Source organism: Dasypus novemcinctus, chromosome 6, assembly GCF_030445035.2.
Source record: "Dasypus novemcinctus isolate mDasNov1 chromosome 6, mDasNov1.1.hap2, whole genome shotgun sequence".
Taxonomy (NCBI): Eukaryota; Metazoa; Chordata; class Mammalia; order Cingulata; family Dasypodidae; genus Dasypus; species Dasypus novemcinctus.
This window is the reverse complement of record NC_080678.1, coordinates 27,355,232-27,498,805: the sequence shown is the minus strand read 5'-3', so window position 1 is coordinate 27,498,805 and position 143,574 is coordinate 27,355,232. Positions and strand designations below refer to the sequence as shown.

General features: G+C 46.1%; 1 protein-coding gene and 1 pseudogene across 1 annotated transcript; one reads left to right on the top strand and one right to left on the bottom strand.

The window, feature by feature from the left end:
* Nucleotides 1-39,481: 39,481 nt before the first annotated feature.
* Nucleotides 39,482-40,631, bottom strand: LOC105747588 (thiamine pyrophosphokinase 1-like; annotated as a pseudogene).
* A 35,481-nt stretch (nt 40,632-76,112) lies between these two features.
* RBM20 (RNA binding motif protein 20) lies at nt 76,113-142,306 on the top strand. Its single transcript, XM_012530902.3, has 14 exons — nt 76,113-76,344; nt 89,435-90,518; nt 91,944-92,005; nt 92,868-92,959; nt 93,726-93,823; nt 104,686-104,832; nt 110,690-110,821; nt 119,157-119,236; nt 120,888-121,545; nt 124,659-124,763; nt 125,845-126,505; nt 127,959-128,093; nt 135,543-135,664; nt 139,285-142,306. Exons 2-14 carry the CDS (start codon nt 89,628-89,630, stop codon nt 139,393-139,395), a joined length of 3,294 nt encoding a protein of 1,097 aa, XP_012386356.2. The 5' UTR covers nt 76,113-76,344; nt 89,435-89,627; the 3' UTR covers nt 139,396-142,306.
* The last annotated feature ends 1,268 nt before the right edge of the window (nt 142,307-143,574 follow it).

Here is a 143,574-nt window from a genome sequence, read left to right as displayed (position 1 = left end):
CCCTGCAGGATGAGCAGGGACTGCTGAGAGAGTACAGGGATGCTCAAAAGACTCCAGCAGATACACTGGCAGTGCTACAGCAGGTAGCAAAGCAGCTACATTTAAATAAGAAAAAGGGAGACTGCCAGATAGCAGTGGCTATAGCATGGCCCCTGTTAGGAGCTTTGCAGGTGGCTACTGAGGCAGAACAAGTGCCAAAGGCCTCTGTGTGCTGCTTTGCAGAGTTAAAGTTAGAAAAGAACATGTGCCTGACACAGGCAGAAATGAAAAATTCTTTAACCAGTCTCCTGTGCCAAGTTATGATCAGTTAAAAAACCTTGGCTTGTAGATATATTCAGGCTAGGGGCTGCAGGCTGCCTCAGGTCCAGGTCTGCAGGATGTTACCTATCCCTGGGTGGAACCCTAAGGCATGGGACCCTATGAACTCTTCCTCAAATAAGGAAAAAAGAGGAAGAATGGGAAACGAGCTAAATGTAACAAAATAGCAAAATGTAGGCTGGGGAATTAAAAATAGTTGTTCTGTATTTCCCCAATTTAAACCTTTTAACAGCCTTGAAATGAGGGTAATTAATTCAATTACCAAATTTCAGTAAGTAAAAAAAGTCCTTTAAAGTTATGGGAAGATCTTTTATAGTATATTACAGAACCTAGCAGTCAGTATGCTTTTAAGGTTATTCACAATTTTAAAATTTTGTTAAAGAAAAAGGAGGTTTTAGCCTTCTGTGAAGGGAAGAAAAAGGATATTTCTTGCATAAACTATAATTGTCCCCATTTTATTTGACTTAGGTATAATCTCCCTGGGATTATAAGATACTAATAAAGTAGCATTAAATGTATTAAATCTTTAAGATAATAAAACTGTAAGTTTGTGTTTAATGAAATATAGATGTCCAAAGTAAAATGACTAGGTTTAACAGAGCAAAATGAGGAATGTAAAACAAAACTTAAATGGATAAAAGTAAATTACATTGGTTGCTAATTGCAATTTACTAATAAGCTTATTTAAAAGTAAAAGTAACTTATGGTTATAGGAAGTTTGCAGAAGCATTTTATAAACTAAAATACTTAAATGGCTAATTCTAGGAAGCCATTATTAATTAGAAACCCGAATTGATATTGATAACAAAAGTAACTTCATGGAGCGCGTGGCCGGCCAGGCACACTGACGGTCAGCCGCGTCGGGGCGGCGCCTGGAGGGATGGCGCTGGCGCGGGCCTGGAAGCAGATGTCATGGTTCTACTACCAGTACCTGCTGGTCACGGCGCTCTACATGCTGGAGCCTTGGGAGCGGACTGTGTTCAATTCCATGCTGGTGTCCATTGTGGGGATGGCATTGTACACAGGATACATCTTCATGCCTCAGCATATCATGGCAATATTGCACTACTTTGAACTTGTTCAATGACCAAGACGTGACCAGGATCCAGAGGTTCCTAAGGAAGAAACTACCCTCCGAAGATGGAATGAGACTTCATCAGATGTCATAAGAAGCCCTAACATAGATGTCAACATAAACGACCTTGTGAATTTTGAATATAAAGACTAAAAATCATGAGTAGACCAGGAAAATAATCCTGACTCATGTGTGTGTACTTTATTTTTTGTTTTAAAAGAGGCTCTTGTATTTTGTCTATTTTAACATTGTAGTCATTTGTACTTTGATATCAGTATTTTCTTAACCTTTGTGACCGTTTCAATATTACCCCGTGAAAGCTTTCTTAATGTAACTTTGAGTACATTTTAATTGCCTTCTATTTTTAAAACCCAAAGTCATTAGTTGGGCTCTGCTGCTCTTGCTATTGTATGACATATACATCTGCCTGGATATATTTCTACTCTTGACCAAAGTTTTGTAAGAAACAATACAAGATTTGGAGCAGGGGAATGGGGAGGGAGGATATTTTATTGAGCTCTACTTGCAAAAGACTTATCTGTAAGTTTGATCTCAGGAGTACAGTTTTAGCTATCTAGGCTCTACTCTAACAGCTTTTGCTTAAAAAAAAAAGTGTTTCTTAACAATGAAAAAGAAAAGAACTTGTTAAAGATAAAATAAAGGAACAATTTCATCTTTTAAATATTTAATTCTTATATGGAATTATTTCCAGAACACTTTGGTGATGATTTTTGTAACAAAATGTTCTCATATGGTTAAGTAGCATTATTATGTAGTGCTTACATGCCATAGAGTTTTTAAGAGAAGATAAATCAGTTTCCTCTGAGAGCCACTGTTAACAGTGTACTTCCTTAAATTTAGTTTTATGATTGTAATGAGTGCTGTAAAGGCATTTTCACATTGGAATAAGATGGGGTGAGATGAATTGTAGTTAAAAACTATAGCAAAACGAAGTGTAAACTAGGTTAAAATCCTTTCACTCTTTGTATTTTTCTTTTTAAGATTTCTATTCTTTAAATGTAAAATGACTGCCTAATTTTTAAAATGTAAAATCATTAAATTCAAAGAGGAAAAAAAAAGTAACTTCATAACAGGAAAACCTGTCAGAAACCACCTCAATCTGTGTATTAAGGTGATAGTAAAAGGAAAGTAATCTTAATTCCACTGGGAATCATGGTTTTTCATAAAATACTAAAGAAAGTAGTTTTTCCTATACTGCTAAAGTAAAATATCTATTAATTAATGTAGTCATGATAAAAGTATAAAAGGCAGAGTACTAAAAATAGTTAAATTCATCTAAAATGTTATAAATTGCATTAGAAGTATTTAGAAATAGTGTAAAAATTAAAAGAGACAGACTTCAGGATTGTCAAACTCTCTTGTGCATTCAAACCAGGCCTCCAGTACCCTGCACAGTGCCTCTCCATTTGGGTTATTAGCTAGGTTGGTCACTACAACCCCTAAAACAATGTAAGTATCTACTACATCTCTGGACATGCTCCTGAAGTGGATGGAAAATATGTTGCTGTTTTGAACTCCTTAGGCAGACAGTGATAGCTTGATATGGCCAGATAAACAATGAACACTGCCTCCAGTTTCTTAGTGCCAAAGGGTGCTGTGCACCAGACTGATGAAACACTGGTGCCTCCCTAGGACCAATAGTGTAGTGCTGCAGCATGCTGGCTGCATACCAAGTGAAACAATAATTAAAAGGATAATGTGAGTAGAACTTAAACACAATGACCTGCTCCCATGGAAAGACGATATGTATAGTATTGCAAACCTGGAGCATAAATCTTTTAACTGTTGCTCAAAGAAGAACTTGTGCATTAATTAGTGCATTGGTTAGTATTAAGTGCTCTACCTATATACCTGATAAATATAATAATTTCTATTCTAGACCATATGCAGAAGAATACTGAACATGTTAAAAGTCTTGGTAAACTTAATTCATTTTTTAAGTTTATTCCTTCCAAAATCAATGCCTTCCAAAACAAGGTATTAGTCATACACGATTTCATCTAGTTCCAACCACGATGCCAGACCCACCTTCCCTCAACCTCAGTAGAATGGCTAGAAAGTTTCACACCCTGTCAGGCAGGGCCTGGACTACTGCCCTGGACCAGCAGGAAGCAGCTACAGAAAAATGACCATCACCCTTCAGCTCCCCCTTACGAATAAGCGTGTAAACTCTCTGAGGGGGAAGTTAAGGCAGGTTAGTATAGGAAGCAGGGAAGGTAGCTGTTAAGAATAAAGTCCACAAAAGACCCTACTCGCAAGTTCCAGTTTAAAAGTCCAGGGCTCAAAAGAAGTCCTGAATAACTCCAAACAGAAAGGCCTCCCCTTTGGTTCCCTAAAAGCTGACAGGTAAAGGTAAAAAAGCAACCAATCAGGACAGCACAGAGCTAGGACTCTGTATGTCTATGTGGACTCTCCTTATGTATTAACTAATTTCTTATGTCACCATAGAAAACTCAGAGAATTTAAAAGGGGAAAATATATAGTATTAAAAGCTTCCTCAAAGGACTACCCTACCTAGTACTTTGTGATCTACTAATGAAAATGTTACTTGTATACTGTCAAACCAACAGCATGGGACACCTTGCTGGCATGGCAAGATACAACCCATCAAACAAAACTTTCTATATATTCCTAATCACTCTCATAATGTCTCACAAGTTTTAAATTATATCCAAGAGCACATAAGAACTCCCTCTCTTGGCCCTGGTGACATGTCTTCGTAAGTCTACTAGCTTTAGTGGAGGACACTTACGTTTTATTGTGTACTGTGCTGTTGTAAAATGTCGATGCAGTGTGTGTCCTATGGTCAATGCAAGCTGTTGCATAAGGGTGGATTGTGGGGGTCCAGTGGGTCCTGGGGCCTGGTTCTCCCTCCTTAAGGGAAACTCTGCCCACAGTGCACAGCTGCCTGCATGCCCCAGGACACAAGTTCAAATGAACAGACCTCCTCACAGGGAATGTGCAGATGTAACTTTCTCCAGGCTGTACAACTCCTTCCTACAATAACATCACCATCACCATTTATGTGCTTAGCAGAAACTCTGTCATGAAATGTCTTTGTTCTGAGACCCTATACATTTTCTTTTACCCTCTTTCTCCTGCCTCTTCATGAGCACTATCTTCATTCTCTGGACTGCCACGCCAGAGAAAATCTCTCTTGTCCGTTAGTCCCAATAAATGAAGTTTATGCCTGACACTTATGCTAAGTGCATCCTTTGGTCTCACAGCTGCCCTGACCCGTGCTCTCAAGAGCTGGGTTGTAACACCCCTTCAAGGTGGAAAGGTAGATATACGATTATCAGGCTACATAAAAATGATTGCGGTATGCCAATGCCTTATAGCTTAGGTAGCAGGGCCTCAGTGGAGTTTTGATAAAATAACATTATTGACTGAAAATTAACCTCACACTTGGTAAACAACCTCTTTTTTTATGTGGCCGTCAGCCCATTTAATTGGTACAACAGAATGAACCAGTGATATATTTGGCTCAAGTTTAAATTTCTCAAGTTTCTTCTCAGCAACTGGGTCAGACAGCATCTGTGTGGTGCAAGAGCTTTGCGACCTTCCCATGTGCTTCCACCTGGCCCTCAGGGTATTTTCTGATAGTCACTCATTCAACAAATGTTTTTTTAGTGCCTGCCATGTGCTGTGCCCAGTTCTGGCCAGAGAGGTACCCATGACCCCAGACACCAAAGCACACAAAGCAGGTAAAACCAAAAGATGCAAAGCAAACCAAAGGGAGCCTTGGTCCTCAAAAAAAGAGGATTCTGTCATCCACATTGCAAAGCTTAGAACCTTTTTCCTCTGTGTCCGTTCCCAGGCACTGTCATCTTGGCTGGGTCTGGGCTGGCCTTGGTATCAGGGGCTTGAGTAGTCACCTTTAGGGGGAAAGGTACTGTGAGGAAGTACCAGGTAAACCTTTGCAGGGCACTGGAAGCTTTTCACAATTATTTGTGAAAACAGGTATTATCTCCTCAGAAAAAAACTGGTTAAATGGGAACTTAACCATTTCGTTGTGCAGGAGATCAGACTCAAGCTAGTAGTGTAGAGAAAGACATGTGGAAAAGAATGTGCTTTGAAATCCCAAGCAGTTGCTTGGCTGGAAGCCAAGCACTGGGGATAGTTTGGGTTAAAGTGGTAATTCCCAAACCCCAGGCTAGTTGACAAAAGCAACCTGGAACTTACTCTAAGAAGCGTACTAGCTCTGTTAGATCGTACCTTGGTGTTTTATTTTAATCAGGCATCACAAGAAGCTGGCTGACGTTTAATACGAGAGTTCTCACAATTTGGAAATACGCTCTGCTTAAGTGTAGAAAGGGATTGGAGGAAGTTGATTCCCCTGTAGTGAGTCAGCTGTGTGTCAGGAAAGAGGTGCCAGTCCCTGCTTCGAAGGTTGTGTGCCTTTACCTCTTGAGTTACATTTTCAGTGAATGGCAGAACTGGGTTCTTCAGGTGTCATTGCTTCAAAGAGTTCATGAAACTTTCCACACATGATTGGATTTCTTCAGGACATCCTTAAAGAGTGAGATGGCCTCCCGGGGGAGCTGAAGTCATTACATTTTCCCACCCCACTGAGTGGTGACGCAGAGTCTCCTGCAGTTTAACTGAGGTGCTCTATTCCTCTGCAGACTGGAAGCCCAGGATTGGAAATTTAACACGAAATAAATAATTAAATCTCAGCTTCCACAGGTGCAGGGGCATAAATAATCCACTGCAGGCTGCCCCGGGCATTCCATGTTGTAGGTTTAGATTTAATGCCCAGGCACTCACTTGTAACTGAATATGTTAGAAGACGTCTCCTGCATGGGACAGGGAGAGGGTGCTATTTCAGAGCAGTGTGTTTGCCTGTCTGCTGGAAAGCTGCCTCCACCCTCTGACTCCCCTGGCAACCCTTTGCTGGTTGGGGTCCCGGGAAATTCATCTGCCCCCTGCCCCAGCCCTGAGTACAAAAGCCTGTTGCCAACTCCTCTTCTGATTAAATGAAGGTGATGTCGTATGGAAGAGAGATCAGGCAGCCATCCCACCTAATAAGGAGAACAGATGCGGCTGCTGATGGACATGGTCGTCGAAAACTTTATTCTCAAAGTCACGAGATTGAACCTGAGACCATTGGAACCCAGGGGAGTGCCTGAAAGTTGGTGTCCTTTTCTGCTTCAACAGCAGATTTCATAGAAGGGCAGTGAGTGGTGGCAGTCCATCTTCTGGTGACCAAAGGTGAGGACAAAGTGACTGCTTCTAATTATGTCTGCGACATTTTTATAATAAAATTTTTAAAATAAAAGTTTGTTGAATGAGCAAATGAAAGAACACACCTGTGCGTTGTAGTGTTTCCTGCTCCCTGATGGTGCCTCGTCAGGCCCAGGCCACCCACAGCGTGGTCCCTGGACCAGCAGTGTCAGCATTACCTGGGAATGGGGTAGAAATGCAAATTCTCAGACCCTATTCCAGCCTGATTGAATCTGAGTCTCTGGGGTGGGCCCCGAGTCTGTGTTTTTAACAAACCCTCTGGGTGATTCTGATGCTGCTAACATTTGAGAAACACTGGCTTAGAGTTTCTTCAGCCAGGGAGGGGAATTTTCTTTTAGTAGTAGGAAGTCACCAGAACTGGTTGCAAGGGAATCTCATTTTAAATTTCCAAATGCATCTATTTCTTCACTCTCCCCTCCGCAGCTTCCCGCCCCGGCTCAGCCGGTCCCTGGGCTTTATACTTCAGATCTCATTTCCAGAGTCTACGCTCATTCTCTTCTAGGAAAACAGAGATGGGGATGTCGGTGTGGGGGCGGACGGGGGCGTCCTTTTGCTTACTGATTGCCGGGAGGAGGATGAGATATTGGGTCAGACATTAACTGAATGCCCAGCCCCTGCCCCAGGACCTCAGGAGCTGAGGGGGAGGCTGGCAAGCGGGGGTGACTGCCCAGAGCCAAGGTGGCACTTGCTGGGCTGTATCTGGGGCACACACACGAGCTAGCTCAGACCTGGGCTAGGATGGGGCAGGGGAGGCTTCCTGGAGGAGGCGGTGCCTAGGCCACATCTTAGAGTCTAAGTAGAAGGAAATTTTAGGTAGAAGGAGCAGCACTCCCTAAAGCATACATTAAAGAGCCTTTAGTTCAGTTTTTGGAGATTCCATTTACGTATCATTTTTGCTTTTGAAATCAAGGTGTAAATAATCTGTGTATATAGTACAGTGTACAACTCTTAAGTGTACAGCTCCATTAATTTTTAAACATGCCCACACCCTGTAACCACTACCCAGGTCAAAACATGGAACATTTCCAGCCCCTGGAAGCCTCCCTTATACCCCTTCAGACCTTAATCCCCCAGCCCAAAAGCAACCACCGTTATTACCTCCATCATCATAGGTCAGTTTTGTTGGGAACTTTTTTAGACTGAAAACTTCTTGAAGTTTTATCCTGTATAGCTAGCAATTGCTAAGCTGAATTTGGCTCCAGAATGTGGTTTTTAGAACTGCATAGTTTTTTTTTTTTAATTTATGCTATCATTTATAAATAGGGGGCTTCCACATAAAACCCAAAAGCTGTGACCACCCTGGGCTCAGGCTCAGGCAGTTGCTGGGGATGGGCATCCACCTCCCATGGTGCCCAGGGCTCCCTGTGCTCATGTCCAGGCAGCTACACCTCTCTACCCATCTGGCCTTGCGGGCATTTGAGTTTGCAGTCCCTGCTTTTACATACTGTTTTGCCTTCTTGGCTTGGGACCTCCAGCATGGCTGTGGGTGCTGAAGAATTTTTCCTTGTTCAGTCATCTGCATGTGCTGAGCACTGACCATGAGCCAGGCATAATGCCAGGTGTTGGGAATAGAGTGTTCACAGGAAGAAGAATGGTGCGTTGACGTTGGCTTGTCTTGCAGGAAATGGCCAGTGAGGCATCTCACCACTCCCTTGGATGCAACCCCAGCTGGCTGTTTCTGGGCCCCAGAGCCCACCTTGTCTCTTATAGCTGTCACACTGCACCTTTCACCCCTGCCCCTCTCTCTCTTTCCTGTCTGACCCTCACTCCTCCCTTAGCTTTTGCTAGAGTCCACCTCGTCCAAGAAGCCTTAACTCACCACCCCTCTCTCTTGAGATACCTCGCTTCTCTGAACTCCTGTTTCCCACACCTCCACTCTCAATTCTGAGTCATAGATTCCCTCACATCACATTAAAAAACAAAACAAAAACCTGTTTCTTGAACTAGATATCGCATGTGCTACGGGCAGAGACTTTGTCTTATATTTCATGACATCACCCCATGGTGCCCTGCAGGTTTTGAGCATACAGCAGGCTTCCAGTAAATACAGGAGATAGAGGCAAAATCGAACCCCGGATGAAGAGGCTGCAGGTGGCAGCTCCTAGGAAGTCAGAGAGGAAAGCACTTGGGCGAGGCATCAGCCTTCTCCCCAGGACTTGTCTTGCTGGCAGTTGCTCGCCAGGAACCCTGCCTGTCCTTGAGGACCCATCACTCTTATGAAAAGGTTGACACCCGGCAAGGGGGTCAGACGCTCCACCCGCCAGGCTGCAGGCATTCCAGTCAGTGTCATGTGAATTTGTGCTTGAGGTTCTCTCCTTACAGCCTGACAAAGCATCCTTTGCGGTGGCAGGAAAAGGTTCAGTGAAGACGGCTTGCAGCTGGCCTGGCAAGGTGTCATTTTGGTGGCCACTTCCCTAGCCTTCTCCCATGCTCCATTGAGAACCTGGGGTGTCCTGCTCTGTCCCATTTTTAGTTTCCTACTCAATGATACAGGTTGCTAAAGGCAACTCAGTTGAAAGTAGCCTCATACCTTGTAACATTACCTCCCTGAAAACTGCCTTAGGATTTGACAAAGGAAGGGGACCTTACTTTAGTGGACATCTGTCTCCATCCCAGCCGGCTAGACCACTGCAGTGGAGGTGGGGATGGTGAGAAGAGCCTTTAATTTAAAGATACTTGGCACAAGACTATCTCATTTGCTAAGGTTCTGTCATATGTCATTTGGTGAGCTGGGTTCCAGGAACTACTTGGCCTCTTGACAGGGAACATGATAGAATGTCAGGACCTAAGCTAATGCAAAATATGTTTTGCCCAGCCAAGTCATGCACCAGCAATGCAAGAAACTCATCGGTCATTCACACGTCTGCGCCATGTGGCCCTGGGCTCTGCTGATGGGATTTAGCCTTTCCAGAGCTATGTGATGATGGAGATCAGGCACAAGGTGGCTTCTTACTCAGAGTATGCTGAGGGCATCCCTTAAAACACACATTCTTAAAGGGCACTTGCTTCTTCTCTTTTTTCTCTTATGCTTTCCCCTTTCTGAATCCCCCCATCAAAGTACACCGCCCCCCCCACGCCCAGCTGGTGTGCCTTTAACATAAACGTGTGTCAGTGTTGGTTGGGTTTGTAAGGTGCTAAACTTTCTTACTTGGGGAATTCAGATGTAGACACCAGTATAAAGACACCTACAAGTTTCACTGAGTCTCAGCCGTGGGCCAATTATGGAGTTTGGCAATGGCAACTCTAATGTGGTTGTTGAGAAAAAATCATTATGGGGAGCTGACAGATTTGGCTGCCAACAAAAAACCTGACAGAGAGGCTTAAACCAAGAAGACTGTTAACATCTACTTAACAAGAAGAGGGTGGCCCAGGGTTGGTTTGGAGGCTCAGCAGAGTCTCTAGGGACCCAGGCTCTTTCTGTCTGTCCATCCCACTTCTCCAGGAATGCTTTGCGCTCATGGCTCCTCTTCACAAGATGGCGGGCACAGGTTGGGGCATCATGTATTCATCTTCCAGCAACCAAAGCAAGAAGTGGAGGTGGGCAGTGGGCAACCCAGTCTCTGTATGCCTCTCTCTTATCTGGGAGGGGAAGTTTATGGATCCTTGTTGCAAAGCACAGTTCAAATGTGCATGGACTAACTTACTTGGTACATCTGTGATACTGAGTGAGCTGAGACTCCATTTTCCTGGTTACCTGTCCACCTCCATTCCAGGGACTTTTTCTCAAATTATCAGTCATTAAGAACTGTCGTTTCCTAGATTCTTCTAGTCCAGAGTTGCTGGTGGGCTTAATTCTCATCAACTGATGAGTTGAGGCTAAACTGAGCATATCTGAGTTCCTCTTAAGAAACCGATGAAGCCCCTACTTACTCCTGAATGGCACATCATGTTAGTCTGGACCATGGTGTGTGAGCTTGTGTCCTTCTGTTTGAGAGGTGTCTTTTGAAAAGCTGGGTCTGGCCCTCCTTTTGCTCTTTGTAGTCTTGAATCTTGGGAAATGATTTCTCTGCTAAAATGATTTCACTTGGAACACAAGCATAACCACGCACGTGTATAAACACAAACTCCAGCTCCAGGCTGCTCTCCTGGGAAAGACACAGCAATTTCATGGGAGTTGTCTTTTTGATGAATGCCTGTATCCACTCACAGGAGCCGTGACATTCCTGCCATCCCCACTTGATCATCTGAAAGTCTTCTGAGCCAGATTGCCTTGCTATAGGCCTGCAACCCTGGAATGCCACGTAGCTTGAGTTTCAGGGCCTGTGCTGCCTACCATTTGTAAGAGCCCGTGGGCTTGAAACTGATAAGTCAGAAATCCGTGAAAGGCTGTTCCAAGTGTGCCGGAAAAGGTACAGCCCTCCCGTGGCAGGGCGGCAGGGCCTGAGAGCCGGCGCGGTGCTGTGAGAAGCAAGACGAGCGCTTATGAGGTCTCCTAGCTTCAGCTTTCCCCTCTCACCCACTCCCAGATGCATTTTGCTTTTTATGGTGCCTCACGGTTTCCCTCTGAAATATATTCCCAAATGCGCCCAATTCTTCTCTGTTTCTCAACCTTTGCTAGCAAAAGTGACCAAACGAAGAGTGAATTTTATACCGTGGCAAGCTGCCTTTACGTGTTAATTTTAACATTGATTGTCCCACTCAGTGGAAGACTTTACAAGTAGAATCTGATAATTCCTTTTAATTCCTTTCAAAGTGAGGCCATCTGAAGTTTATGGATTGACTTTATAATTGGAGGACCAGTCCTCCTTTCATCTTGGATTTGGGGAAGCTTCTGGAAGAGCGGCTGTCAGGATGGGAGGGCTGCTCAACCTTTTGACCCCTTTCCTTCCAGGGTGAAATGCAGAGATGTCTGTGGGGAGAGTTCTGTATCCCAACTGGCTGCCTTGGGGCCAGGTGCCACCACTTTACTTGCCTGCCCTTGGGACAAGTTATTTAACGTCTCTGCACCTCAGCTTCTTCACCTGTAAGATGAAAAACTAATACTATGTAATGCATATGGTTGTTAGGAGGGACCAGCAAGTTAAAATCTAAGTGCTTGAAATGGTACCTGGCGATTAGTCAGCACCTTATAAATATCTGCTAAATAAATAGATCCTTACTAGTTTGGGATTTTTTTGTTGTCTCTTTATTTCAACTTAAAAAAATAAAATAACAGATAAAAGGAAGCTTAACAAATAATGGAATCATTACTTTAAAAAGTCCTGTCCAGGGGAAGCGGCTGTGGCTCAATCAGTTGGGCTCCGTCTACCATACGGGAGGCCCTGGGTTTGCATCCTGGGGCCTCCTTGTGAAGGCAGGCTCCCCTGCACGCCGTGGAGAGGCGCTGGCCCGTAAGAGCCGCAGAGAGCTGACTCAGCAAGGTGACACAACAAAAAAAAGAAAAGGGAGACAAGTAAAAACATAGAAGACCGCACAGCGAATGGACACAGAGAGCAAATCAACAAGCAAGCTGCAAGGAAGGGTGGGAATAAATAAAAATAAATACAGACACACAGAAGAATGCACAGTGAATGGACACAGAAAGCAGACAGCAAAGCAAGCCGTAAGGGGGAGTGGATTTAAAAAAAAAAAGTCGTGTCCTGGCATATTTACTTTATTTAATCCTAAAAACAAACTCATTTGTTTCTCCAGTGTTCAAAAACATGAATAAATGAGCACCAATTGATTAAATGACATGACCAAGTCTCCTTGTTAACGAGAAAAAAAAGTTTGATCATATTCACGTATCATAAAACTAAATCTCATATTCTTTTTTTGTCCTTCAGCATTGATATAGTACCTTCTTTGCCTTTGCTACAAAATATTACAAAATTACTGTTAACTGTAGACTATAAGCTACATTAGTTATATTTTCCCCATATATCACTATATTCTTAACACTTTGTAATAGAGGAACATTCTTGTATTTGTGTTATTAACCACAATTCCCGTCTACCACCAAATTCACTATATTATATAGTCCCTAGATTATCCTTTAGCTGCCTTTCAATGAAGAAATAACTTCCTTAGACTACCCCTTTCAGCCACAATCACATTCATAAATCAGCAGTGTTATTTATACTCATTACAATGTGTTACCATCAGCTCTATCCATTTCCACAATGTGTAACCAACCTTATTAAACATTCTACATACATTCAGCATCAGCTCCTCCTTCTCAACCCACATTCACAATTGTGTATGTATGTTTTTAGTTGTATATAGTTTTACCACATGTATAGGACATGTTTCCACCACTGTAATCAAGAGGCCAAATAGGTCCATCATCGCAAGAATTCCTCGTGCTGCCCTTTTATAAACATGCCTCCCTCTGTATCACTACCAACCCCGGGCAATAACTAATACGTTCTCCATTTCGTAAATTTTGTCATTTCAGAAGTGCTATACAAATTGAATCATATAGTATATGACTTTTTGGCATTGGCTTTTAAAAAATTTTACTTTTTAAAAAATTATTTGAGAAGTGTTAGGTTTACAGAAAAATTATGCCAAAAGTAGGGTTCCATATACCCCCACTCACTCACAGTTTTCCCTAATATTAACACTTTACATTAGTGTATTAATTTTGTTACAATTGATGAAGCATTGTTATCATAATTTTACTACTAACTGTAGTCCACAGTTTACATTAGAGTTCACTGTGTTTTAACAGTCTGATTTAAAAAAATGTTTATTCCTGTAACACATACACAAAATAAAATTTTCCATTTTCACCACTTTCAAATATACAATTCATTGGTCTTAATTACATTCACAATGTTGTGCTGCCATCACTACCATCCATTGCCAAAACCTTTCCCTTACCCCAAACAGAAATTCTGTACCAATTAAGCATTAACTCCCATTCTCTAGCCCCATCTAGCCTCTGGTAGCCTATATTCTACAAATTTGCATATTCTAGTTATTTCATATAAGTGAGATCATAGAATAGTTCTTCTTTTGTTTCTGGCTTTTTTCACTTAGCATAACTTCCTGGAGATTCACCCAAGTTGTTGAGTGTATCAATAGTTTGTTCCTTTTCCTTGCTGTGTAGCATTCCATGGTATCTACGTATGACAGTTTAACTGTTCGTGTGTTGAAGGATGGCATTGGGCTATGAACCTTTGCATACAGGGTTTTGTATGAATATACGTTTTCAGTTTTGTGGGTGATAAATGCCCAAGTGTCCAGTTGCTGAGTCATATGGTAATTGCATATTTAGGTTTATTACTTAAATAAGTATAAAGAAATACTTTGCTATTCAGATTTGCACTTCCCAACAATAAATTTGTTCTACTCTTTGAATAGAAGTATGCACTGTATAAGCATTTGTTAAATACATTAAAATAGACTACTGACTTTTATCACATGTTCAGAACTGTGGAAGAGATAGGGGAAAGAAGGCGATTCCTGTGGTATGTGATGGTTCTTGTCTTTAAGAATTGTCTAATCTTGGGAAGTGAGTAGTTGAAAATAATCGCCAATGGATTGGGTATAGCCAGATTATAGAAGACTTGAAGAAGCCAGTGGGTGGCTGGGTGAGAGGTGGGGTTGGAGGGAGAGTGCAGGTTTGACACTGTTGGTGCCTCCAGTAAAGATAAGGGTCATTTAACCAGAAATGCCTTAGAAGGCCATTCTTACAAGAAGAGAGCAGGAGCATGGCATTGCTGGAAAACAGGCTGCTGTCCCCGTTTCCCCGTTGGCCAGGTCACATGCCGGCTTTTCCAGGCTCTGCAAGGCTGCCGCTCCTCCCTCTGGGCAGGCCAGGCTGATGTACTCTCTCTTAGCACGTTTCACACTGGGAGCATGGATTTTTTTCACATCCATATCCTCTGAATGACAAAATTATTTTTCAGTAAAAATCATGTAATCAGCAATCATTACTTCATTGAACAACTGGTCCTCAAGTGGAGCTTGAACCGACACCTGGGCTGTGAGATGTGTTTAGAAATGTGGGCTTGGGTGGGGGAGCTATTCTGGTTTTCCTAGGCTAAAAGGGTGGGGAATTTTCGGAGCTATCTCAAGGGGTTCTCTACTGGAGAGAAGATTCTGCAGCTGTTTCTCCTGATGGCAGAAACTGATGGCTGAGGCAGTTGAGGCCCTCTCAAAATCACTTTCCTCCTTTTTGTCCATCTTGAGCTGCCTCCTCCTCTCAATGAAAATTGCCAAGGAACGTGATCCAGGCCTTTTGTTGGCTTTCGGGAGCCTTTTATAGCCCTTACGAAGGAATTCCTGGTATTCTTGTCACGTACAAAAGTGCAAGCTATTCTTACACAAATACCACAAATATGTTTAAATGGCCCAGGAGGAGTCTAGGATGACTACTTTATTGCAATTTTATGTTGTAAAATGAACCTGTGACACTTTAAAGGGTCTAGAGAGAATTATTAATTTTATATAATTTCATCTGCCAAGTGATAAGGTTTTCTTTTCCTTTACTTTTAAAGGAAGCCTATTTAGTGATGGCTCATTGGGAGTACTGGGAAGGAAGCAGATATCTTGTTATTAAGAAATGAAAAGTGTAGATTACAAAATATATCCCAGAAAAGTCTCTAATTTTGTAAATAATCTCAGATGTAGATTTTTGGATGTAAAATGGAGCTTAAGATTTTACTTTTGCTAACTGGATATTTTAGAATGTTTTTTATTTCTATAATATTAGCTGCATAGCCAATTCATTTCAACTGGAAAATATGTCTGAAAACACATAGCTTAATCAAGGTCAAGCTAAACTATGTATATATACATTTTCCCTGGTCCTATTCCCATCCTGCCATTTTATTCCATAGAGAAATTTAAACTTTCTAAGAAAGCAGAATGCCTGCTGTTAAAGGCAAACATGATAGATCTGAAACACAACGTGCATGGGCAGAGCCAGCTTCGCAGGTGCGAGACTGTGGCTGCACAGGGATGCAGTCTTGGCAGGGCTGTGTGCTGGGGCTAACGCTCTGTTGTCACTGCTTTGAAATTCTTACTATTTGAACTGAGGGGCCCCTATTTTCATTTTGTACTGGGTCTTGCAAATTATGTAGTCGGGCCTGTGCATGGTCTACTTGAAAATTCAGCTCAGATTAGTTTGGGGCTTTTGTATTTCCAGTTTAATCTCAATTAATTAAGCTTTTTTCTTCTGTATACATAAATTTGTGAGGACCAACCTTAAATGAACTTCTATTTGGATACATTTTTTCCAGCTATTTTTCAGGTTCTAAGTATTGGAACATTTTAATTTTGTTGCAGATAATATAAAAAACTAAAATCCCATTTCTTTACTAGTATCTATTAAAAAGATGCAGTTCCATCTATTTTTGCCAGATAAAAATAAGTGAAACAAGAGAAACTCTTTTTTCTCAAATTCTTAATAGTGGCTATCGCATGGGGCTGGGATTTCAGAGGATTTTCACATTTTACATTTCGTAGTCCTGAATTCAAGTTTTACAACAAGCAGGAATCATTTTTATAATCCTGCTGGACACTCGCCTCCCTGGGGCAAATCTGAGGCGTGGCTACAAGCCCCATCTGCCAGCCTTGTCCTGGCCCCTCGGGTGGAGGGAATTTCTGCCCTGATGCCTGAGGGGCATCTCTTATTTTTCTCTCTGTTCTCCCTTGGCATAAATGTCTTAGCCAAAGATCCTGGAAAATCTCAAATATGATTTTAAAGATAAATTTTAAAAAATTATAAGACTCGAAGTAGAACAAAATCAAAGTCAAAAATTCATTTGAATTGAAGAGAATGTAGTATAGATCCATTCGGCCAGTGTTTTGCTTTAACCTCTGCCCTGGGAGCGCGAGGCATGCTGCGAGGGGACAGAGGCGGGGGGGGGGGGGGGGGGGGGGGGGGGGGGGGCGGAGTCGGGGGGGGGGGGTTGGTGACCGCGGCTCCTTTCCCACATCAGCTTTGTGTCTTAGGCATCCCCCTGGCGTTTCCTATGAAGTACAAGCTCTTTGCTAACAAATAATTAGTGTTAAAACCACAGAGTCAGACCAGTCTCTTGTCACACTCTTTGTCCCTTAGCACCTGAGACCTCTTTAGCTCTAACTAAATGTGCCGATGAGTGAAAACAGATACCGGTAGCTGAATTATGACCGAACTCACCATTTCACTGCGTATTTGAGGCGGGTTCTTAGCCCAGCAGGGTGGCGATCATGCTGAGCAGGATATTTCTCAATGTTCTGGAAATGTAGTCAAGGCTTCAGATGATGATGATGACAATAAAACACACGCTTCTGTAGCGTGCACTGCATTCTCAGCCCTGCTCGAAGCACATGTCCTAATTCACTTAATCTCCGCGACAGCTCCAGGAGGTGTAGGTACGATTATCAATCCCCTTTTATGGGGCACTTGATTCTAAGTTTAGAGAACACAAGGCCTCCTGAGAGAGCCACATTTCTCCCTTCAATTTTCTGCCTTGGGGCCATCCTCCCAGCCTCCACATGAGCTGTCTCTCCCAACAGGAAGAGAAGTGGAGGGAGAGAGAAGCTCCTCTTTGGGGAAGTTTTCTCCTTTGGTGGATAAAGGGTGGGGCTTTCTTTTCCCAGAGCCTTAGTGAGGATGGGGAACCCGCCAAATGGGAGCCTGGCATCTCGCATTCCATGTGGACATCGGCTTCATGCCTGGCACAGAAGGAAAAGGGGGAGAGATGGCTCAATGGGGGCAGGAACTCCCTCCGGTCAGGTCCCTGGCTCTGCTGAGACTGCTGATGCTTGGGCAACAAGGAGGCTCTTCCTTGAAGATTGTTCCAGTTCACCTCCTGGAGGGAGCTAGAGGAGTGGCTGGAGAGAGGCTCCTGTCAGGCACTGGGCCCCAAGACGGTGCACGAGGGGGGCAGGCATGGGCAGCGGGGCAGGCATGGGCAGCGGGGCAGGCATGGGCAGCCGGGCAGGCATGGGCAGCCGGGCAGGCATGGGCAGCGGGGCAGGCATGGTCAGCCGGGCAGGCATGGGCAGCCGGGCAGGCATGGGCAGCGGGGCAGGCATGGTCAGCCGGGCAGGCATGGGCAGCGGGGCAGGCATGGTCAGCGGGGCAGGCATGGGCAGCGGGGCAGGCATGGGCAGCGGGGCAGGCATGGGCAGCCGGGCAGGCATGGGCAGCGGGGGCAGGCATGGGCAGCCGGGCAGGCATGGTCAGCGGGGCAGGCATGGGCAGCGGGGCAGGCATGGGCAGCCGGGCAGGCATGGGCAGCGGGGCAGGCATGGGCAGCCGGGCAGGCATGGTCAGTGGGGCAGGCATGGGCAGCGGGGCAGGCATGGTCAGCGGGGCAGGCATGGGCAGCCGGGCAGGCATGGGCAGCGGGGCAGGCATGGGCAGCCGGGCAGGGGACCAGAGGCTGGCCAGGCAACCCAGGAGACCTTGGGCTTTTGTCTCTGGCCGCCTCTCCAGTAGCGCAGGGGAGAGGCTGGGAGAGGGGGACGGGTAGGAAGGACAGGCCTCACCCATCTCTCACTCCAGGTACCCCAGCGACAGTCTTTCCTTGCTTGGGCGGAGGGGAGAAGAGCTTTGCATCGGCTATGAGGTTGAAGTTTTGGAATGAACTGGACTTAGTCTTAGAAATCAAAATGAGACTTGATTGCAGAAAGTGACCGATGAGTCAAGGAATGGGGCAAGATGGCCTTACGGGAGCTTCCACCGGTGGAAAAGGAGGAGAAGGTTTTGACACAGCCCAGACGAGTGTAGTTATGTATAAAGTGAAGGCATCCCGTGTGCATAGCCAGTGCCTGAGACTCCTCCTGGACCTGCTCCATTTACTTGTCAGCCTGGCTCAGGAGAATCATTCATTCAATCTTTCTTTCCACAACACTTAGTGAGCACCATCTGCATACTATGCTACATACCAGGGGCACAAAGTTGTCCAAATGTGCTCTCTTTCTATCTACTGAATTCCTGTCACTCTCCTTTTCTTTGTTTTTCTTTTCTCTGTTTTCCATCTGTTTATTGTTTATTTTTTTTAAGATTTTATTTATTTATCTGCCACCCCCCTTGCAGCTCGCTCACTGTCTGCTCTCTGTGCATTTACTGCGCGTTCTTCTGTGTCTGCTTATCTCCCTTTGTTGCATCATCTTGCTGCGCCAGCTCTCCGCGGGCCAGCTTGCCTTCACAAGAAGGCCCTGGGAGCCCAATCGGTTGAGCCACATCCATCTCCCCTGTATATTGTTGTTACTTATTGAGTATTGTGAGCTAATGTATTGTTGATACAGAGTGGGAATAAAAATTTCCCACCCCAAGGAAAGTTTTGGCATTGTTTCAGATACAGGAATCATATTAATGTTGGCAATAGGATCTTTGTAAGAGGTGAGAAGATCTAAGTATGTAAATGGCATTCCTTTTTCTACCCCCCCCCATTGAATTGTCATTTGTTTTCATTAAAATCATCATGCTTTGTGTTATTTTGCATCATTCTTCCAGCAGGAAATGCTGCATCAGACCAAACAAGCTGCTTAGTCATACTCAGTTAATTATGTGACTTTGGTTAAGTCACCTACCAGCTCTGGCTCTCATTTTCATCATCCTTAAGATAATGTGTGTGTGTGTAGTGGTAGTAGTGGAAATAGAAATGGTAGTAACAGTAATAGCAGCAGTAGTAATAGTAGCACTAGCAGTATTAGTAGTAGTAACAGTAGCAAATGTAGTAATAGTAAAAAGTAGTAGTAATAGTAGCAGCAGAGTTTAGTAGTAACAACAGCAGTGGAAGTAACAGCAGCAGCAACAGTAGTATCGTAGTAATATAGTAGTAAGAGTATCAGCAGCAGTAGTATTAGTAGTAACAGTAGCAGCAGTAGTAATAGTAATCACAATAGTAGTAGTAACAGCAGCAGCACTAATAGAAGTAGTAATAGCAATACTACTAGTCATAATTCTGAACAGAGATGAGTCCTTTGAAATTAAAGGCTAATGCAATTTAGTAGTTAATGCAATAGTCCAAGTGTGATGTGAATGGCTTTCAAGAATTTTTTCATTATTGACTGAGGCTAATGAAAACCATTCTGGAGACCCCAGTAATTACTCTTGTTGTTCCCCAGATGTATACTTTACCACGTAGACGCAACTATGTAATTCCGTTTGGCAGAAGCTGTTATCTTGTGTTTTCTATTATTCCCTAGTACATCTTTTACCTCCACTGCTCCCACTGGACTGAGCTGCTGTGGGTGCCTACCAGTTCACCGTGGGACACTTCCACTCTGGGCCGACAGCCTTCTTTCCACATAGCAGCCAGAGCAGTCTTTTTTTTTCTAAGATTTATTTTATTTATTCCCCCTCCACTGCTCCCCCCATTGTCAGTTCTCTGTGTCCATTCACTGTGTGTTCTTGTGTGTCTGCTTGTATTCTCATTAGGTGGCTCTGGGAACCGATGCTGGGACTTCTGGAGTGGAAGAGAAGTGATTACTTTCTTGTGCCACCTCAGCTCCCTGTTCTGCTTTGTCTTCTTATTTTCTCTCCTCTCTGTCTCTTGTCGCGTCATCTTGCTGTGCCAGCTCTCCATGTCGGCTGGCACTCCTGCGCGGGGCAGCTTCCCGCGCTGGGTGGCATTCCCATGCAGGGCGGCACTCCTGTGTGGGCAAGCACTCTGCATGGGCCAGCTCACCGTGTGGGCCAGCTTGCCCTCACCAGGAGGACCTGGGCAATGAACCCTGGACCTTCTACATGGTAGATGGGAGCCCAGTTGGTTGAGCCACATCCTTTTCCCCAGAGCAGCCTTTTAAAATGCAAGCCCAAACATTGCCTTTCTCTGCTCAGAACCCTCCATTTGCTCCCCACGTTACTCAGAATAGAATCGAGAGAGCTTGGCTCCGTTCCGACGCCTGGGCCTCTGTCTCTCTGACTTCCTGCCTGCCACGCCCCCTGACTCTCTCCACTCTGGAGCTTGCCTTCTCAGACATCCCAGGGCCCTCGCTCCTGGGTGTCTGAACCCCTCCTTCCAGCTCCACAGGTTCATTCCCTCACTTCATGTTGCACCCGCGGAACTGTCACTGCACGGAGAAGCCTTCCGTGCTCCCTGTCTAAAGCACCCCCCCAGCCCCTATCATCCTTTGTCCCTTTTTTCTTCTTCACTTTTCTCTTGGCACTTAGGACCGTTCTGGAACGCAGTCTTTGTGAGAAGAGCTGTTCTGTCCCCCTGCCGAGTGTATCCCCAGCGCCCCAAGTGGTGTCCAGCCTCTGGCAGTCCCTCGACCCTCTGCTGAGTGAATGCAGACATGCCGTGTGGGCTGTCTCGTGAGGGCCCACGTGGCCGCGAGAACCCCCGCTGCTGTTGCCGGTTGAACTGGGTCCCCCAGAAGATCTGTTCAGTCCTAACTCCTGCTTCTGTGAATATGACTTTATTTGGAAATAGTGTCTTTGAAAATGTGATTACTTAGATGAGGCCAGACGGGATTTGGGTGGACCCTAAATCCAGTATGACAGGTGTCCTTTCAGAAGAGGGAAATTTGGACATGGGAACAGACAGACACTGGGGAGAATGTCATGTGACGTCCGAGGCAGAGCTGGAAGTGCTGCGGCTGCAAGCCAGGGAAACACCAGAAGCCACAAGAGGCCAGGAGGGATTCTGCCCTACAGACCTCAGAGGGCGCCGCCCCACCGACACCTTGAACTTGGACTTCTGGCCTCCAGAACCGTGAGCCGATAACTCTCTGTTATTTTACGCCATCCAGTTTCTGGTACTTTATTAGAGCAGCCCTGGGAAACTAAGACCTCAAAGGGCCAGCCTCGGAGAGGGCAGTGTAGACATTTGCTTGTGTCGTGCTGTTTCCCAAGGCCCCGGACAGGAGAGGCTGGGGGAGTGCGTGTCTGCGTGCGGGTGCGTCCAAGCCCAGTCCTGCTGGCAGTAAATCACCGCTGCCGTGGCGGCTTTTCACATGACCAAAGGGCAAATCAGCAAGCTCTTCAGCAGCCTCCCTAATTGGTGTCATCTTCAAAAACAGCCTGTGGCTTCCGACTCTGGTTTTTGCTTGTGAAAGCGTCTCCCTACGTCTCATGAAACATCTTAATGGAGCCAAGTATTTGGCTCTCCCTGCACCTTCTCCTTTCACCAAGCTGTAAGAAGAACGCCTAAAAATAGGTGTGAGAAGCAGATTAAGGCAATTTATGTGCACGGCTCCCCTTCCCACGTCACCTATAGCCCAGGCACGGGCGAGCAGAGCAGCCTCGGGGGACGTGCACCTGCCGAGGCCTCGTGTGAGGGGATAGGCGTGGTGGGGGGCCAGGGCTGGATCTCTTCTGCCTGGAGCAAGGACAGAACGCTGCCTCCTCAGGCAATCTCCTCCCAACTCGGACCTCTGCTTTTGGTTAATTTTCTTTCTTTTTTTGGTGAAGGAAGGCAATGCTTTTGATTATATTAGAAATAATTGTGTGGTTTTTAAAAAAAATTTTTTTTAAGAGCAGGCATTTTTTTAAAATGGAATTTTAATTATCCAAGTAATCCATGAATACATTGTCCTTTAAAATATTAATGCCTTACATATAACACTAATGGACCTTTTTCCCCCTACAACCTCCAATCTCAGATTCTGCCTTAGAGTTAGTCATTTTTATCAGTTTGTTTGTATCCTTCCAGTTATGCCCAGAGAATCTGGGAGCAAAAGGTGATAATACCAATTATATCTCTACTGCTATTAATAAAGAGTACTCAGGAATTACCCAGCTGGGGCATATCCAAGGGGCTACCCATGAATTGGCTCAGGTCCTGCTCCCAGAGACCCTACGGGGTAGGAGGTGGATATTCTGCTAACCCCAGATCGATTGAGATCTGTTCACATCCAGAAAGGTCCTCCCTTCAAAGTATATATTTAATTCATTGGTTTTAGTATGTACATAAGTTGTACCTACATCACTGCTAATTCCTGAACATTTTCATCACCCCAAAAAGAAACTCCGTGCCCATAGCAGGCAGTCCCCATTCTCCTCTCCCCCAGCCCCTGGAAACTGCCAGTCTACTTTCTGTCTCAATGGATTTACCAAATATGGATACTTCCTATAAAGGAATCCTATTTTGCATCTTGCTTTTTTTCACTTAAAACGTTTTCAAGGTTCAACCACATAGTATCATTTATCAGTACTTTTTTCCTTCTTTATGGACAAATAATATTCCATTGTATGGAGAGACCACATTTTGTTTATCCACTCATCAGTTCATGGGCATTTGGGTTGTTTCCACTTTTTGGCTATTATGAAGAAGGCCTGCTATGAACATTCACGTGTGAGCTTTAGTGTGGACATAGGTTTCATATGAAATTGCTGGGTCATATAGTAACTCTGTGTTTAACACTTCAGGGAACTGTGCCATTTTACAATCCTACTAGCAGTAAATGAGGGTTCTAATTTCTCCACATCCTTGCCACACTTATATTGTCTGTCTTTTTAATTTTAACCTAAGGTGTATGAAATGCTAACTCATTTCCTTAACGGCAAGTGGTATTGAGCATCTTTTCATGTGCTCATTGCTCCTTTGCATATATTCTTTGGAGAAATGTCTGTTTAAATTCTGTGCTCATTTCTAAATTAGGTTATTTGCCTTTTTTATTGTTGAGTTTGTTAGCCCCATTTTACAGTCCTTTAGCAGTGGACGCGGAAAGCAGAATTGTGGGCATCTCAGTTCATATGAAATTTCTCCAGGGTTGGACTGAGTTTTACTCTGTTTGTGGCCCTATCTCCTATCCCATGTCTAGATAGTAGTTGTTACCATCGTGTATATCCCAGGCACGTTATATAGACTCTACTTTTTTAAACAACTCTGCAGAGATCAAGGCTCAGAAAGACCCAATCACTAGACCAAAGTTGCACAGTAAGAGGCTGAACCAGGAACCAAACCAGGTTTATTAATCCAAAGTATATGTTCTTTCCCCTTAAAAAACAGACAGACAAATCCCATCTGCCATGTTTGTGCAAAACCGGGTTGTCCTTGTAGCGGGCTGATGCTGGGACTTCAGGTAGTGATGTTTCAGAAAGACCACCCCTGGGTTACGTGTAAAACATCTGCTCCCACAGGCTGCCGGCTGCCCAAGGTGACATTACGCATATCAGGAAACTGTAGAATTGAAGAGATTTTACCTGAATTGCCACTTCTTTGTTGAACACGGGAGTCTAAAGGTAGTCCCAGAGGTCTTGTCATTTTTCCCTGTTGCTCTTGAAGAGTGCTGAATCAGGATTTTCTCAGTTCCGCTTCTGGAGGCAAAAGAGGGATCTTTGAATCACTTTAGATTTTCGAGTAGAGAAGGGGCCACTTTTTTTCCCCCAGATGTATTTATTTATTTCCCCCTTTCTCCTCCTCCTGCCCTCCTGTTCTTGCTGTGTTGTCTTCTCTTCTCATTTTTTTAAATTTATTTTATTTATTTCTCTCCCCTTCTCCACTCCCCCCATGTTGTCTACTCTCTTGTGTCATTCACTGTGTGTTCTTCTGTGTCCGCTTGCACTCTCGGCAGCACTGGGAATCTGTGTCTCTTTTTGTTGTGTCATCTTGCTGTGTCAGCTGTCCATGTGTGCAGTGCCACTCCTGGGCAGGCTGCACTTTTTTGTGTGTGGGGCAGCTCTATGGGGCCAACTCCTTGCGCGTGGGGCTCCCCTATGCAGGGAACACTCCTGCGTGGCACAGCACTCCTTGTGCGTGACAGCACCACACATGGGCCAGCTCACCACATGGGCCAGGAGGCCCTGTGTTTGAACCCTGGACCTCCCATGTGGTAGGCGGATGCTCCATCAGTTGAGCCACATCCGTGTCCCTCTTCTCATTTTCTCTCCTATAGGATTCACTGGGATTCAATCCTGAAGACCTCTGATGTGGAGAGAGGTTCCCTGTCAATTGTGCCACCTCGGTTCCTTTTTAATACTTCCCAGCGTACTTCCACTGAATCTTTTGGCTCCTCCTCCAAATAGCTGCTTCAAAAGCCTACTAAGGGCAGCAAATGTGGCTCAAGTGATAGAGCTTCCGCCTACCATATGGGAGGACCTGGGCTTGATCCCTGGGGCCTCCTGGTGAAAAAGAAGAAGAGAAAGTGCCTTCATGGTGAGCCAGTGCCTGCACAAGTGCCCGCACAGTGTGCCAGTACCCCAGGCAAGTGAGTCACACAGCAAGATGATGACGCATCAAAAGAGAGACAAGGGGAGAGTCAAGGTGAAGCACAGCAGAAATCAGGAACCGAGGTGGCACAATTGACAGGGAACCTCTTTCCACATCAGAGGTCTTCAGGATCGAACCCTGATGAATCCTAGAGGAGAGAAAATGTGAAGAGAAGACAGCACAGTCAGCAAAAACAGCAGGGTGGGAGGAGGGGAAGAGGGGAAAATAAATAAATCTTGAAAAAAAAAAGCCTAGTAGTGTCCCTGCCATCACCGGTGTGCTGGGCTGTCTTTTTGCCAAGCCAATGGTCTGGCACTTCGAGACCTAGAAAGGGGACATTCTTTGTGGCCAAAGAAAATATATTGTGACTCATCTGAGGAGCGAGAGCAGCAGGCAAAGAAACAGCAGGCAAAGTCGGCACCAAAAAGGCGCCGACTGCATGCACACGGCTCACCGGTGTCCTTGCTGGCAGCTTTGGCCCTGGTCGGCCCGCCTGCCCCAGGACCTTGGCCGCTGGGGCCCTGAGTTGCACCGGCAAGTGCTGGGCGTCTGGGGAATCAGGTCCATGTCTGTCCTGGAGAAGTTGAAGGTTTTTGGAGGGAGAGACAAGTGCAGACCACCCAGTGGCTGCAAGGCAGGCTGTTCCTGAGCAGCGCTGTACACGTGGGCGTAGCTGTCTCCCCAGGATGTCTTGAGAATAGGTGAGACTGAATGTGCCAGATCTGAATGTGTTAGTTGCTCTCACATTTTGGGGTCAGAGCTCCCTTTAAGGAGCCGATGAAAGCTCTGGACTTTTACCTCAGAAAAATTACTTTGGAGCATACACCCATGTGATTTTGCAAACAGTTTCAATTTCATGGTTTTCACAGACTTTCTGAAACCCATGCACGGATCCCTGGGAGAACCAATAGGTTAATAACGTGTGTTTCCGAGCTTATCCCCTGAGAGGTGGTGTTAAAATCCCAGATGGTATGTAATTCACATGATTATTATAAAGAACACTGTGTTTCTCAGTTTTTTCTGTGTTAAAAAACCTTTCTCCTTAAAAAAATCATTTGCTAAATATCCTTTATGACTAGGAATTATTTAGATTTATGAACCCTAAGGAGAAAGCAAAAGCAAATTGATCTGATTGACCAGATTTCTCTTCTTTCCTTGTGTACATGTATAAAATAAAATAAAAATAAAATATTTAGCACAAGAGCAGACTATGTTTTTAAAGATTTATTTATTTATTTATTTCTCTCCCCTTCTCCCCATCCCCCACCCCGGCTGTCTGTTCTCTGTGTCTAATTTGCTGTGTCTTCTTTGTCCGCTTCTGTTGTTGTCAGTGGCACAGGAATCTGTGTTTCTTTTTGTTGTATCAGCTCTCCGTGTGTGCAGCGCCATTCCTGGGCAGGCTGCACTTTCTTTCGCGCTGGGCGGCTCTCCTTACGGGGCGCACTCCTTGCGCATGGGGCTCCCCTACACAGGGACACCCCTGCGTGGCAGGGCACTCCTTGCGTGCATCAGCACTGCATGTGGGCCAGCTGCACAAGGGTCAAGGAGGCCCGGGGTTTGAACCGTGGACCTACCATGTGGTAGACGAACGCTTCCCTACTTTTTATTTTTTAATATACAAGCAGAGCCCTGTAATCCTGCATTTTTGGCCGGGCATCGTGCTTGACTGTGCATTTCGGGGGCTGCAGAGCCCACAGAGCTGTTGGGGAGGGGGCAGCGTAAACCCACCGCTCTTGTAAAAGCTAGTTTTATGCGCATAGCTGGGGTGGCGTGTGTGTCGGAGGCTGAGGGCATTGGCCACGCCAGGCTCCCCGAGATGCGGAGGCAGGATTGACAGGCACAGCTTGGTCTCTCGGCCGGCGGGGAATCTGCTGCGTGTGCAGCCTCCTTCCTGCCCCTCCCCGACCCTGGCGGCAGCAGGGCTGTGGCAGAGGGACACCATCCCTGTGGTGGAGGCCACCCCTTGCCTCTCCTCCCTGCTCGCACCCTCTTCTCTCCTTGCACAGTCTCCCTTTCCCTCCCCTGAATGTCCTGTCCTGGGAGGTGTCGCATCACTGCTAGCCAAGCTCCTGTCCCCAGTGGGTGGCTGGTTTGGCCCCATCATGGAAGGACTGGGGTTTGGGTTTTGGGGCTGCTGCAGGCACCTCCTCCCCAGGAGGCGCGACAGAGTTGGAGAGTGTGAGGTCACAAAGGCACCAGCATCCTGCCCCTTGAAAGCCCTTTCTTGGGTCTCTGCTGGCAGCCCACTGCCTGGGCCGCAGCTCAGAGCCCCAGCACAGGACGCGGACCTCCCTCCCGCCTGGCCCGCAGCTCCCAGGCTGGCCTGAGCTCCGGTCGAGCAGGTGGAGCAGGACTGCCACGGGCCCAGGTGGGGGTTTCGCTGATGAACCTGCTTCGCCCTTTTTTTTTTTTTAAGATGTATTTATTTTTATTTATTTCTCTCCCCTTCCCCCCCCCCCCCCCCGCCACCCCGGTTGTCTGTTCTCTGTGTCTATTTGCTGTTTCTTCTTTGTCCACTTCTGTTGTCAGTGGCACGGGAATCTGTGTTTCTCTTTGTTGTGTCATCTTGTGTGTCAGCTCTCTGTGTGGGCGGAGCCATTCCTGGGCAGGCTGCACTTTCTTTCGCGCTGGGCGGCTCTCCTTACGGGGTGCACTCCTTGCGTGTGGGGCTCTCCTACGCAGGGGACACCCCTGCTGGCAGGGCACTCCTTGGGCGCATCAGCGCTGCACGTGGGCCAGCTGCACACGGGTCAAGGAGGCCCGAGATTTGAACCGCGGATCTCCCATGTGGTAGACGGACACCCTAACCACTGGGCCAAGTCCGCCGCCCCTGCTCAGCCCTTATACGCGCTGGCCGCAGTGTTGTGGGCAAGTCGTGGCCTCTGAGCTCCTCGGTCTTCTCAGCTGTGAGGGGAGAACAAGAATCCTACTTCCTTGGGTTTCAGGAGGGCTAAGTGACTTGGCAGAGAGACCACAGAATTCAGGGGTTCCCAAGACCACCCTCGCTTCTGACGCTGATTACGGATTCAGGGGTCCCCAAGGCCACTCAGGTTTGATAATTTGCTGGAAGGACTCACAGAACTCGCCAAAAGCTGTTGTGCTAACGGCTCGGTTTATCCCGGGAAAGGGTACGGATTCATCAGCCACGGGAGGAGACGCAAGGGGCAGAGTCCAGGGGCTCCCACCTGCAGCGCTTTCCTTGTCCTCTCCCAGTGGAGTCACCGACAGGGCTGACTCCTTCTGGAAACGCTGTAACAGTGCACGTGGAGGACGGCCAAGCAGGAAGCTCCCCTGAGCCTTGGTGTGCAGGGTTTGCACTGGGACTGCCTCAGCCTCCAGCTCTGGAGGTCAAGCTGATACCCACGGGGCCCAGAGTCCCCACCACACACATGGTTTAGACCATCTAATGTAGCCCACGGCTCCCAGAAACAAAGACAGGCTTATCAGGCAGGACGTGCTTCGAGATCACCTTCCAGGAGCTGCAGGCGGAGGGCACAGACTTCAGTGAATTGCTGTCAGCTTTCATTTTTATGCCCAGGGTCAGAGTGAGGGAGAGTGGCTTCCACTGCTTTCTTTCTGCCTTCTTTTAAATCGTCTGTGGCCTCAGGAGGGTGTCACTTACCTTGCGTACTTGAAGTTACCATCAGGGTTTTATTGTGACAGATAATAATGCCTCTCGTTCATGTGGTGCTTTAAACCTATCAGGCCCACATGTGCTTGTCTGAACCTCCTAACAGCCCAGTGGGCTGGGCAGACAGGTGTCAGTATCCCCGTTTTACAGGTGAGGCATGGGATGGCTTAGGTGGCTTGCTGAGTCGGGAGAAAGACGGCCGTACCACGGCGTCTTCCCACCTCCTGCTGGCCTCCTGAGTGATGCTGCACAACCTGGAGCCACCAGTCCTGGGTTCACATCCAGTCCTTGCTAACACAGACTGTGTGTTCTTGGGCAGATTCCTTGCTCACCTGCAAAATAGGATTATTGTCACAGTCACATGAGGTCCAGCATGTAAAACGTAGTCCCTGGCTCATACTACTGTGAGTGATGTGGTGCTATCATAGTAATAATTGTGCACTGGGATTATGACTGCCGCTACAACAGCAAAGACTCCTCCCAACAATTTGCTAGGTGTGTACAAAGTTCAGCAGGAGAAGTTTATCTCGAATACAGAGTAGGCACCTTTTAGCACAGCCATTGATCCTCTTCGGATAACTGCCAGAGAATTATCTAGAGCAACGCAAAACCGTAGTTGTGGCTCCCACAGGGTGCCCTTCCCCATGAGGGGCGTCTAAACCTGCAGCTTCCAGAGCCTGGGCCTCTCTGCTTTCTGCCATGGCTGCCTCTTCTCCTTCTCGCTTGGTAAACTCCTACACCTCCTTCAAATTTCAGCAGCTCCGGAGCCTCCTGGCCTCTTTCCTTTGGAGCATTTATCAAATCACAGCTTCACAGATTTATTTGACAATATGGTCAATATCTGTCTCTTCTGCTAGGCTGGGAGCCTCATGAGGCTAGAAGCTGCTGAGCTCCCAGTTCCCAGGAGCGGCAGGACGCAGGCATGCTCTGCAGAAGTAAAAGCCGGGCGGGGTCTCTTAGAGCCTCCAAGCGGTTGGTCCCTGGCCGGCCTCTCTCCCTTTGGAGGCTGCAGTGCAGACGGGCCCGAGGGGAATGGTACTTGTCCACCCCCGGTGGGGTGTTGGAATGCTCGCGAGATGCTCTCCTGACCTCCTTTCTCTGGGGACGATGTCCTTTTCTCTCCTTTTCAAGGCCAGTCCCAAGCTCCCCGTGCTTGTCTGTGCCTGTCTGAGCTTTGCATGCTGCCCGGGAGGAGCAGCCGCCTGGATGGAAGAGAGCAGCATCTCAGGTGACCTTGTTTGCTAGGGCCTGTGCTCCCACTGTGCGCTGACATAGCAATGTTAAGGTAGAAACTCCAAGGCAAAGATTTAAGAGCATGCACATCGAAGGCCCTGATCTCACCCTCGTCAGTCCTGGCTTGGGGTTCCTGTCCACCTCTTCCTCTGGGTGTCTAACTGTAGAACACCCCTACCCCGCTGCAGGTCCTCCAGCAGAAATGAACAAGCGCCCTTCCCTCCTCTAGCCCGGGAGAGGGAGGCGGCGCCGGGTAGTGTGGGGTCACAGAGGGCAGCCTTCTCCCTTTGTCCTTCTGGCATCGGTGGCCTTGAGCACGCTTCAAGCTGCTGGGAACCTCATCTGGAAAATGGGCAGAGTGCTCAGCCCTTGGTCGGCCCTCAGGCCACTGGGATGGAGTGCTCCCTCTCCAAGCTTTCCCAGATTCCTGAACCAGGACAAAGAGCTCCCCCTTAACTTCTCTCCCCATTCTACAGCCAGGCAAGGGCAAAGACGGGGGTGAAAAGTCATGAGTCGGCAGCAGGGAAGCAGGAGGAAAGGAGCAGGAGGCATCCTTTCTGGCTGCTTCTGCCCTCCCCACACTCCTACTGAATGTGAACATGCCAAGGCGGCCCTGACTCCCTGCCCTTTTGTTTCCAGTTGGCAAGCACGCGTGTAGGAACAAGCCTCACATTGCCCCGATTTGAAGCCAGTGTGGGAGAGCTCTTCTCTAGGGTTGTGTAATTTTCATGCTTTATGTTGAACTGTTTCCAATAAGTATGTCTTGAGTGTCCTTTGATGTCTAAGTTTTAGGTGTAAAACCATTTTGTTTTTATCCTTTTTTGGTATTGAAGGTAATTATTTTAGTTTTGCCAATGCAAAGTACCAGAAATGTGTTGGCTTTTATAAAGGGTATTTGCATGGGGTAAAAGCTTAAAGTTCCAAGGCCCTGAAAAATCCAACTCAAGGCACCATAAGAGGTGCTTTCTCACCAAAGTCAGCGGCCTCGTGTTGAAGCAAGATGGCGGCGATCTCCTCCTGGTCTCTGCCTTCCCTTGGCCTGCTTCTCTCAGGCTCAGATGCTTTGCTTTCTTCCTGATTCCAGCTGGAAGCTATCAGGCATAAGGCTCCGGTCCTCTTGTGCTGCTCTGTGGGCCCAGCCCCTTGGGTGCTTTGTTCTTAAGCGTTCCTGAAGTCCTCTCTCCCCTGGCCTAAGGCTTGTCTTTTAGGGATTCTGTCTTTGCAGCTCAGCTGTGGGCAAAACTAGACTCTTCACTCTCACATGACAGAATCAAACGTGACTTCCTTTTCCTGTGTCTGTCTAAGTGAGTCTTTTTCTGTGTTTCTGTTTCTATCAGACCCAGGAAGGAGGTGGAGACTCAACCATGAGTCACGCCTCACTTAGTCCAATCAAAAGCCCTAAATCAAGTAATCTAAAAAAGTTCCTCAACTGAATTTAATGCAGTCAAAGGGTATCACACCCAAAGGAAAAGACTGGTTTACAAACATAGTATTTCTCTTTTGGGGATTCATAAAATAACTTCAAATGGCCATGCTTACTCCACTCTCTGAATGCCGGAAAGACATTACAATATTCCAGAAAACTTAAATCATTTCAATTGCCATGCTAAGTACAAAAATCACATCAAAATCAGTTAAGTTTTAGGGAAGCATCTATCTACCATATGGAGAGTCCAGGGTTCAATCCCCAGGGCCTCTTGACCCACGTGATAAGCTGGCCCATGTGCAGTGCTGCTGCGCTCAAGGAGTGCCATGCTACACAGGGGCACCCCGTGTAGAGGTACCCCATGCGTTAGGAGTGCACCCTGTAAGGAGAGCAGCCCCATGTGAAAAAAGCACAGCCTGCCCAAGAGTGGCGCCACACATACAGAACGCTGACCCAGCAAGATGACACAACAAAAAAGAGATGCAATTTCCCAGTGCCACCAGATAATGCAAGTGGACACAGAACACACAGAGAATGGACATAGAGAGCAGACAATGGGGGGTGGGGGGGAAGGGGAGAGAAATAAATAAAAATAAATCTTTAAAAGAAAAATCAGTTAAGTTTTAGGTGTGAAACCATTTTGTTTTTATCTTTTTTTTTTTTGGTATTAAAGGTAATTGCCACAGTAGTTGCTCTGAATGAGGCCAGTTCTTACTATTTGTGCTGGGAAACCGCCAGGCTCCTGCCCCTTTCTCCTTCCCTCTCACCTCCCATATGCTTGTCCTCAAACAAACAAAAAAGCAAGCAAACATCAAAGCTGCTAATTTCCCTGCTTTATTAATTCTGTCCCATGAGAGAATGACAAAAGGAAGAGGGGATGTTGGTTCCGAGGTTAACAATAAAAGGATGGATGGATGGGGCAGAGGCTGAAATTGTGTTAGAGCAGCCATGTCCTATCCATATTGTCTTATACTTTTACCCTGTGTCATAGATTTCTTATGCCATAATCCATAGTTTTCTGAAAAATCAAGGAATCCACCCTTTTTCTAAAGCAGAGTTCATGAATCTGCTTGAGTTACCATTCTTTCATTTTCTACAGGTGCTGCCACCTTCATCTTGATCCTTAAAATAATCTTCCAGCAGCTCTCTGTGCTGTAATTTTGCAGTGTCTGTGTTCCCTCTTGTTTTGTTATCTAGAATCTTCAGGAAGTGTGCTAATGAAGATAGACAGTTTTATGTTAAAATGACTTCCCAAGTCAAAAATTATTGTTCTTTGTCCACCTCAAGTACTTTCCTTAGAGTTTGGACTTCTGCCAGAATTTTCCTTAATTTTACACTGTGTAGAGTAATCTCTTTAGCTTAATTTGCTAAATGTAAGTCTTTTTTGCTGAGTATACCACTGTAGTAAGATTTGAGGTGTAAATCGGGTCTTTTAGAATTCTCACCCTTTTACACTTGGTGTCAAATGCTTCTTAATCTCGTGTGATATTCCATCTTCCCCATGTGTGGACCTTCACATCTAGAGCCATTTCTGGTTTCTCCTCAGTCTTCTCACCTGTATTTTAAATCTAAATTAATAATCATGCTTATTTCTGATTTCATACTTTTTTTTTCTTTTTTGCCTTTTCTCCAGGGGTTTCTTTTACCTATATTATTTCTAAATCACAATTTGTTTCACTTGTATTTTCAATGACTGTTACCTACACTTTTCCTACTCTTCCGTCCCCTCTTCCCTGCTCTTTCATTCAAGAGTTCAGTGTTGACTTTCTTTCTCAGGCTCACTGTTAGTCAGAGCTCTTTCCAGATTCCTCTGTGCTCTCTACTATGAGAATTATCTCTTTAGCTGACAGTGGTCTCTTCTCCTAGTCTCTACTCTCAGAATTCTTTTAAGAATTTTGGGGAAGCTTTTCATTTCTGCTTAAAATATAAACAAGTTCATTTGCCCACCAACGTTCACTTCTGATGAAGGTAAAACCAGGTTTTCAAGGGCAACATCAGTTGGGGTTCATTCTTTGATAGGTTCTAAAATCATTTCCTAAGTTCCCTTTTTCTCCCATATTCTTCTCTCCTGGGGTCACTGACATGTGAAATCTGTCCTTACAGGCCACTGAAACCCCATTGCTAGACTCGGTGCAGAAATTCTGCATGGAGCTGCTGCAGGGAAGCTCTTCCTTCTGCCCTGAGACGACGGAGTGGTCTCAAGGGCGAGTACTCAGTCTTCTGAGTCTAGGAATCTGTGGACCTCACTGGAAACCAATGACGGTACTGCGCTCTGGAACCATCCATACCCCCTACCCAGTTTTCCCAAACAGAAACCCTGGGAAACCTCCCCAGGCAGCAGGGTCTGGTCTGAAATCAGTAATGACCAGTCTCGGTAAACTGTATTGTCAGAGCTATTCCCTAGGCTTAGAAAACTTCCTTCTTCCTTGTCAGGACTTTCCTTTTGGAATCCATTCTTTTTGTCACCAGGGTCTGTACCAGACATCCTAATTCCTTTATGAATCTTTGCTCCCTTCCTCTGTCTGTCTTAAAACATCATCATCACTTAAAAATATAGCAAGGGAGAAGTCTGTAAGACTCAAAAACAATGTCTTCAGCCATTGTCAAACTGACCTTTCAGAAAATGGAATTCTTTACTACTTACTTGCAGTCTTGGGACCTCTTTTGGCCCTTCTAGCTTCCGAGCTGGTTTGTGGTGCTCAGTTCTGTCCATCCCTGTTCCCACTCCTGACATTTCTTCTAGGGCAGAATCAGTGACCTCTCCCACCCCTCGCCCCTTGCTTGGAATGCCTCTTGTATGTGGTTAAGTAAGACTCTGAGGTGAAACCACAAAGCACAAAGCCAGGTTTGTGACCAAGAGGATTGCAGATGTGGCTTCCAAGTACTTACCCAGGCTGGTGTCTTTTGGAGGAGGCTGCTTCTGGATAAATGATCTCTGGATACACAGATGAGACAAATACCATGATTTGTGGTTTCTATGAATAGAAATTGTCCATGCAGGGCTAGCTCCTTGGTGTTGTGTGCCTTGATAAAGGTCACAGCAAATGAGGGGTGCAGCCAGTTTCACGATCCCTGGTTATCTCATCTGGAGTTTCTGTTCTGGCCAAGAATTATCGGCTTCTCTGGCCACACATTTCCCACACTTGCATGACTCAGCACTTTCTGGCAGCCTTTGACATCCCAATGCCTGTAACTTTGCAGAATGCCCAAAAACTGTTTGCTCTGTTACTTTCACTCACTTTAAAGACTGTTGCCTCTAAACCAAGGTAATGGACATGTTTGATCCCCAGCAGTTTCATTTGCTTTTATGGTGTGCTTTCTCAAAAGAACAAGATGTGGACATGTGACTGCAGCTAACCAGCTTGTGGGGTGTGATGTTTAACCATACCTGTCTTTCTGATATATCTGGGAATGTCTATTAAACCACTGTCACTGGACTCATTCCTTCCTTTTTTTTTTCATAAAAATAAAATCAACTCCTCTTCCATTAAGATGATGGAATAATTTTCACCATTCATTGTCATCCTACATTCTGTCTTGAATTATTCATCTTTAGACAAAAGTTGAAGGAAGCGTGCTAATTTTTAATTATCTTGTGGATTGACTTGACTTTTGTAATTTCATATAGAGAGTGATAGAAGGATCTCAGTTTGGTCTTTGGAGAAATTAATTTGTGCTTCCTTGAATGCTGATCCACTCTTTAGAGATGTTGAGAAGAAAGGAGAGTGGTGGAGAGGGAAAAGAAAATAGAATCTAGAGGACACCCAAACAAGGAAAAAGTCCACAAATATTGCCACATCAGTATAGAAATGAACTTCTGACATCCAGAAGGTCATACCCTTTTGTAACTTTAAGTCATTTACTTTCAGATACAGTCTTTGAGCATCCTTTGAACTACACCTATGGTTGGAAATGGTTCCCTCTATTTATTCTCTTTCCTCTGTTAAAACTGGATTTGCACCTGCACTGAATTTCATGTCTTAGCTAACCATATTAAATCCTGTAGGTGAATTCATTTTAACCTATAAGCCAAGATGCTAATATTTTGGCATGAATTCTATATAAAAATATCATCATATTTGCATTTCAGGAGTGTCATTAATATACCTAACCCCCAGCCCACCGGGTTGACTAATTTTAATCTTAATGGTGGATATTTCCTCCTTTGTAAAGTGGGGTTGCAGAGAAGATGGGATGAGGCTGTATGTACGTATCTGGCACACCTCTCACCTTGCTCTCTTATCATCACTTCCACAGTCGCCCCCACTTACCCAGTTCAGCCACTGCATGAGGCAAGTACTGGCCTGGCTGTTGGCCCTTTGGGCGTTGGCCTCTGTTCAGGTGGGCCTTGACGCCTCCAGGCACCAACTTTGGCAACTTGAGCGTGGCCCAGCCAGGGCTGGGAGTGACCCCTTGCCACTGCCTGAAAGCTGGTACAAGAGCTGGCTGCTCAGCTGCCTCCTTGCTGAAGCTTGGAGGCAGGTGGGTGCTCCCCATGTCAGCGCCCCCCCCTCCCCCGTGGGGCAGCACCCAGACATCTCTTGCCTACCCTGCTGGAAAACCAAATGAAAAGTGTTAGAAGCTAGGCACACCTTGCTATTAACTCAGGGCCTGAGAATCCTGTTTGCCCCAGCAGTTTGCTGTAGTCGCCAGGTTGTATACCTCCTAGTCAAACACCCACTCCCACCCATAGAACTGTCCTACGTACAGAAGTGAAAGTCACTAATTAACGTGCATCTTAGTTAGAATGTCAGATATGTACCCAGGATTGCGGGTCTCATGGCTAGGCTGGTGCGCGTTCAGCATTCCTCATGCAAGGGTGAGGAATTTAACCACAGCTTAGCTTCCCACCTTTCATCCTGACAGCAGATCTACTGGGCAGTGGGAAAATCTGACCCTTCCCTGTGCCAGCCTGTCTTTCTCAGAGAGTGCACTTGCATCTGTGCAAAACTTTGCTCTCTCAGGTCTAGAGAGGATACAATTCAATCTTTTGGCAGCAAATCCTAAAAAGCATGCATTTAGGATCACAAAGTTATAATTTTGCAACCAAAGGAAAGATGAAGTTTGTCTGAAGCAAGAAAAGAATAATGCAGCTTTTACAAAAAAAAATTTTTTTAAAAATCCACCTTTCCAAATTGCTTTCTCAGCCACATGCTTACTTCTCAACAAAGCCCCTTGCACACAGTATACCCAGTTTGAACTGAATTCCAGCACTCCCCCCTCTCCCTTCCCAGTCACACACTCTATGTGTGTGTCAACACATTTCCAGCTGTATTGACCAGGGTGTTTTTGTTTTGTCTTTTGCCTGAAATTTCATACATTTTTGGATGAGGTTGCTCTGCAATAATCCTGTTTCTATCTGTGTTTCTTGGAAGAGACAAGTGAAAATAAAGAAGCAGGGTCCGCCCAGCTGGCAGGAACCGGGAGGGCCATGGTGGTTGTGAGGCTGTGCGATGGTAGCAGAGCTGCTGCCGCTGACACACGCCTGCAGCCTTGGGAGGCCGTGCTCCTGCATTGCCTCTATGTCTCCCAGGCCCCGGAGACCCAGGCAGCGTGTGCAGGGTGGGGAAAGAGTTGGCTTTCTTCAGTTGTTTCAATAGCTTTTCACTAAAGTATAACTTAAGTACAAAAATGTTAAGTGAACAGCTTAGTGAATTTTCACAGTGACCTAATCTCCATCCAGATTAAGAAACACATTATCAACACGTCAGGAGCCCTCGGTCCCTCTTTTGGATGCCTAAAGGCCATTGCAGTTACAATTTTAATCCCTCTTCTCACGGTTTAGTTTTGCCTATAATTTTTCTTTTTTTTTCTGTACCATCTTTTTGTTTTTACTTATTTATTTCTCCCCCCTCCTCGCTGTCTTGCTCATCTTCTTTTTAGGAGGCACTGGGGAATGAACTCCCATGTGGGAGGGACGCACCCAGTCGCCTGCGCCACCTCCACTCCCTATATAATTTCTTATAGTTGGAATTATACAGTATTTACTCTTTTGTTGCTCACTTTATATTTTTTCACATTTCCTGTATTTATTTAATGTTATACCAATCTAATGTGCTCTTTAATTTTTTCTACTGGAGAAGTTTTAGTTTTACAGAAAAGTCATACAGAAAATATAGAGTTCCCATATACCCCCCAAACACAGTTTTCCCTATTCGCAACACTTTGCATTAGTGTGGTATGTTTGCTACAACTGAGGAAACAATATTATTGTATTATACTATTAACTCTAGTTCATACTTTATACTAGCATTCAATGCATTGTACAGTCCTGTGGTGTTTTGTTTTTTATGTACTGGGGACAGGGAAATGAACCTGGGACCTTGTCTGTGGGAAGCCGGCACTCAGTCACTGAGCCACATTGGCTCCCCTAAGTTGGTTTTATCTTTTGTTTGCTTGTTGTCTGTTCTTTTGTTTTTAGGAGGTGTGGGGGACCAAACCCACGACCTCCTATGTGGGAAGCAGGCACTCAACTGTTTGGGCCACATCTGTCCCCGATGTTTTTTTTTTAAGATTTATTTTTATTTATTTATTTCTCTCTTTCCCCCCCAACCCGCCCCCCCCCACTCTGGTTGTCTGGTTTTTTTTTCCTGTGTCTATTTGCTGCGTCTTTCTTCTTTGTCCACTTCTGTTGTCAGCGGCATGAGAATCTGTGTTTCTTTTTCTTTTTTCTTTTTTTTAAAGATTTATTTATTTATTTTATTTATTTAATTCCCCAGCCCTCCCCCGGTTGTCTGTTTTCTGTGTCTTTTTGCTGCGTCTTGTTTCTTTGTCCGCTTCTGTTTGGGAATTGTGGGCGGCGCCATTCCTCCGCAGGCTGCACTTTCTTTCACGCTGGGCGGCTCTCCTTACCGGCGCACTCCTTGCGCGTGGGGCTTCCCTACACCGGGGACACCCCTGCGTGGCAGGGCACTCCTTGCGCGCATCAGCACTGCGCTTGGGCCAGCTCCACACGGGTCAAGGAGGCCCGGGGTTTGCACCACGGACCTCGCATGTGGTAGACGGACGCCCTAACCACTGGGCCAAAGTCCGTTCCCCGCCCCCCCCCCGATGTTTTTTGATAACTAAATATTTTTATTTGACATCCAGATTTCAATCTTACATGCATTTGCATAAAATAATTTTTTTCCTAATAAGTAACTGTTCAGAATTGTGTGCTAGTTCAACTGAACCCCTTTTCATTTTCTCTTTACAGTCTAAGCCTCACACTGTCCTTTCATAATCCAAGTTGTTAGTACCAAGAAGAAAACAGCTGCTGGTCCCTTTCCTTACATCAACATAGGGAGTGTATGTACAAAAAATGTGTAGGGCACGTGGGTGTTTAAATTGTTACTTGTATGGCAACATTTGATTTAGTAAATATATAGTAAAGGGTAAAGTCTAATGAAGAGGGTCCCAATATAAATATATATTCACTGGACCAGGTTATTTAACCTGACTGTGTCATAACCATGTGTGTTACCTGCCTTACAACTGCAAAGGGCCCTATTTACAACTTGAGTTTTACAGATGAGGAAAGGGGTTCAGGGAACTTAGGTAAATGGCAGGACTGGGACAAGAACACAGGCTCTCAGCACTAGGCTCTTTATGTATTATTAGACTATATTCTTTTATGCCCATTATCAAAATAAAATTGTCTCTATGAACCAAAATTTTTTTCAGTCTGAGGTATGCCATAAAAATTAATTTTATGTTTTGTAAGTTTCTTCTGCACAACTTTTTCAGCCTAGGTTCTAATTATGATGGGGACAATTTTGATCCGTCATTGCACTAAAGTTTAGGACATTTACTTCACAAGTTGAGTTTGGGAGTTAATATGTTTGTGAGATGGGCTTCAAGAATTGTTATTTATCTTTCATGTCATTTCTCTCTTCACCTATAACTTATATACTTACCGGTTCTCAAACTGAATAATTAGGTCAGTGACTTGATTGCTTTTTTAAAAAAAAGATAATACCAGAGACAATAATAAGCCAGAGTAAAACAGCGTAGTTCTCACAGCCCAGTCTAGAGGGGGATTTTTTTTTTTTAGTAAAAGGTGATATAAATTATATAGAGAAAGATAATATTAAAAGACATTTGGAAGTAGCCCTTGTTGTTAAAAGCATTTTAAGGCTGGGCAGCAGGGGCGAGTGATGTGCTGGACTCCAAAAGGAGTTTTATCAGCTTCAAAATTAAAAACAATTTTCTAGGATTAAAGGAATCATTAGTAACATAAGGATAATCACTACTGAATTTTACAATGGAATGATTCACTTTAGTTTCCAGCTGAAAGCCCCAGAGCTCATCTACTTTCCTAACGAATAATGATTTTGCCTGTCACTGTAAATTTAAGATCTGTCATTTATAATGTTACCTGGATTATCTGAACATTAACGTCTTCAAAACTAGTGGGCTTCCTGGGGATGTGTGGATTCCAGTAAACCCAGGTGAGCTGTTCTTATTGAGCAATAAATTATTGGTGAGGAGGTAAAGTAGAGGCACACCTCTGGATGCCAGGTGATAGGTTAGTTTTTGATGGCCATGGTCCAGAGAAGTGGCTGATCAGTTTCCACAGTCACTACCCCAGATCCGTTGTAGGGATTAGAAGTACTGACTAGTATTCCAAAACCAAGCATGTGATTTGTGAGGTTCTACTTTAGGCCTTTTGGTAATAGGATTCCAAGGTTATCGAACAGAATAAGGCCTTATCAATCACCTTCCATTCTGGTGTTTAAAGGCAACTTGTGGGTTCCCAGTTGGAACAGGTAGATGAGAGGTTCCTCTTATAATTGGCAAAGGATCGTTATGAGTCACTTGAAACAGGGTTCCCACAGATGCCATACTCTGGTCAAAGTGTCTAGCAAATCCTCTGAGTGTCATATCATATCAACCTGTATGTCTTTTTCTTCTGTCTTCTTTTGGAGATGGCACATGGTAAAGCCCATGTGGTCTTGATCCGAAGTTGAAATCAGCTCACACCCCTTACTAGTATAGTGCTCTCTGCCTTCGGCCTAATGGAATTGAAATCTCCATTGATGAATTCAGGCAAAAAGCTTTCCCACTCTCCTGTGGAGATGCCATGTAAGGGGTTGGCACCTCCATCAGCACAGGCTTTTTTTTTTAAAGATTTATTTATTTTTATTTATTTCTCTCCCCTTCCCCCCGCCCCCTCCCCACCCCGGTTGTCTGTTCTCGGTGTCTATTTGCTGTGTCTTCTTTGTCCGCTTCTGTTGTCAGCGGCACGGGAATCTGTGTTTCTTTTTGTTGCATCATCTTGTTGTGTCAGCTCTCCATGTGTATGGCGCCATTCCTGGGCAGGCTGCACTTTCTTTCGTGCTGGGCGGCTCTCCTTACGGGGCGCACTCCTTGCGCGTGGGGCTCCCCTACATGGGGGGCACCCCTGCGTGGCAGAGCACTCCTTGCGCACATCAGCACTGCACATGGGCCAGCTCCACACGGGTCAAGGAGGCCTGGGATTTGAACCGTGGATCTCCCATGTGGTAGACGGACGCCCTAACCACTGGGCCAAGTCCGCCGCCCAGCACAGGCTTTGAAAAGAACTTTGCTCCAAAGATGATGAAAACAGTCGTCTGAAGTCTAATTCGGAATCAGAATGCAGTACTTCAAATTCCCGTTGGGAAGCAGGGGTTCCAATGGAGTTAACACCTGCACCATATTGGACTATTGGCCTACAAGCTCATGGAAAGGAGTGCACGCTGGGATGGCAAGGCGGATGCACTACTCGTTGCTTGCCTGAGGAGACTCTCCAGCCCTATGGGTTTTTTTGTTTTATTTTTTGTTTTTTATTCCACCCCCGCCACTTGCAGCTTTTTGCATGCTGTCTGCTCTCTGTGTCCATTCGTTGTATGTTCTTCTGTGGCTGTATTTATTTTAATTTATTCCCCCTGCCTTGCAGCTTGCTTGCTGTCTGCTCTCTGTGTCCATTTGCTGCACGTTCTTCTGTGTTTTTTGTTTGTCTCCCCTTCGTTGCGTCACCTTGTTGAGTTGACTCCCTGCAGCACTTGTGGGCTGGGCAGCACTCCACAGCATTTGGGCCAGTGGCTCCCACAGCGTGCAGGAGAGCCTGCCTTCACAAGGGGGCCCTGGGACATGAACCCAGGGCCTCCCACATGGTAGACGGGAGCCCAACTCTTTCAGCCACAGCCGCTGCCCTCCAGTCCTATGGTTTTTTGAAAAAATTCCTAGTTACATATATGCAACCTAAAATTTCCCCTTTAGCCACATTCAAATACATAATTCAGTGGCATTAATTACATCCAAATATTGTCCTACCATCACCACATTCTTTGCTGAAAATGTTCCATCACCCCAAACAGAAACTCTGTACCAAATAAGAATTACCTCCCCATTTCCCACCCACATCCTGGGTAATCTGTAGTCTAGTTTCTGACTCTATGAATTTACTTATTCTAATTATTTCACATTAGTAAGAACATACAATATTTGTTCTTCTACGTCTGGCTTATTTCGCTTAACATGATGTCTTTGTGGTTGATCCATGTTGTCACGTGGATCAGGCTCTTGAAGTTGCCTTGTTTTTAGGAAGGGGTTTTGTTAAGCAAACCTGGAAAACATTGCAAAAATCTGCAGTCTGGGAGGGTGTTTCCACAAACATTTATTGGGTGCCTATTCTGTGCCAAGATGTGTCCTAGACACTGGTGACACAGCAGTGAACAAAACAGATGAAATTTCCTGTCATCATGAAGCTTGCATTTGTGAATGACTTCTCTCAAAAATAGGATTGTTTTGTTGAACTACCTGATCTCTTGAAACCTCAGAGAATTTTACATTAGGGATAAGTGCTAATGTGGTAGAGTATGAAAGTTTGAAGCCCATCTCCAACCATCTTCCAGATGGACCTCAAGTTTGGGGCTGATCTGGTCTTGGAGGCAGTGCAGAACACAAAAGAACTTCAGTATCAGTCTGAATACCAGCTGAGTGACTCTGGGCAACTTAAGTCTGTTTCTTTGATCTGTGAAATGGGGACATGCAATCCCCACCTGCAGGACTGTTGTGATGCTTTAGCTGAGATCAAGTAGTTCAAGCCCTTGGCCTCAGTAGGGGAGCTGTCATGGCCATCCAGCTCTGCGGTTCACACCAAACAGCAATGAGAAAGCTGTCCCTGGTTCACACCACACAGCAGTGAGAAAGCTGTCCCTGGTTCACACCACACAGCAGTGAGAAAGCTGTACCTGGTTCACACCACACAGCAGTGAGAAAGCTGTCCCTGGTTCACACCACACAGCAGTGAGAAAGCTGTACCTGGTTCACACCAAACAGCAATGAGAAAGCTGTCCCTGGTTCACACCACACAGCAGTGAGAAAGCTGTACCTGGCTCCCCACCTGCATGGGGCCCTCCTGCCCCTGCTAGTTCTCCCCGGCCCCAGCTGTGCTGCCCCCTCTCCTTCCCTGCCCACACTCCCAGCCCTGCTCCCGATCTCTCTAATTCTCACCAACGCAGAATTGTCCGGAAACTGAGATGCTAAGGCAACTTGGCATTTTCCAGGCCAACTACTGAGTTGCCAGAGAATCAGGCTTAAGGCCAGGGCTAGTTGGGTGCCCCAAGGTGGCATGCCCAGAATTCTGGGAAGAAGCCTATTTAGAACTTTGTAAAAATCTTTTGTTTGGGTGTGTGCTTAATAGCTTTGGGTATAGGGCTGAGGTGGGAGGTTAGCATGCTTTTGTCTATGATGGGATTGTATTAGTGTAGGTTGTGAGGCTTGTGTGGTAGAGAGAAACCTTATTTCTTCTGAGGTTTCAACCCAACCAAACCTGGATGGCAGAGCTCACCTGGAGCCCCAGGTTAGTCCAGGCTTGGCCTGAGTGTTTCACGGCCAAGGGTGGGGTCTGGGAAGAGAAGGTTGGCCAGGGTCCAGCTTGAGAGGCAGGCCCCAGGGGAGCTGGTAGGAGCCGAGTGTGGGGAGAGCCTGTTGGGAATTGGCCAGAGGTGGAGCTGGTTTCTCTCCTGTCCCCCCCTTGGCTTCCTCTCCCACTGGGGCTTCGGGAGGGGCAGGGTGTTTGTGGCTGCCTTGATCCACGGGGGGCCGCCAGGGGACTCCTTCTGGGCCTCAGGTGATTTTTTTCTTGCTTTCATTCATCTCCTTACTGGAGAGGAAGGCGTTGGTGTAACATCATTATTCCTGCCAAAACGTGAACTAATGTGTTCAAGGGGGCATTGTGCAGCAGATGCTCAGGTTGACCACCTCAGCTCTGGTGAGCTCAGCGAGGGGCAGACGCCAGCGAGGTTCAGCTTGCGGGGGACCCCCATGGAGAGCCCCTGGTGTCTCTGTCCCAGGTACCCGGGGCTCTCCTTGTCTGGGTGCCAGGACCTCCCCCCTTCCTGCCCGCATTTACCTTCCCTTTGGACTCTGCAGCGCCAGCCCTCCTCTCTGTTAGGCTGCCCTTCCCTGCGCAGCTCCCTGACCCTTCCTCCAGCTTGGCTCATTTCCCCAGCCCTCTCCCTTTCCTTGTCTTTCCTTACCCTTCTTGCCTGCCCATTTGTCATTTGGGACCTCCTCCACCCCTCCCCAGGCCAGAGGCACCCTATGAATCAGCTCAGACAAGCACACTAACTTACAAGTGAGAGAAGAAACTGTCTACAAGGAATGTAGAAAGTGCAGAGGATAAAGGAATACATGTCCCTAGCTCAGTCATCTCCCCTGAGCTTCCAGTTTAGGTATCCAGGAGCCTGCAGTCGTTTCCATGTTGGGTCCACAGGTACCAAAATCTTCCCATGTCTGCATGTGAACTCCAATCTAGGGCGCGTCAGCCTCCTGCTGCGCCGCCTCCTGTGCCACGTGACCCACGGTTCACGCAGAAAGCCAGAGACCCGGGAGACATTCTGGATTCTTCCTTTTCCTCACCTCCGCCCCACTCCTCCCATGTCCAGTCACTCATCCGATACTACCAGTTTTCAGACCTTAGTTTTTCTTGCCTATTTCTCCTCACTAGTACTGTCCCATGCAGGCTCCTGCCATTCGCCAACTCCCCTTTCTCTCTGTAACAGGGTGGAATTGTTTTCACTGCCCTGGAGCTGTGCACATAATTTATCTACACTCCCCCAGACACACAGATGGACTCATAGACCCACACACACCAACACATGGATATATACGTAGACATACACATGCATACACATAGACTCACCTTCGTCTGGCTTTTCCCTGCTCTTTGTCCCCAGGTCTCAGTTCAGACCTCACCTCCTCTAGGCAACCACCCCTGGACTATGGGCACATGCCTCTCCCTTCTCCAGGAGGGGCTGGTGTGCTCTTCTGGGCTCCCACTCCTCTAGAATGTCCCTTCTCACAGTGTGTGAATGACCAGTTCACATAGCTGCCTCCCCCTGGACCAGAAATTCCTCCAGGGTGAAGCCCAGAAGTGACTGATGTCGTCTGATTCACTGGAGGCCAGGACACGTGGAGGTAAAGGGAGTGGCCTGAGAGTTGGGATAGCAGGTTTTGCCTCCACCCTGGAGCTACCCGGTGGGTGCTCTGTCCATTCGTGTGGTCTAGATGAATCTAGGAGGTACTCCAAAGTCCCTTCCAGCTCTCATCTTTGATTCCACCGGTGGGGTCTGCGGCCTGCAGTCTGGCTTTTCCATCTGCTTGTCTGCAACAGTGAGGACTTTTGCACCACCCACCCCAGGTCAGAGCTGGGGGAGGGCAGACCTTCACCCTTGTTAGCTTCTCATACATTCCTCCTGATCTGCTCCTTGCTTAGCTCTCAGGCTGGAGACCTTTCTCCAGGACCCACATATGCAGGCACGAGCTAAGAGGAGACAGAGGACTTGGACGACGTTGCTGTATAGAGCTGCTACACCCAAAGCACAAACAATATTACTCAGTTGTAAAAAGTTAAGAATCTAGATTCTGGAAAGCGGACTTGGCCCAGTGGTTAGGGCGTACGCCTACCACATGGGAGGTCCGCGGTTCAAGCCCCGAATCTCCTTGACCCGTGTGAAGCTGGCCCATGCGCAGTGCTGATGTGCGCAAGGAGTGCCCTGCCATGCAGGGGTGTCCCCTGCTTAGGGGAGCCCCACGCGCAAGGAGTGTGCCCTGTAAGGAGAGCCACCCAGCGCGAAAGAAAGTGTAGTCTGCCCAGGAATGGTGCCACACACATGGAGAGCTGACACAGCAAGATGACACAACAAAAAGAAACACAGATTCCCGGTGCTGCTGATAAGGATAGAAGCGGTCACAGAAGAACACACAGTGAATGGACACAGAGAACAGACAACAGGGAGGGGAGGGAGGGGGGAGGGAAATAAATAAATAAATAATAAATCTAAAAAAAAAAAAGAATCTAGATTCTGACCCTGTGAGTCTCACTGATTTGAAGCAATTAGAATAAGCTTACTTCAACCAATATGATGTCTTCAAGTTTCATCCAAGTTTTCACATGTATCAGGATTTTCATTCCTTTCTATGACTGAATAATATTCCTTTGTGTATATATATACCATATTTTATTTATCCATTTGCATTGTGAATGGACACTTGGGTTGCTTCCCAATTTTGACAATTGTGAATAATGCTGCTATGAACATCAGTGTGCAGATATCTGTTCAAGTCCAGCTTTCAGTTCTTTTAGGTATGTACCTAGTTGTGGGATTGCTGGGTCATATGGTAGTTCTAAACTTAGCTTTCTCAGGAACCACCGAACTGTCTTCCACAGAGGTTGCATCTTATTACATTGCCACCAGCAATGAATGAGTATTCCTATTTCCCCACGACCTCTCCAACAATTAATATTTTCCGTTTTTTAAAATAGCATTCTAATGAGTGTGAAATTGTGTCTCATTGTGGTTTTGCTGTTTTTTAAAAAGATTTATTTAACCTCCCCTCCCCCACCCCTGTCGTCTGCTCTCTGTGTCCATTTGCTGTGCATTCTTTTGTGTCTGCTTGTCTTCTCTTTAGGCGGTACTGGGAACCCATCCTGGGACTCTCGAGTGGGAGAGAGGTGTCTAACCTGTGCTACCTCAGTTCTCTGGTCTGTTGTACCTCTTATTGTCTCTCCTCTGTATCTTTTTGTTGCCTTATCTTGCTGCACCAGCTCTCCACTTGGGCCAGCTTGCCACATAGGCCAGCACTCCAGCGTCGGTCAACTCACTGCATGGGCCAGCTTGCCTTCACCAGGAGCCCTGGGAATCGAGCCCTGGATCTCCTATATGGTAGATGGAAGTCCAATTGCTTGAACCACATTCACTTCCCTAATTGTGGTTATGATTTACATTTCCCTGATGACTGATGATGTTGAGCATCTTTCATGTGCTTTCTGGCCATTTGTATATCCCCTTTGGAGAGATGTCTGTTCAAGTCTTTTGCCACTTTTTCAGTTGGATTGTTTTTTTGTTGTTAAATCGAAGAATTTCTTTATATATTCTGATTATTAATCCTTTATTGGATAAGTGGTTTCCAAATATTTTCTCCCACTGTGTAGATTGTAGTTTTACTTTCATGATAAAGTCCTTTGAGAAACAAAAGTTTTGAATTTTGATGAGGTCCCATTTATCTATATTTTTTTACTTGCTTGTGTAAGAAACCATTGCCTAACACCAGGTCCTGAAGATGCCTTCCTACATTTTCTTTGAGGACTTTGATAGTTCTACCTCTTATATTAAGGTCTTTGATTCATTTTGGGTTGATTTTTGTATATGTTGATGTGGTAGGGGTCCTCCTCTTTTTTTTTTAGAAGTGGAGATCCAGTTTTCCCAGCACCATTTGTTCTTTCACACCTTCCAAAAATCAGCTGGTCACAAATGTGAGGGTTGATTTCTAAGCTCTCAATTCTATCCCATTGGTCTATATGTCTCTCCTTGTGCCTGTACCATGCTGTTTTTTTTTATTACTGTAGCTTTGTAATAAGTTTTAGGTTGAGAAGTGTGAAGTTGTGCAACTTCATTTTTCTTTCTCGAGATGGCTTTGGGGTCCTTTACCCTTCCATATAAATTTTCTCCAATTCTCTAAAGAAGGTTGTTAGAACTTTGGGGTTGCTTTGAATCTATAAATTGCTTTGGGTATTACTGACATCTTTTTTTTAAAGATTTTTTTAAAGAAAGATTTATTTATTTCTCTCCTCTTCCCCCCTTCCCCGCCCCCCCCCCCCCGCCCTGGTTGTCTGTTCTCTGTGTCTATTTGCTGCGTCTTCTTTGTCCACTTCTGTTGTTGTCAGTGGCACAGGAATCTGTGTTTCTTTTGCGTCATCTTGTTGTGTCCATTCTCCATGTGTGCGGCACCATTCCTGAGCAGGCTGCACTTTCTTTTGCACTGGGCGGCTCTCCTTATGGGGCGCACTCCTTGTGCGTGGGGCTCCCCTACACGGGGGACACCCCTGTGTGGCACGGCACTCCTTGCGCACATGAACGCTGCACGTGGGCCAGCTCCACACGGGTCAAGGAGGCCCGGGGTTTGAACCGAGAACCTCCCATGTGGTAGATGGACGCCCTAACCACTGGGCCAAGTCTGCCACCAGGATTTTTATTTTTTATTTATTTCTCTCCCCTTCCCTGCCCTCCCTGCCCCACCCCCGCACCAGTTGTCTGCTCTCTGTGTCCATTCACTGCGTGTTCTTCTGTGTCCACTTATATTCTTGGCAGCGGCACCAGGAATCTGTGCCTCTTTTGTTGCATCATCTTGTTGCATCAGCTCTCCGTATGTGGTGCCACTCCTGGGCAGGCTGCACTTTTTTCTCATTGAGCGGCTCTCCTTGTGGGGCGCACTCCTTATGCGTGGGGCTCCCCTACGTGGGGAACACCCCTGCATGGTATGGCACTCCTTGTGTGCATCAGCACTGCACATGGGCCAGCTCATCACATGGGTCAGGAGGCCCTGGATTTGAACCCTGAACCTCCTGTGTGATAGGTGGATGCTCTATCTATTGAGCCAAATCTACTTCCCAGTATTGACATCTTAATGATATTTGGTCTTCTAATCCATGAACATGGAATATCCTTCTATTTATTTAGGTCTTCTTTAATTTCTTTTTAACAATGTTTTATAGTTTTCTGCAAATCCTTTATATCCTTGGTTAGATTTATTCTTAGATATTTGATTATTTTAGTTGTCATTGTGAATGGAATTCTTTCTTGATTTCTGATTGTTACAATACTGATTTGGGGGTGTTCTTGTACTCTGCCACTTTGCTGAGTTCATTTATTAACTCTAGGAGCTTTGTTGTAGCTTTTTAGGATTTTCTGTATATACGGTCATATCATCTGCAAATGAGGAAAGTTTTACTTTTTCCTTTCCAATTTGAATTTCTTTTTCTTGTCTAATTGTTCTGGCAAGAACTTCCAGTACAGTGTTGAATACTACTGTTGACAGTGGGCATCCTTGTCTTGTTTCTGATCTTAGAAGGAAAGCTAGGGAGCTGAGGTGGCTTAAGCGATTGCGCGCCTCTCTCCCACATGAGAGGTCCCAGGTTTGGTTCCCTATGCCTCCTACAGAGAAGACGAGCAGACACCAAGTGCAAACAATGAAGGGGGGCGGAGAAATAAATAAAATGAGTCTTAAAAAAAAAGAGGAAAGCTTTCAGTATCTCACAATTAGGATTTTAGCTGTGAGGACAAAGTTGATTTTAAAAATGATTTTTAAAAGGTTTATGAGGTAAGTAGAAACCCTCACGTACATTTTCCATTTATCTAAAGCTCCAATGGGGTAGATGAATCCCCATTTTATAGATCTTTAAACCAAGGTGCAGTGAGATGAATTAGCTTGCCAAAGAGTATAAAAAGATTAGTGAACCAACTGGTTAGCTTTACTCCCAAACTTCTCTTGTAGCTTCTCACAGCTGTAGCCCAAGAGTTTACACACACACACACACACACACACACACACACACACACACAGCCCCTCCATTGTTTTATTTTTCTTAGGTGTTCCCTGTTAGAAAAGATCAACTCTCCTTGGCCGTCATGGCTTCAACTGAAAGGTTTTTTAGTGATACCTGGCTGGGGCTCCAGGTCCTTTTTTTAATAAGTAGTTTTACTGAGAGAAATTAACATACCATACAGTGTAGCCAAAGTGTACAAGCAGTGGCTTTTAGTATAATCACAGTGCTGTGCATTCATCACCACAAAAAGTTTTAGAACAATTTCATTACTCCAAATCCAGGTCCCTTTTTAATTAAAAAAAAAAAAAAGATGGAACCAGAGTCTTTGCTAGCATGGGGATGGATTGGGTCTCAGATTTTCTGAGTTTGAACCCCAGCACCCCTGCTTGCTAGCTGTGTGACTTCTGGCAACTTATTTCACCTCTCTGATTCCTCATCCACACAGAGGAGATGCAGTAGAGTTGTGGGAAGGATTAAATGAATAGCACATGTGCCTGCCAATTCCTTAGCACAGTGCCTGGCACAGAGTGAGCTTGCAAGGTGCTAGTGGTTCCTTCAGCCCAGTAAACACCCCAAAGGCGTTGGAGGCCAGTTTATAGATCCTCAGAATCTCTGGGGAGGGGTGGGAAGCTGTAGTATAACCAGACCCAGCTGAGGCTTATCATCTAGATGGATAAGAGGCTGGCTACCATTGCTGGCCGTGATGAGAAGATAGAGGTGCTTTGATACATAAAGTAAAAGAACTTGGGTGGGAGGTATTACCTTAGAACATTGGTTCTCAAAGTGTAGTCCCCATCCTGCAGCAGTACCTGGAAACTTGACCAAAATGCAAAGTCTCAGGCTTCCCTCCAGACTTAGTAAATCAGAAACCCTGGGGTAGGGACCAACAATATTGTGTTTTAACAAGTTGTTCCCCCACCTCCCCGCCCAGGTGATTCTGATGCCTTCTGAAATTTGAGAACCACGCCTTAGAATCTGAAAGAGCCAGTCCCTTATTTTATAAGTTTACATTTACCTGCTGCTATTTAGGAAGGACTCTAAAGAGGACATGAAGAGAAAAGAAAGAATCCATGGATATGGGGGCAGTTTCTAGCCAGGGCAGTGCCTCCATCCTGGCCCTTGGCTGTTGTGGTGAAACACAACGGCCAGCGTGTGGAACAGAGAAGCTGAAAGCCCAGGATACCTGAACAGATGGCCTTGACCTCTCCTGGTTCCTTTAGCCAAAGCAGCCAAGGGAGAGAAGTTACTTCTGCTTCGCAGATGCTGCAGAGCTTCTTCGCTAAGTGGAGCCAGCACTAACAATCTCATCATTGTCGTTCGGGTCAGTGTTGTCAACAGTGCGCTCAAGTGTGAACTCTGCCTTCTCGTCCCATTTCTCCTGGGCAAGCTCAAATGGTGACTGATAAGCATCTCAAGTTAGAGTCAGCTTTTCCTGTCTCCTACCCAATTCAGCAAAATACCCCCATCTAGTGGCAGCTGAGCCATCTGAGCACCCAGGAATGTTGCTTGCTGCCATGTCTGTTTGAAACAAATAGCTATGATGCTCTCCTGCTGGGTTTGTTTTGACACAAATATCTCTGATGCTCTCTGCCCCCACGCCCTTTGAAGATTAAGGTCCCTTAACACAGGGACCGCAGGAAACAGGCAAGAAAGGAATGAAGTTTGGTTGAATTTACCTCATCCCATGCTGGTTTCTGCTTTCTGCTGCCCCGAAGCTATCTATCATGCCTGCCTTTTGTGCACAAATCTCTCAGGCTACCCCTTCTCGCTTATTTTCTTTTCTCTCTATGTTCTTACCCGTCCCCACTTCCCACCTCAAACCCATATCTGGGCAGAGATTTTTCTCTATTCAGAATTGCACTTTATTAGGGCTGAATTTTTATCTCTCCCTTTCTTTTGTACCTTGTCCCTCTCTCTGAAAGCTTCTCTGTCCCCTTTCCCCCCACTCATTGTGAGATACTCCCAGCATCCTCTGGGATGTGGAAGAACATCTCTTCCTGAGCGGGTAGGCTCGTTAACGGCCTTGGGTAGGGCTGTCACAGCTGGGACCTGGGAGGGGCTAGCTCTGAGGTTATCTGGGCTGCATGGCCAGTCTCAGGCCTTTTATAGGGTGGCTGGGTGATTCTCTAAGCCCCTTATGATGGATGATGGAGCTTAAAGCTTTGGGTGTCCTCAGATTTCAGCTCATCAAATGACTCTAACCTTTGCTGTTGGAGGCTATTTCTTTTCCAGACTCATTCCTTGAAGCTGTAAAAATACTAACAGCAGCTACTATTTTTTGAGGGTTCATTATGTTCTAGCTAGGTCTTTGGTTCTTAAACTTTGGGAGGCATCAGAATCCCCTGGTGGCCTTAAAACATAGACTGCTTGTCCCATTCCAGAGTTTCTGGTTTGGAAGTCTGGGGTGGAGCCAGAGAAGGTGAGTTCTAAGTTCCCAGGTGAAGCGAATGCTGCCCGCTGAGGGACCACACTGAGAACCACACCCACCTGGTGGGTGCTTGATGATTTATTTAACTTACTCCTCACAACAACTCTGCAAATGAGGAATTATTACCCAGTTTTGCAGATAAGGAAACAAAGGCTGTGGGAGGGAACGACTTGCTTCAAGTCATGGATAGCAAGAAGCAGAGTCAGGATTTGAACCAAAGCCCTTGTAACCACTGTCAAGCCACACTGTCTTCCAGATCAGGGCTGCGCAGGGACGGGGTGGGGGTGAGGGGGGTTGCTCAGGATTCCTCTCAGCTTGGCAAGGACGGGGAGACCCAGCAGGTTCTGCACATCCCCTTAGCCCAGGCCCAGGGATACTCAGCTTCGCCTCTGGCCAAGATCTTGCCAAGTGCTCTGTCCTCTCTCCCCGACTTTAGTGGCCCTTATTCAAATATTCCTTGAAAGACTCCTTTGAGAAGGCCCATGGGCCTTTGCCATGGGAGCTTTGCCACCTCTGCCGTGATGGCCATTGACCATCTCTCATGGCAGAGCTAGAACTGCACCAGGGTGAAAGCTCATCAGAGACCCTGGTGCTGTGCCGAGGGTGGGGAGGGGCAGGGGCCCTGTGGTAGAAGAACGAAATCACCTATTCACCCCTTCAAGGCTTGACTCGTCATTGCCCCAGTTTTAACGACTTCCTGGCCCACAACGCCCCCACGGGAAATCCTGGACCTGCTTGCCATCAGATCTTCCTTTGCCCTTCCGTGCTGTGCCTTGGTGCCTGCAGACTGCACTTCCGGGCTCCTGGCTGGGTCTGACCATAGCCAGGCACTGGTGGGAGATTGGAGGGCAGAGGAGGGGAGATGCCAGGCTAGTTCTTTCCACCCTCGCTGTGGTTTTGGCAGTGGCTCTGTATCTTCTCGGGCTTTGTCGCCCCCTTCCCCCAATTTCTTGCTTGGATTCTCACCTATATAACCAATTCCCTGGATTAAGTTCCTTTGGTCCTAAATACTTAGAGGGTTTCTGTTTCCTTCCTTGGGTCCTGACTATTATCACACTCCCTTCCCCCTCCCTTCCTCTCCCTTCCCCCCTCCCCCCACTCCCACCTGGCACTCACCTGGGTTTTTGTATCTTTTCCAACAGCTGTGACCTTCCCAAGGGTAGGTATCTTTTTGTTTGTTTGTTATTCAGTGTTAATTAATAGATTCAGTCTTATATATGACATACAGACTTGTATGTAAAAGGATTCCATACTTAAGAAATCAGTGCATTTAGCAAGTCAAAACCATGGAGATAGCTCGATCAACATCTTGTTGGTTTTTCGTTAAGTGGAGGGTGAGGGGGTTGGCCTGTACTTGCTCAGTGTCCAGGTCCTTTTCATCTGCCCACTGCTGTCAAATGCAAAATTATCAGTTAGTGTTTGATGAATGAATGAATGATAACGTGGCAGGATCTGAAAATGCATAAGAAAATCACAGTATTCAGCATTCAAGATTTGGGCAACCATCAAGATTTACCATGTGTAAATAGTGAAGTAACCCTCCTTAAAATAATAATAAAATATTGTAAGCAATAGCCCACGACACAAAACTTTAGACAAAAATTTGAAGATGCCTATCACTTTTCTACTGCTGCCTTACAAACCACCCCAGACCTTGGTGGCTTAAAACGACAATTTCTTCTTTCTCACGATGCTGTTACTCTTTGTTGACCTCAGGGGGTCTGCCTGGGCTCACTCTCCTCGTTTGGCTAGTGGCCAGGGCTCGGCTGGCTAGTCTGGATGGCCCCACTCACATGTTCAAGGCCTCAGAAGTGACTGGGGAGGCGGGTCTCTCTTTGCATGTGGCTGTCATCCCCTAGGAGGCTGGCCCAGGCTTGTTCACAGGGTAGCGGGGTCCACACGCCTCTGAGGCCTTTTCTGGCGGGACAGCACCCTTCCCTCTGCATGCATTTCCACAGCAAGCAAGGAGGCCAACCCAGGTTCAAGGGACGGAGAAGCAGATGCCACCTCATGGGGAGGGGCTCCAAAGGATTTGTGGCCCATGTCGTTTCCCACAGAGTGGCCGTTCTCATAACAGAGCATTCCTTATTAGAATACAGAATACAGGGATACCCTAGGGAGAACCTCCTGGGGTACAGGTGAAGGTGACTCAGCTAATTGCTCAGGGTCCTCCCCTTGAGCAAGAGGAGAGTTACCCAGGCACTGCTTTTCTTAGTTCTGTGTCCGACCACCAGGTGGTGGCATTGCTCAGTTGACCGGGGGACTCTCGAGGCCAGCAGGTGGGAAGGCTGTGATGGGGGGCGGGTCGGAGCCAGGTGGTGCCGACTTCAGAGGGGCCTGGACTGTAGGGGCACCGGTTGCTCCCCTGGGACGGGGGGCACCAGCCCCTTTCTCCTTATGCTTGTTGAATTGTGGAAACAGGGATTTAGGAAGCTCTTCACCTCCTGGAACGGGAGCCTGGAGTAAGATGCTGCAAATATCCTCGCATCACAAAGGACACAATCCAAACAACTGTTTGCAGTAAAGCAATGTGTGTGTCCCCATGAACCACCTACTGAAATTACGTCGTGTTGGTTCCATTTCAGTGATGCAAATAATTCACTGCCCGTGCTTTCTCTACCCTCTGCATCATAAGAGGCATTTGTGAACTTCAAACCACAGTGCATACAAACCTCACGAAATCTGATTAAGGTCTGCAGTCCAGTTAACTGTCTTGTGCCAATGTCAGTTTCCTGGTTTTGCTCATGTACAGTACTTATTTAAAGCCTTACCATTGAGGGAAGCTGAGCGATAGGAACATGGAACCTTATGTACTGTTTTTGCAACATCTTATGAGTCTACAATTATTTCAGAATAAAGGGTTCTTTTAAAAAGTCCCCTCTAAAAACAATCACCATCACCTGGTTGCTTGTTTGAGAGAAGAGGGGTTGGGCATTGATTAAAAAAAAAAAAAAAGCTGTTCTTTACCTTTAACCCCTTCAGATCTGCAGGCCATTTCTGTTGGCTCACAGAGACGCTGCGGCGCCCAGGATGGGAAGTGCCTTCCCGCTGCCTCCCTCCTCCCCGCCTGGGCTCTGAGAGCTGCAGGCGCCTCCTGCACACTGGGTTCTGCCCTCATTATGCGCTTTCCCACTTACTGGTGTCTCAACACTCCTCTCGGGTTCCTGGGAGGGGAAGGCACCTTTATCCCCGTCTGGTGGGTGGGGATGCTAACTCAGAGGGGTTGAGGGACTTTCCTGAGGTTAAAGGGAAGTACCTGCTCCAAGGCTGAATGCAGGACTTTAAAAAAATTACTATTATTATTATTAGAACATTGGTAGGTTTACAGGAAAATCATTCAGGAAGTAGAGTTCCCATATACCCCTCCCTGTCCCCCTCATAGAATGCAGGACTTTTTATCTGCTTCCCTTACCAACTCCTAACTAGACCAAAAAGGAAAAACTATTTCAAGTTGAATAATAAAACACTTTACATGTTTAAACTCTTAAGCCATCCTTCAACATACTTTTATTTGCCAACTTGCTCTATTAAAATGCAAACTCTGGCACCTTTTCATGTTCTTGCAATATTTGGAATTGAAAAATAATTGAAATCTTATGGATAAGTAAAGAAAGTGATGGTAATTTTTTTCATCAACAGGTAGCAATGAATTTAGGGGTTTTTTTTTTTTTTTTTAGCAAAAGGCATTTCTTGAGATTGGATCAATGGCAAAAAGAGACTCTGTAATGTTTTGCTAGTAGAAGGAATGTGGGCCTTTTCAGCTAAAATGCAAGTTAAAGCTGTGAAAAATATAATGACCATGGAGTATTCCTTTCAGAGTTTCTACTATACTTGGCAAGTCAATAACTGTAGAGAGTTTCTGACCCAGGTCCTGTCCTCGTGGAGTTGACAGTCTAGCTGTGGAAGCAAAGACCAGCACGCGTGCAGCACCCAGAGAATAACGCAGGGCAGTAGACGCGTTCATGGGGCGTTTTCTAGAAACGAAGTTTCCTGAAGCCTGGACGCTCAGAGGAGGTGCCGAGGGGAACGTGCTGGACTTGGGCTGGATGTAGAGAGGTAGAGGGGTAGCTCTCCGTTGCCTCTCAAAATCACTATGAAAAACTGCTTTCTCGCTAGCTGTGTGACCCTGGGCACATTATTTATACATTCTCAGCGTCAGGTTTTGTTTTGTTTCTTTTTTTAGTGGTGAAATAAAGATAACATAAAGATTGCCATTTTAAGGTGTTCAGTTCAGTGGCATTAGGTGCATTCACAATGTTGTGCAACCATAGCTGTTGTCTAGTTCCAGAAGGTTTTCATCACCCTGGAAGAAAACTCTGTACCCATTCGGCAGTCGCCCCCTATGCCCCGTCCTCCCAGCCCTTGGCAACCACTAATCTGCATTATGTCTCCATGGATTTATCTATTCTGGACATTTCGTATAAATGACTCTTTCGTGTCTGGCTGCTTTTGCTTAACATCATGTTTCAAGGTTCATCTATGTTGTTCGGCCTCAGTTTCACTTTCTAAATTAGAAAAATTACTATTAAAATGCACAGTGGACCTTACTAGAGGAATCCAGCCTAGTTTGTGCCCTTAAGGAGTCCTTGTCTGCTGGAGAAGAGAGGTGTGTATCCAGCTAATTCTGCCACGAGCAGTGACACAGAAGTGATACAGGGAAGTGTGTCAACATGAGCACAAGTTCAGGATGAAAACATGCATGTTGTGTCTGGGTAAAGGTGGGTGGTCTGGGTGGCTTATAGGGAGAGGAGGTGGGAGATGAGTCCAGCTCATAGCCGAATGGCTTTCTGAGAGGTTAGGGCTTATTCAGTCACAAGTAGGAGCCGTTGAAGGTTTTTGAGCAGAGAAGTGCAGTGTTCTACCCTGTTTCTTAAGAAGACAGCTCTGGTGGCACTGTGGAACATCATTTGGAACTGGGTGTGGTAGTGAGGGGGGAATTAGAAGGAAAAGACCAATTGGAGGCTGCTGCAGAGATCCAGGCAAGAATGCTGACCAGGGGTGTTGACAGTGGGACTAGTGAGGGGGAGATGTACAATGCTGGCTGTAGTGGAGACTGACTCAAAAGAATCCAGCCTCTGCTCGGATGTGGGGCCTGAAGGAGATGAGAGGTGAGGATGGGCTTAAAGGCATGGGTCGGAGGCCCCCCAGGTCTGTCCTTCCTCTTCAGCCTCTGTCCTGTTGCTTTGTCCTGGGTCAGGCTGGTTTTGCCCTAGGACAGGTTGCCGAGTGATGAAGGCGTTTTAATAACTGGGTGCAGGAGAGCTTTGTGTCTTTCTAGCAAAAGCCAGCTGATGGCCTATCCCCGGTCTTCTCAACTTGCCCTGGGTCCTAACCAGGAACTTCCAATTTGCAATCTCAGTGCATGCTTCCTTCATGGGCTCCCAGGGACTAGCCAGCCTGCCAGCTCTCCCTGCCCCACGCTGAAGTAGTACTTGGCAGTTCACCGGCCACCTCGACACCCTTCCCCTTTGATCCTCACAACCCCATGTGGTGAGGTGATAATGATAATGGATTTGGAAAGCATCTTGCAGTTTGTCGGCACTCTCACATATGCAAAGCATAGTCCTAATTTTATAGATGAGGAACTCAGAGGTTGAAAGGGGGCCTAAAATGATAGGGTCAGAAAGTAGGGGAGGGCAGCAGACTTGCCCAGTGGTTAGGGCATCCATCTACCACATGGGAGGTCTGTGGTTCAAATCCCGGGCCTCCTTGACCCGTGTGGAGCTGGCCCATGTGCACAGTGCTGATGCGCGCAAGGAGTGCCGTGCTATGCAGGGGTGTCCCTGCGTAGGGGAGCCCCATGCGCAAGGAGTGTGCCCCATAAGGAGAGCTACCCAGTGTGAAAGAAAGTGCAGCCTGCCCGGGAATGGCGCCGCACACACGGAGAGCTGACACAGCAAGATGATGAAACAAAAAGACAGATTCTGGTGCCACTGACAACAACAGAAACGGACAAAGAAGACGCAGCAAATAGACACAGAGAACAGACAACCAGGGTGGGGGCGGGGGAAGGGGAGAGAAATAAATAAATAAATAAATCTTTAAAAAAATAAAAAGAAAGTAGGGGAGCTGAGATTCAAACCCAGGTCTTCTGCTCAAGAGGAGCCGATTTTTCTCTGTACCACTTGACATTTGCACTTTCTGCTCTTAAGGATTGGGTAATAACTTTCATCCTGACTGTACCCCAAATATGCAGATGACTTTTTGGTCTCAAAACCTCCAGTTTTTCCTCTTTCCAACTGTTTGCTTGGATAAGACTGATGAGAGTTTGGGGTGGGAGGTGAAGATGCCTTGAGTTCTGGCTGTCAATCATCTCCTCTCCTGTCATCCATTGTCCTCCCATGTCCCTCAAGCAAGTGACATAAGGGCTGGGGAAAATAACCAATAGCATGTTTCTCCCTGTCAGCTGGTGTCTTAGCCATCAGCAGAGGGAGCAGGAGCTTTCAGGGGAGGCTTCGAGCAGGCGAAGGAAGCACGGACTGGAGGTCTGCATTCTCTCTGCCTCGCTACAGGCAGGACCGAGTGGGATTCCTGGTGGTTTTGTGTGCACAGCCTCCAGGGGATTCTGCTCGCCACATTCCCAGGAATTGCATTCTCTCTAAGAGACCAGGACATGTGTGGCATCACTCCTCCTGAGCCACGGGGCGGCCCCTGCCTGCCTCTGGCTTTGCTGCTCTGCACAAAAGAATAGGTCCTGGGGTATCTGACAGTCAGTGGCCATTCGGGGGCCAATTAATCCTTCCAATTAATCCTGTTCATTTACAGTCTCCAGGAAGCAACCAAATCCCAACCCCCTGAAAGAATTCACAGTTTAAAAACCAGAATCTTTCAATTTTCCTCACGAAACCTGAGAGCCTGACTATTTGAACTACCATCACCATATAAGTTAAGTATATGTACACACACAAGCATTTAAGAACACTCATCTTAAAATTATCTGGCCAAAGGAAGCAGATGTGGCTCAAGCAGTAGGGTGCCTGCTTGCACCTGGGAGGTCCCAGGTTCTGTTCCTGGTGCCTCTGAAAGAAGATGAGCAAGACAGTGAGCTGATGTCATGGGCTGGTGCAGCAAGCTGATGCAACAAGATGACGCAGTGAAGAGGTATAATGGGGAAACACAATGAGAGAGACACAACAAGCAGGGTGTAGAGGTAGCTTAAGTGACTGGGTGCCTTCCTCCCACATGGGAGGTCTTGGGTTCGGTTCTCAGTGCCTCCTAAAAAGAAGATGAGCACACAGTGAACAGACAGAGACAGAGAGCAAGTGCAAATAATGAGGGGGGTGGAAATAAATAAAACTTTAAAAAAATTATCTGGCCAAATATTGCTCCAGCATCTACCACAGTCACTAGTTCAGAGATGCAGGAAATGTTAATAAAACAAACACCACAGTCCCACCATAGTGGAGTTTAGAGGTATATAATCAATCAGCAAACATCTCTTATGCACCTGCTGTGTGGAAGATAACTGTGATAGTGGAAGGAGGGAAGCAGATATAGCTCAAGTGATAAGGCCCCCACCTACCATATGGCCAGCGCCCATGTGGTGAGCCAAGTGCCCATGTGGGTGCCCGCACAGCGAGCCAAGTGCCCACGTGGTAAGCTGAGTGCCCACGCGCAAGTGCTTGTGTGGCGAGGCATGTACCTGCATGGTGAGCCGAGTGCCTGCATAGCGAGCTGAGTGCCCAAATGAGTATGCAAATGGTGAGCCAGTGCCTGTGCGGCAAGCCAGTGCCCATGTGGTGACTTGAGTCCCCGCTTGAGTGCCTGCATGGTGAGCTGAGTGCCCGCATGGTAAGCCAGGGCCTGTATGGCAAGCCGAGTGCCTGTGCACCAAGCTGAGTGCCCATGCAGTGAGCCAGTGCCTGCACAAGTGAGTCACACAGCAAGATGATGACGCAACAGAAGAGACAAAGGGGAGAGTCAAAGTGAAGCACAGCAGAGACTAGGAACTGAGGTGGCACAGCTGACAGGGAACCTCTCTCCACATCAGAGGTCCCCAGGATTGAATCCTGGTGAATCCTAGAAGAGAAAAATGAAAAGAGAAGACAAAAAGAGAAATACATGCAGAAGATCACACAGTGAGTGGACACAGACAGCAAAAACAGCAGGGCAGGGGAGGGGGAAGGGGAAGGGGAGGAAAAAATAGTGGATGGAACATGTGTGAGATTTAGGTCTTGCTCTAAAGGAACCTACTATTTGGGAGGTTGTGATCTGAGAACATAAAAGAGGCAATTGCAACCCTATGGGCATCATAATTAATGGGAAAACTTTAGAAGTATTCCCAATTAAAGTCAGAAATAAGAATACTAGCTGTCACAACAACTGTTCAACACTGTGCTGGAACCTAACCAGTGCAAGAAAACAAAAAAAAAAATAAATGAAGCATAAGGATTAGAAAATAAGAGACAAAATTCTTGTTATGTGAAGATAAAATGTGATTGTGTACCATGAAACTCCAGGAATTCTCAAAAGTATTATATGTAATAAAAGAAGTAAGCAGAGTTTCAGGATAAAATGTCTACATGCATAAAGAAATAACATTTGTGTATGACAGCAATAACCTTATAGGAAATGTTACAGAAAAAAAGATACTGTTTCCAATAGCAACAAAACCTGGGTACATTGGAATAAATTCAATAAAACATGTACAGGATTTTAATGGAGATAATAAAACACTATCAAGTACATAATAAATACAGAATGATATTTTCATAGATGGGGAAACTCATTAGCATAAAAGCATCTCATTCAGGATAATTCCAGTCAAAATTCCAACAGAATTTCTCTTGGAACTACCCAAACCAATTCCAAAATTCATTTGGAGGAGTACAACATATAAATATGTCTGATACTTGTGAAAAAGAACAAGTACCTGAAATTATGTCACATAAAAAAATCTGTAGAGTGAAGCGGATTTGGCTCAATGGATAGGGCATCCGCCTACCACATGGGAGGTCTGTGGTTCAAACCCCGGGCCTCCTTGACCCGTGTGGAGCTGTGCTGATGCGTGCAAGGAGTGCCGTGCCACGCAGGGGTGTTCCCCACATAGGGGAGCCCCATGTGCAAGGAGTGTGCCCAGTAAAAGAGCCACTCCGTGCGAAAAAGGTGCAGCCTGCCTAGGAGTGGCGCGGCACACATGGAGAGCTGATGCAGCAATATGACGCAACAAAAAGAGGCACAGATTCCTGGTGCCACCTGACAAGAATACAAGTGGACACAGAAGAACACACAGTGAATGGACACAGAGAGCAGACAACTGGTGGGGGGGAGGGTGGAGAAGGGGAGAGAAATAAATTTTTTAAAAACCTTTTAAAAAATCTATAGAAATAAAAACAATGTGATATTGGTGCAAAGACTGACAAATAAATTGATCGAGGAGATTAGAGAACAGGACAACAGACCTAAGAATAAATGTGCATGTGGCATGGAAGAGCGGTGCATTATAAACCAGTGGGAAAGGCTGAGCTCTTCAGTGACTCATGATGAGATAACTGACTTTCCAATAGGAAAATACTAGATCCATATCTCACAGCATACACAGAGATAAATTTCAGCTAAACCTAAATGTGAAAATCATCTTTACCACTGATAGAAGATAACTCCAAAAGATACCTTTATGACCTCAGGGATAAGAAAGAATCTCTTAGAAAAGACCCCAAACCCCAACTCAGATTGATATGTTTGACTATGTTAAAATATTATTTATGGATAAATAGTATGAGACTATGTCCTAGAAGAACACATAGATGTTGCCTCTGGAAAGAGAGGGAGGGGGAAGAACGGGACGGGACATCAACTTTCTTCATTATATTAAATTGACAAAATGTTAACCTGGGTTACTTTTGGATGGTGAGAACATGAGAATCTGTTATATTTATAAGTATTTCACTTTTTTCAAGAAAATACAAAGAAACTACCAACCCAGAGCAGCATGCAATGTGGAAACTAATTTTTTAGGGGAAATTGTCTGGGCCCAGAAGCCACCCTCAGGTGTGTGTCCCTGGATGAGGACCTCTGCTATCGGAGGCTCTTCACTCATAAAACAAGAGGACCGACCCATTGCTGGTGTCCTCCTGCCTTGCCAGCTCTCACATTTCCTATTTCCTTGGGAGAGGCTACCACTGCTGGAGCAGCAGAGAACAAAGCAAGGGGAATTCGTAGGAGCCCTTGGACAAGCGTAAAGTTCTGTACTAGCCCCCGAAAATGATTACCATTGTATTACATTCTCACTTGCCTCAGCTCTGAGTGCATAGGCCTTGCCTGAGTCTTTTAAGCCCTAGACCTTCTGATTTGCTTGTTGGGGTGGATGTGGATGCCCTGAAGTGATCTGTGTGCTCCCTGCCAAGTGGCAGACTCTTACTTAGCTGGGATTGAGTAGGAGTGGCAGACTGCTGACATTTGATGTACCAGCTTAATTAGTCTACATTATTGCTTTGAGGCCTGAAAAAGAGCCAAGAAATACACCCAGATATGGGAGGGTGGAGGGGTCTCTAGGAGGTACCAGTGTTTTCCATCAAGGTGGTAGTCTGTCGGATGGCAATTTTGAAACAGGAGCCTTGGAACCCTGTCTCACCTATGGACCTGCTGACCTGTCCTGCCTGAGTTTCCTCATCTGTGAAATGGGTTCACGGGAAGAGAGTAGTGTGATGGAAGGGATCATTTTCTTTTTCCCTGCGGGAAAAGGGCTTTGAAGAGGGAAAGAAGGGCAGGGGTGGGTGGGATGTTTTACTACAGTTGGATATTTGTAATTACAGTTATCACTGCTCTCAATCCCAGCAGCGAGTGTCACTGAAATCTCAGGCATCTTAAATAATTTGTGTGTGTGAACAGATTTTTCAAACTGTGCGTGGTGATCCTGCAAAACAGATCTGGGTGCTGGATGGCAAGAAAATCAGAGTTGAAAGCAGAGCATTCTCTAATAGCCCCTCTTTGCCACAGGAATGAATTTTCAAAGACAACTGAGATGTAGTTGTAGCAGGATTGAATCGAGTGAGGAGATACCTGCTACCTCCATTCATTTCTCTCTTTCTATTGCATCTACTAAAGAAATTCAGGTCTCTCACTGCTGAACACTCACCTTTTTCTCTCCTCTGTTTCTTGCACTCTAAACTAAATTTAGCCATCTCCTCTTTGCATCTTCTGGGTTCTTTTCCTGCAGCATGTTTTGAGGAGTGAAGAGGATCCAGGGACTCCATTCTGTTGTCACAACATTGTTTTCCAGGATATGTTCTAGGGATGTTCTAAGCAAACCCTCTGTGGCTACTGGACCATTCCCAAAGTGTGTGTTATGATTTGACTTTTCAACTTTTCAACTTTATCCCTAGCTTGTTGATATCCACGAAGAATGTGTTCTCATTTACCAAGAGTCCATTGAAATGACAGACAGAGATTGCACATCAAAGGCTGAGAATGCCAAGGACCTGGGAAAAGTGGATAATTCCCAGAGACAGTTGTGAAGGTCCTAACTTTTGGGTGACCAGTGCTGAAAATCTTGTGTAGTGTGACAGTTGTTTTAATCTATTAGGCGATTATATTAAAATAATCAGCAAGAAATTAAGTTGCTCTTTAAGCATGTATCTATATTAAGATAAACCTGATTTCTTGAAATCCCTGTGTGATTTCATTGCCCTTGGTCTGGGCAATGGCTTTTGCTTCTGATATGATGCCTGACTTTTTGCTGTTTTAGAAACATTGCTTTTGGCAAGCATCTCATTGGGAAGCCACATTCAAGTCCAGGCTTGATTATGTAGCCTTTTTAAAAAATCCTTTCTGTTGCACTATTTGAATTGTACATCAAATTCAAAGTTGCATCAACATTAAGGGAGAGTCTTGCTAATTACAGGCACTCACAAATTTCTGGTTACTAACATGTCTTTCTTAAATGTGCAGAATAGTCAAGAAGCCCAAGCATGCAGTCTCAGTTCTGAGGCCATCTCAGTGCACCATATATAACATTGAGAATCTTGCAGATATGTCTTTGACATAAGGAGTGTGCGTCTATGTGTGTGTAGGGGGTGGTGAGGGGGTGTGTAAAAGAAGATTTTTTCTTTTTGGAAAAACAAAAGTAAAACTTATCCTTCATCAACTGTCTAGGTGACATCACCGTGGCCTGGGATAAATCATTTAACTTCATCAAACTTCAGTTGCATCACCTCTAAACTGGGTATAATAATAATTTAATTCTCTGTAGATAGACAGCTGGATGAGATGTTTTCTGCAGGGCCTGTCCATGGATTTTTGACCTGCCAAACACTGAACCGAAATAAGAGAGGCTATACATAGAGTGTAGTTTAAATGGGGGTAATTGTGGCCTACTGTCTTTATAAAAACAAGTTTTCATTATAATATGTTGCATCCACAACAAAAATGCTTAAAGCATATATACAAAGTTAAAGAAATAAAACAAACTCTGCTGTAATTATGACCCAGGTCTATAAATGGGATGCTGTTGGCATCTAGAAACCCCCAAATGTTCCTGCCCCATCACAGCCTCCTGCCTCACTTATACTTGTATGCTAAGCATTTCCTTGCATTTCTCTCTAGTTTTACCATCTAGGTGTCCCTGTACTAGTTTGAAAGTTTGGAATTCTTTCTATTCTAGAAATTGCTATATTTATACTTACTAGACTCTGGAAGTTAAGGCTTTCGTCTCCCATTGGATAATACAAGGTCCTTGGAACACTTTAAAAACATTTATCCCTTCTCAGCTTATCCTCTCATTGTTGTGTGTTTTAACTTTGTATTTTCAAAGAACACCACAAGCTGCATTGTTTTACACAGTCAATGTTCATTTAGATGTACCCATGTATTTGTCGCTCTCTGTTTGGGATTGAATCGTGTCCCCTACTGAAGACATGTTCAGGTGCCAACCCCAGGTCCTGTAGTTTGAACCTATTTGTAAATAGGACCTTGGGAGATGTTAGTGGTTAAATTGTGCCCAAACTAAGTGAGGGTGAGCCTTAATCCAATATGACACAAGGCCTTATAGGCAAAGGAAATTGGAAACAGAGAGAGAAGAGTCACAGGGAAGCAAGGAGAGGGCATTGCCATGTGAAAGGAAACACAAGGGCCCAAGGAGCATGGGCAGCCAGCCCCCAGTGCCACAGTCTTCAGGCAGAAAGCACTGCCTTGCTGATGCCTCCGTTTCGGACTTTTCTCAGCCTCAAAACCATGGGACACCAATTCCCATTCTTGAGGCCAATCCATGGTAGGGTATTTGTTTTGGCAGCTCGGAAACGAAGATGCTGTCGTTGCTCTTCAATCCTTCTTGCATTTCCAGTCTTCCCTTTGGGATCACCTGACTTTTGCCTGAACTGCATTTAGATTTCCTTTGCTGGTGATGAGCTGTCTCAGGTTTTGTATGCCTGAAAACTCCTGGATTTCGCCTTCATCATGAAAGGATATTTTTGGTAGTCGAATGAGTTGCCACATATTGACTAGCTTGAAACGACACAAATTTATTTTCATACAGTTCTGGAGGCCCCAGAAGTCCAAAATCAGCTTCACTGGGCTAAAACCAAGAAGGCAGAAGGGCTGCTTCCTCCTGGAGGCTCTAGGGGAGAATCTGTTTCCTTGACTTTTCTGGCTCCTACAGTGGTGTTCCTTGCATTCTTTGGCTTGTGGCCCCTTCTTCCATCTTCAAAGCTAGCAGCAGAGCATCTTCAAATCTCTTTCTCTGCTCTATCTCATTGCTTTCTTTTCCTCTCTGTCAGCTTCAAATTCTGCCTTGCCTTTTTTTTTTTTTTTGCAGCACCAGGGCTGGGAATTGAACCCCGAACCTTGTTATGCAGGAAGCCAGCGCTCAACCACTGACCCACATTGGCTCCTCTGAGTTGTTTTTTTTTGCTTGTTTGTTTGTTGTTTGTTTTTGTTTTTAGGAGGCACCGGGGACTGAACCCAGGACCTCCCACATGGGAGGCAGGTTCCCAACTGCTTGAGCTACATCTGCTCCCTGCTTATTTATTTTTGCTTGCTGTCTTCTCATTGTTTGCTTGTTGTCTTTGCTCATTGTCTGCTCATTGGTTTTGCCCGTTGTCTGCTCATTGTTGGTCTTCTTTAGGAGGCACTGGAAACTGAACCTGGGACCCCCATGTAGGAGGTGGGCACCCAACTACCTGAGCCACATCCATTCCCGCTGCCTTGCTTTTTAAAAGGTACTTCCAATTGCATTTATGGCTCGACCAGATAGTCCAGGTTATTTCCCCCATCTCAAGACCCTTAACTTTATCACACCTGCAAAATCTCTTTTGCCATGTAAGGTGACAGTCACAGGTTCTAGAGATTAGGACCTGGATATCTTTGGGGACCATTATTCAGCCAACCACACTAGTGTATAGAATTATAGGTTGGTCATTATTTTCTTTCAGCATATAAAATATACTACTCAACCATCTTTTGGCTTCCATTTTTGATGTTGAAACATTAACTCTTAGTCTAACCATCCCTTTTTAAGTAATATCTATTTTTTTCTTTAATGTTTTCTCTTGGTTTTGATCTCTATGATCACTGATCACTATGATGTGTCTGGGTGTCCATTTCTCTATATTTGTTCTGCTTGAGATTTTCTGGATCTTTTGAATCCATGATGTCTTTTTAAATTCTGGAAAATCCTCACCTATTATCTCTTCAATATGCTCTCTGCTTGATCCACATTCTCCTCCTCTTCTGGTACTCCAATCAAAGATATGTTGGACTTTCTTACAATATCTTCCATGTCTTAAGTCTGTATTTTTTTTACTTTTCCATATTTTTGGTGTTTTCAATATTTTTGCTTTTCTATGCTGTGTTCTGGACAATTTCTTCTGATCTAACCCTTGGTTCCTAATTTTCTGTTCTAATATTTTTAATCTTCTGCCAAATAATTCCATTGAGATTTAAATTTGTTATTGATTTTTTCCTTTCAAGAAGTTATATTTGATTCTTTTCCAAATCTGCCAGGTCTTTTCTTTTTTTTTTTTTTTTTTTTTTTGGTGTTTTGCTCCCTTCAGATATTTGCAAGCTTTTTGTTCACCTTTTTTTCATGAGGTGATCACATATAAACTTGAAAAGCCCAGTATTTGAAATCTGTCCAAGTCAGTTTCTATTGTTTATACTAGTTCTCACTTGTGCTGCCCTAATTCCTTATATCCATGATTATCTTTGAATGTTTTGCTGGTTATTGCTCATAAAAATGATTTGTGGAGATTTCCTGAGGCTTAGAACTAGTGTACTCTCCTTCTAACTGCTTTTTGGTGACACTACAATTTGGGGACAACTTCAAACCAAATTCATTACCATCCCATGCTCTATGTCCCATGGGTACAGATGTGTATGAGGGCAGATCTGTGGCCTCATCTACTCAAGGGTATTTTCTGCTCTGTCTCTTTTTTTCTTCCCCTGCTCTGCTTAGGATGAGGGGAGACCTCTGTCTGGACCTGTGAGGTTTGGGAGGGACAGGAGGTGCCAGGCTAGTTCTGGTTCATCCTGAACCTGAGGGTGTAGCTCTTCGGGACCAGCTTAATGCCAGAAAGGCCTCCTGTGTGGCTCTTCACATTGGATAGTGCCTGGCCTTGACTGCTGTCATCCTCGCCCTTCCAGTGTCCTCAAGGCAGAAGCAGCTTTGGTATCCCAATAATTCTCTAGGTTTAAGCTTTCCTCCCAAAATTGGCCTGGCAGGGCTGCACTATTTTTTCAATAACTCGGGCCTTTTAAGGTGGTTTTTCCAGAGTTTTTAGCCAGAGGGTTGGTCCAAGTAACCCAACCTACCTAACCTGCTCTTATGGGAAAGAGCTATTACATTTTTACATTTTTATTATGTAAAATTATGTATTTGTTTTACAACTATGATATTAGCCTTGGCTTTTGGAAATTCATAGTGCAGAAAGATTGCGGGAATGTAGGGTCACAGGTTTATATTTGTTTTAAGAGACTAGTGGCCATATAGAAGACTAGTTTAATGTTTTACCTTTTGGGTAAAAATTGTGAGCTTTTGATGGATTGCTCCACTGACATTGTGAAATTGAAAAGCCTATCTTGCTTGATGCCTCTTGTTCTTTCTTCAAGGATTAACTTTACTTGATTGGCCAAAGAGTTGCAACCTTATCTTGAAAAAAATAACCACTGAAGAAAACCGCCCTTTAGCTGGCTCCCCAGCCACATTACTTGGTTCTGAGCTGCCCTGTAGCAGCCAAGGTCCACGCTCTTCAAATTAGGGCCTGCTCTAGGGGCAACTGGCTTTGAGTCCGGCTGTAGAGACAGCATTACTTAGAAGCCTCTTCTCTCACACCCTGATTCTTAATTCTCCAACGTGTGTCTGTGACAAGAAAGGCAGATCCCTAACTCTGGCCATGACTTAGGATACTTTAGTGGGTAAACTTGGGCCAGGTTTGTGAGTCCAGTCTTTGCAATAGGCAGCTGGGACTTGTCCCACCCTTAGCCTCATGTTTTGACCAGTTGGTGTTGGATCAAGATTTTAAAACTTTAAATCCCTAATGTCAAGAATGAATTTTGTGTGATCTATGTATATTTTTAAAATAAACAAAAAAATATTTTATTAAAAAAATAAAAAATATTTTATATATATATATATAAAGAATGAAGTTTGGACCATGTGTTCCTCATATCATTTGAATGGAAATCCCTTAAATTATAATCAACATGAGGAAAAGAATATAAATCATTTGTTGATTCAGAAAAAATAAATGGGTCCACGTGGCTGTGGTGACACTATAGCAGAGTATGAGTTATAGCAGCTGGAGCCATGGCAGGACAGGCATTTATAATAGAAGGTTTCTTCCCCTTTGACCGCGTCTTGGTTGAAAGGAGTGCAGTCGAAGCTGTAACCAAAGGAGGCATTATGCTTCCAGAAAAATCTCAAGGAAAAATATTGCAGGCAACAGTAGTAACTGTTGGATTGGAATCTAAAGGAAAGGGTGGAGATATTCAACCAGTTAGTGTGAAAGTTGGAGATAAAGTTCTTTTCCCAGAATATGGAGGCACTGAAGTTGTTCTAGATAATGAGATTTATTTTTTATTTAGAGATGGTGACATTCTTGGGAAGTATGTCGACCGAAATAGATCACTATTGAAATGGCATCATGTGTAATTGCCCATTCCACTGAAGTTATGAAATCTTCCATCATGTAGATAATTTCCATGTCTCTCTTTTATAATAAACTAATGATAATCCAGGGTCTCTAAAATTTAGTTTCACTGTACTAATATAAAACATTTTCAACTAAAAATAAGTAAATTTTTTAAAAAAGGTAAGAAAACAATGAATGGACTTCTACTGTGTGGAAGGCACCTGGCTAAATATTGTGGAATCCTTGCCCTCAGGATGCATAGAATCTTGTCCTATGTGTAGACTTCAAGTGTGATCACCTAAGAGAAAAACAGATTTAAGGCCACTGAAGCTGGCTTCCGAGAGGCATGTTTGCCATCCATTGCTCATGGGTTTGATGGGGCTGATCAGGCCAGCTGGTGTTCTCTTACTTCTTCATGCCTCACTGTACATCCCTCCAAATCTGGACCCACATCAGTGAGCGTGACCTTCCCACCTAGAGAAGGGCCATCCTTTGGTTGAGCTTCTCTGTTGAAGACTCAGCAAAAGGGAAAGTGGAGGAAGCATGGGAAATAATCTTGTTGCCTGCACTAGGCTTTGTGTAATCTCAGCCAAACAAACAAGACATAATTCATGATGTTTACATTAGAATCAACCCAGTTTGCTGGAAATCAGTTCAGAAGGCATATTGGTATTTGAGTTAATAAACCTTGTGTGGAGTGAGAGAGGAGTTCTCCTTGCCAATTCTCTCAAGACTCATTGTTATACAGTGCTCCTAAAGGAGTGAATTTGGTGCATATATTAATTAATGCCATTACCAGAGCAGTGAGAGCCTCAGCAAACAATTTCCATTGCACCTTTAAGAAGAATACACCTTTCAATCAGATCTGTTTTTCCAGCAAGAATTAGAGAGTACCCTGCTGCACCTTCTCCAAGCTGCCACTCTCTTCCTTGGCAAGCTGTCAGCTGTCAGCCCTCAGTCCCTTAACTTCCTTGACGACAAGGATTTCTTCCTAACATAATTCTGAACACAGATTATGCCTGCCTTTATTTTGCTTTCTATTTGTTTATTACTCTCCTCTTATTGGTGTGTCCTTTTTCCATGCCCTGCTCCTCTGATTATATTGCTGCTTATTTTGATCCCAAACAAGGGTGACTTCTGTACTCAGCTTGTTATGAAAGTTCAGTCACTTGTGACACCTGGTATGTTTTCCAGTGTTTATATCTTTATACTCCTCTGGTATTTGGCCATGGGGATCGTGTTTTGCTGAATGTACTGTTCTTGCCATTCACGTTTTAATTGAAGTAAATAGTAAAACAAAGTTTTGTTAGTGTGTTCCTCCTTCTTCTTTCTCTTTTTCTCCTCCTCCTTCCCCCACTCCATCCTCCTTCTCTTCCAGAGGCAACATCATAAAGGACATATAGAGTATGCAAATTATTAAAATACCAACTCCTTAAACTCCTGTTACTTGCTTTTGTACAGGGATGTGGAAGGAAAGTGACACCATGTTGGAGTGTGTCCAGTACCATGTTAGAGGATATTCTGATCTTTTGCAGAAGCAGAGAGGGAAGACAGGGCGAGCACTGGACACAGCATTGTTGTCTGATTGAGGCAGTAAAGGGCAAACCATGTTCTTGGAGAGAATCAGGACAAAGCTGGGCTTCTGCCACTCTGCTGCTGCCCGGGCACCACATCACTCTTTCACCAGACGCCCCCGATGGGGCCCACGCTTGGACGTTACCTTGGGCCACGGGGAGATAAGCCGCAGCTGTCTTGGGTGGCTGATGTCCTTTGATCCCAGGACATGGAGTAGTACCATATGACTCATTTATCCAGTATTTATTGGGCTTCTGCTTGTGCCAGGTACTGTTTAAGTGTTTGGGATACAACAATAAAAAAAGACAGACAAGCTCTGTGTCTCTCGTGAGGCTTATGTTCCAAAGGGAGGGATAGGCAATAAAGCAAGAAACAAACAAGGTCATTTCAGAGAGTGATAAGGCAGGATAAGGGGACAGGGGGGTGACCATTTGTCTTGCTTTAGATTCCTGGGTCTGAGGTGATATCTTTGAGACTATGGGCAATAGCACAGAGGTTAGGAAGGAGGCAGTCACATGAAGGTCTGGAGCAGCACTGCCCAACCAAACTTTCTCAGTGATGGAAATATTACATATTGTGCATCCAATGTGGTGGCCACCAGTGACACGTGGCTAATGCAGCTGAGAGCCTGAGTTTTAAATTGTGTTTAAGTTTAAATAGCTACACGTAGCCACCTTGTTGGACAGTGCGGATCTCGAGGAAGGGTATTTCAGGCAGAAGGAACCGCTTATGCAAAGGTCCTGAGGATGGGGTCGCCCTGAGAACCAGCACAAGATCTAGATCCAGAACTATGTTCTGTCTTGAAAGAGCAAATCTAGAAAATTTAAATGTGCTTCCTTCTTCTGTTTTGTGGGTCCCTGGAGAACCTACGGAGGAACCACAGTTCCCATAAACAGATGGGAATTAAATTCCCTGCTCAACAAAGAATCAGCTTCCTTTCCTAGCAAGGGCTCATTCCCACACTGACTCACAATTCTTGACTGGTTTCCTCTGCTTACAGCAGGGCTGTGGCAGGCCTTTGTCCATGCAGGATGTCGCCTTTTTAGAGGCCAAGTCGTTCGTTTTGGGAATGGATTCTGACCGCCTTTGTTCTCTCCTTGCATCATCTAGGAACAGTAGGCTGGACTCTACCATTGCTCTCTCAAGGGGTGGCTTTGTGCTCCACTTCCCATCTTCCTTCCATCCCAGGGGTCTGAGACCTCATCTTTCCTGGCTTAACTACCCCTCCCTCCCTTACTGAAGGTAGAATAGTCAGCCCTGGTTATAAAGAGAAATTGTTATTTCTGGATCATTTCACCTTGAGTTGCCACTTGTCTTGAAAGGGTTAAGAAAGAAAAGAAAAAGAAAGGTCCCAGAAATGTTCCCAGTGGTTTCCTGTACGCAAGGGGACCCGGCCCAGCTCTGCCCACGGGCATGGGTGGAGATTCGGTTCCAGCAAGATTCCTGGTTGAACACAGACAGCCAGCCCTGGCTCGGTGTGCTGAGACTTAGAGAGGCCCTGCTACCCAGTCTCTATCCTGGGCTGGCCTGCGTTCATCATCGGTTACTGATCTTTCCCCAAAAAAAGAGAGTTAGCCAGCACAGCCCCGAGAGGTGCAGGAAACTGAGAAGAGGGGACCAAAATGTGAAATGGGAGCCCACAGGGCCAAGCCCACCTCCAGGGCTTGAGCAGTTGCCCTGCCTTCCCCCTTGGTCCTACCTGACTGTGAATAGTAAAGGCAGAGCGCCTCCTGCCACCCCCAGACTAGAGATGGTGCCTGAGGGCGAGGGCAGAGGGCAGACAGTGTCCACCGCAAGCCGTGGCATGTACCAGGAGGCTGTCTGGATGGTGATGACATCGATCCCTTTGGTCAGGAAGTTTGGGTCACAGAATGAATCTTTGTGACCCTTGAACAACGTGCTGGCACGTTCCATCCCCTTTGTGCAAGGTGAATTCCCGGATGTAAGTGAACACTCACCTGAATCATGTGCTTTGCTTGGCCTTCATGTGAAGAAGAACAGGGCAATGCCTCACGCAGAGGCCTCGCTTCTCTGCAGGCCTCGCCCATACCTTTTGAGCCACAGTTCTCCTGGGGACAGATGCCTGCCTGGGAGAGGGGCTGTGCTGGATGCTGCAGCCTGCGTGGGTTCATTTGAAGGGACTTCTGAGTTACACGGGGCAGTATTATCCCAGCTTCATTCTCTTATTATTATTTTTTTTTTCCTTGAAAAATAGTGTGTGTTTGTTAGAGGAAAAATTGGAAAATATACAAAAGGAGAAAGAAAATTAACTATGATTCTGCCATCTAAACAGAGCTCCCCTCTTAATATTGTAGTGTGTTCTCCAATAGTATTTATTTTTTTCCACCAAAGGGTCATTTAGCCTTATATGTGGCTTGTGTACTGGCTTTTAATTCAACACTAAATAGCAAGTGGATAGTAAACATCACTTTTAGTGGCCATAAGCTATGTCCTTAAGTTCCCGTATACTTGACCCTGGACTTTTAAGCCACCAAGGACTCGGTAACTGGCCAAAGGTCATGAAGTGAGCTGGCGATGAAGCCCGGCCCACACACCCGTCTCCCACCTCCCAGTGGAGCAGTCATTATCCTTGCTGGCGCTCCAGCCCTCCTCTGCCGCCACCCCCCACAGGGGGGCTGCCGCCTGCCAGTGGAGTCTCTCCTTTATTATTTACCTCCCTTCACAGCCTTCCCCGAGGGTCAGGACACCACCCATCCCCTATGAAGGACATAGCCCAAGGGCCGGATTATCCCCTCTGGCACCCGAAGAGACTTGTGGTATCATAATAAAAAGCTTTCACTGGGGCCAGGTTTTGCCTCCTGCTTCTTCCAACAGTCCCACCTCTGAACCAGAACATTCCTGCTGGGTTATTGCTAGCTCAGAAGCTGGAGGAAGGAGTAGCCAAAGGAGACTGGGACAGGCTCTGCCATCCAGCAAACAGCCCCCAGGCTGTGGGGCTCTCTTAACTGCTGCTGTCAGGTGGAGGGAAGACAGGCTCCTTTCCTCCCTCTCAGAGTTCTTCCCTCCCATTCAGGGCTGGCTTCCTGGATGTGCAGCCGCTCAGGGCCCCATGGTGAGCAGGGCCAGGTGCTTGGTTTAACGCTCTAGTGCCGCCATCTTGAAATTCTTTTTTTTTTTTAATGTAAATTCTTATTGAAGTACAATATGCTTGCAGAAAAGTACACAAGCCATAAATATACAGAGCTGGGTGAATTCTTTCAAAGATCCCCCTTGTGGAACCAGCATGAGATAAAGAAACAGCACTGCCTGAACTGGAGCCCCCTCGTGCCACCTCCCCCCAAAAGTTGCCATGACCCTGGTTTGTAACATTGTAGATTAATTTTGCCTAATTTTTTGTTGTTGTTAGCATGGCCCAGATTGTTTTATTAAACTGATTGGTGACATGATGGTTCCTTCCATTTGTTGATGTGAGGATTAGATTTCTCAAATCTATGAAAATAATTTAATTTCTTGAAATTCTTAATAGCTTTTGAACAAGGTCCTTGCATTTTCATTTTGCACTGGGCCTGCAAACTATATAGGTGTCCTGCTTCTATTACACTTTGAACATTTTTTACTTGCAGCATTCATACTAACTAACATATTACTCTTGTTACGGTAAGAATGGCTATTTCAAATAGACAGGCCCACCTGATCTGTGCTACAAAGGACAAACATGTCTGTTAGTGAGAAGGTGATTTATTATGAGTGCACAAGCAAAGAACTGGGGGAATCTTCCCCAAATCAGTCCAGAGTGAGAATAGGAGCTAGGGTTTTCATAGGGAAAAAAAAAGAAAAGGGGTAGTTGAGAAGTAAAACAAGTTAAAAACAAAAACAAAAGCAAGTGATGCTAGGGGTCTTGTGAGGGGGTACAGGCAATTTCTCAGTCCTGTGTTATCTCAAGCACATCCAACTTGTCCTTGATTTCAGCGGCGAATAAACCACAGTTGAGATATATTTATGCAAGTGCAAGGCCTTCTTCGCTCCTTTTTCAGACAACAGCTCAAGGATATCAGACTTTCTTGTCTCTGGGAAAGGTTACAGATTTACAGCATTCTGTTTGGTTTTGCTTTGAGACATTATCTTACTCCTTTAAGCAAAACTGAGAAGGTCTGGTTAATATCTTTCAGGGAACTAAGTGCAAAGGGTAAACTTTTAAAATTAGATTAATAGAAAACCAGTGCAATTAGCTTTACAATTTTCAAAGCTGCTTAAGTGAAGAAATTTCAATAAGCACATTTTCCAGCTATCACCATATCAGTGCATCATGCCCTGCAGCTCACAATAGCAGCTCCTGCTCCCATGCTGACTGCGCCAGGTTCCGGGCGGGCTGGATGTGCACCTTCTACCATAACGCCGGGGGAAGCACTGCTGTCACCCCCTTTGCTGTGGATGGCTGTGGCAGGTGGACCCCGGGGCCTGTGTTCTTAACTGCTACCCACACTGCTTCTCCCTTGGGGGCAGGCGGGGACCCGAGGTGTGTGCTGGAGTCCTTTTCCTGCAGTGTGCATCCTCAAAGAGCTCCCGGCAGACGAGCAAGGGCAAAATGCGCACCGGCTGATTGGATCCAAGCCTGTGACTCGGGGAAACCGAGTGGGCTGGGAGGGACCCAAGACCTGAGCAGAAATGAAGCTGCAGCCAGGTTGGCCGGCTCCCGGAGGTCAGCATCCGGGACTGGCGCCTTTAGGTGTCTGGGACTGAGTCAGCAGCTGAGAGCCAACCGTGCCACCCAGGGCAGCCTGTGCACTGTGACTAAATTAGGAAGAAAGAGCCCTTGGGCTCTGCCGGGAGCTCACTGGGACCAGCGGGTGCCGCCGAGGGCCTCTGGTGGGCATCAGGGAACTGGCCACTCAGAGGGGGCTGGCTTTCACGTGGACTTCTCAGTGGGCTTGAGAAACGTCACGTGTTTTGTCCGTGTTCAGCCCTCCCAGGGAGAACCTCCTAGTGGGACACGGGGGCGCCCGCTGGCCGTGCCTGCTGGGAGAGGAGCTGTCCCCTCCCCTCCAGGGTCTAAGTAAAATAGGGGAAATCTAGAAAGCTTTAATCGCTAAGTCATTTATAAGTTCTTGGGGAGGAGGGCTGCCTGTGAAAAACAGCAGGTGGGATTGAATAAGTGGGGGAGAAGAGTGTCCTTGGAAACTAGATGTTATAGATCAGCATCACATTGTCCCAGAAAGGGCAAATTGGGGTGATTGTTGCTTAATGTAACCTGGTAGTGAGGTACCTGTGGAGAGCAGTTTTTGAGTTAGAAAATCACACGAAGGTTTAGTTTGGTTTGATTAAGCGTGACAATGTGAGATTTGGAAAAAGGAAAGGGAGAAAGAAGTGGCAGGAGAATGGGGGCTGTTGGGGAGAAAGTGAGCAAGTTCATAAGGTAATTAAGCCATAACGGAGGCCAGGCCCATCAGTCCACCCCGGGCTGTTAGTAACTTCCTCACAGAGAGACACTTCCTGGCTTTTTTAGGTTGGTTTTTTGTTTTCTTTTCCACAAGACCCGGAGAAGGGCTTACGTTAGAGCATAACTTCTCAAACACGGCACTGCTGACATTGTGGGTCAGGTAATTCTTTGCTGTGTGTGTGGAAGGTGTTGTGAGTGTTATAGGATGTTCAGCTGCACCCCTGGCTTCCTGCCGCTAGGTACCAGTAGCACCCCTCAGTCCTGATAACGAAAATGTCTTTACTGTGGCTAAATACTGCCTTGGGGTGGGGAAGCAATCGCTTCCCGTTGAGCACCCCTGCGGTAGAGCAGAGGAGAATCCCTTTCTCCTCTGCAAGGTCTTGCAGTTGCCACCGGGCTGGTGAGCTCATGGGCCATCACACCTGTATCCTGCCGCACAGAAATTAAAAAGGAGCAACAAGCCTGATGGGCATCGGCCTGTTGGCGCTGTCTGCTTTGGCTACATTGCGAAAGGTCCTCACGGGTATACCTTCAGGGTCAAATCATTGCCTGCGAAAGGCCAGAGTGAAAAGCAGGCAATCAACAAAACCACAGGGAAGTACACCAGGAGGCTCTGGAATTTTATTAACAATGGCCAGCACGATTAGCCCGAGATCCCCTCCTCCAGGGTGTTCTCAGGAGACCTGGCTGCGTGGAGCTGGCCTGGTGTTGACATGTGAAGAGGCTGAGAACATGTGGCATAAACATCGACTGATATTGTTTGCCGTTTACACTCAGCATGTGTAATGTGGCAGGAATGGCTCTGGCGGCATGTGACTCCCCGTCCAGACGGAATGCAGGGCGCTGGGACCGCTCTTTCTCTTTCGCTTGTCCCCTCGCTGGCATCCCCTCTCCTCTGCCCCTTCCTCGACTCGTGATCTACGTGGAAGCTTGTCCCGGTTGGCACGCAGAAAGCTGGTAGAATGTCATGGGAATTTTCTGGGGAGGCACAAGCGTGTCACCCAAAATGACTCCCGGCTTCAGTGGCCGCAGGTCAGCGCTCAATGCCAGGCGCCCTGGACTTTTTCAGAAAGGTAAGGTTGCATGACGTGATCCTGTCCTCCCCAGGACAAGGGGCAACCCAGGGGCTTTCTTTTTCTTTCCCTGGTCCAGGCAGCACTTCTGGCCATGTTCTTGGCGCTAAGCATTTGTGCATGAGTATGCGATTTGTCTGTATCCCCACCCCCTCCTGTTTAAAATTCTTAAATAAATGGTTCACAACGGCAGGTTACCCACGTGACCTAAAACAGTTCCCCGTGACCCCAGAGGAATCAGCGAACCCAATGTCAGGAAGTCTAGATGCTTGTTTTACGCTAGTTACTAAACTCCCTTATAAAGAAAAGTCATATGGCTCTGGGAAAACAAGATCCCATTATCGCCAGCCAGATCTGAAGGAACGGAAGGGGACATATTCAGAATCCCAAAACTTTATGAACCATGGGGGTCCCTTAAGGTTGAGGTGTTTGTGTTAATCTCTGGAATTTGTCAGTGACGGAAAATAACTATACAGGCTTTTGAAATGTCTCGCATCTGCCGAGTGTAGAATCAGATTCATTCTTACCCAGAAGGGGAATGAGCGATAGAATTCACGAGCAGGGTGTATTTCACAGGAAAGAAGGCTTGAGAGGTATTCTAAGCATCTCCGAAGTAGCCGTATGCCCGCTCAGTAACTGTTAGGGACCTTTATTTTTTTAATTTTATTATTTTTTTAGTTAGGTACCTTTAAGTGAAGGTACACTTCAAAACAAAACTATTTTAATAGTCCGCAAGAGAGCAAGTAAGTATGCGTATAAACTTCTGTAGTGAGGTTCAGGAGATATCTTTGGACATGGATGTGATGGTTTATTAGCAGGCTCAGGCACAACCAAACATGACTCACCTTGTTTCTTTATCCCATGCCATTCAAAGTAGTGTCGACACACACAGTAGGGGAATACAGGTTTTCTGCTTGCGAGTGTGTGAAAGTAAATCCACACTCATAAAATGGCGTGTATGATGTCTCTTACCTCGCGGGGATTTTTTAGCCTTAAAAAAAAAAAATGCATCACGTAGCTTGGCCATTGCTTTCTGCCTTATATACATTAGAATATTTTTCTGCACGCCTTTGAAAAGATGCCAGAAAACTGAAGGGGAGAGGGTTAATATTTTCATACACTTGCCCTTCCCCCATTTTCATTCCCTAACAGCTGCCACATATGATTTTGTGGAATTTGATATTTCCAACGAAATGACTTCCTTATTTTCCATAGTAATATAATAATCAATTTTACCATAGAGAACAGTGTACATGTTAAACCTTAGCTGCTCCTAATTAGCAATGGTAGTGGGGAATAGTCCTGGAGAACAGTCTTGAAAAATCAGCTGTCAAGTTTTAACCATTCATTCTTACCTCAGCCAAGGCTGTTTGTTCTCAATCTACTGGATCTTAACCACAGGTTTATTCTGTGGTGTTCTGAGAAAATATCTAAAATGGCACTTGCAAACGTAACCGAGATGGCCCGTCCTTCTAACCGTTGCCGCCTTGTCTTGTACCTCCACTCTGCAGTAACTTTCATCCAGTCACAGCTGGATAAGATAGAGGCAAAGGAAAGAAGTAACGTTCTGTACCTTTCTATGCCTTGGGGGGTTTCCTGTTTTGTTGGCTGTAGTTAGAAAGGTATGTTTCTTAAAGCACTAGAAACTTTTATCCACTTTGGAAAGTGGATGCTTTCTCAAATATATAGCTCTCAAATAAAATTTTGTAAAGTTCCATCCTTAATGTTCTCATTTAGTCTAAGGAATTTAAGAGAATTAAACTGTGCTTATTTCCAATGCACACACACATAAAAACATTATTTCATAGTTCACAATGAAACAGCATATTCTGCTAATATATGTGTCCTGCAGGCTTAGAGACAGGCGTAAATTCAAGTCCATTGAACAAGTCTTTGGTCAGTACCTCTCACTGGCCCAACACTAAGGCAGGCAGGCCAGGCACTCAGGAGTTGGAAAGATTTTAGGATGTGGATGATGTCCTCAGGGTGCTTATAATTTAGACAGCAAGAGTCCTCCCCCAGCAGACCTCGCCTGGTTCTCGGCAGCAGGAACTGGATAGAGGCTCTGGGGAGGGAAGGCTTGCCACACCAGAAAATATTTACTGAGCTGTGTGAAAGGTACATCACTGTAGCTAAGAAATATTGCTTGTTTGCCCACACTGTTTGTGACCCTTTGAGGACTTAGGAAAATGGTAATGTTTATTCTGAAGAGTAATTTAAGACAAATGGTTATTCTATTTGGGGTAACAAAAATGGCTTGTGGGCCTTCAAACAAGGAAGATCAGATTGAGCCCTTTTGCTTTATAAATCAGCGATTCTCAATTTTCTTTCACAATAGAATTTCCCGGGGAGCTATTAAAAATAACATTGCCAAGGGAACCAGCTTAAGCCACACTTTAAGAATAAATAGAAATTTGTGGACATCACAGAATGACTCGGGTCGTTCTTTTTCTCTCTTTGAGGTGTCCAGGTGCTTAGACAGTAAGTTACTAACTCCCTGTCTTTCCTCTTCCCCACCCAGCAACATGCTGTTGGTGCCACTCATAGAATGAGGACATAATTGAGAAGGATAGAGAAAAGGATTTTTTTCTTAAGAGAAAAACTTTTATTTTGACTGCTTAATTTAGAAATATTTCAACAGCAAAGAATATCTTAAACAAAATTTTAAATGTTAAAGAAATTAAAAACAAGAATGGTTGCAAAATGTTACCCCCTCTGAATTCATCTATGGATTTAGTGTTAAGCCAATAAAAATGGCTGGTGTGATTAGCCCAAGACCTCCCCCTTCCTTCCGTGTGCTCCTGAAATTATTTTGGCTGAGTCTGAAATCCCTATGGAAAAGGGAACCCACTCTTATGCTGGTTGGTTATTAGATGTGGCTCATAAAAAATATAGTAGTTACTAAATTCCTTATAATTCACCATAGATTCTTAGGGTGGGAAAGTACTTCTAAGAGACTGTGGTTCATGGCAAATGTGGAAAATGTTAAAAGTTTTTGGATCTGGGTATCAGGGTGGGTTTGGAGTTCTCTATATGGATTTTATATTGTTTTTTGCAACCGTTTTTGCAACTGCTCGTTTCAAAATAAAGGTTTAAAAAAGGAGAGACTCTAGTTCAGTGGTTCTTTAAAGCGTGGTCCTTGGGCCAGCAGCATCAGTATCACCTGCACTTGTTAAAAAGGTATATTCTGGGAGCAGATGTGGCTCAAGTCGTTGGGCGCCTGCTTCCCACACAGGAGGGCCCGGGTTTAATCCCCTGTCCCCGATATCTCAAAAAAAGAAAAGTAAATTCTCAGGCTTCAACCTGGAACTTCAGTGTCAGAAACTCTGGGGGTGAGCTCAGCATCTGTGTTTTGAGATGTTACCCTGATGCCCACCAAAGTTTGAGAATCACTGCTCTAGTTGGACCTTGTCTTCTAACAGGTCAGCTCTAACCCCAAGGGGTTTCTCCTTGAATCACTGAAGTCACTACTAGGACTGGGGGAGGAGTAGAGGCTAGAAACTGAGACCTCTCAGTCCTGAAATCTATCTCTACATCACAGCCAGATGGTCCTAATTTTTCCAAGTGCCAAAATAACAGTGTTAAGAAAATACCCATCCTAAAGGACTCTTTCAAATGTTGTCTTATCTGACCCTCCCATTTGACAGATGACAAACTAAGGTCTACAGGGCGATGCAATTTCAGTTAAGATACACAGTTAATGATGGCAGATCTGGATAAGATGTGGGTCAATTGACAACTGAAACAGTTGACTTCTCTGCATGTGCCCTATCCTCACCCCCTGCACTGCCTCTTCAGTTTCATATGAACTCTTAGGATTTGGCTTAAATCACATTAGCTGAAATGTCCAAGTTAATAGGCAACTCTAGGAAAGAATCACTTACTTTGAAATTTTTAATCCATTTAAATGTAATCTAATTTTTATTTTAATCTAAAATTGCTTTGAATGTTATAATCATCCTTGTATGTTTACTAGAAAAATCTCAGTGATGTGGAACTACTGAAAATAAAGTTCAGAGAATATAGGGACCACTCCTTGAGCACATGTTTCATTCCAGAATCATGGAGATTAGGCACTTATATATTCTCAGATCTCACACTGAAACTGCTTTTTTCTTCAGATTAAGTTTAAAGGGAAAATGTGGCAACAAATCTGTTGAAAATTTCAGAATTGTATATTTGATGTGGTTGGTGATGTTTACATAATTTCAACAGTGTTCAAAGACTGAGTCTAATCCATGTTCTCTGCAGAGCTTCATCTTTCAGAACCTGGTAGCAACATGCACATGGAGCATTTAGTCAGGAAAACAAATTGAGAATGTGATACACTGTTATTATCTACACAAGGGGCAAGTATATATATGTAGAGAAATGCTTATTGGCTCTACATACCTACCATGTGCAGGCACTGTGGCGTGATATAGGATACATATTTCCTGCCTCAAAATGATCATGGGGTAGTGGGGAAGTCAGAAAAGTAATTAAGTAGACAATTATGGGAGAGGGTAGCAGTGGTTAGAGAAGAGAGTGTGATGGGAGCTAATGGAAGCAGCAGGGCATTATGGGGTTTCACAGAAGAGGCACCAGCAAAAATCAGGGAAGGCTGCCTGGAGGAAGTGACATTTGAGCTGCATTTTGAAGGATGGCAGTCCCAGGTGAAGGGGAGCAGTAGAGGGATTGTTCAGGGAGAGGGAATAGTATATGCAAAGGCATTAATGTTTGGGTGCTTCTTGTCCTTCATGGGCACAGTTTTGGAATATAGCCCTCTAAATATTTAATTTATGTGAATAAACTTCAACAATTTGGCTTCTGTGAGGACTTTGTGGAGCAGTTTGTAAAAAGACATCTCAAAAACTTATTTTTCCATCTCAAAAGACTCCAGTGTTCTCCAGAAAAGTCTTTCAGTTGAGCGGTCACCGTATCTTACGTTGCTGAGCAAACAGGAAGATCTCCCCTAACCCAGAAATCAAACCAGCTCCCTCAGCTTTAGCCTGCACAAAGCCGGTGAAATTCTGCCTAATACGAATTTCCTGAAGGATTGTGTTTGAGATCAACCAGTTCTGGCCTGCTTGGATCTGAGCTACATTTTACTCCGAAAGCCAAAGGTCCATCTGTGCGACCTTAGTAGAGGAGGGTATCTTATAACGAGGCACTTGTGGTGCTCCATTCACCAGATCTCCATGGAGAGATGTAAGGGAGCCCCTCCTTGGGCTGAAGTGCATGCCCAAGAGACCCAGCAGAGCAAATTAAATTTCATGTTGGCCGGCTTGCAGCAGATACATCTGAACTAAGCCGTATATTTGGTAACAGTGGTTATCATTAAAAGCATTCCCAGGAGCTCAAAAATAGCTTAATTTGCAAACGGTTATGATAGTACTAATAATCACATTGTTACTACCATGCTTTGCAAAGCGCTCACACACTGTGTTTGACCTTTATGACAGTTCTCTGAGGTAGCAAAGCAGACACTATTCTCTCCAGTTGACAGTTGAGGAAATTAAACCTTAGAGTCCTTAGGTTTCACAGGTAGAAGGGAGCTCGGAGCACTTTAATCTAGCTTTCCCATTTTACAAAAATCCTCACCGAGGTCCAGGGAAACTGATGGACCTGCAGTCACCCAGGGAGTGCTGTGGGATCAGACTCTACTCTTCTGATTTCTAGCTCACCAATTTCTTTTTTTTTTTACCCCCAGCTCAGTGCTTTCACTCTTCATTGGACTGAGAGAAATTTGGGAAAATACATATTTGTTTATTTCTGTAAGAGAAATATTGTTGAAAGCAATCCTGCATATTGCTTTATAACACATAGGTGTGTCAAAGTGTCTATACTTTTTCTATATGGAGATAGATTTTAATTTGATATATACATAGATAGATACAATGGTAGATACACACACCACACGTGGATGTCTCTGGGAGATGGGGATGGAATTGGACAGGGCAGATTCTCAAAAAGAACTTCTACTTTCTCTGTATAATTTTATTTTTCTAGTAAAAAATATTTGAGGTAAAAATGACCATAATATTAGTATTTGCTAATTTGGGGTGAGTTTGTGGCGTTTGTTATTATTTATATATTTTTGTATTTTTAAGTTAAAAACAAAATATGAATATTTGAATTACCATCATTTTATAAAATGAAGGATATCTTAAAGAAACTAAGATGGAATAAAAAGAAAAGAAAACTATTATATGGTTCTTGGTGATTAAAGTTGATATTTATGGTCTCTTTGCTTTTTGTCTTTCCTGTTATGACACTAATAGAATGCTTAGTTTCTCTGCCTTTTATGCATTACCAGTTCTCTTTTGTATATCTTTAGTCCTTCTAATAAACTCCAGTGAGAAAGGCAGACTCTCTTATCTGTTATAAAACCTCAAGCTGTCCCTTCATAGTTGTGTGTCCCTGGTTCCTAGAATCTTACTTTGCCTGGTGAAAGGGGCTACAGAGCATGGTGGACCAAAAGGCTGATAATTTGACACCAAATGTGTTGATTAAACTCACATTTAGGGAAGTAGAGCCAGGAATGTGGCTTTGGAAGCTCCCTTTAATGAACATGTAAACGGGACAGAATACTGGCCTTACGGTAAACAGAGGACAGAACACTGGCCTTAAAGTGAAAAGACCCGAGTTCAAGTCCCAGCCAGGTCCCTTCTCTGTATGACTTCAGGTGGTTCATCTGATCTTTCCTGGTCTGAGTCTTCTAAACATAAACTGGAAATAGTCTTATTTGACTTACGTGTCCATATGGTTGTCCTGGAGATCAGATAAGCTAATGACTTGAAAACATTTATTAATATCCCAACTGAAAAAACATGAAATGAAAGAGATGAGAGGATTACAAGTGCTGTTGTGAATCATTCCAAGAGGTGTCATGGTGATATGAATCATCCTATGATAATGTCAAGACTTAAACCCAAACACTGGATAATACCAGTGTTGACCTAGTGATCTCAAATTTAGTGTCAGAGGCCAAGCTAGTGAATAGCTAGCAGCACTGTGATTACAGATAAGATAGCACTGTCACAAAGTGCATGACCTCACTCTTCTTGTAAAGGAGAAGACCCACTTGGTGGGTGTTGATCAGCATGTGTCCCACCATGGCCACTGCAGCAGGCCCAAGAAGTGAAGAGACCTGACTTCTAGTCCCAACTCTTCTCCATCTAGCTAGGACTTCGGTTGATTCCCCTATTAAACCAGCTTCTTTGGGCTTCACTTTTTTTGCTCTATAGAATGAGCAGGTTAAACTAAACTATCTCTAAGGCCCTCTTCTTGCTTTTAAAATTTGTGGTCATTAGCCAGAATTTGAACTTTAGCAAACTCAACATTAATTATTGTGGTGTCATCAACATCTTTGTAACCACATCCTGTCTTTAGTTCTGAGAGTGTTAATGGTAGAGTTGAGAATGTATGATCAGGAGAGGCTCAGCTTCCAGGAGGCAGCAGAGGGGCGGGGCCCAGCAAAGAACCGTATTTGATTTGGCCACACCATAAAGGTGTGACCAAACCTGGAAGACATTCTCTTTCCTGGCCACGAGTTCTCTCACCTGGATTATATTTTATATCTTAGCACAAAAGAAGTGGCACATTCGTTTCTTGGCCTGAAAAGCGACCTGAGCTCAACTGGAAGTGAATTTAAATTCCTGAACTGGTTATCATGGAAGATATTGTGCCTCTCGCAAAAGGGACCAGTCAGCTTGGTTGAGGAACTAATGAATTCTGGGCTGTGGTTCTTGACTTCTGCTTCTGAATGACTGAACATGGCCAGGGAAAAGGTTGTTGATGATTCTGCACACATTCTCTACTTCTCCTTTATTTCATATCTTCTTTTAAAAACTCTTTATTTTCTATTGCTATTTTAATTTAAAAACACACGTGAAAACTTCCTAAGCAAGCAGGGACGAGTGGTTTTAAAACCTCATTATACAATGTGAATTCTTTGCAACAATGAGCAGTTCAGAAATGGAACCTCAGCCCTGGGGGCAGGGAGCCATACACAGGCCTGGATGAGTCAGATTGCTGTGCGCTGAAGGGTTCTCCAGGGAGTGTGACCCAGTCCTCAACGAGCTGTGAGACAGCTCTTCTGGCTGTGTGCCCAGACGCCCAGGTTCTGTAACTCACCTCTTTGGATCCAGGGTTTGACTCCATGCCTGCAAACAGTGCAGCTGCACAAAGTTTAGGAAAAGGGTGGTAGAGGCAGCTGCATAGAACCATGCCTGCCGTCATCTCAGGTGTTAGTGAGCATTCCAGAAAGGGCATTTTCCCAGTGTTCGGCCAACTGTTTTGCATATCAAAGGTAATCAGTATCTCTCTGAACTGAGGGGAGAAACACAAATAAATATAGGTGGTGATAATTTTGTGATGAGATAGTTCTGGAGTGAGGTTTTGGGAGGCAAGGCTCTTCTTAGGGCAGTGGAAGCCGGGCTGGATGATCTGAGTCCTCGTTAAGGTTCTACCACCACCCACTTATGGGGCTTTGGGCAAATCACTCTCTTTGCTGAAGAGGGGGTCAGATGAGTTAATCCCCAAGGGTCTGCTATTCTGAGTTTTCCCAGTCTGACAGTGCTCCAACTGGGTAAAGAAAGCTGCTCTGAAAAAGGGAGGCCTTCTGGCTATTCCTTGCTTGTGCAGAGTTGGTTCCTGGCTAAGTTCCCAGAGGGTCTTCACATCCTGTCAGATGGTCTGTGCTCCCCAGGACCTTTGAGGGGATGAGTTCATACCAACAAGAGCCAGTCAACCTCCCCACACCTAGCACTGCTGCTCTGAGTGGAGGCCTCATTTGCATCTAATTGTCTTTGAGGAATGTGTTAGTTTCCTATTGCAGCTGTAAACAAATTACTACAAACTTAGTGGCTTAAAGCAACACATTTTTTAAAAATATTTTTTGAAGTTAATAGACCACACAAAATATTACATTAAAAAACCTAAGAGGTTCCTATATACCCCAGTCCCCACCCACCCTCACCCTCACCCCCATCATTTTTTTTACTGTATTTTTTTTTCTGAAGATACATAGATCACAACACATTTATCACCTTGTAGTCCGGGAGACCAGAAGTCCAAAATTTTTGTCACTGGAACAAAGTCAGGACGTCAGCACGGCTGATTCCTTCTGGAGGCTCTAGAGAGCAAACTGTTTCCTTGCCTTTTCCAGCTTCTAGAAGCTGCTTACTTTCTTTGGCTCATGGCCCTTGCCTTCACCTTTAAAGCCAACAGTGTAGCATCTCCTCTCCCCCTCTGAACTCTGCTTTCCATCCTTACACTTCTCTCTGACTCTGCTTCTCCTGCCTTCCTCTTAAAAAGGACCCCTGTGAGCATGGGGCACAACTGGATATCTCAGGGAACTCTCCCCATCCCACAAGTCTTCACTTAATCACACCTGCAAAGCCTCCTTCACCAGGTGAGGTCACATATTCACAGGTTCCAGGGATTTGGACATGGACCTTTGGGGAACCTTATTCAGCTGACGACAGGGATTATCTATTCAGTTTTAAAACCTAGACTCAGGGAGGGGGGAGTGTATACTATGCTTTGGAATGCAGATTATAAGCTGTCCCATAGGTGAGTGACTTTGTAGTTGCTTGCAGATTTAGCAGTATACAACAGTAAAATCCATTTGTTTTCTGGGCATATTTAGATTCTCCTTTTGAACTGTCCAGGGACCTTTGTCCACAGAAATATACTCACCAAAGAGTCTGTCTTCATCTCCTAACAGCCGCTGGGTTCTGATTAGCCACGCCCATCATTTTCCTTCTTCCTTCTCTTCATGGATGATGTGCTGGAGAAAGGCAGGAGTCACCATGACATATTCCTCTTCCCTCATGGGGTTTAGGGCTAGTGGACGAGAAAGGCACAAAAGCAATTATTTTTAACACAAGGCAGGCTGGCTAACTGGTGTTCACAGTGACAGACCGAGGCAGTGGGAAGGCAGGAGGGCTACATCACTTCTTGTCCCAGGGGTGCTCAGATCGCATACCCCAATTTTTGGCTCAGAAATACGCACAACTAAATTTCAGGTTATTAACTCTCACAGGCTACGAATTTTAGGGATTTTTAAATAGGGTAACGTGTCTTCTCCTTTTCTAAGGATCTTTGGCTCAAAAGAGGTTTCCAGCTCTAATTATTCATGTGAAATCTCTTCCACTCAAAGTTAACTAAAGTTGGGGACAGTAAGAGTTTGGCAGGCAAAGTAGAAGTTAGAAAGTAAACTTCTGTAAACTGAGCCGTACTCTGCAAAGCACTCAGTTCCCGTGGCTGACCTGTAGAGACCCAGAATGGCTTCCCAAGTTGGAGAGCTAGCTCTTTCCCAGGTGTCGCTGCAGAGGCAGGGGGAAGCTCCAGCAAGAGCTTTCTGCAGCCCAGAACACAGTTTAGAAAAAGCTGACTTCTCTGAGAAAAACAAAACCAACCTTGTCTCACCCTGGTCATAGAAACCAAGTTGGCACCTCATTAGCGCCTTGTTAGCAAGGGCAGTCTGCTGTTGTGGACAAAACCTGGTGGGAAGGATTGGCCCTGAGTGGGCAGGGTTTTGGGTTAAGCTTAATTGCTCTTCTAAAGCTCAGCTACTTAATACACACAAGTTGAAATCTATCATCAGACTCTTGACCATCTTTCTCTTCCTTTCATATTCGTGCCCGAGTAGACAATTAGTGCCTCCCATCTCTGCTGTGCCCAGACCATACTGGGGCACCAAGGCTTGCCTGCAACAAGCTCCACCCCCCAGAGAAGAGAGGGTCTTGTAACCACTTTGAAATTGACCATCCCACCTTTCAACCCCTACCACCAAGAGCTTAAATGCAGCCAGCCTCTTCTTGGGGCAAAAGGGCTGCTTATTGGGTGAAAGTCATGTGTCTTTAAAACTTATGGCAAATTCTTCACTTTTCACACTAACAGGAAAGAGCAACCCAAAGTCATTTTTGGCTGAGTCTGAAGTGTTTTGTATTCATATTTGTGTGTGGGTCCGCCTGATATTCTGGGAACTTGCTTCAAACAAAACAGTGAAGCAGCCCGTGAGGGCGTATGGGAGGAGGGCTGAGAAGCTACATACTTCCCGTGCCCTGTGTTCATTCTCTTCTTTTCAGAGCACACTGGGGCTTGAATCCCAAGTCTGCACTCAGCTGCAGTGAGTGTTGGGCAGTAGGTTGCCTAACCTTGCTGAGCTTTAGTTTCTTGCCCTGCAAAACTGTCTGGGTGAAAATTACCTACCCCTTAGTTCTAATACACTAAACAAGAGAACACAGGTTAAGTCCCAGTTATGCCGAAGTATCACAGGAAACGTGAACCATCTCTCTCGCTCATCCTCCTCCACAGCTCCTCCCTGATCCCTGCGGCTCCCTCAGACCCAATGCACAGCACAAATCTTAGCACAAGCCCTCTTTCCTCAAAACTTCCCCAAAGTGGGAAAGACATACCATACAATTTCCGTTTCTCTTTCTGTTCCTCACCTCCACCCCAGACTTCCTCTTTGCTTCATTATCATTGGGCTGTTACTGGAAGAGTCTGTGACAGTGAAGAACTTGTCTTAATTGTCCCAGCTTTGCTGTTTCCACCCCACACTCCCATAGGCATGCTGATTGTGCAGCCTGGATTATCCAGGGCCATACCAATTTCAAATGCGCAGTCCCATTCTTCCCAGTGAAATGTCCTGGCAATTCCGGTTCTCAACATCCAAAACACATTGCCCAATTACAAGACCCAGATATATAGTCTTATAAAAAGAGCCCTAACAATGGAAGCCACATATCCCAGACTTTCTGGGAATGCTGGTCCCCTTTCCAGACCCTGTGTCCTGATTTTTGATCCAGAAAATATCACAAGAGTCTGTGAAAGCCCACTGTCACCTACTACATCAAATTCAAATTGCTCGCTTGTAATGCTTTTGGTTATTCCTTATGCTAGTTGGGTTTGAGAGATGGATTAAAGGGAGCATAATTTTTGTTACTTTTGGATGTGAAGTGAGAACAGGATGAAAATGTGTTTAGCATACATATACCCACAATTCACTCTCCATGCAATTTGAAAGTCTGCCTGTATTTCCTTAACACTAGAGCATATAGATCTTCTCATTCCATAAAATTTTCTTGTAAACATGGACTTTACCAAATTCAAAATAGTGTTTACCATTGGCAGTGATGGGGAGAGTAGGTACTAAGGGAATTTAGTGCATTTGAATGTTTTCTGTCTTGAGCATAGCAGAGTACACAAGGATTCATTTGGTGATTCTTTGTACTTTTTGGAATGCCTTAAAGATTGCATAATAAATTAGAAATTTAAACATCAAGAGTAAATGGTACTTAACATTTCATATTATAGATATGCGATCATTTACTCAGTTTAAATCCTATTACTGGGTATTGGTATTTGAGCTCTTAAATAATGTAGCACTAAATGTCCTTGGATATCAAGCTTTGTCTCTCTGCTCATTTTCTTAGGATAGATTTATAGAATAGATTTATTGGGTCAAAGACTGTGAATATATTGAACATATATTGCCAGACTACCTTTGTTGTTGTTGTTTTTAGGTACCGGGGGCTGGGGATTGAAACTGGGACCCTTGTATGTGGGAAGCTGGTGCTCAACCACTGAGCTACATCATTTTCCTTAAGTTGTTTTTTGTTATGTTTTGTTTTGCTTGTTGTTTGTTTTTGTGCTTTTTAGGAGGCACTGGGACCTGAACCCAGGTCCTCCCATGTGGGAAGCAGGCACTTGACTGCTTGAGCCACATTTGCTTCTCCAGACTACCTTTTAACAAAGCTGTATGAATTTAGACTCTCGTTGACATGGACCTTTATCTCGCCAGCACTAAGTACTCTTTAAAACAACTTTTTATTTCTCTATTACTAGGCAAATACTTGTTTCTGATAGTTTGGATTTGTATTTCTTCAGTTATCAGAGAGGTTGAAAATTCTGCCATGTAATAAATTTTCTGTTGGAGTTTGGTTTGTGTGTGTGAGCACAGGTGTTTGCAGATCCACTTGTATCGCCTATGTGGGAGGGTCTCGGGAGGGGGAGGGGAGCACACATAAGCAAAGAAACCGTCCCTTGCCCCCTCGGTGAAAACTGGCTGTGCATCTAGCCCTTTGTTTTCTTGCAGTGCCGCCAAGCTCCTGGACAAGAACCCGTTCTCGGTCAGCAGTGCAAACCCTCTGCTTCCGTCGCCTGCCAGCCTCCAACTGGCTCAACTGCAAGCCCAGCTCACCCTCCACCGGCTGAAGTTGGCACAGACGGCTGTCACCAACAACACTGCGGCCGCCACAGTCCTGAACCAAGTCCTCTCCAAGGTGGCCATGTCCCAGCCTCTCTTCAACCAGCTGAGGCATCCGTCTGTGATCAATGCCCCCCATGGCCCTACAGGGGTGCCCCAACATGCTGCAACCATACCCAGTGCCCGTTTTCCCTCGAATGCAATCACCTTCTCACCCCCGGGCCAGACCCGAGGCCCAGGACCCTCCTTGAACCTTGCCAGCCAGCCCCCCGGGGCCATGGTGATGCATCCTTTCAGTGGGGTGATTTCTCAGACCCCTGCCCAGCCAGCAGTCATTTTGGGCCTTGGCAAGTCTGGGCCCACCCCTGCTGCAGCCGGGTTCTACGAGTATGGCAAAGCCAACTCCGGCCAGGCATATGGCTGTGAAATAGACGGTCAGCACAGCTTCCTGCCAGTCTCGACCCCGGCCTCGGGCAGTGTGAATTATGAAGGACACTATGGCCACACGGCACAGGAAGGCCAAGCTGCGTTTCCCAAAGACCTCTACGGACCCAGCTCCCAAGGGTCGCATGTGGCAGGCGGATTTCCGGCTGAGCAGGCTGGGAGCATGAAAGGCGAGGTGGGCCCACTGCTGCAGGGGACAAACAGCCAGTGGGAGAGCCCCCACGGGTTCTCGGGCCAAACCAAGCCTGATCTCCCCGCAGGCCCCAACCTGTGGCCTCCACCCCCCAGCCAGCACTATGAGCTGTACAACCCCGAGGAGCCCACGGCAGACAGAACCCCTCCTTCCTTGGGGGGCCGACTTAGCAACAGCAAGCAGGGTTTCAGCGGTGCCCGGCGGGCCCAGGAGGAGCAGGCCATGCTGTCCATGCGGCCCCTGCAGGCCCACGAGCTGAACGACTTTCACGGGGTGGCCCCCCTCCACTTGCCGCACATCTGCAGCATCTGCGACAAGAAGGTGTTTGATTTGCAGGTGAGTCATCCATGACAGGTTGGGGGCCACAGCTGCAGCCTTGCCACCACAAGCCCCGCTCTCTCTGCTCTTGGATGAGGAACTGTGACATTTGGGGATGGGGTAACAGAATTTTGTCATCTGAATTTTTCAGAGCTACTCCCTTGCTGTCAAGCAAGTAAGAGAATATTACCCATGTTTTATAGATAGGAAGACTGGAGCTGAGTGGGATCAAATGACCTACCTGGATTGCAGAGGAGGGGCTCAGAAACTTGTATCTTCTGCCTCCTTGATGAGGATTTTTTCCCCTTTGGTATGCCTAGAAGCTACTGTCCCTTGAGTACATATATTGTTTTGTATCTGAAAGGGGAAAAGACATTTAGCAGAATTTTAGATCAGGGTAAAAGAGTAATTCTGGTGGGACGAGACAAGTTATTATATAGGGTCTCAGCTTCCCCATCTGTGAAATGGGTCTAGAGCCTCATGGCAACCTCCTAGCAGGGTAAAAACGCTTTGGGTCCTTGCAAACAGAGGTCTATTATAGTATGTTCCCAAAGAACAGGTAGATGATGCAGTAAAATATTCTAAAGCAACAATAATTGTAATAGCTGACATCTCTTGAACCCTTTCGGTGTGCCAGCAATTCGTCTAGGAGGTAAATACTATTATTCTCATTTTACAAATGAGAAACCTGAGGTCCAGAAAGATGCAATGACATGCCCGGGACCCCATGGCTGGAAGGTGGCAGAGTGGAGAGCCTCATAGGTCTGACCCCAGCCAGAGCCTGTGGCTCTGCAGCACTGGGCCGCCCTGCCTCCCGTCTCCCCCCAGCTTGGAGAGCATAATAAGGCGCCTGCTTAGTGGGAGTCACAAGTGCCTCGTTCACCTCTGCTTGGGTCACATTGCACACGTGCATCCCTGTCACTCGGGTAGGACCCTCTTACCTCTCAGTTGAGGGCTGGCTGACACTGGGGGATCCCTAAAGAGTTTGTCTTTCCTAAGCCTTTTCTAAGGCTTTGCAACTCACTGTGAGTCCTCCTGGCAGATTCTCCCACCTGGATGCAGAAATGGGGGGTCCCTCTGGGGGAGAAGAGAGAGTGGGAGGCGGGGTGGTGCCATGGGGCCAAGGCCCCACTGGGAGAGGAGATGGGAATCCAGCTTGAGAGTCTGGGCTTCTGTCCAAGATAGGTGTGGGCTAGGCGGATATCGGGCTCGGGGAGGGAGAGCACCAAGGTGAGGCAGGAGCCGGGGGCAGCCGGGTGGGGACCGGGGCTGAGGAGGGCCAGTGAGCTGTGCAGAGCCGGGCTGGCCTGGCTCCCAGGCACTCCTTCCTGCGGCGACCTCCTGCACGCACTGCCCTCCACCCCCCAGCCTTCCCATGGACCCTCCTCTGCCTTCCCCCAGACTTGGTTCTCCTTTGGTCATTTTTCTTTCCGTCTGGCCTAGGATTGGGAGCTGCATGTGAAAGGGCAACTGCACGCTCAGAAATGCCTGGTTTTCTCTGAAAAGTAAGTGCTGTCCAGGAGACAAGGGTCACATAGATGCTCAACAAATGTTCTTTGAGCATCCAGGGTTTTACACTCTGTTCTTCTCTTAAATTAAAAAAAATTTTTTTGAGGTACCAGGACCAGGGATCAAACCTGGGACCTCATACATGGGAAGCAGGTGCTCAACCACTCGCACCATATCCACTCCCCACGCTCTGTTCTAGGTGCTGGGGAAACAGCAGAGAACCAACCGGGCAGGGTCCCTGTCCTCGGGGCACTCGTGCTTTAATGGTGGGAGAGAGACAGTACACAAACTACATGAGCAAACTGTGTAGCCTCTTACACGTTAAGAATAATACCAGGGCAGAGGCAGGGAGTTGTGGTGCAGGGGTGGGCCTGGTGCTTGCATTCTGAATAGGGTGCTCCGGAAGGGCCTTGCTGAGGGAGGAAGAATGGGCCGGAGAGTCTGGGAAACGCACTCGGGGCAGAGGGAGCAGCGAATGTGACGGCTCTGAGGGGGGAACAGCCTGGGATGCTCAGGCACAGCAGCTCTGGCAGCTCCGGAGCTCTCAGGGTTGTGAGGACTTCATGTCCCTTTAGCTTTGAGCCTGAATCGGGGCCATTGGAGGGTTGAGCAAAGGGGCAGGGCTCCCTGGTGCCACCGAATGGCACCCTGGCTGCCATGCTGAGAATAGGTGTGGGGGCGGGGGAACAAGGGCAGAAATCCAGGGACCCGCAGGGGTGCGACTGCCCTGACCCAAGGAGAGCAGGGGAGGCCTGGCCCAGGGACGTGGAGCAGACGCCTGGGGGTGAGCGTGTGGAAGTGTGGAAGTGTGTGGCTTCTAAGGCCGCTCTCCTGGCTCTCCTCTTCACCCGTCTCCAGCGCTGGCGTCCGCTGTCTTCTCGCCTCGGCAGAGGGAACCCTGTGTGCCTCCCCTGGCAGCACGGCTGTTTACCACCCCACCGGGAGCGACGGTGAGTGAGGTCCTGCCCCCCGCAGCTCCAAGCAGAAGCCAGCTTCCCAGAGGCTCATTTTTTAAAAAAGATTTATTTATTTATTTATTTCTCTCCCCTCCCACCTCCCCCACCCCCGGTTGTCTGCTCTCTGTGTCCATTTGCTGCGTCTTCTTTGCCCACTTCTGTTGTTGTCAGTGGCACGGGAATCTGTGTTTCTTTTGGTTGTGTCATCTTTTGTGTCAGCTCTCCGTGTGTGCGGCACCATTCCTGGGCAGGCTGCACTTTCTTTCGCGCTGGGCGGCTCTCCTAACGGGGCGCACTCCTTGCGCGTGGGGCTCCCCTACGCAGGGGACACCCCTGCATGGCAGGGCACTCCTTGCCCACATCAGCACTGCACATGGGCCAGCTCCACACAGGTCAAAGAGGCCCTGGGTTTGAACCGCGGACCTCCCGTGCGGTAGACGGACGCCCTAACCACTGGGCCAAGTCCACCGCTGAGGCTCATTATTTAAGAACTTCCCTGGTGTGCCTGTTTATAAAGCAAACAGAGCCCAAACAGACATTGCCATGCGCTGGGCCTGCTATCTGAGCCCATCGCTATTTTCTGAGATATTTTAGACAAAACGCTTGCGCTGGTCATCAGCATACCCAGAGGTATCATCACTTTGATCACTTAGAAAGAGAAAATTTTCATTTTTCCCTACCCACTTATGTCCTGATAATGACTCTTGAAGGTAAAGTAAATGACTGAGTTTTCACCTGGTTTGTGTTGTTTATCATTTAGATTATGCCTCAAGTCTCGGAACGTCATATGCGGCCATTCCAGCAAGGTCATTTGCTCAGTCAAACCCTGCATTCCCTTCCGCTTCCCCAGGGACAAATGTGAGTACAGGGGCGTTTCCTCCCTTGTTGTCGTCTTCAAAGCATGTGTACCACCTGCTATGTCTGGGCTCTCATCCCTTGGCTAGCCGAGGAGGCCGAGATGATGATGGTACAGATGTGGTTCTCTGCAGTTCAGGAAAACATGTCCTCGGACCCAGATCGAGGGTTGTTTTATTCAGTTCAGCTAGTATTGACACCCACAGACAAAACCTGACGTACATTCTTAAAATGGAAAGCACTTGTGGACTTTCTGGCATTTGACCCTGGTTTAGAAAAAAGTTTGCGATTTTGTGGTCTTTCCTAAAATACTTTTATATGTTTTATTGAAATGGGCCATTTCCCACAAGAAGGTAATCCTGAAACTTGAAGCAGAAAGAGAAAATATATTTAAAAGGAATCACCATGTAGTAATAATACTTGTAGGTCTCTTGGGGGAAATGGTTGCTGCTGCATTTTACAATATATGTATAATTTTTAGTTTTATTTGCTTTCTTCTCTCTCTACAACATGTACTTTAGGTCCCCAAGTGCTAAAGCTGCGTTCCTCCTTTTCCCACTCATTGTGACAACTCCCTTTCTTCAGGGCTGTCTCTTTTCCACTGCTTTCCTCCCTTTTCCCTGCTGTCTCCTCCCCCCCAGGAGCCATCCTGCCTTCTCCTCTCCCCTGGGAGCACGTGGAAGGTGAGGGTGGGTGGGAGACACAGACCACCCAATAAAATGCGTACGGCTTAGTCCTGCAAGAGGATGCCTGTTTGGGTGTCTTGGCCTGTGCATATATTTTCAAAACTTGTGATGTGAGCAGCTGCAGCCTCTTTCTCTTCTCATGCAACCAGCATGTGCTCGGGAGAGCCGGCCTCTGCGTGCGGCCCTCCACGCGTCAGGGTATTTGAACAACACACGTCAGAAGAGCAAGATGTGAAGTGTAGGTTTCAGGCCCCGGGGGATGAGTGAGTGGAGGAGTGAGGAGACTCACGACAGGAAATGAGGCCTGCTTGGTCCGAGGTTTCTATTTCTGCGTGTCTGTTTATGTGTGACGTTTAATGGGAGAAGTGCTTCAAGAGAGAGCACCAGTCAGAGGTTCGGGTTTCAGTCAAAAAGAATTTTGAAGTTTCCCTCTCTGACCTCTGTGTGCTCAGAGCCACAGACATGTCACGGGCAGCTTTGGGTCTGTCCCAGATGAGTGGAATACGGCTGGGGAAAGCGAGGCCTGGTTGTTAGTATTGAGTGCTGACTGCTGATAACCTGACCTTGTGTCTGGATGGGGTGTTGCATCTCCACCTGGAGCACAGAGAGGCGGAGTACCTTGCCTGAGGTCACACAACTGGTAAATAGTGGTGCTGGGATTTGAACCCAGGCAGCTCGCTCTAGAATCCTGCTCTTCTCTGAGGATCTCTGAGGTCCCTTCCTTGTGATTCTTCTCTTTGGTAAGCCACCTGCCCTTTCCCCCAGCTAGGGCTGCCTTGGGGGTGGCAAGGAGTCCTTGGAGCACAGTGAAGGGCGCAGTCAGATCCAGCATCTGAATTCTTCTGACAGTGTCTCCCAAGGTGAATTCAGATGGATAGAGGCATTTTCTGCAGATCTAATAGAGGGGGAGGATGTCCTCTGACTGCTTTATTGTCACAAGTTCTGTGAAGTCTTCCTGGTCACAGGAGAGACAAGGACAATGCTTGCCCTGGCTGGTCCCTACATGCCAGTGGCTGGATAGTTACATCTTCCAAGTCAGATTCTGGTCCTCCTGGTGGCCATTACTGGCTAATGAAATTGAATGAGTGGCGACTCCTACTCTCTGGTTCATTGGTCTTACCCAGGTCAGCTAACAGGGAGCTGAAAATGGTCAACCACCACACCAGGGAATCAAGAGTGCCTACAACTGCAAGCAGAGGAATTGCATCCATCAGCCATGTGGAATCTAAGCCCCCTCTTGGTCTAGAGGTGGAGAGAACATCACCATCCCAGGGTGGTCCACAGAATGGAGTAATAAAATATGGACTAGAGTGGACTTACTGATATTCTACTATAAAACTATTGTGACAAGTAATAGAAGAAATTTTAGCATCGAGGTGGAGTTGCTGAGGGCAGGAAGAGGGTAGAAGAGATGTGATGTGGGGACATTTTTGGGATTTTGAGTTGTCTTAATGATATTGCAGGGTCAGATGCTGGACCTTATATATCCTGCCATAACTCACTGAATGCACTGGGGGAGAGTGCGAACTACAGAGTAAACTATTATCTGTGTAGTGCTGCAGTGCCCCCAAAATGTGTTCACTGAGTGTGAGGAGGGTGCTGCAAAGATGAGGGAGTTTGTTGGAGTGGGAGGAGTGCGGTGGGGGCTTGGGGGGTCTACAGAAACCTCTTATATTTTTTAGTGTAACATTTTTTTTGTGATGTATATATCTTCAAAAAATATAATTTAAAAAATGATGTGGTAGGGAGTGGGTTATATGGGAACCTCTTATGTTTTTTGTTTTTTAATGTAACATTCCTTGTGATCTATTAATTTAAAAAATTAAAAAAAAAAAGAAATTGAATGCAGGCAGGTGAGTCTCTCTTTGGAAAAACCTGAAATACAAGAGTTAGCAGCCTTTGAAGACAAACTTAGAAGTGAAGAGCTGACTCATGCTGCTGAAAGGTATTTTTCAAGGCTCCTTTAAGTAGCAGGACAGTCCCTTAAAGAAATTATTGATTATAAGCAGATACGTGTGTGGGGAGGTATATTGTCACCAAAGGATACTTTGTCAAGCTCCCATACATTACCAACACACTTTTTTTTTTTTGCATATATATTTCTGTTGTTGTTTTCTGCTTACAAAATTTGTTGATCATGAAATTCAAATGGAAAAGAATTACCGAATGAGAAGAAATTCCCCCATGATCCCACTCCCAGCCCCCATAGAGAAACCTATGAACACTTTGATGTGTTTTCCTCTAGAAGTGTGTTCTAATCTTGTGCCAGAGCTTTTTCTATCTGACTCTGTTCACAAGTGTTTTTTCAGAAATACATTTTGTTGGGAAACAGATGTGGCTCAACCAGGTGGGCTCCTGTCTACCATATAGGAGGTCCAGGGTTCGATGACCAGGGCCTCCTGGTGAGGGCAAGCTGGCCCATGCGGAGTGCTGGCCTGTGTGGGAATGTGGTCCAGGGCAGGAGAGCCACCCTGCGTGGGAATGCCACCTCACACAGAAAACACTGCCCTGTGCAGGAGTGCCAGCTGAAATGAAGAGCTAGCACAGCAAGGTGACACAAGAGACACAGAGGAGAGAAAATAAGAAGACATAGCAGAACAGGGGAGCTGAGGTGGTGCAAGAGAGTAATCCCCTCTCTCCCACTCTAGAAGGTCCCAGGATCGGTTCCCGGAGCCACCTAATGAAAATAGAGGCAGACACAGAAGAACACACAGCAAATGGACACAGAGAGTAGACAACGGGGAATGGTTGGGGGTGGAGGAGAAATAAATAAAAATAAATCTTAAAAAAAGAAATACATTTGTTGAGTTAAAACCAGGCGTGGCTAGGATTCTGTTGGCATAAGATTTTAATTATTTGGGGAGCAAACAACAATTTTGAACCTTCATTGTTTGTAAGGCAGGAGAACAAAGCGACCTGGGACTCTGAGAATGAGCCTTCAGAACATATCTGAACTGTCAGAAAATCTAAAGTGACCACAGAAACCGTGTGCCACCACCACAAAGCCCTTCTGGCCAAGAGCCTTGGCTGGATGTAAACTCGCCTCAAGTCTGTGGGAGTCCGCAGCTTTTATCTCCGTATCTGTGTTAGACAGAGGTGGGACATTGAGCTGACATGTTTGCTAGTGGTAGGGTGATTTGTGTCCTGTCTACAGCCCCAGCCTTCCACAGGGTCCCGGGGAGGGGGCGTTCACCTTCACTTAAGCTCCTGCCATTTATCCGAGCCCAGGCATTTTATCCTTGGTTGCCCGAGTCATCATAAACAGAGTAATCAGGTTTCTGGAAGGGGCCATTGGGCCTACTCAGGCTGTAAATAGTTTTCTTGTGCCTGCCCAAGATGAACTTTGCCTACTGCACGTCCCCGTAAAACCACCTTGCAGCTTTCACAGCTGCCTTGGAATTTATTTAATGAGCCTCCCTGATCTGGGAAAATACACGTGGCTTTTATGGTTTCTTTCACACCAGGACCCTGCACGCCAGGGAACTTGTAGACATAAGGAAACTGAGATACAGGGCAACATGAATGTTTGTGGAAGGTTTAAGTCCTAGAATAAAATGTATGCCCCTCAGGAGTCTGGCTATTTTATTTATTTATTTTTTTTAAAAAAAGAGATTTATGTATTTATTTATTTCTCTCCCCTTCCTCTCCACCCCAGTTTGTCTGTTCTCTGGGTCAATTTGCTGTGTCTTCTTCTTTGTCCACTTCTGTTGTTGTCAGCAGCATGGGAATCTGTGTTTTTTTTTTGTTGCATTATCTTGTTGTGTCAGCTCTCCCTGTGGGCTGCCCCATTCTTAGGCAGGCTTTCTTTGGCACTGGGCGGCTCTCCTTACGGGGTGCACTCCTTGCACATGGGGCTCCCCTACGCAGGGGACACCCCTGCGTGGCACAGCACTTGCGCGCATCAGCACTGTGCATGGGCCAGCTCCACACGGGTCAAGGAGGCCCGGGGTTTGAACCGCAGACCTCCCATGTGGTAGACGGACGCCCTAACCACTGGGCCAAGTCCGTTTCCCTAGGCCGGCTATTTTAGAACACCAGTCTTTCTGTCCTGGCCACCTGGGTTTGTGGCTCAGAGCACACTGGGCTCCTGGCTTCCAGGGGGCATGAGGAGTTAGTATTTGATGTGGCAAATGCCCAGTACCACTTTCGGCTCTGTCACTGTCCTTGTCCCATGGGCAGGTAGGATCATGTGCATTTTCCCAGAGTAAAAGAGCCCTGGAGGGGGAAGCAGGAGACATGGGTGTTTTGGGTTTTGTTTTCTTGTGTTTTGTTTTGTTTTTTTCTTTTCCTTTTTATGTATCTAAATATTTTTTCTTGTTGTAAAAGTAGGACAAATATGGTATAAAAAATCCTATCAGAACACCAAAGGTAAATGTCCTTGGTCATAACTATATATCAATATAGCTATCAAATGTGGGCATATTTAGTTGGTAAAAGTATATGTATATAGTAAAATTCAAATTATGCCATAAATTCTGTTAGGTGACTTGCTTTTTTCACTTAATGTAAGCTCTCAATACGTATCTCAGTTGATTCCTAGACTTCTTTTCACATTAGTACATAAAAACCTATCTTTTTTTGTAACACTTTTATATGAATTTGCCATAACTAACCAGTCCTTGACTGATGGATTTTTCAGTGAGATCTGAGTTTTAATCGTAAATCTGCCGCTGTTTAATTGACCACAGATTAAGTCTGGGAACGTCTCCTCGGCTTCAGTTTCCTCATGTGCAGTGAAGGGTGTGGACCAAATGGCCTCCCAGTTTTAGCATTCTGTGACTCTGAACTTACTGGGCGGCTGAAGTTGCTCATCAAGTGAACCACCCAAATTTGGCAGGCAAGTCAGGCACCATTAAAAAGCAGATTTGCTCTCAATCAAAGCAAGTATGCTTTGATATGTCATGGACAAGTCATAGACAGCAAGTCCCTTTGCTATCTGCAGACCATGTTCAAAGTCAACATTATAAGGGTAAATATTTGCCCTGTGTTTCTCCTCAGCGTGTTTAGCTGAAAACCAGCAGAGGCCCACCGAGGTGAGCCCACACCTACAGGAGATCTGTCTGCGGCACAGAGGGTGGTTTATTTAAAATTGAACCTGCCTTGTAGAGGCCTAGGAAGCACTTTGAGAGATTTCTCTCACTCCTCATGCCTGTTGCCTTGAACCACATCTTTATTACAACTCTGTGAGTTATTTGAACTGGAATTATTCTTTGAACTCGCCTGCCAAGCCTGTTGCCACCTGCACCATAGGGCATTGAAAGGTCTCAGAACCTTCATACACAAATCTGTTTGCTCCTTTCACATTTCTGCCCGTCTATAAAAGACTTGTGGGTCAGTTGAGCGGTCTGGAACCCAGCTGCAAGAACCATTTAGAAGTAGCACCTAGTGTTTTTAAATGAGTGGCCCCAGCATGTGAAAATGTACAGACCAGGCCCCTGCTCTCACCTGAGGGCATGTGAGGCCAGTGCTGGCCTGGGGACCAGCTGAAGCCACCTCAGGCTGGAAAAGGGTGCTTGTCCCTTTAGGTTAGTAATTAGGGCTTCAGTTACAACCTGACACCTTAGCTCTCTTAGAGATTTGACGTTGGGCTGGAAAGTTTCAAATGTGCTTGGTGCATGTGTGGTGCCTAGAAGCTCAGTGGTTCGGGTGTTAGCAAGGCCTGTTAATACTTCACCCCAAAAATTCCAGGTGGTGAGACTTTATGATTCTCTCCAAAGCCCTCTGCTCCTCTGCCCCAGAACTCCTCTTTTAAAATTTATTTTTGGTGATTTTTAATTTTAATATAATTTCTAACTTACAGAAGAATTGCAAGAACGGTACGAGGAATAGCCATATATACCCTTTGCCCAGATTGACTGCTTTACATTTTGCCCCATTTAATTTTTTTTTTTAGGAGGTACCAAATATTGAACCTAGGACCTCGTACATGGGCAGCAGACAATCAACCACTGAGCTACATCTGCTCTCCTGCCCCATTTACTTTATATTGTGTCTGGCTATCTCTCTGTATATATGCATATATCATCTATCTGACTGTCTGTCTATCTACCTACCTACTTGCCTACCTGCCTACCTACCTATCTAATTGATCGTCCATCAGTCATTTTTGCATTTTTAAAGTGAGTTGGAGACAGTGTGCCTCTCACATCTGATTACTGTAAACATGACTTTCCTAAGAACATGGGCTTTCTCTTACATCATCGCAGTAGAATTATGTTGCTTCCCAGCATAGGCTCATCCTAGCCCATCATTTAACTATTGGAAGAAAGAAGGAACAAACACTGATTTGTGGGAGCCTGTTGAACACCTGGCATGGCACCTATGCCCTTGACATACTCTGGGGCGTTTCCTCTTCCAGAGGGCCCTGTGAAATCAGTTTTCAATTTGCCTGTTTTACAGATGAACAAACTGAGGCCTGGAGAAGCTCAGTGTCTTACCTAGAGCCCCAGTTAGTGCCTGCGGGAGCTGAGACACTGTCCTTGGTCTGTCTGACCTTTCCACGGCCATAACACTTCAGCTGGGTGACCATAAAGCACACGCTGGGCATGTGTCTGTCCTCAGTGAGGACATGTAAGTGTGTCGTCTCAGCTCTTCTGGGCACTGTGGGAGCAGAATCATTCAGGGGACAGCAGAGTGTATAGGCAAGGTGCTCTCTGCCTGTAGCAAACAAACATCTGAAAGATAACTGTGCTTGTGACCATAAGTACAGTCCAGCAGCTGGGTCACACAGAGAGGGAGGACTGGCATTACACACATGGGGACAAGCAGTGCGAAAGACACGTCTTTCCTGTTTATGCCAAGCACAATTTGGGGAAAGTTATTATTATCCTGGATCTTGGGGTTATCTTGGCAGGGCTTCTGGGAGGAGTGGAATTTTAGTACTTAGAGCTGCATAAGCATAGTTATTTTACAGCTGGAAAGGACTTTAGGCCTGGGGGCCACTTCCCTCGTTCCAGACATGGGGAGACTGAGGCCCAGAAAGGGAAACTGGTTTGCCCCTGTCCTAGAGCTAGTCCATGACTGAGCTGGGAGTAGACCCCAGATCCTCTGACTTGCAGGCTCAGGGTTTTCCCGCTACAACAGCCCAAACTCCCTTTTATTATTCACTCGTCCACCCTTAGCTGCTGCTGTCCTGGATTCCGTATTTGGAAAAATTGTATCTGCCAAAGTGCTGCTATTAATGAATTAATGATTAGTTACCCATTTTACTAATTAAAGACACAGACATGTCATCCAGACTTTCTTATCAGCCTGAGACATAACCAGGGTGACCAGTTTGATAGAATTTTAAAAATTCAATGTATGGTCCCAATTTGGGCTTTTGAAATGTCAGAAATAATGCTCAGATTCCCCCTTCCCTTGCTGTGTTATTACCTGCAAAGACCCTTGAGGGCTTAGAGACTCCAGGTTGGGAATTACTATACGGCATCATGCTGCTTGCTCAAAAGCACTCAGGAAATGTACTTTTTAAATTTGAGTGAAAACTTTGATTGAGGCCTATTCACATTAGTGCCTTTTGTAAGGGTGTCTGCAGCATGAATATGTCTCTTTCTTTGGTGACTGGTGCCTGGGAGGGGGGTTATTCTTCAGGAGGCGTATTCTGCTGCCAAGCAGCGGCAGTTGCTGAGCTCACGCTCGGATAAAAAGCCTCTTGAGTTGTTCTTTCAGCCTGGAGGAGACAATGAGGGGCGCTGGCACTCGGCACCCGGTCACTAGGCAACTGGACAGGCAAGCAGCGGGGATCGGCCCCGAACTGCCCGGCGTGTCAGCTCTGTCGTCCAACACAGATTAGCCCAGGCTGAGCACAGCAAGAGCACATGGGTCAGAAACGTGCCCTGCTAAGAGGGGCCCGGCCTCAGCCCTCCTGTGGATGGACTCAGAGACCAGCCGCTCTGCCCTGCTGGAAACTCAGCCACTCACCCTAAGAAGAGGCAAAGGTCCTGCCCTTCTCGGCGCTCCTCCCTGCCTCCCTGGAGAAGGGCACAGGCCTCCTTAGCCAGGCTCGTCTCACAAGCTCCGTGGCAGGTCAGGGAGGCCAGGGGACGCTTTGGGAGCACGCTGAGCCCCACTCTGAAGTGTTGCTCCACTTTGGGAAAGCGCTTGACCTCTGGACATCGCAGAGGGGAGGGTCTGAAAGGGGCATTTGGGTTTCTCCAGTTTAGGTCTGAACCATAACAGGTAATTGACTCTAATTGTCTCCAGCCCAGATGAGACAAATGGGGGCTTTTTGTGGTACAAGAGTATTATAGGGAGGAGCCCTTAGCTCCTTTCCCACTGCATTCATAACCTTAGCAAAGCCTGGACCCATATCAAATGTAATGAGATGTTGAAGTTCACTTTATCCTAGAAAATGGTGATTATGCAAGCATAGGCTCTGATATTAGAACGTGTGTCAGGGTTGGAAAATTGCATCCTTCTCTTCTATGCTGGGCTGACTTAAGGATGCTAATTCTTTAACCTCCCAGAGAGTCCAAGGTCTGATTAAAGTTTGCATGAATCCTCTTCCAGGAGGCATCCTAATGCCATGCTGTGTTCCTCTGGGGTGCTTTTAGGGCTGTGGGGGTTGCGATAGAGGTGGGGGCAGCGTGCTAGAACGGAACAGCTCTTCTTTTGTTTGTTGAATTTATTGGTGAACAATGGGGCTTGGGGGAAACCACTGCCCTAAAGCACAGGTTATTGCTCAGAATGTCTATGTGTATGTATTTGTTTCCCACAAATCCTTGCTGCGATTTCTTTCTTTTATTGGATTTTTAAAAATTGTAAGTTAGACCATCCAGAGGTACATAAGAAACAGGTTAAGCTTATCTCCCCTTACTTCCTTCTGGTTCTGCCCCTCTGGAGACAAGCAATAGAACAGGTTGTGGATGCTTTTACGTCTTTTTCTGTTTGTGCTGATATCCTTTAACATTTTTTTATTGTGAAAATTTGTAAACATATTCAACAGTAGAAACTGGTATAATGAACCCCTATTTATTCATTACCCAGTTGGAATAACTACCCAATTTTTACAATGCTTTCTTTCTCTACCCCTTTCTTATATATACATGCATATTTTTTCTTTTACAAAAATGGCATCATACTACACATGCTACATATCAGCCTGTTTTTCCACTTAACAGTCTGTTGTGAAAATTATTCATACCAGCACACTTACCTCCTTATTTAATAGCTGTGTAGCATTCCGTTATATGCTTAAATTAACATTTATTCAAACACTCCCATACAGTTGGGAATATAGTTCAGGGGGGTTCCCAAAATGCCACCTCATTAATGACTGCAATAAATGTTCTTGTATATAAGTCTTTACATATTGGGCTTTTATTTCTGAGAGGTCAGTCTCCAAAGGTGGGATGGCAAGATCATGGACTATGTACCTTTGAAGTTTTATTAAATATTGCTAAAGTATGTTCTCAAAGGTTGCAGGTATACAGCCTCCCACCAGCAACATATGGATATGCCCATTTCCTGACGTCTTGGACAGCCCTTAATTATTGCTCATTAAAAATGTTGGGAAGCCTATTTGAAAAGAGATGGCATGATATAGATATTTTATCCGTGTCTGTGAATGGATGCTACATTCATTTTATAAATGAACAGTTTTGCAACCATTATTTGGGGGAAGAAAATGATGTGGGCTATGGGTGGAAGGCTCTTTGTCTCTTCAGAAATAACTAAGCTGTTTGACTTGTGAGTGTGGAAAGATAAGAGGATGCAGTCCTGCCCTTGGGGACTAGCAGCAGCTCCAGTCCCAGGAAATGTTTAACAATGCGGGGGCTATAAACTTTAAGTATTTAGGGGAAATGCAAAAACCAAATATGCTAAAGGCTTATCTAGAATGTCTGGAGTCCATGCTAAAAGCTTACCTAAGATGTGGAAGAGATATATGCTAATTGAAGCCTATTGAGAACTGAAACAAAGGGACCATTTGGCCTTTCCTCTCTGTATAAAAGACGTTTGAAAATCTTGTTCGGGGCTCGGGATTCAAACTGAAAGCTCCCGAGTCCGGCCGGCCGTCAATAAACCATTTTTTTCCTTCTCAAAATCATTCCTGAGTCCTGGCCTCTCTATACTCAATTAATTGAACTTCTCTTAAATTCCACAACAAAGCCATTAGCAATGTCTGGATATGGGAAAGAGTGAAATGCCTTTTGAAGACCAGTCACTGTTCTCTGTTCCCAGCAGTTTGCACAGCGGAAAGCGGGTGCTGGCCGCGTGTTGCACATCTGCAATCTCCCTGAAGGAAGCTGCACTGAGAATGATGTCATTAACCTGGGGCTGCCCTTTGGAAAGGTCACTAATTATATCCTCATGAAGTCTACTAATCAGGTAGGTCTGGGCACTTTCACAGCAGTAGGTATGCGATAGACCATACATTGGTGGAAGGCAGTTATTCAACTTTATTTTTAAAGAAGCCATTCTTACCATAAAGAGGTGATACACTAGCTTTCCTATTGGTATGGCACAGAGATTTTTTTTTTTTGGTGGTGGCGGTGTTAGATTTCCCCTTGAAGGAGGAGAGATTTTCTTTTTCACCCTACCCTCCTTGTAATGGGTATAATCCTTTGTGAATTGCCTAGAGGTGAGGGAAGATGTTTTGGAATGGGGTGCTCGTTAACATAGAAAAAATAACTGGCCCCCAAAGTAGAAATCCATGGATTTGTGTCTCCTCACTGTGTTGCCATCCTCCTGATCTAGTGCTAAGGTCTTACCTTCTAAGCTTCTCATATCCGATGGCCTAGATTTGGAGCCACCTAGGAACTGGCTTTGGTGTTAAGGTCTGTGGAGTCTCATAGCAGCAGAGCGAATGGCAATTGATGGGTGTCTGGTAAGTCTAGGGATCAAAGAACCCTTAACTTAGTTTGGAATTGACTGAGCCCTTGAGGACTGAGCCCAGAGGGGAAATTTATGCTGTTAATGGTCTCTAAACTCATTATATGGATGAACTCTGAAGAAGACACAGGTCAATCTGCAAAGACTAGGAAAGATGTTTCCTTTTTTTTTTCTTTTTTTTTGTTGGCTTCTGTCATTTAAGGAAAACTCTGTCATAAAACTAGCTGGATACAAGCTTAGAGAACAGAACTCCCCAGAGTCTAAATTCCAGTGACAATATATTAAAATATCAAAATGTCCTTATTTCAACAAAAGGTGACATAACATACAAAGAAACAGGAAGTGATGGCCCAGGCAAAGAATTGGAATTGATTGAGCCCTTGAGGACCAAACCCAGAGGGGAAATTCATGCTATGGATCGTCTTAAAAAAGAAAGTTTTGTCTTTATTTTTTTTAATTTAATTTTTTTTGCAATCATCACAGCTATATTTATTAAGTTGGAGAAAAAATGAAGAACAATTTATATGCAAAAAAGGGAAGTAAAAGATTATGGGACATTTTCAGATTCTCTTGAAAAGACTTAAGAAGAGATCCTCCTTCATTTGGATTTATCCTTTCTTTGTCACAGTAGCCTCCTTCCTCTTCACATCTCTTGTAGGAGTGTTGTCAGACCAGATGAGGTGGTGCCTTGCCTGTCATTGTTTGAATGTGGCACTCTCCGGGGGGTTGTTCTGTTTAATACTCATGATAACCAGACATTCTCATTTTTTCTTGTGGTTTCACTCTGTTGTCTATTGTCCTGTCTTTTCAACCTGCAGAATTCCATTTAGCATCTCTTGTAGAGCTGGTCTAGTGGTGACAAACTCCCTCAGCTTCTAAAATCTGAGAATGTCTTAATCTCTCCCTTATTTTTTTCCTCAGTGGATTTTTAAAATACTTTTTATTTTGATATAATTCCAAACTCACAAGGCAGTTACAAAAATAATGCAAACCCCATAAAGAGAACCCATTATACTTCCACCCCTCCACCCACATATCCAGATCCAGTAATTTTAACCTTTTGCCATCTTTGCCGTATCAGTCTATCATCTATCTATCCCTAGCTCTATCTATCTATCTAACCTATGTATCTATCAATCTATTTTCTAAACATTTGAGAGCAGATTGCATGCATCATAATCCTTGAACATATAATACTTCTATGTTCATTTTCTGTAAACAAGGATATCCATGTATAGATCTACCTTAAGTGCAGTAATCAAATTCAAGAAATGTAACATTGATATAAACTTACATGCTATATTCCCATTTTTTCTTACGTCCCAATAATGTCCTTTTGAGCTTTTTCTATTCTTAGATCCCATCCAGTATCATGTATTATATTTAATTGTCATTATTTCTTCTGTTTATCTCTCTTTTGAAATTATGGAAACACATATGCAACATAAATCTTCCCATCTCAGCCATTTCCAAGCTTACCATTCAGTGGGATTAATTTAATCACATTCACTGTGTTGCAGTGCCCTTTCTTTTCACCCCAAATAGAAACCCTACACTCATTTTGCATTAACTATTGATTGCCCCTGCTCCCCACCTCTGATAACCTATACTCTACTTTCTGTCTCTAAGAGTTTGCATATTCTCTGATATTTTCCTTGTAGTTACTGTAGGGCTTAAATTTAACATCCTAAATCTGTATCAGTCTTGTTTGCTTTGATACCAACTGAACTTCAGCATCATATATTAACAATGTACCTGTACTCTTCCATTCCCCACCTTTATGTAGTTCTTGTCACAAATTACACATTTATACATTTGAGTAAAAAACCATTGATTTATCATATTTTATGGCATATACCTTTTAGATCCTGTAGGAAGAAAAAAAATGATGTTATAAATAAAAAATACAATAGAACTGGTAGACATACCATTATATTAGCAGAGATCTGTTTCTTCATGTTGCATCAATTGATTGTCTATTGTCCTTTCCTTTCAACCAGCAGAACTCCCTTTAACATTTCTTGTAGAGCTGGTCTAGCTTTTATTTATCTGGGAATGTCTTGATTCTTGATTGACATTTTTTGTTTTCAGCACTTTGAATATGTCTTCCTGCTGCCTTCTTGCCTCCATGGTTCCAAATGAGAAATCAGCATTTAGTATTATTGAGGCTCCTTGTATGTGATATGTTGCTTCTCTCTTGTGGCTTTTAGGATTCTCACTTTATCTTTGGAATTTGGCAATATGATTATAATGTGGTGTAGATCTATTTGGGTTTATCCTGTTTGGAGTTCATTGAGCATCTTAGATATGTATATTCATGTCTTTCATTAACTTTCAGAAGTTTTCAGCCACTATTTCTTCAAAGATTCTCTCTGCCCCTGTTTTTCCTCTCCTTCTGGGACTCCTACAATGTGTATATTGATACTCTTAGTATTGTCCCATGGTTTCCTCAGGCTCTGTTCACTTTTCTTCATTCTTTCTTCTTTCTGCTCTTCAGGCTAGATGATTTCAATTGTCTTATCTTCAGGTTCACCGATTCCCTTCTTATGCCAGCTCTAATCTTCTATTGAACCCCTCTAGGGAATTTTTCATTTCTGTTACTATCGTCTTCAGCATTTTTTGTTCCTTTACATAATTTCCATCTCTCTACTGATATTCTCTTTGTATTCATTTCCTGATTTCCTTTAGTTCTTTGTCCATATTTTCTTTTAGTTCTTTGAGCATATTTAGGACCATTTTTTAAAAGTCTTGGTCTGGTAGTCCCAGGTATTGTCCTCATTGACGGTTTTTAATACTTTAATCTTCTTTGCCTGGGCCATCACTTCCTGTTTCTTTGTGTGTTTTGTAATCTTTTGTTGAAATAAGGACATTTTGATACTTTATTATATATTATCACTGGAATTAGACTCTGGGGCATCTGTTCTTTAAGCTTGTATCCAACTAGTCTTTTTTTTTAATGAAAATTTATTTTATTCTGGTTCAAGGAATTTACTTCAAAGCAGAAATTTCTCATTTTCCAAGTATGACAGCAATGTTGGTTTTTTTTTAACTTAAGTGACAGGTAAAATTTGTATCCAGCTAGTCTTATGACAGAGCTTTCCTTAAATGACAGGACCTAACAAAAAGAAAAGAAAAAAATAAAACACCTTTCCCAGTCTTTTCAGATTGACTTGTGAGTGCTCTCCTTCAGAGTTAATCCATATAATGAGTTTATGGACTAGCTAAGACTAAAGTAGGAGCCTACCTGGTCTTTTCTGTACATGTTTTAGGCATGTATGTGGCCCTAGGAATTCCCCCATTTACATGGATATGAATGTCCCAGCTTCCCTAGGAAATGGTTTCCTCATGGTCCCAGGTACCACACTGTGTGTCTTAACAGCCAGCAGCCCCTCCCCCCCACAGCCACGATTTAAATCCTCTCCCAGGCAGTTCTGGCAGTAGCCTTCTACACACAGGACAAGTTCTGGAATAGTGATCCTGTGATGAGTGGCCTGGTTCAGTCCTTTAGGCTGCCACCAGACAGACTGGGCGAGGCATGTGTACACAAGGGTTACTCTGCTCTATCTGAAACTGGGACAGGGGACCAGCAGTACAAGCATGGGCTGGGTGTATGCCAAGCTAGTGAAAGGGTGGGTGAGGAGCCAGCATGGGCACCAGGAGATCCTAACATGTTTAAGTTGCCTTTTTCTTGATTCAGTGCTTGCCCAGGTACTCAGTCCTTCAACTGTTTTCTGGTGCTTTGAGAAAAATGTTTCTGCTAGTTCTTGCTGGTTACTCAAAGTTTCTGTGGGAAAAAGGAGCCCTGAAGTTTCTCATTCTGCCATCCTGATTGGGTTTTCTTTTATTTTCAATAAATAGTCTTACTGTATGAATCTGAGAATCAGGCATAGGAGAAATTCTTTTCTTAATCAAGACATGACCTTTTGAATACTCAAAGCCACACCAGACCATTGATGGTGTCAATCTGGGGATAGACTCATTGCTTAGTCTCTTTGTTCCTACCACTCAGAAATTCTATTTTGGGTAAATGTTCAAAATTCAGCTTGCAACTTTAATACAGAGAAATTCACTGGATTAGTATTATTCCCATTTCACAGGTGAGAGATAGAGGTGCTAAAATATTTGCATCAAAAAAGAGGCATTTAGAAAACCAGGTGGCAGAAATTGAAATGGAGCCCTAGAATATCTTAACTTCTTAGTGTCCCACACTGCTGCTACAGACTGGGCCAGCATGGAGAAAAGCAAGACATCTGACATTCAAAATCATATGTAAAGGGAGGTGGGGGGTGCTCTTGTTTAGACTTTTTCTAATTCCTCCAGGAAATATTCAGGTTAAGGAAATGGGAGAGTGGGGACACACAGCAAGGGTTCCCTTGTCCCAGACCACTTTTCCCTCTCAACACAGAGGGGCCAGAATCAGTGCATTGTCGGTACTATACAAACCACACAAATCTAAGAAACAATAGCAGCAACAAATCTGCCACAGCAGCTCCTGGGGAAAGACAGTCAAAACAGTCTATTAGACACAGAAGCCTCTTTCTTGCTAAGTGCTTTTTTGGGCCAGTTAAATAAAAAGGCTGTGGAAGCCTAAGTGGAGTTTCCCCTCTTTCTTTAAGCCATATGGACACAGCCATTCCCTCAAGCCTGGGGGTTTGTGAGCCCCTGATTTTTTTTAGTGTATTTCTTTCCAAGGAATGCAAGCACTCAGATAAGCAGGGCTTGTGGTACTGTCTCCTGCCATCGTCCCCACCAAGTAGTGAGGTTTGCGAGCATCAGCCCAGGTTCATGTGTGCAGTAGACTCCCAGGAACTGTGGGTTAGTGGTCCTCATCCCAGAGCCCCTTCCAGGGCATGATGTGGCCCAGGATAGATACGTATAATTAAGAAATGATGTCTGGCAACCATGGGGATCAAGAAAGTGCTGTCTTACAATGAGCTCTTTTGATGAGGTTAATAAATAGGTCTTTTGAACAGGTGAGATCAAAGACAGCTCTTCCTTATATACTGATTTTTTTTTCTTTTTATTGAGTATAAAATATATACTCTAGAATGCACAAGGTGCACTAATCTTAAGTGTAAAACTTCATTAATTTTCTCATGTGTATACCTATGTAATTGCCATCCACACCAAGATATAGAATATTTCCAGAAGCTCAGAAGGTTTCCTCATGCCTCATCTCAATCAATACCCTCATCCCACCCCAGAGAGATGCAAGACTGATTTCTGTCACCATCTGTTAGTTTTAACTGTTCTTGAATAAATTTTAGAAAAATGGAATCATATCTTTGTCTGAATTTTGTTTCAGACCTTGAAAGTGCAAAAGTCCTTTACATGTCCATCCTTTCTTTCCTAGGCCTTTTTAGAGATGGCTTACACAGAAGCTGCCCAGGCCATGGTCCAGTATTACCAAGAAAAATCTGCTGTGATCAATGGTGAGAAGTTGCTCATTCGGATGTCCAAGAGATATAAGGAATTGAAGCTGAAGGTAAAGCATTCTCTTGTTCATTTAGTCATTCAACAAACATCCAGGGAGTGTCTAGTACTTCTCAGGCATTGGTCTAAGTGCTGGCAGGTGGGGGAGGGCAGGAAGAGATTCAAAGACTATTCACTGCCCTTGAGGATCTTACATGGGAAGGCAAACCATTACAACATGGCAAGGAATGTGCTTATTGAGGTAAGCACAGAATGCAAAGGGCTACTTAAGTCAAGATGACTAGCCAACTAGGGTCCAAGGAAGATTCCCAGGAGAAGTGATACTTGCACTGGCTCTTAAAGGATGAGGAAGGAAAAAGGGAAAGGTGGTTGCTTTTCAGCAGTGAGAGTTCCAAGCATAAGGCCCTGAATCCGTAACATCTCTACCCACAACATCTTCATTAGCTTTTTCTTCCTTGGTAACCACCCTTGATCTCTTATTCTATCCTCCCTCTTCCATATTTATGTCTTAAGCCTAATAAAATTCCTTCTAAGCATCACATGATTAAATTGGTCACTGTCAAAACTCAGGTATGACTACAGATAATTCCAAACAGATTTTTGTTTGTTTTAACTTGTTCTATACTTCTTTCTTTTTTTAAATTAGAGCAGTTGTAGGTCTATAGAAATATCATGCAGAAATTATAGACTTTCCATATTCTGCCCCTCTTCACAGTTTTCCCTATTATTAACATTTTGCATTAGTGTGATATCTTTGTTACAATTGTTGGAACAATTTTATTACAATTATACTGTTAACTATAGTCCATAGTTTACACTCGGGTTCACTCTGTCTTATACAGTTTTATGATTTATTTTTATTTTTATTCCGGTAACATGTACATACTAATATTTCCCACTTTATCTACTTTTCAACCACCATCACCACCTACATTTTTTCTCTTCTTTCTTTTTGTTTTATTGTGAAGTATAACATATATACAGAAAAGTGACTGATTATATAAATGTACCATTAAATCCCATAAAGTCACCCTCAAAGTCAAAAATAGAACACTGACATACCCAGAGGCCCTGTGAGCACCTCCTCATGCTTGGCGCCGCTCCCCACACTTTCCTGATTTCAAGATAATCATTTCCTTGCTTTTCCTTGTTCTACCACCTACATATGCCTTCTTTTTTTTTTTTTTTTTTTTTAAAAGATTTATTTATTTATTTAATTTCCCCCCTCCCCTGGTTGTCTGTTCTTGGTGTCTATTTGTTGCGTCTTGTTTCTTTGTCTGCTTTTGTTTCTTTGTCCGCTTCTGTTGTCGTCAGCGGCACGGGAAGTGTGGGCGGCACCATTCCTGGGCAGGCTGCTCTTTCTTTTCACGCTGGGCGGCTTTCCTCACGGGCGCACTCCTTGCGCGTGGGGCTCCCCCACGCGGGGGACACCCTGCGTGGCAGGGCACTCCTTGCGTGCATCAGCACTGCGCATGGCCAGCTCCACACGGGTCGAGGAGGCCCGGGGTTTGAACCGCGGACCTCCCATATGGTAGACGGACGCCCTAACCACTGGGCCAAAGTCCGTTTCCCTACATATGCCTTCTTGAACATAGTTTAGTTTTACCTAATTTTGAACTCTGTATGAACAGAATCATACTACATCCTTTGTGTCTTTTTTCATTCTACATTATGTCATCCACGTTATTGGGTGTATCTGTTTATTTTCATTGGTTTATAAATTTCCATTGCATGACTATGCAATTTATCCATTCTATGCTGATGGACATTTGGGCTGTTTCCAATTTTAGGACATTCGGGACACTGCTGTGAATGTTCTCAAACATGTTAACATGATACATATGTGCATGAACATGTAACTAGATATATAACTAAGAGTATAATTTCTAGGTCATAGGGTGTGCTTACCCTCAACTGTACTAGATAATAGAAAAGCTCTTTTCAAAATATCTGTCCCCAATTTACATCCCTACTAGTAGTGGATGGGAGTTTCCAATGATCTACGTTCTTGCTGACACTTCGTCTTTTCTGACTTAAATTTTTGCCTGTCTGGAAGGAGAGTGTAATGGAATATTATGGTTTTATTTTATGTTTTCCTGATTATTAATTGAGGTTGAGCACTTTTTCAAGTGGGAAGTTTGTTTTCAAGTCGTTTGCCCATGTTTACCCTTTGGATTGTTTCTTCTTATTCATTGGGAGGAGTTCTCTTAACTGGAACAGTCTATTTGTATTTATTGCAATTAATACTTTATTTACATTTAAAGCTACTGTTTTCTTTTGTACTTTCTACTGCTACATTTAGTAGAGATTTTCAAGCTCTTTTCAGCCCATTCCACATTTACTCAGGGTCCATTTTATTCTAGACCAGCAGCCCTTAATATGCCTTGAAGGCTGAAGTCAGAAGACAAAGGCACAGTAGTTGTTTCTAGCTAGGACTAGCATTCTGACAAGTCTACATAGGTAGATCACTAACACCTCAACCAGTTGCCAAAATCCCGATTCTTCTTTGCTTGCATTATTGCTTCTGAAGTTTCTTTGCCAGCAGTTCTGCTTCAGGCAGAAGTTGACTTTTTTTTTTTTTCTGTCTAATGAAAGCTGTTTTCCTTTCTCAGACAAATAAGAGATCTCGCCCCATCCTGTACATAGCCAGAGTTCCTGTTCTCCTGGATTCTTCCCTGGGGGCTAGAATTGAGTTTCTGCACCAAGTTCCCAGAGGAGCTTTGGTCTCCAAATGAGATGCTATCATAGTTTCTAAATAGGATTAACAGCAATAATCAGCTTCTTAAATTAAAGTACCAAGGCATTGTACTACCCTACTGAGGGACATAGTTTGGGGTGGTGCACAAACCATGGGCTAAAGGTGTCAGATGGTCCAGGTTTGTATTTTGCAGGTATTTGCTGAGTGCTCACTCTGGATGGGAACTGGGCTGGGTGCCATGGATATGGAAGTGGCAAGCTCTTGGAGGAGCTCACTGTCCGGTGGGGGAGGAAAAGCATGTAAACATAAAACCTTTAAGAACCATGTGATCTGTGCCAGATCAGAAAGTTCCAGTCAAGGCCCTACTCCCTCCTGCTTTGATGAGCTTGGACAAGTTGCTTAACCTCTGTGAACCGTTTCTGGATTAGTAAAGGGCAGTACCATGGTACTCTTTGGTTTTAAGCATTTTTTTCATACCTTATTTCTTTTCAGCCTCACAATCATCCTACCCTATGAAGCATGTAGGGTGGATAATAACAGTACAACAAAAATAATAACATATACCTTTAAGTGAGGCCTGCTACTCTAGGCCAAGTAGTATGCCAAGTATTTTACATGTACTCTCTTTTTTTAAATTTATTTTTCTCCCCTTCCTCCCCTCTCCCCTCCGTTGTCTACTCTGTGTCCATTCACTGTGTGTTCTTCTGTGTTCGCTTGCATTCTTGTCAGTAGCACCGGGAATCTGTGTCTCTTTTTGTTTTGTCATCCTGCTGCGTCCACTCTCCTTGTGTGTGGCGCCACTCCTGGGCAGGCTGCGCTTTTTTTGTGCAGGGGGCTCTCCTTGCGGGGGCACACTCCTTGGCGCGTGGGGCTCCCCTGTGCGGGGAACACCCCTGTGTGGCACGGCACTCCTTGCATGCATCAGCACTGCGCATGGGCCAGCTCATCACATGGGTCAGGAGGCCCTGGGTTTGAACCTTAGGCTTCCCATGTGGTAGGTAGACACTCTATCAATTGAGCCAAATCTGCTTTCTGCATTCTCTACTTTAGTCCTGACGTCTGTCCTGTCAGCAGGTGTTATTATCTCAATTTCATAGATGAGGAAACTGAGACTAATAGAAGTTAAATAGTAACTTGTCCAACATCATAGTTGCTGGAAGAGCCATGATTAAAACCTAGGACTCTTTTGGTTTTGCACTATACCTGCATCTCTCAATTATGTTGTTATGCCTCCATTGACCCAATGAAAAAACAAAGAATTCAGTTAATTTGCTTAAGGTCTCCAAGCCAGTAAGCAGCAGAGCTAGTAATTTCAAACTTCTGCCTACAGATCACTTGGGGATCTTGTTAAAATGCAGTTTCTGATTTAGTAGGTTTGGGGCAGGGCTGTGGTTCTGCATTTCTAACAGGGATGCGATGCTGCCTGCCCTCAGAGCACACTTTGAGTAGCAAGGGGATAGAACACATTGCTTTCTAACCGTTAGTATGTGCTTTCTGTTCCCCAAGCTGTCACACTGCCTTTCAGGGTCATGGTGAAGGTGTCAGGGGATATAAGTGAAAGTGTCATAAAGTGTGTTTCAATTACATAGTAAAGTATGTGTTATGACCCCTGTGTTGTCATGAGTCAAGACTCTCTCTGCAAGTAACAGAAATTTGTTTCAGTTAAGCAGACTGGCTTAGGCCAAAAAAAAAAGGCACAGGCACAACTTGGTTTAGAGCCAAAATCATATCATAAGGACCTGGTTTCTCTCTACTCCGCCTTCTGCCTGATAGGCTTTGTTTGGGGGTGCTTAGGATGGCCCCCGGCAGCCCAGGCTCTCTCCTCCAGGTGGCGCTGCAGTAGCTTCGGCAGCTCTGGTTTCTCATCCTTCCATTTTCTTCAGGATAGAGCCAGAGATTTTGCTTGCAGCTCCCACGAAAGTCCTCAGAGTCAATCTGATCGGATTAGTTTAGGACATGAGCTCAGGCTGGTATGACCTGCTCCATCCTCGGAACCAGGGGCAGAGGCTCACTGGATCTCTGGAGGGAGAGTGGGTGAAGAGCAGCTGCTGCCAGGAGAAGGGGGGGAGTCAGCAAAACCCTGTCCCCATAGGTGTTCCGGGATCAAAGGAGCCATCTCCTGGGCTCCCATGAGGGCTTGCAGAGGTGGAGGGAAGATTTGATTGGTCTTCCACCTCCAACTTTACCTTTTGCCCATTAGGCAAAGTGGAGCAAGAGAAAGGAGCAATTTTAAGGCATTTTTCATCTCCTTGTCACTGCATCAGAATCATCGGGGGAGTTTTCAGGCCCCCTTGCCCATGGATTCTCATTCAGTAATTTGGGGGTGGGGCTGAGATAGTTTCCAGGTGGTCTTAGGGTCAGAGGACCAGAGTTCAGAGCCACTGGTCTTGCCAGCCTCCAAGCCACGGGTAGGCTCTCTGGCCCTGGGAAGTAGTCCTATGAGTGAAGCATGACCCTCTCAACTGGGAAGATTAAATTGGCAAATGATTGGCAGGCTTCTCCATGTAAGACATGATGCTAAAAAGCTATAGTGAATTTAAGACATGATCCTTTTTTGGAGGGAATTTGCTAACAGTTGGGGAGACAAGCTCTTCTTGTGCAAAATTATACAAGATTTATCCTGAATGTGTAAGTTCAAGAACTACCACCGAAGTTGAGTGGCAGACAGCAACGGGATTGGGGAGTATAAAGAAGCAAAGAGGTTGCTGAGCAGGGCCTCTAAGGATGAGAATTGAGCTAAGCAGAGAGAGGACTTCCGGGCAGAAGGAACCATGAGAGGAGATGAAGGAGCTGGAAAGCTCAGTTAACAGCTGGGGCTGCTTTGACGGGATTTGGCTGTGATGAATTCGGGGCTCATCTGGAAGGTTTCAGCATCCTCCCAGGACTCCCGAGGTATGTAAAACAGCTGTGGAGCTGTCAGAGGTCATGAACCTCTCTAGCAGCTACTTTTATGTTGGCCAAAGTCTCTGTGGCTTTTGTCAGTGTAACCTGCCATGCCCTGAAGCTATTGGTGGATGCCAGATGGGCCTCGTTATCCCGCCTTTATAGATGGAGAAACGGGCTCGCCCACGGGAAAGAGCCTGGACTTCGGATGGTCCAGCTAGTGGGGGCTGGGGCTGCTCTTCCTCATCTGAGTCGTGGTGCCTTCCTCGTGCAGCACTTCATGCACCTTGGAATCTGACCTTGTCTTAAAAGCAGCAAAACATGTCGACCGTGAGCACTGTGCATGGTCCCCTGGTGGGTTGTAGAGCAGCATCGGTGTCAGCAGAGAGTGGATGAAAAGACACAAGACCTGGGATTTGCCTCACAAAAATCTAGGGGGTGGGGAAGAACGGTGGGGGTTTCAGTGGAACAAGATTGATCAGGACTGTTGGCGATGGAGCTGAAGGCCTCAGCTGCTTCTCTCACCCCAGGCTGTCCCAGATCTGGACCGGAAGGAATAGCCAGGAGGATTTGAGGAGCAAAAGGACACTGTTTGGGACCTTGGAGACTCTCTTTGCTACAGAAAGTTCCTTATCCAATGCCTTTCCCCTCTTTTTCGAAGGAGAATTTTAATGTTTATGTTCTGAGAATCTGCCCTGCACATTTAACCCATATTGGTGACACATTCTTTAGCCTTTGCCTTTTCCGGCTTGGCAGTGTGAGCCACAGATTTGGGGCCCAGGATGTGGCCTCCCCCGTGACGGCAGACGTCGTCACGTGATCCTTGTATCAGGTTCTGATGGCTCCACCAGCTCTCCAGAGCTCCACTTGCATCTGGGTCGGCCCCGCAGGCAGGCAGAGCTGTGGCTCAGCCATCCCAGACTGGACTTTCCATTCATGACACAGTAAGGAACTTCCATTTTGCATTCCAAGATGGGCAGGTGGAAGAAGACAGCTCAGTGGGATCTGTGCTGAATGTAGTCACCGCTAGATGAGCCTTCTTGTTCTACCCCAAGCTCGGGACAGACAACCCTGGCTGAAGGACCGTGGCCTTGGATGAGGGATTCAGCTAAGGGAGGCATCTGGGCTGCAGCTTTCCTCTCAGCCCAGGCCAACAGCCTCGGTGGGCTTCTTTCCCTGCTTGGACTCGGGTCTCTGCTTAACATATTGCTGGACAGTCCAAGGCCTGAGACATCTGGTTAATTGCAGGTGGCCCTTTGTATACTTACAGGGGATCAACCTTTACAGGTGCAGTTGGATTTAAGGAGCCATTTGCCAATGCAGTGAGGACCCTTGTATGGTGGATACCCTGACCAGTGCTAACATCTTTTCTTGAACAGGGGATTTACTGGCTTCTTGACCTCCTACTTCTGCATCACCACAGGGGCCAGGGCCAGCATCTTCTTTTGGCTCTTTTCTCTTGGCATCTTGCACAGCTGGATGAGAGACTTCTCCTGTCTTGAAAACTTTATATCCCTTCCCTATGTCCTAGCCCTGACCTCTCACCCTGAGCTACCAGCAGTTCCTTCTTCCTTTTCTCCTTTGCTCCATGTTGTTCCCAGACCAGCCCTCAAGCTCAACAGTTACTCAGACAAGTAGTCATGTGCTAGGACAGAGGTCAGAGTAGTTACAGAACTAAAGTCCCAGCTCAGCTCACTTCACATCTCCATCTGTAAAAGGTGGTGCACGATGATACCAAACACTGTAGTAGCTCTAAGAGTTCACAATTCTTTTTAAGCTGTGTAGAAAAAAAAAAACAGAAAACATATAGGATAAAAAGAGCAGCTGATTAAATTTCTTAATAAAACTCCTTATCAAAAGTTGATATCACAGAGTGAGGATTTTTTAGTCTTTATTTTTAAAAATGCAGTCCTGTTTCTTTTTAAATAACATCATTATTTAGGTCTAATCCACATACCATAAAATACATCTGGCTTGGTACATTTTTATTGACTGGATGGAATCTTTGTAGTCTTTTGAAAGATGATCTTATCCTTTGTTTCAAGCTCGTGAATACTGCTTTTTAAAAAATCATTTAATTTTTTATTGTTTTGTTACTTTTTTGTCCATTCTGGCTTTAGGAAAGCACTTTGTTTGGGACTTAGGGGCACAGCCACCATTTAGTGACCTCTGGCAAGGCTGCACTGCCCACCTCACAGATTTGCTTTGAGCCTCAAATGCCCCCACGGATGAGTGCTCTGGAATGAGGAACTGAAGGGGGCATAGAGCATGGGAAGGAACTTGGCATTAAGATGCCTGTTGTTGAGTTCTGATTCTTTAACTATCTCTGTGACCTTAAACTTGTTTCCTGATTAACCCAGCACAACTCCTGGAGTCACCATCTACCTAGAACAGTCTCACTGGTGCCCCCTGGACTTGTGCAAGGCAGAGGCTCAGTGTTCACACAAGTAAAATGAAGTCTCCTTCCAAGTTTGGAATGCTCCTTACCCTTCCCTCCCTTTTTCTCTCCCTCCTTCCTTCCTTCCTTTCTTTCCTTTTATGTTTAAAATATTTTGTTTTGATTTTTACTTAATGAGGGAGGAGGTGGGAGTAAGGTAGTAATGAATGCTGTACTTTCCCAGCACGTGGGTGAGGATGGGCACCAGGTTCTCTGGATCATTCAGCTCTACCATGTTCTGCATCGTCTCTCACGCCTCATCCCTTGGATTAAAACTTCTTTCTTCCCTCCTTTGGTGGACTGAGCAGCTTCACGCTGGTATTGGCAAGGGCAACTCTCAGCTGATGGTGATCTTTCTAACTTTTCTAGAAACCGGGAAAAGCCGTGGCTGCCATCATCCAGGACATCCATTCCCAGAGGGAGAGGGACATGTTCCGGGAAGTGGACAGGTGAGGCCCCTGGGCCCAGGTCGCAGGGCAGAGCGTGTGGGTTGGTCCACTCTCCCCTTTCCCGTTCTTAGGGGTGAGTCGAGCCATGTCCTCACCCCTGCTCTGCCCACCAGACCTTCTGGGCCCTCCCTCACGTGCTTGATGAAAAGTCCTGTCCAGAAGTTCTGCTCAGGTTGTACCTCAGGAAAATGCAAGCTGCTGAAGCTTCCTCTCAACGGCTTCTCAGTTGGAAAGGAAGACAGGAAGCGGGGTCTGTTAATATTTGGCCCTTTGGGGCAAGCCTACACTTTCCCAGTCAGGCTCTGTGTGTGTGTCTGTGTCTTCCTTTTAGAGCCCGCTCTTCATTTTGTATGAGCTAAAAATAGATATAAGAACAGGAATATAGATGGTCCAAAAAGCAGTGACTTGATCAGTTGCTTACTCTGAACATTGACTGCATTCGGTTTTTCTTCTCATTTCTCCCACCCTAAGTTTGTGACCATGCCAGGCTGGGGCTGCAAGCTTATCACAGTCACTCCCCACAGAGAGTTTGGTGGAGAGTGGCGGGGGCAGCCCGAGGCTCTAACCCAGGGCTGCCACAGATGGCGCTCTGACCTCACAGTCCAGGGCACGAGTCGGGCCGTTTTCTGGTGATGGCCATGGTGCGCCACATCTCCATGCTTCCTGTTCAGGGAGGGCTGTGTGGTTTTCCTGTATTGGGGAATCAGATTAAAAATGCTGTCCTTTTAGAATATTGCTGTGTGACTTGGTTGACATGCTTAACAACCGAGTGGCCTTCAGAGCTTGTGTGTGTGTGTATGTATCTTTGTGTATGATCATTTGGGATTTTTATTTGTTTGGATTATTTTAAAAGCGCGTAAAGCCACACAGCACCAAGTGCAGTTTGGTGGCAGAGTGCAGCGGGCATGGGGAGCTGTGGCTCTGAACCTTGGGCACTGCAGCTTCCTTTTCTGGCTTTCGGTTTCTTCACCTGCAACACAAGGAGATCAGATCTTTAGGGTCTCTTCCAACCCTACAACGCCTTCCTAATTCTCTGCTTTGGGACTCTCTTAACCGCCCTCCCCCGCTCCATAAATAGCATCCTCCTTCCATCCCAGGATCTGAATAAATTGAGAAATGAACAAGAAAAATGGAGGCCAAGAGGTCACCTTTATTCTGATAGAAGCCAACTGAAGGAGTGGCTTCAAGGCTTGTAGCCGGGAGGCCAGCTAACTGGACCCCAGGGTTAGATGGCCTTAACCCCAGGTAGGACCAAGGCAGGCCTTGCCCCAGGCCCCCCACCTGCACGCCCCCCACCTGCACGCCCCCACCTGCATGCCCCCCGGGAGAGTCATATGCCTGCTGCCGGCACAGCTCACTTCCGAGAGGAAGGAAGAGGGGGTTGAGCCAGATCAATCCAGTTATTCTTCCCAGCTCCCAGGGGCAAAAAGAGTAAAGGTGCAGAGCGCAGCCAGGACTGTGCTTGGGGAAACCACCTCCTCACGGAAGGAACGGCTCGTGGTTGTGCACAGTCGTGAGTGACGGGTGCACAAGCAGATAGGGCCGTATGCAGTTAATCACGAGCGAGGCTCTGTGCATCTCCGTCCGGGGGCGGGAAGCGGGGCAGTGCGTGCAGATTCCAAAGACTGCTCCTTCGCTTCCTTCCCCACAGGTACGGCCCAGAGAGGCCGCGGTCTCGCAGTCCCGTGAGCCGGTCGCTCTCCCCGCGGTCGCACACGCCGAGCTTCACGTCCTGCAGTTCTTCCCACAGCCCTCCCGGCCCTTCCCGGGCCGACTGGGGCAACGGCAGGGACTCGTGGGAGCGCTCGCCCTATGCCCGGAGGGAGGAGGAGCGCGACCTGGCCCCCTGGAGGGAGAACGGGGAGGAAAAGAGGGACCGGTCGGACGCGTGGGCACACGATCGCAAGCACGGCCCGCGGCAGCTGGACAAAGCCGAGTTGGAGGAGCGCCTGGAAGGAGGGCGGGGCCACCGGGAAAAGTACCCGAGGTCTGGGTCCCCCAACCCGCTTCACTCCGCGTGGAGCTACCAGAGCCGGGAAGATGGCTACCACCGGAAGGAGCCCAAAGCCAAGGCCGACAAGCATCAGAAGCAGCAGCAGGGCGCCCCTGGGCGGTCCAGGAGGAAAGACGAGGCCAGACTGCGGGAGAGCAGACACCCTCCCCTCCAGGACGCAGGCAAGGACGATGGGGTCGCACGGACTCCTGAGAGCTCCAAGTCCAAGCAGAGTGAGAAAAATAAAACCAAGAGACCTGACAAAGACCAAGGAGGAACTGATGATAGAAAAGAAAGCAAAATGGCAGAGGACGAGGTAATGATGCAGTCTTTCCCCATCGTCCCCAAGATGAGGCAGGTCCTCCCAGAGGAGAATAATAATAACAATGTAATGATGATAAACAGACATTTGTTGAATGTTTACTATGTGCGAGGCATTTTGCTAAGGAATTAAGTCTTTTAATCCTCACAACACTATGAAATTGGTACTATCATTGTTAAGGATGTGGAAACTGAGGCACAGAGAGCCTAAGTTATTTTCCCAAGGACACACAGGCAGTGAATACAAGAGCCAGAATGATATCCAGGCAATCTGGCTCCCCATTCCATTGCATCCTCCCGCCTTCACTAGAAGTTAGGGAGGGACATGACGCCAAGGCCTACTGTGGTCCTGTTTGTCCAGGGTGGAGTGGCCCTGGGCTGTTTGTACCCACAGAGTCTGCCAAGGGAGATAAGATCTTTGTCCACTCAGTCCTCTCTCCTGCCAGAAGCATCTACCAATCCCAGGGCTTTAATGAGAGGTGATAAAGGAGAAGCAGCCACCACCCACTAAATTATACCGGGTGCTCAGGGCTTGGTGTGTTTCTCTAGACATGGGCAACTGCCCACAGTGTTTTACTTCCACTTTAATAAAAATGCATGGCAATTAGCTGACACCTTTCAACCAGGTATCTGAAAGGGCTTAGCAACCTACCCCATTATTGCAGTTCACACCATGGGTCATAAGGACTCTGAGTACGAGGTATAGTTCTTACGTGGCTTACATTTCCTTCTTGCCAGAGCCTCCAACATTTAAGAAGGTGTGAGATAGTGGAGGATGGGGCGGGGATCTGTATAAAGAGCCTGATTTTTCAATCCAGCATGCATACCTTCTAATCACCCTGACTCAGAGTTGGTGACAATGAATGTGTCCAAATAAGCTCGATTCTTAACTCCAAGACTACTCAGGAGTCACACTTGTGGCCACCACTCCAGGGTTCATTCCCATGAGCATTGGGGGAAGACTGCTCTGCCCACGAGTGTGCTCAGCACAGGGGAACTGGACATGGTCATGTTCTGGCAGACACCAAGAGCTCATGGCAGACACAGACCTATGGAAGACACCTGAGATACCAGTGCTGGAATAGAGTGGGGATGGGACAGTTATCAGCTTTGCACAGGGAGAGGAGGAAAGTTGCAAAAGGAGGTGACATTTGAGCTGAGCGCAAAAGAGGAAGAAAAGGGGGTTTGGCATTCTCAGTAGAAGATGCAACCAAGGCAGAAATGAAAAAGGGAAAAGTAAGACCAAAGTCCAGTGATAGAATCAGTGTGAAACTTCCTGCATTTTCGAAACTATATAAACCAGAACATGTCTGTGGGCCAGATGCAGCCCAGGGGCCCTCAGATTGCAAACCTCAGTATAAACAGGGTCTAAGAGGGAGAAAAAACAAAAACTACTTGTGCTCAGTTCAGAGCTTAGACAGAGACCCAAGTATGCTGGGAAGCAGGTGTGAGCTTGTTGTTTGCCTCATGCCCTTCTCCCAGTCTCCGTTCTTTTAGTCAAAAGAACCAATATCCTTGGAGCACCTGACTCATAGTCTAGTGGAAAAGACAAACCAATCAAATCATGCATCACATGGGTGGGAAAGTGTGATGGTCTATTGGTAAGAAGGAGATGGAGGTATGCTGTACTGTTAGTGCTTATAATGAATGGGAGGCTTGCCTGGGTTAGGATGTTGACTGAGATTTGAAGGGATGGTAGGTATTTAGGTGAAAGTGAGGAGGGCAGACAGAACAGCATATGCAAAGGCCCTGGGACTGGAGTACAAAAGGAGGCTACTGATGGTGGAACAAAGAGAGCCAGTCAGTAGAATGGTGGGAGGTAAGGCTGATTTGTCAGCAGAGGCCGCATCATGCCGAGCCTTGTAGGTAGGTTAAAGATTTTTGTCTTTATCCTAAGTGCAAGTGGAAGCAAAGTTAATGATTAAACAAGAAGGCATGGTGGAGTTGTGATCACTTTTTGTTTTGAAATGTTTACACTGATTGCCTTGGGGAGAGTAGATTTGGGGGGAAGGGTACAGAGCAGTAGTGGGAGACCAATCCAGCTGGCTCCTTGTCAGCCCAAGGGAGGGGGCATGCCTGGTTGTAAGAAATTAGAACTAGAGTCATTTACTTTAGAGCCAATCTCAGCCAGAAATGTCTAGAAAATGTGACTTGCCCCCGAGGAAGCTGGGAAGTGGTCATTGATCTGGTGGCCAAAGTTTTAGTGATGGGAGAATATCCCCCAGAGATTTCTAAAGCAGGAGTTCACAATTTTTTTCTACACCGGTCCAGATAGTAAATACTTTGGCTTTTACAGGTGAAGAGACAAAATTGAGACTATTGTGTAGGTACTTTTATAACCATTTAAATTATAACCACTTAAAAATGTAAAAACATTCTTAGCTCATGAACTGTACAAAAACAGGCAGTGGGCCAGATTTGGTCTGTGGACTCGTTTGCTGAACCCTGCTGTAATGGCTAAAGGCCCTAATTCTCAAACTTCACACCTGCTTTCAATTGTTAAATTTTACAATTTTACTATGCGGGGGAGATTAATTTGAGCGAGAGAATAGAAGAAAGGAGGAAGGGAGAGAATAGAAGAAAGGAGGAAGGGAACCGGTTTTTCATTTGGGCAATAGCTCTAGGATAGAGACAGAGCCACCGAGAGTCGAGAGGGGCGCTGATCATGTGACGACCCCCTCGCTACCCATAAATGGCTTGAACGTGGTATTTTATGACCTGGACGGGTCTGTGGAGATGTCACTGTGATGGTGGCTAATCCCAGCATCAGGGCCTGCCCAAGTCAGTTCATATTCAGCCTCTTCTGCTCCTCCTCACTATCTATTGATTTCCTCCATTTCAAGATCCCTGCTTGGCAGAGATCTCTGCACCAAAAGACATCAGGCAAACCTGAGTAACTTAACCTTTCTGTGCCTCAGTTTCCATATCAGTACCATGAAAACGATAATAGCACCTGCCTCCAAGGATTTTTTTGAGGATGAAGGAAATGCCGTCTGTGATGTGCATGTGGCAACTGTTAGCGGTGCTCAGTGTCATTATTTTTCTCTGGGGCTCCCTCTTTTCTCTGCCAGTGTTCACAGTTGATTTTGTTTGTTCTGTTCCTTTAAGGCTGAAAAAGAGGAACAGAAAGGCATGGAAGAAAGTCCCCATTCAGTGGGCAGGGGAGAGAAAGATACAGAGTCCTCTGATCCAGAAAGCACAAGGAAAAAGAAGGTAAAGTTTGTCCCCTCTACTAGCAGCCTAACCACCTCTGCACTGCAGTCCTGCCCGCGGTGCCCCACGGAGAGGCATGTGTCTGAGACCCCACCTGTGCTTGCACGAAAGGGCCTGCCCTGCCAGGCCCAGCATTGGAGGATGGCTCTGGCCTGGGCCTTAGTCTTGATTGAGATGATCTCTACCCACAAGCTTGGGCTCTGCCTCGCACTCCAGGGACGTGGCTGTGCTTCTGAGAGAAAACATTACCCAGAAAAGACTCAGGTTTCAGAGCCAGGCTCCCAAAATAGACCAGCAGGTCCCTTGGGGGATTCAGACCTTGGAGCTGGGGCCCTGACCTGGGTGGGCCCAGACGCTGATGTTAACAAGACACCCACTGTGCTTGGAAAGATTGTTCTACTTCATTTGAATGAAAAACATGAAAAACCAGCAACAGCCCTCCTGGGTTGGGGCTGCCCCAGCAGACAGAAATGTCCTTGGAAAGTGGCCAACTTCATGCCTTTCTGGTCAGGAGTGGCGGGAGAGGTGGGTATTGCCGGCAGGGAAGTTGAGCTCCTAAATCTGTCTGCTCAGTTCAGAGGCTGCCAGGGATGCCAAGGAGAAGTTTTCAGGAGGTGCCAAGTTAAGAGCTGGTGCTGAGGGCATGCTATCCTTGGGGGAAAGGGGTGCTTGGGGGCACTTTGTTATAGACTTCACCCCAGTTACATTTATGGATGCCCCAAATGCAAGGAAATAGTTCTAAGCAAGCTGATGTATTTAGAGTTCATGTCTTATTCATCCATTCAGAAATTATTGAGCACCAGTTATGTGCCAGGGGTTGAAATGCCCTGACAAACTTTAAATGTGGCAGATTTAACATTAAGGGCTTATTCCAAATCCTGTGCAGTTTTGAACCTCAGATTAAGGATGAATCTGATGTCACTGCTCCCAGTTACCCAGTGATGGTTCCCAGCTAGCTGTTAGCATGCTCAGGATTGCTCCGGTTTAAAGGGTCCTCGTAGTCCAGGTTTGTACCATCTGGACAAATGCCGAGGTCCTTGCCTAAGCCACCCTCTGACCGCCATCCTGCATTTTTGTACAGGAGCAAGATTGGGACAGCGGAAGTGAGGCCGAAGGGGAGAGCTGGTACCCCACTAACATGGAGGAGCTGGTCACAGTGGATGAGGTGGGGGAAGAGGAAGATTTTATCATGGAACCGGACATCCCGGAGCTGGAAGAAATTGTGCCCACTGACCAGAAAGACACACCCTGTCCAGAAATTTGCCCCTCTGTGACGACCACCTTAGAGCTAGAGTTGGCCAAGGATTTTACCAAGGAGGGAGCCAAGACCATAGGCAGTGGGGCCACTGAAGTCCCCCTCCAGTCGGTCAGAGAGCTGCCTTCTGCTTCCAGGGGCTGTCCCAGCGACATGGACATGGAAGCGCCGAGCCTAAATCTGGCTGCTGAGCGGAAGCCAGCTGAATGTGAGACAGGCCACCCTCTGGAGGCTTCAGATTGCTACGAGAAGGAGGCAAAGGGAGCAGAGCGCTCAGATGTTCTTCTGGACCCTGCAGTCCAGCAAATGTCCTCCCCCGAGCCAGTGGAGGCGCAGGCCCGGCAGCCTAGCCCACTTCTCCATGACGGCAAGGCCAGGGAGACCCCCGAAGACAGGGCTGAGGAAGGCAGCCCCCTGCGGGAGAAAGTCAGCCCCCCTGCCGAAACCGACCTCCAAAGCCAGCCTTGCCAAGGAGCGTTGACCCAGGGTAACTACTCCCCTTCTTCTCAGGTGCGGTGGGGTTGATCGGACACCTGCCCACCTAAGGAAGTATGCAGGCCAGAAGAAGCATAAGGAAGATTTCAGCCAGCATTGAAGCTGGTGCAGAAAGTCATTTAGTATCAGGCAAGCTTCTCAAAGTCCTCTTATGCCATTAGAGCTTCTCGGCAGATGGCACCAAGGAAATGAGATAGGAGGCTGCAAGGCTTCTGAGAAGCCCACTCGGGACAGGCTTCTCTGAATTCACAGGAGCCCCGGTAGGCTCTGACAACTAAAATTAGCTGGGGCTGTCGGCAAAAGGAGCTTCAGTTCCTTGGGGCCAGCAGGCAGCCTGTCCTGGCTGCACCGCGGAGGACCCTCCAGGGGACGACCAGCCAGGCGGTTTACTTCATGAGTAAGGGAGGAGGGGCTCACCAGGGGGCACAGTTTGTTCCCCTTCTTGCTACTTCAGACCCACTTTTCTTAGGGTCTGAAGTGAAACAGGGCTTGTCCTGGGACCGCCTCCGCCGCAGTGGCTGTGCCCTGCTGTGATGTCATGAAAGAGAGAGAGTTTAAAATAGGCTAAGCCGTGTCTCATCTGCCAAGTGGAAACTCAGAGCCATCAAGGGCTGCGGGGGTGGGGGTGGGGGAGGGGTGAAGACCTGCCGCTTACCAGAGGCTGCAATGAGGGGAACCAGAGTTCAGAGGGCAGAAAGTATACAGCAAAGGCATAAAAATAAACATTTCAACCCAGTGCTGTGCGGGTGGGAGGAGCTGGTAGTTGACCCAGGGGTTTGGACTTTCCTCCATGTCAGGCTGGCTGAGCTGAGCTGTGCTTCACCTGCGTGGATCCGAGTCTCCATGGAAACTGCCAGGGACCGCCTCCTTGTTGCTAGAGAAACCCTGAGGCCCGGGCTCTGGCTGTAGGAGGCAAAAATAAAAGAGGCACGAAATGCTCACCTGCTCTCATTGAACCCCTTTGATCCTGCAGTATAGGTCTCAACATGCGGTGGTGTTAGAGCCCGTGCTCTGAGCTCATGTTTATTAATAGCAACACTGCTCGACTAGCTTGGGGGTGAGAATGGCGTTGCCTTTCCTTTTTGCCAGCCTCAGTGTTCCTGTGGACGCCAGCACAGTCTTTGCCCTTCAGTAATCCTGCTGCCTGCACAGAGGGAATGATACTGAGTTCAGGGGCATGGGGGTGGATCATCCCAACCGAAGGCGTCAGCAGCCCATCCCCTGGCAAAGGTGTGCCAGCTTTTGTTGTGTGGCATTCTTTCGGCAGTGGAAAAATCTTTTAATGATGGCGCTTTGGTTCTAATTAGCAGTCATTTCCCTGGCTTCATGCTATTAAGCAACCCAAACGACCATTCCTTATCATTCAGTGCAGGGAAGAGAATGGCCGGGATTCTTAGAGGCATGTTGTATTTCATTAGTTCTTTTCCTTGGCTCATATTTTGCAGAGAACTCCAGGTACCTGGAAACCAAGTCCCTGGATATGAGGTCACCAGAATACAATGAAGTGGAGCTGAAACAGCCCCTTTCTTTGCCTTCTTGGGAACCGGAGGATGTGTTCAGTGAACTCAGCATTCCTCTAGGTAGGTGAAATACGCAATCCTTCCTGAGAATTCAGCTCTGTAGCAACATCTAAAAGCCTGAGGGCTTTTCGTTGTTTAGTCGTTGCTTGTTTTTAATGCCTGATGCAATAACCTAGATTGGCAAGTTTCTCTTAATTTCAGTCTCCCACGATGGACTGGACACCCTGAGGGTCAAGGCTTTGAACAGCTCTGCCTTAGACTTATAGCTAAGAGAGGCCTGTTTTCCCTGCCAGGGAACACTTATTTCTGATGCCACAGAGCCTCTAAGTCCAGCCCTCATTCAGGCAGGGAAACAGAGGCCAGTGGCCTCCACAAAGTCAATAGAAACAAACCTCTTCTGTTATTGTGCAGCCAACCCCTTACCCCAGCTCTTCCCCAGACAATGGCACATTCTTCCTCTTTGAGAGACCAGTGGCTCTGAGGCACGTCACTGAATAGACTGTGTTTGGGGCAGCCCCTCTGTGGTTGATCGAGGGCATTGAACAGGAAGAGACATGGCTTCCTGTCTTTCCTTTTCCATTAACTGGATGACTGTTTATCCTCAGAACCTTCCTGGGCCTCAATTTCCTCATTTACAATATGGAATTGGACAGATAGGTTGTTTACCAATGGTGGGAGCATTGGAGGGGGGGTGAGCATGAAGAGGGAGGTTCATTTAGAATCACCTAGAGCATGTTTACAAATAGGAAAGTGAAACCAGAGTTTCAGGGTAGGGAGCGAAGATAGTTTGAGAAAGCCCCTGCAGGAGGCCCTGTCCCTGCCCCTGCGACTCCCACTCCAGCCCATGTCATCTTTGAGCCTTTGCATTGACACTGGAAGATGGGAAAAGCAGTGAGACAGAGGAGCTGCAGGAGCCTCTCAGAGGCACATGGGGCCTCCGGTGGGAAAGTGCCAAGAGGGAAACAAGTCTGCTTGTTCTGGGGAGGGGCTGGTCACTATAGAGGCTCACCCTCTCCATCCAGGTTTCTCTCTTTTTTCCTTCTCCTTTTAAAAAAAAATCTCTTATTATTTCTTTCTTCCAAGTACACTATTTTCTTGGAGTCAGATTTGGAGGCCACACTTTGTCTTTTGTTCTTAAGGAGTAAATTTACTGCACAGCATCCCCCCAGGACAAAAACTAAATAAAGGAAAGGAGGGAGAGAAGGTGGGAGGGAGGGAAAGAAAGAAATACTGGCCTTAGAATGAACCAAGATTCTTTGAAATTTTGAGTTTCTGGGTGTTTTCTTTTTTAAAAATGGAGATAAAAGTTACATAACAGAATTAGCCATCCACCATTGTAAAAGGTGCAATTCTCTGGCATTTAGCATATTCACAATGTAATGCAACCATCACCTCTGTCTAGTTCCAATTCATATTCATCACCCCAAAAGGAAACCTTGAACCCTTCAAGCAGTAGCTCTTGCTTTCCCCTCCTCCTAACGCCTAGCGACCTCTAATCTATTTTTTGTCTTTTCAGGTTTGCCTATTCTGGTTATTTCAGATAGATAGAATCTGACTTCTTTCAGTTAGCATAACATTTTTAAGACTTACCCGTGTGGTAGCATGAATCAGTACCTCATTCCTCTGGGTGTTTTAACCCTGGAAAACAATTGCAAAGGCTGCCTTTCAGGAGAAAAGTGACTGATCTTTCATTCATGGGTTCGTTCATTCAATATGTACTTACTGGACAGCGTGGCACACTTAGGTATTCTAGGGGAAGTGAGAAATGTGATATGAGTCTCTTGTCACCTAAGAACTTGGAATCTAATTGATATACACAAGCAAATTTAAAACAAATTCTGCTACCTTATAATTAGTGTCTTTTTTCCTTTATTACAATAAAGTGTAAAAGATTATCATAACAAATTCAAAAAGTAAGAACTATAGAAAGTAAATATTAAATGCCTTGTCGCTTTTCTCCAGTTTCTCCCCACAGAGAGTTTTCCTTCCGCAAAATAGAATCACACAATACACATAATGTTCTGCAACATGCTTTTTTCATTTAACATGGGTCTTAGAGATGTCTTCATGTTCATACATAGACATGAATTCTTTTTTTTTTTAAAGATTTATTTTTTTATTTATTTCTCTCCCCTTTCCCCCCACCCCGGTTGTCTGTTCTCTGTGTCTATTTGCTGCAACTTCTTCGTCTGCTTCTGTTGTTGTCAGCCGCACGGGAATCTGTGTTTCTTTTTGTTGTGTCAGCTCTCCGTGTGGGCGGCACCATTCCTGGGCAGGCTGCACTTTCTTTCGCACTGGGCAGCTCTCCTTACGGGGCACACTCCTTGTGCGTGAGGATCCCCTACACGGGGACACCCCTGCGTGGCACTGCACTCCTTGTGCGCATCAGCACTGTGCTTGGACCAGCTCCACATGGGTCAAGGAGGTCCTGGGTTTGAACCGCGGACCTCCCATGTGGTAGGCGGACGCCCTATCCATTGGGGTAAGTCCGCTTCCTGACATGAATTCTTTGTACCACCTCAAATATTCCATCTTTTAATTCATGTACCATGAATTACTGATCCATTTCTCTACTGATGAACATTTAGGTATTCTCTTTGTTGCCACTATAAAAATGCTGTGATACCATTTGGGCACTATTTTTAGTGCTTTGATGTATTATCTCATTTAACCTCCTCAGAAAACTGGGTGTAGCTCAATGGTTGAGTGCCTGCTTCCCATGTATGAAGTCCTGGGTTCGATGCCCATTTCCTAAAACAAACAAAAAGACCTCTGAGACAGGTAATGTTTTTATCCCTATTTTATAGATAAGAAATAGAAGCAGGGTCCCAAAGCTAATGATTGGTAAAGGCTGAATCAGGATTCAGACCCTGCTAGTTCTCTAGAGAAGGGGTTCTTAACACGGGGTCTGTGAATTTGGAATGAAATTCAAAAAAAGATTATTCTTGTGGGAACGTGTTGGTACAGGTATGATATATTTATTAAATAATACATAGTATAGTGAGGACTTAGGAAGGGATCCGTGGTTTTCTCTTGATCAGCAAAGGGGTCCATGTAATAAAAAGGTTAAGAACCCCTGTTCTAGAGCCATGTTCTTACCCTCTATTCTTTACTGCCTCCCAGACTCACTGGTTTGGTTACTTTTGTGCATGTGCCAGTGTTTCTTTAGGAGAACATCCTAGCTGGGGGATTGTGGGGTCATAGGTTTTTGTATTTTTAATTTTAATAATTGCTCTTAAATTGTGCTTCAAAACAATTATACCAATTTTCATTGCCACCTTGTGTGAGAATTCCCATTTCTCCATGCCCTTGCCAGCTTTGGATGCTATCAGTCTTTTTTTTGTTTTTTCCCTCCCCCTTTCCCTCCTCCCCACTGTCTGCTCTCTGTGTCCATTCACTGTGTGTTCTTCTGTGTCTGCTTGCATTCCTGTCAGGCAGCACTGGGAATCTGTGTCTCTTTTTGTTGCATCATCTTGCTACGTCAGCTCTCCGTGTGTGCAGCACTACTCCTGGGTGGGCTGCGTTTCTTGCTCAGGGTGGTTCTTCTTGAGGGGCACACTCCTTGTGCGTGAGGCATTCCTTGTGCATGAGGCAATCCTACGTGGGGGGCGCCCCTGCGTGGCACGTCACTCCTTGAGCGGCAGCACTGTGTGTGGGCCAGCTTACCACACAGGCCATGAGGCCCTGGGTACCGAACCCTGGACCTCCTATTTGGTAGGCGGACACTGTATCACTTGAGTCACATGCACTTCCCTGTCAGTCTTTGGTCTTTGCCAATCTCCTAGGAGGAAAATGGCATCTCATTTTGTTTGTTTAAACACCTCTGTTGAAGTATAACTGACATAGAGTAGGTGTACTTACTTAAAGTGTATGCGTTTTGACATATATATATGTCTGTACAACCACCACCACAATCAAGATTTTGAATATATTTATTGCCCCCCCAATTTCCTCCTGCCCCTCCCCATACCCCAATCTCTAAATATTAGTGTGCATTTTCTAGAGTTTTGTATAAAGAGAATTGCACAGCATGTAGTTTTGACTTGGCCTCTTTCACGCAGCATAATTATTTGGGGGCTCATCCATACAGTTGGACATGAATTGATAGTTTGTTCCTTTTTATTGTCAAGTATTCCATTGGGGATATGGGTATGCCACATTTGGTTTGTCCATTTACCTGTTGATGGGCATTTGGGTTATTTGCCAGTGGGGCTATTCAGTTAGCTTTGACAAAGTGTGACTGACTTAACCTCTGCTCTTCAGTTTCAGCCTCTGTGAATCAGGAATTGTAATAGCCAGCTACCATGTAAGGTCATTTTGACTATTTGATGAACAAATATTTCTAACTTATTAAGGCTGGTCTGTTATGATTCAATCATGAAATGTTTATTGAGACGAACTGTGGCTGTGTAGTCCTTCATCCTCCAGGCTCAAGCACTGCTGTCACCTGGGAGGTGAAAGACAACGTTCAGCCTTTGTCCCTCTAGAATGTAGGGCAGCAAAATGAGGAATGGCAAGGACCTGGCACACATGGGGAGGAAGGGGAAGGCGAGTCCATTGCTCAGGGAAAGGCCCTTCCTGGGGTGGGTGTAGGGCCTGGGAAGAGCTCTGCCCTGAGTTTCAGGCCCGTGCAGGGTGAGCCGGCCAGCGTGTGCCTGCCACTGCCTGCTCAAAACCAGAACCAGATGGCCTGGCCTGCAAAACACGAGCTCCCCCATCCATCCATCCATCCCATGGTACTAGGATGATAGAGTTATAATTACCCTCGCCAGAAGCTATAATTAGACAGCAGATGCAGCTTTAATTATCGCACTTAATAGAGGCTGAAAAATGGGAGGACCGAGTGGCTCCATAACTCCTCAGCGTTGGGGAAGTTTTCTCTTGATGCTGCTGCTTTACCCACCCTCCCACACACACACTCCAGAGGCATCCTGAAGTATGGGCCTTGCCATGGTCGTGTCTGCAGAATCTCCCAGTTATTCAGGGGCGGGAACCTCGCTGCCTGGGTATTCTGCCTGGCCAGCCTGCTCCTTCCCCAACACTGGCTTTGTGCGGCCTGGGTCTGCCCCTACCAGTGGGCTGCGACAAGGGAAGAAAGTGGCTGTCAAACTGTGGTGAAAGAAAGGGTGGAGGCCGAGGAGGCTGAGGCTTGGGCAGCTGGCCTCTGTGAGGAAACATTTACTGCAAATTAATATTTTTCAAGCACCAGGCAAAATGATAGGTGCTTCCTATATGAGGTATTATTATCCCTGTTTTACAGATGAGAAAATGAATCAGAGGTTAAATAATGTACCTGGGGTCACACAGTGTAAGTGAAAGAGCTGGAACTCAAAGATCTGTCTTGACTCTAAAATCTATTTTCTTTCCACTATTCCATGGCTTTTGAGTTTTTTTTTTCTTGGGCAGTGGAAACCTTTTAGCGAGTGAAATCTCACCCGGAACCCCACAGATGGTCACATGCTGCTCGTTGAAAGGGGAGCGGCTGTCAGCTCTGTCCCCACCTCCAGCTCTGTGGTGGCTCCTGAGGCAGCTGCCCGTCTCTGGGGGCTTCTAGGACAGAAACCGGGAAGCCTCCGGGGACACGTGGAGGGAGCCCAGGGGCCTCTGCTGCCCCAGCACGTCCCCATGGGTGGCTTGCACAGGTCCTGGGGCGGGCTGCCTTGGCTCTGTCAGCCCGTGTGCCCTTGATGTGCTTTTCCACTCCCAGTGGCATTTATCTTGGACTGTCCGGGCAGCTGCTTCCTGCAGAGAGACAGCCCAGGGAAAACTATTTTGTCGCCACAGAGGACAAAGGCCGGTCTTGCTGCTCCTTTGCCAAGAACAGCCAGGAGCCACGGCCACGTTGGTCACGTGGAAGGCACCGCTGGAGCACCTTCTCCACCCTTTGCAGTGAGGCTGGGAGGGGGTGAGGAGAGGAAGTGCACTCTGGGCAGCTCCCTCAGGCCTTGCCCAGCTCTGCCGGTGGCTGGGGAGGCCCTTTACTCCTAGAGACGGTGGCAGACTGTGCCAAGGGCTACGTGGCAGTTAGAAAAAACCCAGCCCAGGAGACCCCACCCCAAACCACAGCCGAGCGCGCAGCAGGCCTGCTGGGCTGGGGCCTGCCCCTCCACCCTGAGTGGAAAGTAGAAAGTTCAGATTGCAAGTCTAGGCTGCTTCTCTCTGGTAGGGACTCATGGGAGGCGCAGGGGGAGGAAAGTGTAGGAAGAGGCAGCGCCCCGGCATGAGGGTCACGCACAGCCCTGTGGAGGCCGTCGTTCACAGAGACCTTGCCCACTTCCTCTCTGCGGGAAGGTGCTGTTCCTCTGCATACGCCACCCCCCCCCCACCATACCACATGTGGCCAGGGCTCAGCCCGTCCCCCCAGTGAGGAGTGGGAGCAAGGGAGATGGAACGACGGAAACTCAGCTGGAGGGTTCTAGCTCTCATGCAGGGAAATGCCCGGAAGCTGAAAGCAGAATTTGACATCCTTAGCCTTTAGCCCCATGCGTTTCTTTCCACAACGGGTCCTGCTTTCCAAAGCTCTCACAGTCCAGCTTCCCCTCACGGCCACGTGCAGGTCAGCAGGGCACGTTTTCAGTAGAGAAAATGAAGGCTCAGGAGAGGTCAGTGGGTTCTCAGCATCAGGTCCATCCCCTCCTGGACCCAGGCTCTTTCGGCTGTGCTGACTGCATCTTCGAGGGGAGATCTGTGACCCCTGAACACCTTTGAGGAGGCTGGAGCTGCCAGCATTCCTTCAAAAGTGAATCCTTTGGGCTGTGACACAGTCACTTCTGCTGTGAGGCCACTGTTTTCTTCCCCTCAACCTACGGGCCTCCCAGAATTCTGGGACTTGTATTTAATGTCACACGTGAAATGCCATTTGTGATGACTCAGATATAAAGTCTGGAGACAGATGAAAAAATGTTTATGATATACTATTACATGGAAAAGGGGTACAGAATTGTGCTTAGGGGTATGATTTAAACTGCCAAAAAGTAATTTTAAAAAAAGACCCTACATATAGATCATGTAGAAGAAAATATTTGGATTGGAACGACTCTGGGGGATTTTCTTCACTTTTATTTATCTTTAAAATTTTTTAATAAACATAATTCTAAAATAAGCAAACAAAAATGAGGGGATCCTGCCAATCTTGGTCATGTCAGCTGGAGGTCCAGGGTGAAGAAATGAAATCCAACATGGGAAATGTAATTTGGAAAACCTCTGCCTCTTACGTTTCCCAGAAGCAGGCTGATGGTAAGAGCCTGGACCTCAGGTCCCAAAAACCAGCCGCAGAGCAAATAATTGTTAAGAACTCTACTGTGTTTAACGGAGTGCATCCCTTAAATTCACAACCACTGTTCTCATCATGCCTGTTTTACAAATGAGGAAACTGAGGCTTGGGGAAGCTGAGTAACCAGCCAAAGTCAACAGCGAGTGAGGTCGCTCCCATTTCCACCTGAAGGCTGACCCAGACCACCGGCGCCTCCCTAATGCCTGCCTGTCCATCCCTCCCCCATCCTTCCCCAGGGGTGGAGTTTGTGGTACCCAGGACTGGGTTTTATTGCAAGCTGTGCGGCCTGTTCTACACAAGTGAGGAGATGGCGAAGCTGAATCACTGTCGCAGTGCTGTCCACTACAGGAACCTTCAGGTAAGGATCAGCCTTTTGCCTACACCCCTTTTTTGTTTGCTCACCAATCTCCACACTCAGACCAGGCACCCAGGGTCCCTGGCGAGCTCAACCCCACTTCCCTCTGCTTCTAGCTCCCACCTCCAGGGCCCACTGTAGGCATAGGCTACTAGTCATTCCTCAGGCACAGCACGCTGCTTCTGCTTCTGTGAGTTTCTGTTTCCTTCCATCCCACCGAGAACTCCTATTCCTTCCTTAAACTTTGATCCCTTTTTCAAAGACCTGGATGCTCCAAATGCAGATATTACTCCATGTCTTTGTTCCCTTCTGCAGGTATTCCTGTTTGCTGGAATAAAACCCACAATAATGTTCTATTAAATGTCCATTCATTGAGCGAATATTTATCTCCAGCACACTATGTGCCAGACACTGTTTTAAGCATCAGAGATACACAGCAGTGAAAACAAACACACAAAAATCCCTGTCTTCATGGAGGTTTCATTCTAGTTTAGAAGACTATAAACAAATGTTAAATAATATATTACAAAGTGGTACATAAAATGGCTATATACCATATTTTATCTAATTTAATGTGCCATTGGTTGTAAGACACATCACTTTTTTGGGTACGCCACTCTAAAAATGCACCTCAATTTCAGAGATGTTAACATGTGGAAAAAATGTGTCTTAAAATTAGTGAAATATGGTATTAGGTTTTATAGACTATACCTAACATAGTATATTAGAATGCAGTTTTCATGATCCACTTCTGGCATAGGCAGGGATTTAAATAACTTATCAGAGCTTCTGCTATATCAGACGCCCTGGGAGAAGCATCCCAGGACACCTGCAGTGTTTGCTACAGGGACTCTTGACTAGTCATTTGACCCACAAGGCCTCAACTCAGGAAGCCCCTCGTGGTGTTGCACACCCCAGTTCCAGACCCAGCATTACTGTCGAGACCATCAGGTCTGTGAATCGTTACAGTTAAATTGTGAATTGCTGACCTAGTGGTTCTGTAACCAGGGGTGTGAACCAGAGTCACCTGGGACATTTTTCTAACCTGGATATACCAGGTCAGATATTCAGGAGAAGTTGGGTGGGGCCCAGGAACGTTCTCCGCGTGATTCACATGTGCACCTCTAGTTAAACTCAGATGGAAGCCGACTCCTTTGTTTGGTAATGGAGGACACTGAAGCCCAGAGAAGCCGTGTGTTTGGCAGATCACACAGATAGTGAGTTACTGGGCCTTGGACCAGATGACCTGATTCTTAATCGCTTCCCCATTTTTACTCTACGAAGCTCGACTTGCAAACTGAGACCCGGAAAGTCATGGCCCGGGTCCCCACCTGTAGGAACCACCATTGGCTGTGTCCAAACTCAGGTGATTTAAGCCTCTTAATTTCCCTCCGGAAAGCAGCTGCTGTGTGACTAGGGCAGCCCGGGTCCGGAGCCCAGGTCCTCCTCTCCTGGGGGAGGGCAGTGAACGCCTAGGTGGCCGGAGCTGGGGTCCAGACTGGACCCTCAGAGCCGGCCTAGGACAGTCTTGTACCTGAAGACATCGTCTTCCCCACTCACAACGAGGTGAAACCCCCAGACCGACAGGCCTGGAAGGGGTTGTAGGTTGTCTGATCTAGGTTTTCCCAAACCTTGGTTCTCCTAGCAGCTGCTGTCTTCTTAAAATGCAGCTTCCTGGGCCCACCCTACACCTGCTTACGCCCTCTCCCTAGGGCTGAGAGCATTTTCAGTGAGCCTTCCAGCAGGTTTTGGTACTTAGACGTCAGTGAGACAGCCACGGTTCTCGGCTGGATCACCCAGCCCTGAGGTCACCCAGGAAGTTAGGAAGAGCCTGAACTGCCAGGGTGTCTAATTCTAAACCCTGTCTTGCCTCCAGGGCAGTGAGCTGCACTACGCTGTGGGCCTCTGAGCCAGAACCAGGTGGACTCCCCTCCTCACAGCAGGAGGAGCCACTTCTGTGGCCCCGGGGCACGTCCCACCCAGACACTGGCTAAGCCCCTCACACTGGCCAACCTCAGTTCAGGTTTCCCTGGCACACCTGTCGGGAGCTGGGAGCTGGGAGCCTCTGCGGCAGGCTGCCCAGATAGGGTTTCTGTCAGTGGCCTTGACGGGATGCTTCTGTCCACACAGCCTCACCCTCCCCACCCCAAACTGTATGTGTGAAAAGTGAAGCATTCAGACCAGAGCAGCAGGTGCTGGCTAACACCTACGTCAGGCAACTTGTAAACTTAGCACCTACCAGGAGGCCTTGAGGTGGAGGTCAGGGGTTGCTCTGTGGGGCAGGGAGCAGGTGGAAGGAGCCTCCAATTTCTCTGTACAACCCCCGCTGTGTCCCTCTGCCAGTCATGACCCCAGAGTGATCTGGAACAAGGGGTGTTGTCAGCACTGGAGAGAACCAGATGCCTGCGTGGCTCCAGTTCCAGAGAGGAGCATGGCCCCGCGCAGCACGCTCTCCCACGTTCTTTCCCCCAGCTGCTCCTGGCTCAGCAGCCTTGTCCCAGAGATCCCCGGTCGGTCATGCTGCACCCACCTCTGGGAGCTGACCACAGGCCCCTGTCCTCTCACACGCATCATCTCCTCAGGCTCCCACAGTCGTCCCGGCAGGAGGGCGGGGATGACGCAGTCTCTCCCACTTCACAGATTGAGTCTGAGGCTGGGAGAAGTCGAGTGACTTTTCCCAAGTCCCAGCTGATAACAAGTGTTTATTCCGTGCCAGGCGCTGTGCTGATGGCTTCATGCTGCCTCTCCTGGACCACCCAGCGGCCTAGTAGGGCAGCTACCACTGTTACCCTCATTTTACAGAGGTCGGAGATGTTTAGTGACTTGCCTGGTCTGAGTTGGGACTGAACGCAGGTTGCCTGATGGCAGAGGCCGCACACCTCATCCCTGTGCTGGGCCTAACCAGACTCCTGATCTGGTGCTCTCTGCTCTGCCACCCACCCGACAGGATCAGAGCACCCACAAGCGGGGCCCCAGCCACCTCCTCCCGTCTCACTGCATTGAATCCAGACATCCCACGAGCACCCGACCTGGACAGGCTTGCCGTGTTCAGTGGGGGGCTGTTCATAGCTGTGTTTAGTGGCGTTGTGGCAGCAGCCCCCTCCTGCAGAACAGTCAGGGACCTCCAGGGCACTCTGAACCTGCCAGTCCTGACAGGAAACGGACTGCTGAGTCTCAGATGTCAGGCTCTGGGGCTTGGCTTTCACAATTGCTCTGCGACAGCGCCTCTCTTCCCCCTCGCTCTTCCAGCTTCCCTCTCCTCCCTCTGCCTTTTGCACGAGGACCTGCTGCCTAGAGACTGGGGCTCTTTTTGAAAAACAGGTAGAGACGTTATAAAGATTAAGTGCATTTATGTGTGGACAGCAGTCAGAACAGCGCTTGGCCCAGAACAAACGCTCTGGTAACATTTGCTGCTGTCAGTGTCTGCACTTTCTTTGTTTCCACAAGGAACGTGCATCAGTTGTAAACTAGGAAGTCGGATCTGCAGACAGAACAGGGGGTGTCCCTCCTGCTGGACACGGGGATTGGGGGGCACGGTGAGGCACACACCTTTGTCTCTCGTCTCCCGCCAGGCCACCACTGACCCTCTTCCTTCCTCCCCTTTTCCTCTCTGCCCACCACAGAAGTACTTGTCTCAGCTGGCCGAGGAGGGCCTGAAGGAGACCGAAGGAGCGGGTAGCCCCCAGCCCGAGGACAGTGGAATCGTACCGCACTTTGACCGAAAGAAGCTCTGATGCCCCTGCTGCTGTTGGAAGGTGGGAGGCAGGGCCTTCTGAGGTGGGACCTTCCTGGCTGCCCCTCCCGGACAGGGACAAGCTCGAGAGGAAGGACGACAACAGCAGGCAAGACACGCTGCTTGGTTTGTTCCCAGAGACTCATTAAAACGCCCTGGAGTGTCTCCAGGAGCCCCTTCGCCCCTGGCCTGTCCAGTCTACTGAGGTCACCACCTTTCTCCCTGCTCCCTGTCTCGTTGCTCTCCAACAGTCCTTTCAATTTACTTCTCTCTCTTCCTCCCACTCCCTCTGCTCTCCTTTCTTCTGTGCCAAATGTCCTTTCCTTTTCATAAAATCCAACTGCTCAGGGATTTTCACCGTATTTAAATTCTTGGTGGTTTATAACAGGTCAGGCCAGTTGGAGCCATCCAAAGAAAAGACCCAACAGAAACACCTGGGTAAAGAGAGCAACTCCAGCGGTCTGCAGTAGTTTCTCTGCCTGGTGTCCTTTCTGTGGGAGCATTAAGCTGGGGACCTGCAGTCCAGGAGCGGGGACACTGCAGATGCTCCACTGGCAGAAGTGGGGAGTACCTTGTTAACCTCTTCCTCCAGCTGAACTATGTTTTTGAAAAGCCCCTATTTTTAATGACTCTTTCATCCTCTCAATTATTCTAGAGAACTGCTGGATTTATGCCTTAAAGTAAAAGGAAATGAAATGCATTTTAAGGAAGGGGAAAAGAGCCTTTCATTTTGGAAGCTCTGATCAGTTCCCCCAAATTAATTCCCACCCCCACCTTGATTTCAGCAAATGTGATGGTTTGTGCTAATTCTGGACTTGTTTTAATTAGAAATGAAACTGAAGCTGCTTCTCCTACCAGCTAAGACAAGCAGTTGGTATGGGCTTAGGTGGAAGCTTCTCTGCAATGTGAGGCAAGAAACAGCATTGTCCTTGCCTCACTCTTGGTCTCTGCTGCCTGGGGCCCAGGATCCTTGCAATGGAGATGGTTCTAAAGGGTCCCCTCTGGGTGAGAGAGGAGCTAAGGAGAGAAAAAGCTGCGGAACCGAAGAGCAGCTTTTGAAGTTTGCTGGGTATTTGCAGGTCGGCCTTTCCCAACTTGACAAGGAGGGCTGAGGGCTCCTCGGGTTTGAAGCCCTGGGAACGGAGCCCTGGTTTGTCCCCAGTGTGCTTTCGGAGAGGAAGGTCAGTGCTTTCAGGCCCCGGATGGACGCAGGGTCTCTAGTCTGATGTTTCTTTGGATGGGTTTCAGGACAGAGGTGCTCAGGGAAATGAGGTCTACCACAGCATAGAGAAGACTTCAGGAACGTCAGAGGGGAGCCTGGTGTTCTTTTCACAAGCTAAGGTAGTTCCCAGGAGCTGCCCTCCCTGGCTGAGCCCACGGCAGGCAGAACAAGGAAGCCGCGTCACTTTCCCCTGAGTGGTTCTGGTTGCTTCTCTTACTGACCACAGGCAGGTACATGGGGAAGGGATGGTTGCTGCTGATTTCTTTCCTTGTAGTGGATACGAATAGACTATACATTCTGTCCTCCGAACAAATGGAAAAAGGGAGAAGTTTCTAGTCCAACCCTGATATCTGATAGATGGAGGAACAGGCACAGAAAGGAGAGAAATGTGGACTGTGAAACAGCCATGGGTAAACCTTGAGGCAAAAGGTAACTGGCAAGACGCGAACTGTTGGGAACCTGAGAGAGAGAAGAGTTGAGGCAAGTTACCAGAGGAAAACGGACCTTTTAGACATGTGTGGGAGGAAAGGTTGGAAGAGCAGGAAACAGAACTCCTCTTCAGGCAATTTGGGGGCCCCAGGAAGGTTGCAAGATTGTAGCCTGGCCCAGACCTGCTCCCCTGACTGGCTCCACAGGTTTTAACCCAGCATCTGGACACCCACGCTGCTTCCTCCATTTCACGGAAAACCATTGACCTCCACGTGTCTTCTTCCCGCTAGAAGGAAGTCACGGGGCAGCTCTCTGGCCTCCCCACTGAACCTTGCTGGGAAAAGACTACAACTTCCATTAGAGACCAGAACTGTGCATTTTCAGAGAGGCTGGCAGCCTTATCTCCCAGCGAACTGGTAGATGACCTCACCAGCTCTTCCCCACAGCAGCGTTTCCATGGAAATCTGGATGGCTGTTCAAACGGTTGTGTTCCTGAGAAACAGACAATGACTTCCTTGCTGATAGACCACCCTCTTCCATATTGGAAAGCTGGATAGGGCCCCTGAGATGGAGTGAGGAGAGGCACTCTCTGCATTCAATCAGAATCTTAAGGTTTAAAATCATCTAAGATTCTCTTCTTGTATGTGTGTATATATATTTATTTTTATTTATTTTTATACAATTCCATTGGCATGGTCTTTCACCAACTATATAATTTGCACTTTTTATTCTTATTGTGTCATACACAATGCAGTATTAAAGGCAACCGGGAAAATACTGATTTTTTAAAAAGCTTTTCTTCAGTGTTTGTCAACCACTTTAAAGTGTATCGCCTAAGAGGTTGCTCAAAAGCAGTTGCTACCTTGAGCAACAGATCATTTGTACCCTGGATCAATGTCATAATTTTCTTTTCATTATAAATACCTGAAATAAAAGTGTATCCAGACAGTATTCCCAAAGAATTTGGTAAATTTGATATTGGTGTGAGCAGCTAGCCGTTAGTATCAGGGTTTTCTTTTCTTGGGTAATCCGAGGCTGTGATCTATTAGATTAAACTTGAACTGGACCAGAGGTTGTTTTTTCAGCTTATGAGAAAAAGAAAAACACTACTTAATTCAAGTTTGAACTTGTAAAGTTTTGGAATTTGTTGAGTGTCTTTTAAATTGTCACCACTCTTCCTGATCTGTATAGCTGACCACAAGGTGTTTGTTTTTACAAAGGGAAAAAAGAAGATTTGTAATAAAGAGCATCTGAAAGCTTGTGAGTGAGTGACACTGTGTGTCTTATGTGGAGATTCCTTAACGTTTGGCTGGGAGAGGGGTTGGGAAAGGTTCTTGGAATCTAGAATGCTTCTAAAAGTTTCAACTGAGAGGACAAAACAGCCTCCGCGCCACCAGAGAGAACCCAAGATTCTCAGGGGTGAGCCTCCAGAAGGGCTGAGTCTGAGGAAACGAGGAGCTGCTCTCTCTTTAGTTCTATCTCATGATAGAACAGTCTCAGGGCCTCTAAAAACCTGCAGCCTTACTGGATGGTGCTGGCTCGCAGCTCTTCCTAGCGACTGAGCCCACGTGGTCCTGCCCGAGGGTCAGGCCATTTTCAGTGGTTCCATTCTGTGAAGAAGACCCAGTGGCCCACGTTTGGGTGCCATGGCCCTGGCACTTGCCAGCCTTGTACATTCTGTTTCTGCTTCCTCGGCAGTAACGATATTAATCACCTCCTAGGGTGGTTTCAGGGTTAAGATAATTGCTGGTGAAAGCGTTTGGTCTGCTGCAAGGCACTGGGTCTTGTTGGGTTTGGGAATCTGAGCTCTGGACAGCAACCTCCAAATTTCAGTGACACTTAAGTTCTTTGTCAACCACTTCTAGCAAAACAATGCCTGTCTCTTGGGCTCAGTTGGCCTGTCCTTCTCTGTACACTTCCTCTTCTTGGCAATGCTCGTGAGCCAAGTGGGGAGGGGCCAAATTCTGGACCCAGAGGGCAAAGTGAATGCGGTCACCTGAGAGCAGATTGTAGATCTGAGAAAAGTTCCCACTGAGTCTCTTGCAGCTTCTCCTGGCACATGGTGGCCATCCTGGCACATGGTGGCCATCGTTGCGGGAGCTCAGGCTTCTAGTTCCCAACCAAGAGGGGTGGGGAAAAACATCCCTGAGATTGCTGGCTGCTCCTCAGCTGGCCAAAGCAGCTAGTGGGCCTAGAGCTAGTCCTGCTGCCTTAAATTCAGGAACCAGAATGCCCAGGGCACCCCTGGTGCCTGTTTCCAACATGTTGCTCCATATCACCAACTCTAGGGGGTTACTACCCATATTGTATTCTCTAGTATGGCACCCCTTGCAGTGGTGCAGTGCACACGTCTGGCTAGGGAGTCCCCTGAGTTGCAGTTGTCCCTCCATGCCTGGGTGATCCCATTCACTCTCTGATGCCCCTGTGGGTCCTCGAGCCTCGTTGTGAGCCAGTCTCCTGGGCTGGAACCCTGACCCTCACACTCACTCTGTGCCCACCCCTCTCCCCATGGGTCATCTCCTGACTGTC

Excerpts from the sequence above, each read along its gene's own strand:
- RBM20 (XM_012530902.3), top strand. The coding sequence starts at position 89,628 with ATGTCCCAGCCTCTCTTCAACCAGCTGAGGCATCCGTCTGTGATCAAT. Across the intron at positions 92,006-92,867 it reads TGCCTGGTTTTCTCTGAAAA|CGCTGGCGTCCGCTGTCTTC; the intron begins GTAAGTGCTGTC and ends ACCCGTCTCCAG. Across the intron at positions 124,764-125,844 it reads AAAGCACAAGGAAAAAGAAG|GAGCAAGATTGGGACAGCGG; the intron begins GTAAAGTTTGTC and ends ATTTTTGTACAG.